This window comes from Rhinolophus ferrumequinum, chromosome 12, assembly GCF_004115265.2.
Source record: "Rhinolophus ferrumequinum isolate MPI-CBG mRhiFer1 chromosome 12, mRhiFer1_v1.p, whole genome shotgun sequence".
In the NCBI taxonomy this organism is placed as follows: domain Eukaryota; kingdom Metazoa; phylum Chordata; class Mammalia; order Chiroptera; family Rhinolophidae; genus Rhinolophus; species Rhinolophus ferrumequinum.
Genome location: NC_046295.1, coordinates 55,131,169 through 55,264,513, shown reverse-complemented (window position 1 = coordinate 55,264,513; position 133,345 = coordinate 55,131,169). Strand labels below are relative to the sequence as shown.

The window sequence follows — 133,345 nt, the reverse complement described above, 5'->3', positions numbered from 1 at the left end:
AGTACCTACCCTGTCAGTAAATAAAAGGGATTGAATCACATGTCCTAAGCCTCTTAAGTGACATAATGTGTCTGCACGAATATCTGGAACAAGATAAATATTTAGTTAATGTCATTTCTTTGTCCCTCCCCTTTCAGCTCCGTAGGAGTTCTAGTGAGTGTTCATGTTCACGGTAACCCGTGTCTTTGCCTTAGAGAGCCTCAGTTAGTCAGGGTTAGGATATCTTCTATAACACACTTCCAGTTCCTTAACATTTTCCAAGGACTTGAGTGTGTTCATTAGGAATTTGAGGAACAGAAAGGAGAAACAGACTATTTATGAAGTTCATTTTCCTAATGTTAGGAGGAAATTTCCATGAGCCACGGAGCTATAAATAAACTGTATTAGAATGGAACAACAAATTATACATTTAAAACCATGGTTCTCAAACTTTGTAATGTCTTCAAATTACCTGGGGAGCTTTAAAAAAATGCAGATTCCTGGGTGCCAGCCCTGGAGAGTCTGCTTCAGTTCATCTGAAGGAAGCCCAGGAGTCTGCATATATAATAAATACCCCCAAGTGATTCTGTGGCAGGTGTCACCAGGCCACACTTCTAAAGGCAGCATTTAGAAAGTGTGACCTTAAAATTCAATAAGTAATTTCACCTTTTGAGAAAGGATGGGCAATGGAAAGAAACTTCTGGCTTTGAAGGCCTGCAGACCCCAGCTGGAATTCTGCCTCTGCTATTTACTAGATCCGGATCTGTGCACACAACTGGGTATTTCCCAGATTTCTCATCCCCGGATGTAAAGTGGGATAATGACACTGACTCATATGTTTGTTGTGAGGTCCAAATGAGCTATTGCACATAAAGAATCATAAATGTTAATTCCCTTCAGTCTCTACAGGCTCTCAAAAAGGCTTACAGGTGTTTACTCCAACCTCTTGATTTAAAGGGAAAAAACTGAGGACCAGGCCCCAGCAGGTCAGCTGCAGAGCCAGGACTAGACCTCTCGTTCCAGTCAGTGCCTTGCTCCCTGCACAATGCTACCTCTCAGTCTTTATGCCTAGTACATTGTTTCCTTTTCCTTTTGGATTATTCCCTTAAGTAAGGTGTTTTCCTTCAAATAGAGAGTAGAGACTGCTAGTTGCCTAATTTGTATTTATGTCCATTCCTGCGCTCACTTTGTAATAGAATCCCATTGCTTTTGGGAAAGCAGTTCACCTAGCTAAAAATCTCAATTTCCCACATTCCTGGTCAGTATATATGGCTGCATGACACAGTTCTGGCTAGTGAAATCTATCAGGTAGAGCTTGTGGGAAAGATACCGTTTTCCCCATAAAGAAGAAACAGACTCATTAGCTTCTCACCTTCTTTCTGTCTGGATCACAATTGCAATACTTGGAGATGCAGCAGCCAAATTGTGAACATAAGGATTATGGCCATAACTAGAAATAGTAGAGAGAAAAAAAATGGAGAGAGTCTGGGTCCTTGATAAATTCCTTGATCAACTGCACCAGCTCTAAAATGCTTCTCCCTGGAATTCCTATTATACGTAAAAAAAAAGAATATTTTTCTTAACTTTAGAACATATCAATTCTAGTCACATGCTATTCTTGTATATTTTATTTCTATCTTCTTTTTTAACCAAGATGTTATTGATTTATACCATTATTATCTATTGCTAACTCTTGGTGCTTCTAGCTGAATAATAAATTACCTCAAAACTTAGTGGCTTAGAATAATAACCACGTATTAAGTCTCATGAGACTGTGGGTAGGCAGTTTTTCTGGTCTAGGGCAATTTAAGCTCATCTCAGCTGAGCTCACGTATGAGTCTGCTGTCAGGTGGCAGGTCGACTCGGAGTTAAACAGATCTATAACGGTCTAGAGCAGCTCCTCTGTGTGGTTTTTCATCCTCCAGCAGGCTAGCCTGGGCTTGTTAACATGACAGTTTAGGAGTCCAAGATAATAAATGGAAGTTTACAACGGAAACAACATCATTTCTGCCACCTCTCATTGCTTTGGGCATGAATTGGACCAAGGCCAAATTCACGGGGTAGAAAAATAGACTACATCTCTTGACAAAATCACATTGCAAAGGGGCACGGAGACCAAAAGAGTTAGTAAGCGTGGCCACGTTTGCAAATAATTTTTTCCACTTTTTCTGATCTTTATTTTTTTTCACCTCTAGACTGTTCATCTCAAATCACTCATTCTGCCTGAAGTATATACACTTTTGAATTCCCTCTAGTGAGAATCAACTAGTGGCAAACAATTTTAGTTTTTATATTTAATCTTTATTTTTGGACAGTGTTTTCACTGCCTATAGAATTCTGGGTTGATAAGTGTTTTTGCTCCAATATTGAAGTTGTCATTCCACTGTCTCTGGCTTCCATTGTTGTTTATGTGAAATCAGAAATTAGTCTATTTCTCCTTTGTACGTAATCTGTCTGTTCTCTCTGTGTTTTTTTTAATAGACTAAATTTTTTGGAATATTTATAAATAAATATTATAAATAATACATAAAAATATTTATTTTTTTAGGTTCACAGCAAAATTGAGCAGAAAGTGCAGATTCCCTATATGTTCCCTGCCCCCACCTACACACGGCCTCCCCCACTAACAATACCCCTAGCAGACTAGTATGTTTGTTATAATCGAGGAACCTATATTGACACATCATTATTGCCCAAAGTCCATAGTTTACATTAGAATTCACTTTTGGTGTTGTATATTCTATGGGTTTTGACAAATGTATAAATGACATGTATCTACCACTCTGGTATTATACAGAGTAGTTTCACTGCCCTAAAAATCCCTGTGCTCAGCCTACTCATCTCTTCCTCCCCATAACCCTTGGCAAACACTTGTTGCGTCCAGCATGACAAGAGTTGCGAGAAGCAAAGAGGGCAGCACAAGTTTAAGAAAGACAGTAGAGGACAATACAGTGCAAGCGGGGCCAAGGGACTGCAGCCTCAAGGACATGGCTTTTATTGGTTAGGCGTGGAAATAAAAGAAGGAAAGCTTGTCAATCTTGAGATCTTTGAATCCCATACGTTACAATAGGAAACTGATTTAAGCCAATCACCCTTGCCTGCAGGACAAATCACCCTTGCCTACGGGACTTCCCCAAGGGACAAAACTTTATGCATATGAATAGATGGAGAGCACGTCATTGAGTCATTTCCCCTGCAGTTTGTGGGAAGGAATGCAGCCACTGAGGCAGAATGCAGCCACATTCCTCCTTAGCCAGGGGAATGTGGGGCCTGTGCCCACGTCTATCGACCCCGCGATTTCCCCCAATGGTCCCCACATGACTGTGTCTGGCTTGGGTTTGCCGTCCCCGTGGGGAGTCATACCCGTCTTTCACTAATCAGCCATCTTTCTGGGGCCAAACAGGGAGACATAAAGTGTAAGCACAAAGGTGAAGCAAAGTCCCTGAAAGGATCCGTCTCACAGACTCTCCTTTCTTTAGGGGCAGGTACGAGGTACGAGGAGACAGACGGGTAGGCTGCTGCATGGCAACAAACACTGATATTTTTTACTGTCTCCGTAGTTTTGTCTTTTCCAGGTTGTCATATAGTCAGAATCATACAGTAGTAGCCTTCTAAGATTGGCTTCTTTCACTTAGTAATATGCATTTAAGTTTACTCTATGTCTTTTCATGACTTGATAGTTCATTTCTTTTTAGTGCTGAATAATATTCCATTGTACGAGTAGATTCACTACAGTTTATTTGTCCATTCGCCTACTGAAGGACATCTTGGTTGCATCCGAGTTTTAGCAGCTATAGCTAAAACTGCTATAAACATTTGTGTGTAGGTTTTTGTATGGACCTAAGTTTTCAACTCATTTGGGTAAATACCAAGGAGCACGATTGCTGGATCGTCTGCTGAGTATGTTTAGTTTTGTAAGAAACTGTCTTTCAAAGCAGCTGTATCATTTTGCATTCCTACTAGCAATGAATGAGGGCACCTGTTGTTCCATATCTGACTGCTTTTATTTATTGAGTTTTTCATCTCTAGAAGTTTCATTTGGTTCTTTAAAAAATGTTCTGTCTCTCCTCTCATTATGTCTACATTTTTTCTTTAAATCCCTAAGTACATGAAATATATTTATAATAGCTATTTTAATGTACTTACCAGATAGTTCCTTCATCTTTGTCATTTCTGTTTGTTTCCATTAACTGATATTTTGGGCTCACATCTCCCTGCCGCTTCTTATGCCTAGTGATTTTTTTTTATTAGCTGCCAGACATTGTAAATTTTAGGGTGTGGAATGCTTGATTTTGTTGTATTCTTTTAAAAAGTCTTGAACTTTTTCTGGCACTGAGTTAGGTATTTCAGGTTAATTTGATCCTTATTTTAAAACTCCTTTAGGACAAGTCCAAAGTAACCATCATTCTAAGACTACTCTGGCCTCACGTGTAAGGTATGGCCTTTCTGGCATCTTTGTTAAATATAAATGCAACAAATTCTCTCTGGATAGAGAGAACTCAAATGATTCCTTACCTAGTATGAACTCTGAGAATTGTCTATTTTATAACTTCTCAGTAATTTTTCTTTCCTCCAAAATGGTTATGGCTTTTTGGGTTTCCACTCTATTCATGCATAGGTTAGTATTCAGCCAAAGACTAAAAGGGACCCCGTGCAGATTTTGAAAACTCTCTGCATAGCCCTTTTCTCTCTAGAACTCTGCCTTGTACATTCTCGCAGCTGCAGGATCTCTGAGCGTTGATCTGTCTCAACTCAGAAGAAATGTTGAGCATCTGTGTTTGTCACTCATTTGCATATCATCTTTTGTGAGTGTTCAAGTCTTTTGTTCTAGTCCTTTATTAATCATTTATAGGAGTTACCTATGCAATCTGGATATGAGTCCTTGGCAGATGTGTGTATGGTAAATATTTTTGTTCCATCTATTGTTTTAGTAATGTTATTTTCAAAGAGCAGTAGTTTTAATTTTATTTTATTTAGAGTTAGTTCTTTTTGTGTTCTGTCTAGAAAAATATTTCCCTACCCTCAATCTCAAAGACATTCTCCTACATATTCTTCTGGTTGCTCTATAGTTTTAGTTTTTACACTTAAGTCTTAAAGCCATCTTGAATTAACTCTTGTGTAAGGTGTGCGATATTCAGTTTTTCCATACTGACATTCAGTTGATCCAACATGATGTGTTGATTAAACTTTACTTTCTCCGTTAAACTACATTGGTAACTTTGTTGAAAACTATTGACTGTATATTTGTGGGTTTATTTCAAGACTCTTTTCCTTCTTAGTGGTCTATTTGTCTATTTTAATGCTATTATCACTGCCCTGATTACCGTACTTTATGACAAATCTTAAAATCAGATAGAATAAGCCTCCAACTTTGTTCTTCTTCTTTAACATTGTTTTGCCTATTCTAAGACCTTTACATTTCCTAGTAAATTTTACCAATGGTTTGTTAATATCTATAAGAAAGCCTGCTAGAATTTTTATTGAAATTGCATTGACTCTATAAATCAATTTTGGGTAAAGCTTTATAATATTGATTATTCTAATCCATGAGCATGGTATATTTCTCCATTTATTCAGGTCTTTAATTTCTCTCAACAATGCTTCGTAGTTTGTATTGGTAGAAGTCTTTCATAACATTTGTTAAATTTATTTCTGGGTAAATGTTTATGTTATTATAAATGGAATTAATTTTTAAATTTTATTTTTCAAATTGTTTGTTGTTTCAATTATAATGTCATTTTAATTATTTTATTTTTCATTTGTATGCTCTATTTGGATCTTTCCCAAATCTGTTTGGTCTTCCTTTATAGTTCCTTGTTTCCAACATGTGTTTTTTAATTAGTCTTTTTAAAAAACAACATAGCAATCATAGTTATTTCATAGTCATGTTTGTATATAAAAATTCTAGCATTTGAATTCCTATGGGTCTATTTCTGCTGTCTGTTGTTCCTTATTTACAGTGCCTTTGTGTAAGTGTAGTTACTTTTTATTGAAAGCTACGCATTTTCCTTGATATTTTATTTGTGGAAATTCTTTAAGGTCTGAGATAAAGGTAGGAGCCTCTATTGAGGATTTGCCTTTGTTCTTGTAACCTACACCATTACCAGTCTCAGATTACTCTAACTTCAATTATTGGCTTGACTTTTTTCTTTTTGCTTTTAATTTGTTTATTGTTTAGAACACACAGGTAACGTGAATTTGGACTTCAAACTACATGAAAGATAGCTTGTGTTTCCAGATTCTCAGTGATGGTGTTATTTTTTCTTTTTTACTAAGCACCTAGGTTTTTGCAACCCCCTGGCGGGTGATGGGGCTAGTAGTTATTTCTGGTTCACCCTTTCACTGAGAGTGTAGTCCCTCGGGGTCTCATCTGTGTTGAAGAGGTGTCCAGGGGACTTGCAGGGCCCCTGATCTTTGTATTCTGTGATTCCCTGTACATGATACCAGACAACAGAAGCTCAAATTCATCTGGTTCAATAAATGACCCCAGAGCAAAAGCCAGCTGCATGCTCTGAGTACCCTGCTTAGTTCCTTCTTTTATTTAATATTTTGGCCTGAGAGTCTCTTACTTTCTTGCCAGCTTATAAATGCACTTAGGAAGATTTATTTCCCAGCATTTTTAGTTTTTTTTTTTTCTTCTGTGGGAGGGTTAATCCACCAATTATCAGGAATAAAACTCCTACTATCTAACCTCTTCCATTACAAAGACATTTCAAAAATCACTATCAAATTTTCTGTTACAGCAGAATACAGTCATAACAGTTATAGGGATCAAAGGGGATTTAAACAAAAGCTATTTTGCCAATATAGTACAAGAGAAATTCAGCTTCTGGCGTTGTCTCCGCTGCTTCTCAAACATTAAAAATATGCTCACAGGCTGTCTATCCCCACTTGCCTCTGTCAAGCTGGTTTCCCCAAATGCTTGGGTTGCTTTAAGAAAATGTTTTGTTTTGTGTTTTGTATTATTTTGTTTTCACTTGGACTTTTTTATGAATGTCTAATTTAAAACACACTACAGATAAAGAATTTGTCCTATGGATAAATCCTTTCTCTGCTCTGAGGACTTTACTAATTAATTTTTTATTAATTTTATAAATGTTTCATGGATACTGGAAAACAGAAGCGGACTCTTTTGTGCATACAGATTGTGTGTGTGTGTGTGTGTGTGTGTGTGTGTGTGTGTGTGTGTGTGTATTTAATCCTGGTAGTTAATCTTTGCTTAATTTTGAATGCTTGATCACAAAGACAGATAGAGGTGTATTAAATTCTCCCTACTGCTTTCCCTGTTTCCTCAAGACACATCCTATGGCCTTTACCACCCTCCTCATATTACCATAGTAATTACCAGAACTGAAAAGTAATGCCAGCTTTCTGCTCCTGTGAGTTGGGGCTCAGGGCTAGCAGGTTTGAGCCTTCTTCTCTCTTACCCTGAGAAGCAGTCCCACAGCTACAAACTGTGGCTGTTTGTACCACTTCTGCCCTTAGACAGTTGACCTGAAATCTTCCCAGCCTCGCTTTCTGGGATTCACCCTCCAGTGAGCTGACAACTAGGTCTCTGCTATGTTCCCATGTCTAGGCTGTGGCTTTGGTCCCCTGTGTTTGTCCACAACTCCTTTATCTGGCCCAGCCTCCTTTTTATCATTCCCAAGACCAGAATCTCTGGCCCAAACTGAGCCTAGTGGATGAGTGTTAGATCAGTGCATACCAATCTCCTAATGTGGTTGTCTCTGCTTTTGAAGTAACTTTTGGAGCTCTCTCTTTGTCGGAACACCTTGTTTCTTGTTAGAATCTCCGCAGCTGACTGCCTGTGTCTCGTCTGTCACTCTTTGGTTGCGGCCGGACTGGTCAGTCTCATTGTGTCACTAGGATCCTATACCCTTCCTCTCAGTTGGTTTGCCCTATCCAGTTGCATTGTCTCAGAGGGAATCTAGCTTTCCCCCTGGTCATCCAGGAAGATTCCCTTATGGACAAGACAAATTGAGGGTTTTCAATAGGTTGCTACTACTCCATCCCCTTGGCTCAAATTTCCCTGTAATCACTTATTCTGAAAAAGTACAAAGGGAACTAAAAGGCCAGAAGACATAGAACACATGCACACGTGGCCTCTTTGAAGGAAACCTGCACAGGTTTAATTTTGCAAACACACACACACACACAGACACACAAATGCACATGCACATTTAGAACTGTACATCCAAAACAACAGCACCCACATTTGATGAGAGAATTCAACAAAAACACAGCAGCAGCCCTGGGGAGAGTTTAACACAACTCTATCTGGCAGATCAAGCAGTCAAAAAAACAAGCAAGGGTAACTACCAAGATTAAACATGCACATACATACACACACACTGCAAACACTACACACACACACACACACACACACACACACACACACACACACACACACACAGAGTCACATGTACAAACAGCAGAGCCCTGTTCTGTTTTCCAGTATCTGTGGGACATTTACAAAATCGATCATAAATTAAGAAACCTCAAGGGATTCCTCTAAAGCAGAAACAGAGGATAAATCCTGTGTCCCTAGTATGTTTAAAGTTGGACATTCATAACAAAAATTCAAGTGAAAACAAAATATTCAAAAACACTTTAAAATTTTTCCTAAAGCACCGCAAGTATTTTGAGAAATCAGCTTGAAAGAAGAAGAAGAGACAGGCTGTGAGCATATTCTCACAGTTGGAGAAGTGGAGATAACACCAGAAGCTGAATTTCTCTTGTACTGCATTGCCAATAGCTTTTGTTTGAATTCCCTTTGATACCTATGACAATTAAGACTGTCTTCTACTGCAAGAAAAAGCTGACAGTGACTTGTAAGTTTGTGTGTGTAACAGGCGTGGAGGTGGAGAGTAGGAAGGTCGGGGGACGGGTGGATAGTGGACATTCCAGAGGATCAGGTCTCCTAACAGCTCGGGACAATTCCAGCATTTAAAGCAAGCAGGCTCCCTGCCTCCCCAGGGCAGCGTCCACCCACCAAAGTCCAGCTGACTATCCCCAGTTCCACCTGAATATCCTACTTTTTAAACCAAACCAACAAGATCCAGGCATAAATCCTTCCTACCTATAGGGAGAGGCAAAGGATCCCATTTTCATCTAATTATAGTGTGCTGGCCACAAGGTGCCTCTAAAAATTCTCTGGGCCAAAGAGAGATGCCAACTATTTCCGTCGGTCTTTTGTGGAGGAAATAGGAGATCATAGAGAGCCATTACATTACCTAAACTGTAACAACTAGGAAGAAGAGGGATGAGTCTGCCAAGGCTTGAATTCTCGGCGCTTTATTTAGCGTGGGTGCCTGTGTCCCCAGTTCCATCCGAATATCCTACTTTTTAAACCAAACCAATAACATCTAGGCAGCCATGGTGGCCTCAACCAACTTGAAAGTTCCCAGAGGACCGAAACCTCCACTTTGTGTATCTCAGCATCCCCCCGAGTGCCCGATGTCCCATTAAGGATATAATTGCACGCCCACCCCAATACTTACTTTTGATCATATGAAAGGAGAGTAGGTTGTTCATGCTGATCTCTGAGAAAGGAGACCTGAACTGCAGTCTGGTCTCTATCACTGATTTGCTCTGCGGCCCTTCTCTGGACCTGTTTCCTTATTTGCAGAAAATATGCAAGGATGTTTGGGAAGAATAGAGAGAGAGTTAAAAGCTACTTTCTAAAATCTGATCCCCTATGTCAGTGGCCAGGGAAGAGGAGCATTGCCTCCTGAAGCATAAGGACAGTCAGGATTCTGTGGGTTACAAGAGAAAGGAACTCAACTCAAAAGAGCATAACCAAAACAAACAAACAAATACAGAAAGAGAGAGAGAGAGAGAGAGAGAGAGAGAGAGAGAGAGAGAGAGAAAGAAAGAAAGAAAGAAAGAAAGAAAGAAAGAAAGAAAGAAAGAAAGAAAGAAAGAAAGAAAGAAAGAAAGAAAGAAGACAAACTAAGAAAATTGGCTGTCATCACAGAGATGGGCACGGGCGAGCTCTCTTACATCTCTCTCCATCTCTCATCTTAGCCTTTTCTCTATGTAGTCCTAGTTCTCTCCTTCAGACATCTTCTTGTATGTATCAGAGGGTAGAGCCAAAGGCCAAGACCTTCTCTTGCCAAACATTGTTAAACAAAATCCCAGGGGCAGACTCTGATTGGCCCAGCTGGGGTCAGGTGCCCATCCTTTGGGTCAGGGTTTCTCAACAGGGAAACTACTGGACTTTGAGTAGGACACTTCTATGTTAATGGAGCATTGTCCAGAGTTTTGCTGATGTTTGGGACCCCTGACCACGAAATGCCAGAAGTGCTCCCCAATCATTGTGACAATATCAACAAACCTGCACCCACCCACCCCCTCACCCCCCGCCCATTTCCAACACAGTGCTCCCCAAGGAGTGCAGTACTGCCTTATGTGGAGAACCAGTGCCTTGTATGCATTGCAGAAGCCAGGGTCCTGGGGCACTGTGATTGGCTAAACCTCGACCATCAGCCCTCTCCCGTGGTGGAGATTGGAATGGATAGCAGGATGGAATGGTGTTTGGCAACCCCGTCAGTGATTAAGCAGGAGTCATTTCCCAGAGGAAACATCTCCAGGTTCCTATTACCAGACGGGATGCTGCGCAAAGACCAACAGCTGTTCACTGCAGGCCTCTGCCCTCACCTGATGGGAAAAGTGAGTGCTCCCAAGGGAAGGGTGACCACCCTCCTCCTACCAACCAGCCTCTGGCCTCAGCTACTGAGCATCCTAGCTCTCGGAACTCCAGCTCAAAACCTGGCATTGAGGCCTTCCTGATGCCTTGTGTTTTTGACCTTGCTACAGGCTCCCTGAACTTGGACCAACAAGAGGGTGGGGGTTCCCTGTGCCCCCAGTCAGCACCAACAGTCAGCGGGACCAAACGTGCCAGACCGAACAAGAGCTGGGAGGGAAGTTCTGTGACCTAATCACACCCAGGGCAAGTGCCATTTAACCATGCACAAGCCCATCAGAACTAGGCCACGTGGCATTTCCAGGAAAGAGCAGAGAGGCCCTGAGCCCCAGGCAACTTTGTGGTTCTGAGAAAAAGGGCAGGCAGACTTGTTTCTTGAAGAACCCCCATGTCTTCATGGCTCCACCGGTGAGCTGAGCTGACGAGGCACGAGGTTGTAGGAACCAGGTTCTGGGAAGCGTCTCACATGAATTAAAAGCGAAGGTCAGGACACAACTTTAGGAGAGAGTTTAGAGAACCTGAACACTGGATGAGCGCTGCTCAGGTAGGCACAGACTATGTCAGCATCAGCAACTCTGCTCCCTGACTCATCATACTTAGCCCTCCAGAGAAAGTTCTAGACTCCTCCTTCAGGCCCCAGAATGTGACCCAAACTCCTTTTTCATTTCCAGGAAGATAGTTGGGACAATTACGTACTTTCCAATGGAATTTAACAGTGAAGCAAAAGGGAAATTAAAGAAGAAAATGCTGGAAGTCCACCAAGCTTATAGCATCTGTGTCTTAGCTTCTGGAAGTTTCTGTTGCACAGTCCATATGACAGTTCCATTTATGCATGGTTACATATTATTTTTGAGGTGGGTTCATTCCTCCCAATTCCAAAGAAAAGCCAATGCATGGTCGGGTTCCCAGACAAACTGCTTTCTCTCTCCGAGCCCTCAGGGGCAGGGTTGAGTGGGGAAGGGCAGATGCCGCGGGAAGGGCAAGACTGTAGCATGAGATCTTTCCACTCAACTGTTCTTCGTTCCTCCCTCAAGCATGGGTAGGTCACCACCTCTCAGCCCGCTGTTTTTTCTTCTAGGAGCTGACAGTTTAGTGAAGGAGAATGCTGCATACAGTTAAATACCTCTCCTAGTATCGTAAGCCTAACACAGCTGAACTACGTCCTAGCGGCCTTATCGTAATGTTTCATCAAAACAAACAGTGGTCTGACTTCCTCAAAAAACACAAGAACTTTTCATATAAGTTCTTGTTGAAAAGAAAAATTGCAATGGTGCCAGGAAAATTACATTTAAATCTCTCCAAATGTGGCCTGTGCCACCCCACCCTCTTCCTTCCATGCGAATGCACATGCAGCTAGATGTCTCTCTCCACTCCTGCACTACCCAGATCTCTATCTCAAAAGCCCTGGGAATCTGGGGGGCAAATGTGGACCAGGTCTTGGCAGGCCGCCAGAGAGGGCAGAAGGGCCACCTGCTTCTGTTTGTGTCCCACGATGCAACAGGACAAGTGCGGTGGTGGCAGTCTTCTCTCCCTTACTACACTTGCCTCTGTCCATCCCCAAGCATCATTGCTCCCCGGGGCCTGCACCAGATTTTCTCACTTTGACTCAATTCACATCTCTTTTGGACAACCTCAAATGTCCCGCTGGCTTCCCCTGCCACAGACATGCTGATGGCTCCCAAACCTCAGTTTCCCCAGGAATTCAGCCTCCTAAGTGCCCAAATTCTTTCAATATGTAAACTACTCCTTGGGGAACCAAGAGCTTGAGAGGGACCGGTGGTCACCTACAAAGCTCTCTTTGGGGCAGCAAAACCATGACTTTTATAAGTAGGTTATTGATGATATAACTTGGAAATTACCCTGTGTCTTATTTGGTTTTTGGTCGTTGCTTCTCTTTCCCCAGCAAGTTCTGGTCTGGGGTGGGGGTGGAGTAAACAGTGAATAGCCCTTTTGTGTTCCAGACCAGAGTGGGGATCTCCAAAGCATTCAAGTGTAAGGTTTCCAGACTCATCCAAGGACCCATCCAATCTGCCTCTAAGAGACAGATTGCTGGATTAAATGGGTCACGTGTCCTCCCCACCCCCAACTGTGGCCAAGGAGTGACATGTCCTGATTGGTCTAGGCCTAGAATTACTGCCCATCCCTGAACCAATCATAGTGTCAACTGAGTTGGAATTATGATAATTAGTTTAGGTCAGTCATGGACACTCCTAGAGCCCATCCAAACCCCGAGGTTAACCTACTGTAAGGGACAGGGAGAATAAATGGTAGGTAAGAAACCAATGTCCCCTGCAAAAGTCCTCTTGAACAGTGGCTTGCAAACATTCTTGGAACATGATCCATAGTAGGAAATGCACTTGACATTGTGACCCAGCGCGTGCGCAAACACACACACACACACACACACACACCCCTAGAACAAAACTTCCACAAAATAATATTTACCACTTGCTGCTGGGAGCACACTCTGATATTTTGTAATCCTGGCTTCTTGACTACGTAATGCCCAATTGTATTTCAATTTTTGATAATCCTAGTCTGAACCCACTAGATTAATACTTCACAACTCACGAATGGGTCACAGCCTACAGTTCGAAATATGCCACTCTTAAGCTCTGCATAAACTGCTTGCATTGTTCAAATGGTTGTTAAAATGTGTCATAAACTCTCCAGGAATTTAAGAGGGAAGTGTGGAAGGAAGTGTAAGTTGTGTTAATGGAGGGTCCAGGGTCATTAAGCGGCTAAGGGTGGTGCTTGCCACTGTGACTCAGAAAGAAGGCCTGAGAGAAGAGGTTTTGAACTCTAACGTGGGACTCCAGCTTCATGTGGTAAGGCAGGCCGCCAGGACTTGCACCCTGGATAGGTCAGATTTGTGGCTGCAGAGGGCTCCCCGGGAGCGCGAGTACAGGCGTGCAATGCAGCTGGGGGTTCTGAGATGTATGGTTCTGTGACTTTCGTTATCCAGAACCCAACCACAGCCTCTGACCAGACTGCAGACCGTACTGAGCAGCCAGATGCTTTTCCGTAACGGTAGGGCCAGGCTAACCCAAGCACCGCCTGTGTGTAGGGCAGTGTCTGTGAACGGGGAAGGTGTGTGTGGGGTGGCGGGGGAGTGAGGATAAATAGGCTATGTGCCCATTTATATAAGTTAAATCACCTGCACAAGTAAATAATGTATTTTTTAAGGATATATTCATGTGATAAAGACAAAATTCAGAGGAGTGGTTAGGGGATTGAGGGAGAAAGATACAGGAAAGAGACACAGGCGGCCCTCAACAGTTATGATAACATTTTATTTCCTAATCTAAGTGGTAGATACATGGCTGCTTTCTTATTCATTAAATATTAAAGATGCAATGTATGCACATATATACACATATACACACCTATTGGAATGTGTGACAAAAAATATAATAAGCCATGGACTCTATGCTTAATGAGCTCACAGACTCAAGTGGAAGACAGAAATCATTGCAACTAATATATTGTATAATGAGATCATAAGAAATATAAAGAAGCAATTCATTTTGCCTAGTTATATGACCTTGGGTACGTTATTTTATTTCTTGAAGCTTGGAGCTCTTAGATACATTTTAGATGATCGATATAGATAGATAGATTATATAGATGATAGATAGATAGATAGATAGATAGATGATAGTTGGATAATAGAAATATAGAAACACACATATATAATAGGTCTATTGTGTGAATCGATTGTATGTAATGCATTTGAAAATGTCTGGCAAGCTGTGAAATACTGTAAAAAATGTGAGATAATATTATCACTTTGGGTATCTTTGCAACTGTCTGTCTCTTCTGTAAAACTGCTATCCCACACAGTTTTGTGCTCAAGTGGCAGTCTGAAGAAGCAGGTTGTAAGTGCCTGTAAATTATTCTCAGTCTAACATATTTTGTGTCTAGCACAATGAGAGAGAGAAATAAAGATGACACTGGCTACTACTAAATAGCTTGTGATTGTCAGACAGGGACGTGGGGCTTCAGAGACCCATGGGAGAGCTCGACCGAGGAACCAGGACTTCAAGCTAGTGGCTATCGCAGGGGTTGGGAGGTTAGTGCTGAGAGGAGAGTGATACGCTTCCCCTTCCCTGGGGGCTCTTGCAGTCTAGTTAGCAGATGCCCACTACCATTGGCACACTGGGCGCTGGCAGGGGCTGCTCCTCCCTCGTGCCCTGGCCTAAGCATGAACATAAATCCTTTCCCCCAGCTCTTGTCAGCATAAGAAAGCACAGGAACACTCTGGCTTCTGATGCTGCCAGAGTGGGCTCTCTTTCAGGATTACCAGACCCTGTTCTTGCTCCTCTGCTGTATGAGACCTTTGACTCCAGCCCAGACAGACAGCCCAGCTCTGCAGGCTCCTTGCTCAAGGTCCTCATTTCTGGCTCCTTGCCATCTCCATGTGAGGAGTTCCACCTCAAGGTCATGGAGACGCATTCTCAGGAATAATGTGAGAATTCGCTATTGAGGTCCAGGAGCCCAAGTTCAAGGACCATGCATATAAACTGACTCCTGAACTTAGACTCTGAACATTGTCTCTCTTGGGACAGAACATGTCTTAGAGATGACAGGAGACTGAGATCCCAGATTGGACTCAGGTCGTTCATCAGTCAGAGTCCCAGCTGAACAGGTGGCCCATGCAACTGGGGTAACTCGACGAGAGTTTAATAAAAGGATTATTTTTAAAGGGATGGTGGGGTATGGAGAAATCACAAAGGAGAATGCAGAACCCCTAAGGGCTCATGCTGTTACCAGGCCAGGCCTGAATGGGTGCAGGGAGAAGAAATAACTGGTACCTGGAGAGAGAGTTCTGTGAAGGGAGCTGCTTGACAGGATCGGAGCTTTTCAATGGAGGAACGCATCCAGACCTTGGAGAGCCCATAGTCAGAAAACCTAGCAAATAAGCACCCTGCCCTCACTCTTCTCCCACCTTCCCCTCCCAGGCCAGGTGATCTAACCTAATTGGGAGCCAAAGGGAATACTGCTGTATTCCAGGTGGATCAGGTTGCAGGGTACCAAGGCAGGTGCATCTGAAGGAGCAACTGAGCCACACGCCTCACTGTGAAGTGGGGAACAGGTTGATGGCAGCCAGTCGTGAGCAGCACAGCCAAACAGTCAAATGGGAAAACCCAGAGGTACCAAAGATGATAAAACACAGTCAAGCAGTTGATTCAGGAAGACAACCTTCAGACCACAGGAACTCAGAGACAGATAAAGGCCATGGGGAGGTGAGAGTACGTCCTTGATGGCTGAATTCAAGTGTCCTGTGTTTAAACCAGGACGAAGTCACATCTTTGCAGAATTATTTTTGACATGCAAGAATCGAATGCATTCAGTAATTTCACTTGCTGTAGGTTGAAATTTCCCATCATCTACTTTCAAGGACATTTAGAAGCAAATTTGTACAAGACACTCCATCATTTACTTTATTAAGCATCCTTGAGTTACTTAATGGAAAGATCTTTGCACAATGATTCAAAAGTCCTCACTGTTAGACTTCACTGTGCCTGTAACTCGGTGGGTCCTTTGAATCATTCCCTTCCCCTTTCTGGGCCTCAATTTCCTTCTCTGTAATGTGAGAGGGTTGGCTGTGATCTCTAAGATCCCTTCTAATTCTGGCATGCTAAGATTGTAATAGAAAGTGATCAGAATATGATCAGAACCAGTCTTGACACATTGGTCTTGGTAATGATTTTTTTGGATGAGAAACCAGAAGCTCAGGCAACAAGAGCAAAAATAAACAAGTGCGATAACCTCAAACTAAAAAGCATCTGAGCAGCATAGGAAACAATCAATAAAATGTAAAGGCAACCTACAGAATAGGAGAAAATATTTGTAAACTACATATCTAATATAGGGTTAATATCCACAATATATAAGGAACTCAACTCAATAGCAAAAGCAAACAAACAAACAAACCCTAAAAACCAAAACAACAACAACAAAACCCAAAACCCCAATTTTAAAGATGGGCAAAGGACTTGGATAGGTGTTTTTCCAAAGAAGACATAAAATGGCCAATAGGTACATGCAAAGATGCTCAACATCACAAATCATCAGGGAAATGCAAATCAAAACCAAAATGAAATATCACTTAATAACTGTTAGAATGGCTATTATCAAAAAGACAAAAGATAACTAGTATCAGAGAGGATGCAAAGAAAAGGGAACCCTTGTAAACTGTTGGTGGGAATGTAAATTGGTACAGTCATTATGGAAAATAGTATGGAGGTTCCTAAAACAATTAAAAACAGAATTACCATATGACCTAGTAATCTCTCTTCAGGGTATATATCCAAAATAAATGAAATCAGTACCTTCAAGAGATAGCCGTGCTCCCACGTTTATTACATTATTCACAACAGCGAAGACATGGGAACAACCTAAGTGTCTGCTGACAGATGAATGGATAAAAAAAATTATATATAATGGAATATTATTCAGTCTTAATAAACAGGCAATCCTGACATTTATGACAACATGGATGAACCTGAAGAACATTATGCTAAGTGGAAAAAGCTGAACATTGAAAGAAAAACACTGCATGACCTCACTCATACTGGGAATCTAAAGAAGTTCAATTCGGACCGGCCTGGTGGCTCAGGCGGTTAGAGCTCCATGCTCCTAACTCCGAAGGCTGCTGGTTCGATTCCCACATGGGCCAGTGGGCTCTCAACCACAAGGTTGCAGGTTTGATTCCTCGAGTCCCACAAGGGATGGGGCTCTGCCCCCTGCAACTAAGATTGAACACGGCATCTTGAGCTGAGCTGCCACTGAGCTCCCGGATGGCTCAGTTGGTTGGAGCGCGTCCTCTCAACCACAAGATTGCCGGTTGGACTCCCGCAAGGGATGGTGGGCTGCGCCCCCTGCAACTAGAAATGGCAACTGGACCTGGAGCTGAGCTGCGCCCTCCACAACTTAGACTGAAAGGACAACAACTTGACTTGGAAAAAAGTACTGGAAGTACACACTGTTCCCCAATAAAATCTTTAAAGAAAAACAAAAACAAAGAAGTTGAATTCATAAAGTCACAGAGCAGAATGATGGTTACCAGGGGCAGAGAGGTGGGGGAAATGGGGAGATGTTGGTCAAGGGTACAAAGCCACAGTTATGTGGCATGAAAAAGTGCCAGAGATCTAATGGTGACTATAGTTAATAATACTGTATCGTATACTGGAAATTTGCTAAAAGAGTAGATCTCAGGTGCTTTTAAAACACACACACACACACACAGAAATGGTAACTATGTGGAGAAACGGATATACTAATTAGCTTGACTGTAGTAATCATTTCAGTATGTATATCATAACACATTGTATACTTTAAATATATACAGTTTTTATGTTAAGAAAGAACCAGTCATGACATAATAGTACAGCCAACTTGGCAGTCACTATGTGATTCCATTTTGTAAGATACAAAATTGTGTCTTTGGAATCTCTCTTTGAAATTGCTCCATTTCTCTGATGCAGCAAAGAGGCAAGAGAAAATAATTGTTTTCCAGTGGACTCATGCCCATGAAAACAAACCCAAGTGTACTGCTGCTAAAAAGAATCCAGTCTGCCACATTTCCTATTTATTTGGCTTTGGAGAATTGGATAGAGCAGAGCTGAGGGAGGCGTGATACACCGCACTGAGTCATCCCCTGAAATGGCTTCCTTCTCCACCAGGCCCCTGCAGGCCGGTGGTGCAGGCTGGGCCTACCTTCACAACTTCCCTTTACCACATTTCTCTACAGAGGAAGATGGTGTGCTCACTTCCTCAATTCTTGCCCACAAAGTTCATTTCTTATTTAGGTTAGAAAAGAAAACCACACTAGCCTCTGAATGCACACTCTTTCTTCAGTTCCTGGCATTAAATATGACGTCCTATAAAAGGAATCTGTTTTATTTACCTGTCCAGCCTCCTTTCTTAACAGGGACAGCCCCTTACCTTCTTCCCCTAGAGATCTGCTCCTCCCCTCCTAGAGGGGTTGGTTCCAGTGGGGCTGGTGATTACAGATTCCTGACCTCTAATCATAAAGATGATGACGTGGCCCAGGCCTAACCAATCATAGAAACCCAGGCCCCAGCTTCGGAGACTGAATAAGGAGACTGATAAAAGCTGGGCCAATCAGCCAAGACTTATATCCAGTAAAGCAGGTGGAGGAGAGAGAAGCCTTCTCATTGCCTTGACATAGCTGAGCTAAATAATTTAAGCCAGGAACCTCTGATGGCCATGCCTCCTGTGCCCTATCCTTGCAGGATGAAACCATTCCAAGTACGAGAGACTGAAGCTGGAGCACAGAGAAGAGTCAAGATGAGTCAACGGAGGGAAAGAGATAGGAGTAAGAGAAAGACTTGACAAAATTATTTCTTTATCTGGACACAATGATCGTAATGCCAGGTCTACCCTTTTTACAAGATGCAGTAACTCTCCTTTTTTAGTTAAGCCAATTTTACTTGGCTTTCTGTCCTATAACTAAAGAAGCCTGAATAAAACAGAAATTGGTACCTGCAAATGGGACTTGGAAGTAATACGGTAATAGACCCTACCGTGTGGAACTGGTTGAGGCAAGGTAGGGAAGACCCACAAGGATTCCTCTTTCCTGGGGGAGCTGGCATTCCCGGCCATGTGCTGGTAGGCACCTGGGCAAATTTTTGCCAGCTGTTCTGAGAGGTCTAGACCAAAAGATGGAGGATGTTGGAATAGGTTGGCACTACCTAAAAGGATGCTTCCATCGAAGCAGGGTTGTCTGAAAGCAGAAGGGAACAGCAGTCAGTAAAAGAGAGGCTCCCTCTCCTTGCAGCAAGATTCCAAGGGTGCAGAGAATTTGATGATTTTTTTCCTTAAAAAAATTGCAAAAGCAGAATTCTGTGCTGGGATACCCTGGGGGCGCTGGAGTGAAGAGGGATCGTCTCAACTTGAAGCAACATTCGCTGGAACATATCCCAGGGCCTGTGTGGACCTTCACCACTCGGAGCTTTAAGCCAGCTCCAGCCAGGAAGCCGAGTCCCCAGAAAATGAACCCTCCTCTAGGCCTGTGGTGAAGAGCAGAAATCCCTCCACTGTGGGGTCCAGTTGGCCGCTCCTCAGTGAAATTCTCCCAAGTCCCCCCACCCCCGCCCCTCCACCCCCACCAGAGGCAGGACCACCAGCAGGACAGAGGAATTTGCTCCCCTGCCAGAGAAGTGGGTTTTTGCTGTCTCTGTCCAGAAGGATGGGCTCTAGGTACTTGGCTGATGACTACTGGAATTTCTTCCCTTTTCCCCTTTGAAAAATAGACAATGTTTGCAAACATGTTTGGAGTGGTTAAAGGTATCATTTAGTCATAGGTGGCAAGAGCATGAGTATGGCCAATAGGCATCTCAATCATGACCTGATCAAATTGTGGCTTTTTAAATTATTCAACACACATTTATTGAGCACCTGCTAAGTGGCAGATACCCTTGTAGACCCTGGGTGTACAGTAATGAAGAAAATGACTTAAGGGTCATTCCCATAGCAGGAAGTAGGACCACCATCCAAGAAACTGGCCAGGCCAAAATCCCAGGACTCATTCTCTCGCAACTGACTCCTTTCAGCGGGGCTCCTCCTAAATTCATGCCAAATCGGCCCACTTCTCCCCATCTCCTCTGCGTTAGCCGTAGCTCAGATACCATCCCCTCTCGGCTAAATCACTACAACAGCTCATTCGCTGGTCCATTTGCTTCCAGCATTGCCCCCACAGTCTATTCAGCACCACAATCACAGTGGTCTTTCCAAAACAAAAATCAGTTCATATACATTTTAACCTAACAGATCTGGTGAGAGCAAAAATCTGGATAGTTGTATCTAAATTATAAAATGAATAGTAGCAGCAGGAAGTGAGTATATGTTTGTAAGGCTCACTTTGTGTTTAATAAAACGGTTAATGCTTCTTTTCTGTTCTCTGACAGTGAAAAAATGTCATAATGATACATCCAATTACATAACTTGCTGCCTCAAAACCAAAACCAAAACCAAAAATTGTTCATGTCCCTCGCCTGCTTCGAGTCCTTCAGTAGCTTCTCAGAGCAACCAGGCATCAAATCCACACCCCTTACCTTGGTCTACAGAGCCTGGGTGACCTGCAGCTGCTCTCTAGCCTCCCAGGTTTCCTTGGTCCTCACCTCATCTACTTTTGCTCGAGCTCCTACCAGCTCCTCTCTGTGCCTTGACACGCTAACTGAGTTTTCATGTCGAGGCCTTTACATTTGCTGTTCCTCCTTCTTAGGACACTCTTCCCCCGGATCTTGGCAAGCCTGCCTGATTTCCATTGTTCACAGTTAACAGGATGTTCAGTGGGATTCTACTTGATGTCTGGAAATTCCAGTGAGAGCCCAGAAAAGAGGACAAAGAAGCTCTAAGCACACCACCTTCGCAAGAGAGCTGCCCTACCATGGTACCAGGCTCCTCTCCCAGGGGCTTACTAAGAAGTGTCAGAATGTTCCTACCAGCTGTCCCCTACCCCTCCTTCCTGATCTTCAGGAGCTGACTGGGAAGCAGAGAGAGTCAGAGTCTATTGCCTTGTGGGGGATGCAGAGTTTGCGGTGAGAGGTGACTCTCCCCCTGAGTCAACTATTGGAATCAGGCACAGAGAGGGGGTTTCTGACGGAAGGGGAAATCATTTCTCGAATTTACACTACCATTCTAAGTAAGGTAGAAGATTGGCCTTGTTTCAGGATGGGAATAAGGGCAGAAGGGGAGCCACCGTATATTCCTCCTGTTACCCTGGCAAAAATAGAAGAATTTCTAGTTGGGCTAAGTGGACATTACAGAAGGTGGTCGAGCTTGGGCCCCACAGACCCTCCAGATGACTCACCAGCATTTGAATGCCTGCCACAGATAAGGTGTCGGTGGCCACTGTTACCCAGAGCTGTAGTATAACAGCAGCCAACGTAAAAAGGATGACAGCTGAGTAAAGAAACTCTTGTCTAGTTTCCTCACCCTCTGTCCACCCCAAAACACCGGACGAGTTAGGCCTTGAAGAAGGAAGAAGAAGGGATGGCTACCTCAGAACCTGATCAAACTCCTTTCCTATCTTCTTCTTCTTTTTTTTTTTTTTTTAAGATTTTATTGGGGAAGGAGAACAGGACTTTATTGGGGAACAGTGCGTACTTCCAGGACTTTTTTTTTTCCAAGTCAAGTTGTCCTTTCAATCTTAGTTCAGCTTCAAGTTGTCCTTTCAGTCTTAGTTGTGGAGGGCGCAGCTCAGCTCCAGGTCCACTTGTTGTTGCTAGTTGCAGGAGACGCAGCCCACCATCCCTTGCGGGAGTCGAACCGGCAACCTTGTGGTTGAGAGGATGCACTCCAACCAACTGAGCCATCTGGGAGCTCAGTGGCAGCTCAGCTCAAGGTGCCGTGTTCAATCTTAGTTGCAGGGGGCACAGCCCACCATCTCTTGCGGGACTCGAGGAGTTGAACTGGCAACCTTGTGGTTGAGAGCCCACTGGCCCATGTGGGAATTGAACCGGCAGCCTTTGGAATTAGGAGAACGGAGCTCTAACCGCCTGAACCACCAGGCCGGCCCTCCTATCTTCATTTTTAACAGTCAGGATCCCAACTCAAGATTGCTCTGTGTGAGGATAGCGGAAAGGGAGAAGAGATTTAAACAGAGTTTGAGATTGAAGTGTGAAAGTAGACTGGATTTTGGGTAACCAGGAAGTCACAGAATCTTCTAGCATCTGTCCTGGGCCTGTTTGCCCTCAAGGTGGCTTTCTCACAGTTTCCCCATCAAGCTGCTGGGTCAACTGACTTCCAGCTACCTTTGGTAGGTGAGGAATTTGAAAACAGGAGAAAGGAGCAGATCCAGGCATTTTTCTTCTACCAGCTCTGCCTCTACTGCAGTTTCTATTTGTGGGCTATCCCTCCCTTATGACTCCAGGCCCAGCACAGTCTAACTTTTGCTGTTTGATCCTACCCTCTGGGATCTGATAACACATCCTCTTTCATTTGCCCTTCTTTTGATGATTTCTGGAGAGTCTCACTGTGTCCTGTTGAATTTCTCAGCTTATCCATCACTTGTGTAACTAATAGTCTGCATCAAATACACTCTGTTTCAAATACTTAGTGTTTTTTGTCTTTTGGATGGACCTTAACTAATATACTTTTCCACAAGATTATAAGGGGCCATGTTCTAAGAGACAGTGCTCTAAATACAGCATAGTCAGGGATAGCATTTGTAAGAAATCAAGTAGTTGTATATTTATAACTTAATCAAGACATCTCGATACACATGTTCTGATACATCTCAACTCAAACGTCATCTCTTCAGAAGCGTATCTCAGTATTCTCCTCCCCCAATCAAACCCTATTACCTTATTTTGTCTTCTTTAAGCAATTTTTAATACCTGAATTCATCCTATCTATTTATTTGTTTGTATGCTTATTACCAGTCTTCCCTTCTCCTGGAATATAAAATCCTTGAGGGCGGTTTCTCTGTCTTTTTCTTTGGTGTCCCTATACACTCAATATATAATTGATTGACCAGAATCGGGACCTGGTAGAATGGAATGTCCATCATCCAGAGATCCTCAACTTCCAGTAGTGGGATGTGACAGCTGGATGTCACTTTGGTTGTCAAACAAGGAGGGGGTGAGTGCAATTTTATTGTGAGTTAAATGAGTAGAACTGATTCCTGGGAAAAATACAAGCAGCTCTAGAATATGTGAAGGTAGAATTATTGAAGACTATTTGAGGAAGAAAAGGACTGGACTTTGTGCTAATTTCACACCTAGGAGATCAAACTTGTAATTTAGGTTTTAAAAGAAACATGAACCTATTTTATCATCACAAGTTGGTGAAGTCTGCAACGTATTTTACAATCACATTATCAATAATTATTTAGTCGAATGCTTCCCCAAACTCATTCATTTGCTTACCATCTTAACAATATGCCATTTGTACAATTAGTTACCTCATATTTTTCTTTAAACCAACACACTTTTAAAAACTTGAATACTCAGTTAAGCTTCATGTTGAATAAAAATAAATGTAAAGTTATGGATTTGGTGCTACCTATGTATTTCTACCACATATGAAAATAAGTACTGGGGATGCCAAAAAAATGTTATACAACTGGACACTTTGGTCAACGTTGCTCAAGCAGTAGTTCGCCGTAATCAGAAGTGTCTGGACACATGGTAACGACTTTGAGCACCTCTTGTAATTGCAGAAGTCAAATGTGACTTATATTCTTTTGTTATTGGTATATATTGAGTTTTACAATTTTAATAATATTTTTCTTTCTTAAAACCTGTATACATTTTTTTTGGCACCCTCTATGTATAACTATTAAAGAAAAATCACCTCAATCCATATGTGGTACACATATTACACATTGTGAAATATTGATTAAACATAACTATAAATTATCCTTTGTTTCTCATGAGATTTCTAGTATATTTCTAGTACAACACCCTCTATTTTGTAAGATCTTAATTATCTGTTCATCTTTATTTGGCTATAATTATTCCACAAAGTTTGTTTCTCAGAAAGTGTACCTGGTGTTATAATTTTGAGTCTTGACATTTCTGAAAGTACCTCTCTTTTGTTCTCAGTTTAGCTGGCTGTAAAATTTTAATAATTCTTAATCCACAGGATTGTTTACACATTGTTCCATGTCTTCTAATTTTTAGTATTGCAGATGAGAATTCCAATGCCAGACTGAATCTCTTTCTGTATGAAAGTTTATAGGATTCTTACATTATCCTTGAAATTCAGAAATTTTACCAGATATGTCCTTAGGTGGATTTTTTGCAACAATTCTGCCCAGGATTCAGTGAACCACTTCAATCCATAGATAAAATTCTTTCAGCTCAGGAAATTTTTTTTCATTATTTGTTAACTGATACTTCACTTCTATCCATTCTTCTTTCTTCTTCTGTGACTAGTTATATAAATATTGGGACATTATATCTATCCCTTTTTTCTTTTTTTTGATCTCATGAATCTTTTTGTCTGTGTTCTGAGAGGGCCATATTCATTCTTATGAGTTTACCTGATAATTCACTAAATCAGTTTTCAGCACTATCTCTATGCTGCTGTTCTATTTTATTTTGAGGTTCACACAAGCAGGTATTTTATTTCCAAGGACTGTTTCTTGTTCTCCTAGGATTCCACATCATGCTTCTCTTAACCTCTGACATTTCACTGAAATACAAATTTGAATTTTTAAAAAGTAAGCTCCTGTTTTCTGTAATAATTCTTTTTAATAAAAGCTACTTACTCTGATTGATCTGCTGGTTCCCCTTTTGAGACTGCTTTATCTCCTCAAGATGGCTAAGGAGATTTGTCAAATCAAATATCTGTTGATATTTATAAATATGAACATCTGTGCTGAAAAGGATTGATAGCTCTTTTGAGTGCTGTCAGCAATTGCATAGGTCACCAGGAGCATTTCCCCGAGCGGTTCTGAGCGTACCTTCGCTTCCAGTCCCTGCTGACACAGTTGTGTGGGTCACAGGCTGTCTGAGTCCATCTCTCATCTTTTAAAATCTTCCCAGGTGTCCCACCAGTTGCAGGATAAAGTCCAAACACCTTATCCCAGAATTCAACGGCAGCATGACCTCACCTGTCACTTCACCACATCCCCCACACTTAGCCCTCTCCTGCTGCTGTGAGCTGGAATCCTTTTCTTTTTTCTGTTTTTGGTCTTCTCCATTTCCTGAGTCCCTGTTGGCTCCTGCCAACCTCCTACTATTTTGGGTGGAGGAATTATTCCTTCTGTCCACATCTTGGGTGGGGCAGCCAATCACTGTCATAGGCGCACAGCACATGTGGGATGAATCAGAGTTCTTCCCAGGATTTAATATAATCCCAGAAGGGAGAGGAAGTCTTCTCTTTCCTCTTTGGCTATTCTCTGGGGTGGTGGAGTAAGGAACTCTCTGTGAACAACCACTGCCACATGAAGGGATTTTGTCCTTGGTTGGAGGGAAGAAAGCCATATACAGAGGATAGCAGAAGACAGAGAGAGGGAGAGAGAAAGAGTGAGGGAGAGAGAGGGAGGGAGACAGAGTAAGGTAGAGAGAGGAGAGAGAGAGAACGCAAAGTGAGTCTCTTGTATCCTCTGTCCTTCTACTTGGTTTAATGAGCCAACACATTCTTTTTTGCTGTTATTGTTTATGAATTTGACTTGTGTTTCCCTTACTGACTAATATGCAGCTGTACTGGATTGCTAACAGTTCCCTGAATTCCATGCTATCTCCTACTTGTACTCCCTACAGGTTCAAGCAACATAGTGCAAGCCACATATAGCCCAGAGAGTGCAGGAAATGAGGGTAGCTCTTGTGACTTTTCTTCAGGCACGACCACGTGGCCACCTCCAGGTTGGCAGAGAGGACTCCCCTGGACCTTCTCCTTCATGCTCTGTCTCCCCCACACCCACCTCTCCTCACTCCCTTTGCTCCTTTGTGCCCTTCAAAGTCTGCCTCCTCACGGGGCCTGACCTTGATACAGGTTGATATGGGACAGCTGCTTCTGTCCTCCTGGTTCTGCTTCTGGACAGGGGACCTTGGATGCTGCAGGTTTCAGACCTTGGACTCAGCAAGTACCCAAGGTCCTCTCACCCTGTGAAGATGAACTTGTGGCATATCTTCCTCCCTTGTTATGTCTGAGGGCGTTAGTTCGCTTCCCAGCCTTGAGGTACATTCAGGAGTAGGGTGAGGGCTTAGAGACCTTTCAGCTCTTGTGTTTCAATTGTGTCACAAGCTCCAGGTGTTAAACATACCAGGTGTTCAGAGGAGAAAGCATGACAAAAGATAGGCAGGTCCAGGGAAATGGGGGATGTCACAGAAGAAGCAGAGTCTGCACGGACTACTAGCAAAAGAGCCACTCTAGATAGACCTAGATCGGTTAAGGCTTTCCCGAAATGAGACAGGGCATGCACAATAGCCTGGCAAGCAGCCTCTGTGGCTCAGCGAGTGACAGGAAAGCTGATGTTCAATGAAGGGTCCTGAAGGTCAGGCCCAGAATTTTAACTGTCATTCTCCGAGTCTGAATGGGGCTGGGATTGATTCAGGGACTCTTCTGGGAGGGCCATTTGGGTATACACTCCTCCAGTGCACACAGGACATGAACCTCAGTACTCTTTCCTGGGGTTAGCAAAAGGGGTCTGTCCTCCTTTTGGCTCTCCCTGAACCCCCATGCCACCCTGCCCCTCTGTGACCCAGGGCCCTGCTGGGCTCTGACCAAAATGGATGTTGTCTTCACTTCAGGACCTCAGGAGCCTTACACTCCCCTTCCCCCTCAGTTTCTGTCCAGGCCAGGTACACCCCAACCAGCCAGTCACTCACTGTTCCTCAACGATCCACCTCTGGGGCTTTCCAACCTATAAATGTCTTCATTTCATGACTCATTAGAAAGATTCTCACCACTCCTCCATTTAGGAAGTCCCTAAGTGGAGGTTCTGGGATGTCTGCATGTTTTTATTTTTTGTCCTCAGTTTCCTTCCTACCTCAAGGACTATTCAAGTGCCTTCATTTTGCTGAGTTTCTGAGCTAGCCCAGCTAAATGGAAGGAAATATCCTGGCATGCCACTTGCCTGGCGATCCTGTTTCTTCTGCGGGGTATAGCTGATAGGCAGGGAGTCTCAGACGCAAAGCAGGGAGGCAGTGGATAAGCTACCTTGCACAATGGTTCCTTGAAAAGATCCTGAGCACTGGAGTGAGACAGGCCCTGCCTGAGTCTGAAACCAGCCCCATCACTCACCAGCTGTGTGACCTGGAACGAGTGACTTCCTGAGCCTCAACTTTTGTTTTTCATTTGTAAAGTGGAGATAGAAATACCTACCTTGCAAGGTTATGAGGAAAGGTAAATGGGGCTCATAATAAGTCTGATGTTTAATAACTGGGAGCTGATATTATGCTTATTTAATCCCAAGCTTTTTGAGAGAAAAAGGCAGACTTATCCGAAGTCACGCATTGAGACACAATTCATCCTATTTCCTGCACTGGGGGTTTTCTTCCATGCTGCCCCAACCAAGTAGGAGACAACACGCAGGAGCAGATGAGCATGATGGGAAAATCTTCTTATTCTCTGATCATTCCCCGAGGACTACACAAGTGGCAGTGACAAGGTTAGCAAACCCACCCCAGGGCCACTTCCACATCAGTGGTGGAGAATAAATGAACAATGGAAAAAAGTCAAACAGAAGAAAGTGCCTGGAAAAGATGTTTTTATGTTCACTTACATGGGAAAAAAATCAAAGTATACAGCATGAAGATATAGGTGTCTCAGAAAATTCATCCCCATGAACCTGTTTGCTTAATCGCAGTTATACTTCAAGAGTTGCCAAATGGAAGTCATAAAATTAGGGTGCGGGGTGGGTGGAAGGGCTACCAAGGGAAAGGTAGTAATTATGTGCTATTTCTTTTCTAGTTTCAGATAATTTGGAGTTTACATTTTTCCAGCAAGTCAGAGTGACATAAACAGATGCCATCCTAAAATATGATTGTAGCAAAAATATAAAACTCCTAGCAAAAATATAAAAAGCACAATGGCAATAATATTTTAGGGGAAAAAAATTAAAGTCTGATAATATCAGAAACTACAAGTAGGATCATTTGAGCAGTTCTGTTATCTCTGTATGAACAGCAGTTGCAAATGATGGATGTGTATGAAAGAATAAAGCATTTGGTCTGCATATAACTTAGAAAGGGGTAACATTTCTAAACACTGACTTTGTAAGAAAACATGAAGGACATCTTACACTCAACAACAATGGTTAAAAGAAGGAAATTACTTTCTGAAGGATGCAGTGGGCAGAATGCCTTTGTTTTCAACTTGCTCTTAACCACGATGGGATGTGTTCACACTGCATGGACTTTCCTGCAGAATCTAGCACCGATATATGGATCAGATTTCTATCTTTGATCTGAGTCCTTTATGTCTTCAGTTTTGAGTGTATTGAGGTACGTTTTCTTTGGTTGCTGGTGTGACGAATGTGTAATAAAAAAAACCTAATATTTACAACATTTAAACATTTTAGATTTCAGTGTCAACTCTTCACGTAAGAAAAATTGGAAGACTCTTAAGGATCATGGGAAGGTCATTACTTCCTAGCGTCTGTCATGAAGCTGTTTTCGATACAGAGAACAATTAGCCTACTAGCGCAGCTATATGCTTTCTGGTCCAGAATCTTCCCCGTGCTCAGTGGGGAGGCGAATCCCATGACTGCCTGGTCGGCGGTTCGCCATGCTTCACAGTATTTATCCACAAGACGCACTCCATGGGGGCTGGAGCCATGCCAAACGACCTTCTGGGGCCTAAAAAGTAATTTTGTCGTGTTACTTTTTCTTCTTTGTGGCACATCTCGGTAAACATATTAGCGTAAGTCTAGTGAATCGAGTCAAACTCCTGAACCCTCCGTGGTCTGGCCCCACATCACCTCTCTATCTTCACTGCTCTTTCTAACGAGCTGAACACACTATGTTCCAACCATATCCAGCTTGTACTTGTTCTCAAATCACACTCTCCGTTTTTGTGAATCTGAACCTTTGCTCATGAAGTTCCTTAGTCTGGAGCAGTCTCTCTTTCCTTTTCAGATTGAATTCCTCTCATCTTTCAAAGTCCATTAAATGCTTCCTCTTACAGGAAGCCTTCTTGATTCTCACCCCCAAGTAATGATGAATATTTCCTCTGTGCTCCTATCATCTTATCTGTTTCTCTATTTTACAATTACGATGATCTATCTAGAATCGTAGCTAGTCTGTGTCTGTCTTTCCCCGTAGGCTGTGAGCCCCATAAGGACAGGGGCAGTGTTGGTTTGTTATTGTGGCTTCCAGGCCTGGCATAGAGTAGACAGGAAAGGTTTGCTGAGTTGTTCTATTTGTAATAGCATACACAGTTTGCAAAGAATTTGAATGTAGCTCACAGCATAGGATTAAAGGATCACTAAGAATAGCATTACTTAACGCTTATTAAGTGCCTGCTGTATGCTAGGTGTTCTCACACTTACCATTCTATTCTTACAACAATTCTATGGTATAGATATGATTATCTTGCCCATTTAACAGGTGAGGCAGCTGAGGCTCAGAGAGCAGAAGTGCTTTGCCAAAGGAACCATATTAAGGAACTGAACTCAGGTCTCCTGGTTCCAAGGCCAGGGCTCTCTCCACGGCTTTCAGCTGCCTCACTGAGGCTTTATGCTGGCTACATCCCAGAGGGGCAGCTCACGAAAGCATCCCATGATTAGAATGTCTCCTACAGCTGTCTATCATACCATATACTTTGAGGTTTCCACCCCTACTTACCAAGAAGGATCTGTCATCACATCTCGGCCATCAAATGAGTATATCGGAACATGTGTACTGAACTGACCTCCATAGCCGGAAAAAATTGAATCCCAATTATTGAAAAGTACTTGGCCCTGTGGAGACAAAAATGCCACATTAGAATCATTATACCATCAGCCTGCAAAAGGACTAGCTATTTTACTCATTCTTTAAGTCCCAGATATCATCTCCCACTGAAGCCACCAACTCCAATTCCGGCGTCTGGCCGAGTGGGCCCTCAGGAAATGTCTGTGGCTTGATTTTGTAATCCATTCTTGAACCCTTTTGGTTTTACTGTCTTATTTCTTGAGGCAATTTCTCTCATGGTATGTGTACAAAGGCTCCTCCTCATCAAAAGTGTGTTTTAGGTCTTTATTTTATTACTGCTGTTTTTAAATTTTCATATGTATGTGTTGAGCTCCAAATTTGTGCCAATCCACATTATGGTGACAGAGAGAGGAATCTCTCACTCCTGTTTCTGAAGGAGCCATGTTTCCTTCAGTTATTCGCATTCCAAGAATACAAATTATTTGAGTGGGTGAATGTGGTGGAACAGAACCTTGGGAGAGGAGATGGAAAATGCTGGGTATAGGGTCAGGATGGAACGTGCTAGCCACAAGGTTCCAAATTGGAATCTGGGCCCAGGGACCAGAGGGTCTCCAAGTACCTTTGAGATCCAGCATATGTGTGAGCAGTAAGACAGCTGTCCCTCTGTAGCCTTAAAGGAGTTGGCTACTTCCACGGTATAATTGTGCCATTGAGGGATCCTATGACGTCCTGCCTTACCAGCAAATGGGGGCAGATAAATTTCTACCAGGCGTTGGCAGCTGAGATGCACCAAACCAGGGTGATGGACAAAGTGGCTCTGCTCGGGCACCAGTGCTCACCAGGTGTTCTCTGGTGCCACTCAGCCAATGCCCCCCAGAAGGCATCTTCTGGTGGAACCAAGAGCCCAGATCCATGTGGGGGTCAAGGAAAGTAACTCTAGTTTGTAGTGACTTTGAACAAACTCCTTTCTCCTTCTGAGTCTCAGGTTCCTCATCTGACAAACTGGGAAAAGAATCACTCCCATTTATACTGGAAATATCTATTAAGATAATAGGTATAAAGCACTTTGTAAACATTGAAAAAGCTGTGTAAGTGAAGAGGTTATTATTCCTTCGGTCTGCTTTGTCCTACCATCCAAGCTGGCAAGGCCACTGTAAATATTAGGAAACTGAGGAACAGAGAAGGAAATGATCCATTCAAAGTCACACAGCCAATCAAGGACAGGCTGGGCCTTGACCCAGCACACTTCTGATGATGTCAGGAATTGGCCACTGTCTCCAGTCCCTGTGGAGACCAGCACAGCCAGGAGGCAATGGGAACAATATTTATTTTTACCTTGAGATTCACTATGGGAAGGCTGTATCTCTCTGCTTTCCTCACAACTGTGGAGAGATCTTGCAAATGGGAGGACAAGAACGCTCGGTAGGTGGACAACAGTCCTGCCGCCCTGGCCTGCTGGAAGCACTGAAAATCAGCTCGAATATCTCCGGAAAATGGCATGTTCAGAGCAATCAAGTGCAACTAAAAAAAAACAAGTGAGAGCAAACAATATTACTGACTGTATTCCCCATGCTGAATATTACATCCCCATGACTTATTTGTTTTATACCTGGAAATTTGAACCTCTTATTCCCGTTCACCTTTTTCCCCCTTTTTAAAATTTTCAATTACAGTTGACATTCAATATTATTATATATTAATTTCAGGTGTACAGCATAGCGGTGAGACGTTTATATAATTTAAGAAGTGCTTCCCCTGACTCGTCTAGTACCCACCTGGTACTATACATAGTAATTGCTATATAATTGATTATATTCCCTATGCTTCCTTTACATCCCCATGACTATTTTGTAACTACCAATTTGTACTCTTACTGCCTTCACCTTTTTCACCCTGTCCCCAACCCCCTCCCATCTATCACTCCAATAAATCTAGGACCCATCTGACACTACACATAGCTATTACAATCTTATTGACTATATTCCTTATGCTGTACCCTACATCCCAATGACTACTGTGCAACAACTAATTAGGACTTCTTAATCCCTTCCCCTTTTTCACCCATTCCAAAACCCCTCCCATCTGGCAACCATCAAAATGTTCTCTGTATCTATGAGTTTGTTTCTGTTTTCTTTGTTTATTTCATTCTTTAGATTCCACATATAAGTTAAATCACATTGCATCTATCTTTCTTTGATACTCCATCAGCACAATACACTCCAGGTCCACCCATGTTGCCATAAGTGGCAGGAACCCATTCCCTTCCATGGCCAAGTAATATTCCATTGTATATATGTACCATATACTCTTTATCCATTCATCCATTGACAGACACTCAGGCTGCCTCCACATTTTGGCCACTGTAAACAATGTTGCAATGAACATATGGATGCATACATCCCCTCAAAGTAGCATTTTGGGTTTCTTTGGATAAGTACCCAAAAGTGGGATTACTGGGTCCTTCTTTGTCTCTTGTTATATAGCCTTTGTTTTAAAATTTATTTTGTCTGATAAAAGTATTACTACTGCAGCTTTTTAAAATTTGTTTCCATTTTCATGAAATATTTTTCCCCCATCCCTTTACTTTCAGTCTGTGTGTGTCTTTTGATCTGAAGTGAGTCTCTTGTAGGAAGCATATGTAAGGGTCTTGTTTTCTTATCCATTCATCCACCTTATCTTTTGACTGGAGCATTTAACTCGTTTACATTTAAAGTAATTCTTGATAGATATGTAGTTATTGCCATTTTATTGTGCATATTTTTGATTTTTTTTTTTTTTTTTTGTCTTAAAGAAATCCCTTTAACATTCCTTGTAATCGTGGTTTGGAGGTGAGAAATTCCTTTAGCTTTTTCTTGTCTGGGAAGCTCTTTATCTGCCTTTTGAGTCTAAATGATAGCTTTGCTGGAGAGAGTAATCTTGGTTATAGGTCCCTGCTTTTCATTACTTTGAATATTTCCTCCCAATTTCTTCTGGCCTGCACAGTTTCTATTGAGAAACCTGCTGATAGTCTTATGGGAGCTCCTTTGTAGGTAACTAATTGCTTTTCTCTTACTGCTTTTAAGATTCTCTCTTTGTCTTTAACCTTTTGCATTTAAATTATGTGTCTTGGTGTGGGTCTGTTTTGGTTCATCTTGTTTGGAACTCTCTGCACTTCCTGGGCTTCTATATCTATCTCCTTTGCTAGGTTAGGGAAGTTTTCCATCATTACTTCTTCAAATAGGTTTTCAATTCCTTGCTCTCTCTCTCTCTTCTTCTGGTACCACTATGATGTGAATGCTGGTATGCTTGATGCTGTCCCAGAGGCCCCTTAAACTCTCATTTTTTGGATTCTTTTTTCTTTTTGCTGTTCTGGTTGGGTGTTTTTTGCTACCATATCTTCTAAATCATGGATTAGATCCATCCTACACTTCATCTAATCTTCTTTTGATTCCCTCTAATGTATTCTTCATTTCAGTTATTGTAGTCTTTATTTCTGACTGGTTCTTTTTTATGTTTTCTATCTCCATTTTTATGTTTCCTATTTCTTTGTTGAAGTTCTCCATGAAATCACTGAACACCCTTTTAACCAGTGTTTGGAACTCTGCATCTGGTAGATTGCTTGTCTCCATTTTGTTTAGTTCTTTTTCTGGAGCTTTGTTCTATTCTTTCATTTGGGAATGTTTCTTTGTCTCTGCATTTTGTCTGCCTCCCTGTATTTGTTTCTATGTAAGGCTGCTATGCCTCCCAGTCTTGGTAGAGTCTCCTTATGTAGGTGTCCTGTGGACCCAGTGGTGCAGTCTCCCTGGTCACCGGAGCCAGGTGCTCCAGGTGTGTCCCTTGTGTGGGCTGTGTGTGCCCTCACATTGTAGTTGAGATGTGACTGTTGTTTGCACATCAATGGAAGGGTTTCACCATCAGGCTGATTGGTTGTGAGGACTTGCCATGACTACAGTGGAGGAGCGTCTGGGCAGGGGCTGACCCTACAGAGCAGGGTTGGCTTTAGCAGGGCTCTTGTGCCTGCCTAATCTGCCCTTTGGGTGTGTTGTCCTTGGAGGTCATTGAGTAATGCTCCAGCCCAGTCCAAAGCTGGCCACTGGGACTGCAGCCCTAAGGCCTCCTGGGAGGGGACCTGCTGCAAGTCAAGTCCAGCCTCAGTCTGTGCCCTGCTGGGGCCTCCTGATATAAGCCACAAAGCAATACAGAGATGGCTGTTATCTGCACTGTGCTTGGAGGTGTCTTGAAAGGCCAAGCTGTGAACCAAGACAGGCTTTCACTAGTGCCGGGCCTAAGGCTGCTCAGCCAGGGGTACAGAACATGCCAAAGCCAGATGCTGCTTGTTTGGGTTTTGTGAACCTTTGAGAGATTTTGGGAAAGTCCGCAGCATGAGTCAAGACAGGCCATTTATAGGGAAGCAGCTTGGGTGTACCCGAAAGTTGGGTGGGGCGTGATCTCAGGGAATCACTAGGGTGGGGCAGATGAAAGGTGATAGCCAGTTTGATGGAGATTAACATATGGCATTTGCCTACATCTGCAAATCGGGATGTGGGAAGGTTCAACGAAGAAACAATGGTTTCTGCCAGCTCCTCTGTCTGGGTGAAAGCTGACCCTCCAGCCCTTACCCTAAAGATAGACAATTCTGTTCCTCCCCATATGACCCTGGTGCCTTTTGAGCTGCTGCCCCAGCTCTGGAGCTCAGAATGAGTGAGGCTGTCAGGAAGTAAGTGCCTGGGAGTGCAGCCAGGCATACTCAGCCACAATCTCTTCTGGTTTTCACACCCAGAAGTTATGGGGACTTCTCTCCCCTGCACTGAAACCCTGGGCTGGGGAGGGGCTGGGATCCTTTGCTCTTCAGTGGGGACCTCTGCAGCCGAGATATCCCTTCCAAGTTTTAATAATCATACGCAGGTGTGGGACCGGCCCATTCCGTGTCTCTGGTGGCTTCTTTTTTGTATGTCTGTGGTTATAGGGCTTCAGTTCAACAAGACTTCAGGTAACTCTCAATAATGGTTGTTCTGTGGTTTAGAGGTAGCTAAATCTCCCAGTCTCAAGGTGGCTTCTTTTCTGTAATTCTCAATAATGGTTTTTCTCAATAATGACTTCAGGTAATTCTCAGTAATGGTTGTTCTGTGGTTTAGTTGTAATTGATATGGTCCTGAGAGGAGGTGAGCATAGCATTTACCTACTCTGCCATCTTGACCAGAAATCTCCCAAATATCTATAATTTTTTATGAAGACAATAATGTCACAACAATTAAAATGTTAAAATGGTGATTCTGTGGATGGTTGTAGTTTTGGTAAAATTATAGGTGATTTTCTTTTTCTTCTTCAATCTTTATATTGAATGTCCAAACTTTCGACAATGAATATGTATTACTTTGGAATTTATAAAATAGTATTTTAAAAATCCTTTAGCTACTGCTCAAACTTCTCCCCTTTATAGCTAAGCTTTTTGAAGAGTTACCTATATTTACTTCTCTTTCATCATCTCACCTCCCATTTACTTCTGGACCAACTAGAATCTTGTTGGCGTCTCTCCATGCTATCGGAATGCTTTTTTCTGATTTCTGAATTTGAAGGACACCTTCTAGTTCTTTTGATGGACCTCTTGGCAACATTTGACACTGTTGGCGTCTACCTTGCTTGGCATTCTTTCTTCCTCTCTGGCTATGGCTTCTCAGTTTCCTTCTCATATTTATTCCATCAGTGCCTTTTCAGTTTTGCTCCTCATACTTCAACCTCTTCTCACTGTAGAGATTCTCTTTTGGGAATCCTGCCACCCCTGCCATCTTTGCCATGACTCAGCTGAAGACCCTAAGTCTGTATCTGTATACCAGACCCACTGCGAGGTTTGAGACTTCCATATCCTATTCCCTCCTGGTAGTGGACACTCAGGTATTCCACAGATACCTGAGAATCACTATGCCCCGCATGAGATCCCAAGTGGTGAATAGCAGCATTATAGGAAACATGCTTCTGCTGTTTGCCATGAGCATGCCTTGTTCTTTGAAACTGCCCCCACAACACTCGCTAAAAAGAGTGGCCTTAGGCCATGCAACCTCATTCTCTTGGCTACTTTTGCTTTGTCTGGTAGTGGGTGATTGACCCAAGATGACCCACATACTCATATACTATCTCTCTCAAGACTCTGAGTTGGGTCAGGTCGTCCTGAGCTCTGCAGCTGTAAGATAACACAGAGTTGGGGCCAGGATCAGTGCCATGGCAACCCAAAGCTGTGTGCCAGCCTTGTAGATACAACCTATGTCTGTGTGTTGGGGTGGGGGCAGAGGGGAGGAAAGAAGAAAGACCCTTGCAGAAGCTGATCTGCAGAGATAGTGGAGCAGACTAATAGCAGGGACAAGAATTAGACTTCCTGTAATTGAGTTCCATGAAGTTTCTGAAAAAGATCTTCATTCAGCAAATGAAGAAATAGAGTGTGAGTTTCTAATCCCAGCAACAAAGTGATCCCTGGAAAGGAAACTATCACTACTCAGTCACCCAAGCAGAAAACTGGGTACCATTCCTGATTTCCCTCATCCTCATGGCCCCATATCCAATCAATGACCAAATGTGTCATTGATTATCCTTTGTCACTTTTGCCTCCTTCATTTCTCTCCAATCTGCTCTTTTTTTTTTTTACATGTTTGCTATGATCCTACTTCATACAGTATAGTAGCCACTTAACTTGTCTTCGGGTCCCTGGTCCTGTCTCCTCCAATCCATTTGTGCACTGTGCCCAAGGTAATTTCTGAAATACCAATCTTATATACCCTTTTCTTGCATAAGATCCTTCATTGCTCCCCATTGTTCACTAGAAAAGGTCAAAGTCCTTAGCTTGACTTGAAGTCCCTTGATGAGTAACCCTTCCCATCTGCAGACTAACTTCCTCTGCAGACTAACTTCTCTCTTCTGCCTTGAACTCTACTCTTTCAGCCAGACTGAAATACTTGCAATTATAGAAATGTATACCACTTCCCTTTGCCTCTCTCTGTTCCATATTCACCCTGCCTGGAATTCCCACTCTTCTTTCCACCTGGCTCTTTCCTGCTCTTAACTGTCCTTTAGGTCTTAGTTTTCTGTCCTTTAGGTCTTTAGGCTCTTTCCTGTCCTTTAGGTCTTAGTTTAGAGGTCACCTCATCTAAAGAAGGCAGATGTCTTTGACCTTCCTCGCAGCCCCAGCACCCTGTGTATGCCTCACCCAAACGAATTACCACACTGTATTGTAATTACCTATTTTTTGTTTGCCCCTCTCGGTAGTTTATACACATCTTGAGGGTAGGAACTGTGTGCCTAAAATGGGGCCTAACACATAGTTGACACACATTCAGCATTTGCATAGTAAATGCATGAATTTCACTTACTGTGGGCCTCTCATAATTGGCACTTGAAATAGATGTCAGTGGAGACTGAAGCGAATGTGGCTGTTATGTAAAAAAGAAAAACAAACAGTTCTGAATATTTTCATTTCATTCAATCTGTTCTTCAGAGTACATTGAAGGCAAGTGCAATGTTTCTTGAGAAGATAATTTAAATAGTTTGTTACTGTTTTGGGGCCCCTCTTAACTACAGAGAGTTTCATGCATGAATGAAAAAAATGATCCTCAGCAAAGGAGGTGATATTCTCGTCTTTTAGAAAGAACAATGAACCAAGAAAGTAGATTTTTATAGCCAACTCATTCACTTAATAGAGAAAGTCACCTTTTTAGAATCTCAGTTTCCTCATCCGCAAAATGGGGATGACAGTACCTGCCTCAGAGGATTGTTGTAGGCTTAAAACATGGACAATGTAAGTTGCTGATATTCTTATCAGGCAAAGGAGTCTTGGAGTGTCAAATATTAAAGGGTTCTTCTAGATTTCTTACACCAACCATGATTTCACAGATGAATAAACTGAGGCCAAGAGAGGGGAAGCCCCTTGCCCAAGAGGATTCAGTTATGACATGGGAACAGATCTCTAGCCTCTGGATGCAGTTCTCTCTCCACTCTATTGTGAGAACATTCTGTTAGCACTTGGTCATTTCTGAGTTTCTACCAGATACTGAACCATGCAGAGCTGGCGGTCCAGAGTTTGGAGAGCTTGGTGTTGGATACCAAGGGGGATTCAGTAAATACTGATGAAGGAAGGAGCACGATGTAGTCAGGAACACTACTCACGTTACTGGAAAGTGCAGGGGGTGGAGGGCTGTCGGCAGGAATGGGGATCAGTGCTCCCAGCTTTAAGGAAAAACAGGACATTGAAAATGAAACATCAACTAGACACGGCTTGCCTATTTTTCAACACAGAAAAATAGCATTGACAGGCATATTATTTTTAGAAGGCATTCGGAGACAGTTTATTCAACAAAACGTAAGAGTTACCTGTAATTTTTTCCAACCATCTCTGACACGAATGAAAAACTCAGTGCTGTCCCTCAGGTAGATGAGCGTCCCTTCAACAACCAGATGCGCTTTCTGCAGCATGTCATCCATGTCGCTAAAGGCTGTAACCTGTCAGATAGTTTCAAATTCCAAACACTGCAGTTACCACGAGAGCGGTGGCACAACTGAAAAACGGGCCTCTTTGTAAAGTCCACTATGAGCCATCCTCTCATAGTCAATGAAAAGGCTTACTGTGCCAGACTGAGACGTATAACTTCATCAACAACCAAAGGACATTCTTTTTGATCAAACAAAAGCATGAATTACTTTGGAACACAACCCTGAAGCCTAGCAGATAAGTTAAAACAGGAAGATAATATTCTGTGAGTATAAAGACATTGAAAAACTGAAATTAGAGTTGCCTTGTTGGGTGCTGGCATTAGCAAAATCACCAGTACATTTTGCTGCTTCCATATTCGTGAGCTGTTCAGTAGCACGGACGTTGCTAAATGTGTTACCTCATGCTCCTCCTTAAAGAGCTTCAAATTTGTTTTCATTTGGAATAAGAAATGCAAGCAAATGAACAATTCTACTTGGGTCTGGAATCCTTTTTTGGCTAGCTGGGTAGTTACAATATTAAATACGCGATAGCATATGAGGGTCTGTAATTTCTCTGTCTAGAAAGCTGCCAAAGGTTAGACAGCCATCTTGGCCTATCCCAGGAGCAGACGTAAGAGCCGCAAAAATCTTTGTGTGAAAAGCACAAAGTCTCAGAGAAACATCAGCCAAGAGAGCTTTTACTTTTCATTTCAACTGAGAAACATGATGAAAAATTAATTTTCACCTAGCCTTGCAGATAATGACTGCATGCCTCAAAATGGCTTAGAAATCCCCCAAAGGCACTAAATATCGAAATTCTATCATCTGCTGGACTGTTCTTTCATTTGGCAGCCCAAATTTCCAACTAAAACCCAGCAAAGATCACAAAGCATTCCTAAGACTCCTGACATCCTTGCGAGGTATTTCTCCCTTTGTCAGGGCATCATCATAACCTCTAGGTGCCCTACCCTGCTCCAGTGACCTGCAGGGTAACGAATATACAAGAGACATCCTTTGACAGAATAGAGAAGGCTCAATTACCAGGACAGGGCCTGCTGTGTGATACTGTTAACACTCTTGTACTTATGTTTTTTGACATAATATGATTCGTTCTGGTTACACTGTAGTCAATTAAGGATTACAAGGGCAGAACTTACATCATAAATGATTTTATATTCCGTATCTTTTTACTTAATAAGTCATTCGAAGAGATAATAAATACCCTCTGTTTGTGGAATTGTACCAATGCTATTGTCATAGAGGCCCAGCTCCAACATAAAAGGTGTGCCAGCCCCTAAACCCTGCAGCTGAAGGGCTACATAAACCCATCTAAAGCAGAAGGATGAATACGCATTGATAACTATACTGACCAGATTTCGGGATCCAGGAAGCCCTGGCTGTCCTGGAGGGCCGGGTGGGCCTGGAAGGGCTACAGCTAAGACAAAGCAAAAAAGAGAAGTTACAGAAAAGTACACACTCTGAAAATGCCTCTGGTGTCACCTGGTCACCGAAGTGAGTGTGCACAACCCCACTCACAGTACCACAAAACACGACGACTTGCATCTGGATCTTGGATGCTTTGAGCCCAGCATAGAACTCAGCCCCACCGACTGGCTTGGGGAATTGCTGGGCTTCTTGAATGTAGCCCTGCCTAGGACTTTTCAGTTTTACAAGTGAATAAATTCCTCTTGCTGCTGTTGTTTGTATAAGTCAGTCTGAGTTGAGTTTTCTGTCACTTGCATCCAAAAAAGTCCTGACGTTTTCAATTTACTTCACTCAAGAGGCAAGCAGGTAACTACTAGACAGAGGAAGCAGGCTCAGAAAGAGGAAGAGAAGGCTACAGGCTGCAGAAGGAGGGCAAGGCAGCGAAGGGACAGGAACCCTGGCCATGGAGTCAAGAGACATGACCTCACGTTCCTGATTTGTCAATTCTCAGCCGTGTGATCTTGGGGAGACAGCAAGCTCTCTGAACCCTAGTTTCCTCATCTGTGAAATGTAAAACAGGCTTTTTTTTTTTTTTTCATCACAGGGCTGTGGTGAGAATTCAGGAAAATACAAATTAGAACATGCTTTGCAAAATATACAGCAGTTAGCCAGCGGTTCTTAGCTATTGAAGAGTCACGGTGCTCTTAATAGTCAAAGCAAGGCTATTGCTCTCTTTCCCAGAAAAATGCACTTGCTCGTGCACACAATTCTACATAAAATGTTAACGAGACGACAGCTCTGAGGCATATCCTTGAATTCTCAAGGAGTTTATGGTTCCCCAACAAGCAGCCCTGACGTTAGGCACACATAAAGAAATATTATTACAGCTATTCTTTTGTTCTCCTTCTACCTCTCTAATCCTTGGTGCCCCCCCCACCCCCACCCCACCAAATTTGCAAAGCTCTTGCAGAGTTAAAGATGTTTTTACAAGTCCCAGTAAAACTACTGTATCAGACTTTTTAGGTCATTGCAACTAAGTCTGCGGTTCCGATACAGGACTTGACAATCCATACAGAGATGGTGACTGTCCAGTACAGAGAGGGTCAGAGGCCTTGGATTTGGACCCCAGCTATGCCTCATACTAGTATTTGTGACCTTGAGCAAGTCTCTTCACCTCCCTGAGCTTCAGTGTCTTCATGCACGAAATGAGTTTTATAGTAATATTTATTTCATTTCCCTCCCAAGGTTGCTGTGAAGATCAAATGCAAGAATGGATTTGAGAGTGTTTTGTGAACTCTGAATTGCCTACATTATGTGAGGGGCAATCCTTGTTCTATTGAGCAAGAAGTCCTGGGGAGCCCTTGTGCAGGTCTACTATGCGCAACAGATTCTCTCTGAAACCTGTTCTCACCCTGTAATGTCCTCCTACCTCCTGCGATTCCTGCTCATCCCTCAAGGTTGAGTAGGTACCTATGGTTTTATCAACCCAGCACCTTCTTTCTTTGCAGGTCCAGTATCCTCACCTTCTTTTGGGATTTCCCCCTTCACCTCTATAGCCATTTGGTTCTAGAAGGAGCTGCCATATCTTCATGTGCTCCTACCTCCTGGCCACAGGTGGCTGGTTCAAGGTTGGGCATCTGGACAAAGACAGGTCAACCAAAACCCTTTCCCAGGACGTGCTCCAACCCAGGACTTTTTCAAACTAAAACTAAGAAAGGCGACCAAGATTTCTAGCTAATGACAGAAATTGCAAGTTATCAATAACCCTACTTCCTACCACGCAGAGGATGCGGTCTGTGGTAAAGAAGCATGAAGCTAGCATGCAGAGAGGAGCTGAGACAAGAGATGGTCACAGAATCCTTGCAGAGGTTGAATCCCTGATTCTGGTTATACCCGAGGTCCTGCTGCAGGTCTGCCCCTCCCACAAATTGACTGCTCATCCCCTCCTTCACAACCAGTACACGTCCCTTTTGCTTGAGCTAGTTTGAGTTACATTTCTGTCACTTGCAGCGAAAAGATCCAAGAGTAAGTCAAAGCCCTGGCACCAAAGTCACCTCCTGTTCTTTCTGATGCTCCAGACACTGCAGGTCTCTTCCCAGGTGCGCTTCCATCACACCTGGCTCATGCCCACCCAAACAAAAAATGAGGCAGTCAAGCTATTACTGCTGTTAGTATTATTTTTTACCAGGGGCACGGTGAAAAGATCACAGGTTTCAGAGCTACACTGATCTGGGTTCTAACACTGTTGGTGTCGGTTATGAACTGTATGACCTTGGAAAGGTCCCTAAATGTCTTTGGGTCCCATTTTCCTCATCTGAAAATGGGGATGCTAATACTTTCCTTGAAGGGTTCGGTAAGAATTGAATAAAATAGTGGAGTAAAGTGACCAGGAAAGTGCCTGACACTTGGTAAATGTTCAGTAAATGGAGATTGTCTTCTATTTCACCCATTTTTCATTTGAGGAAGTGAGGTACCAAGAGGTGAGGGCATTTTTGCATAGAGAGTTAGAATCAATGCTGGTCCTCACGACCCTCAGACCTCAGGCATTGACAAAGCAGCCAAGAAGTTTCCACCCACACACGAAAAGATACTCAACGTCATTAGTCTTTAGGGAAATGCAAATCAGACCCACAATTAGATATCACTTCATATGCACTAGGATGGCTAGAATAAAAAAGATATAATAAGATCAAGTGTTGGTGTAGAGGAAAAATTGGAACTTTTGTGCATTGCTGGTGGGAAGGCAAAATGTTGCACCACTTTGGAAAACAGTCTGATGGCTCCTCAAAGAGTTACACATAGAGTAACCATTGTATGATGCAGCAATTCCGCTCTATTTAAAGACTTAAGAGACGTAGAAACATATATTCACACAAAAACTTATTCATGAACACTCATAGCAGCATTATTCATAAAAGCCAAAGAGTACAGAGACTCAAATGTCTATCAACTGATGAATGGAGAAACAAAATGTGGCATAGATCCATAGAATGAAATATTACTCAGCCATAAAAAGGAATGAAATACTGATATGCTTTATAACATGACGAACATTGAAAAAATTACACCACGTGAAAGAAGCCAAATAAAAAAGGTCAAATAATACATGATTCCATTTATATGAAATGTCCAGACCAGGCTAATCCATAGGTATAGAAAGTAGATCATTAGTTGCCAGAGTCTGGGGGGAGGAGGAAAAGAGGAGTGACCACTAATTGGTACAGGGTTTCTTTTTGAGGTGATGAAAATGTTCTGGAATTAGAGAGTAATGATAGCTGAATAACCTTGTGAGTATGTCAAAGACCATTGAAGTGCACACTTTAAATGGGTGAATTTCATGGCATGTGAATTATCTCAACTTTACCACAAAAGAAAGGAAAGCTCCACTCAGGAAACAGCCCTCTGTCAGACGGGGTGGCTCTGACATGCCACCCACACGTGGTGACCTTGAGCATAACAGCAGGGGCAGCATACATGAGGGTGCCACACACAGTACTAACCTGCTCCCAGGATAGCTGGAGGTCCTGGTGGCCCTGGGGGTCCCGGTGGCCCAGGAGAACCAGGTCTTCCAAAGCCAGGTGGTCCAGGCAGGCCAGGAGCACCTGGGGGTCCCCGAGGCCCAACGATAGTCTCCCCTTTCTGGCCCTGTCAAGGCAAGGACACAGGAACAGAAGAGAGAAAACACCATTAACCACTAGAAGTTCTGTCTATTCTTTTTATGAGGACATTTGTAGGAAGTCAATAAATACCAACTATTGTCATCATCCTTAATCTTGGGCACAACTCAGATGTGACCAAAAGAGCAGCAGCCCAGTTATTATGTTGAATGACACTCCAGAGAATCCCAGAGAGCCCTGAACTCAGAAGGGGCCCTAGAGATCATCTAGTGTAGCTTGCAGTTCACAGATAAAGAAACTCAGGCCCCAACTGAGGATAGGGTTTGCCCACGGCCTCAACGCAAACGAGCAGCAGAGCTGGAAGTAGAACCCTGGTCTCCCGGCTTTGCTGGGTCTCTCCTCACAGCAAGCTCTGGGACCAGAGTTTCTCATGGTCCCTGAGGGTCAATGATCTGGTCAGAGGCATAACTCAATTTTCTCTTTTGTGGCCTGAAGAAACTTGTCAGCCTAAAAAGACCAAGCCTATCTAGGAGCTTCCTCTTTGATGACATTTCAAAAGAATCAAATAGCCACTCTGAAAATATCTTCCCCGCCTTTCATTCTGCCTCCATTATCTGATGTGTGCACCATTAATAACTCTTTGTGTTGAGTGAATTTCCCACCACCGACACGAAGAAGGCAGCGCAGTTAGTGAGCTGTAACTTATCTGAAAGCGCGTGGCCTTGACCAGCCCCCTTCCCTCGATGGGCTTCAGCCCAGCTCCCCATGAGTAAACAAGTACGGGGCAGACAGGCCAACACCCAAGTCCTGCCTCAGCTTGTGGGCTGTGACTGACCCTGGACTCTCCAACTGCCTAGTCACATTGGGGGGCTTCAGGAAAAGTGGTGACTCAACGAGGAAGATGACAGGGACGGGTCAATACTCACGACCAGGCCTGGACTTCCTGGCAGGCCTGGAGGCCCGGACACAGAGAAGTCGCCGATGGAGTCTCCTTTTTCCCCTTTGAACCCCCTGTCTCCATTCTCCCCCTGGAAGCAGAGAACATTTAGAAAACATTTAGTAGGAGTAGGGTGAACCGTGTCCGACATAAGCCCAAGAACTCAGACACATAGGCCCAATTTTAATAGAGAAATACTTACCTTCAAGCTGTTGAGAAAATGTCTCAGGTAAGTTGGATCCACTGGAGGGCCTGAAAAAGAAATGTTTTGTAAAATTCGCAATCATAATCTCACAGCTTTAAAAGTAAAAGCCTCCAAGTTAGCAGCCATGATTATTTCCTAGTGGAAGTGACCCCACATTGGTTTTGCTAACAAAGTGGGTACCGGGCTTGGAGGCTGAAATCTTAATCTTGGTCCAGGCTCCCCATCCTAGACACTGCGGAATCCTGGGCACATCCCGGGATCTCTTTAGGCCTCATTTTGCATATGAAGCAAAAGTAATCAGAACTTCTGGTCTGTTTGGACAATGTTCCATCTTGGGTACGTATCATCCATGACTGGGTCTCTCTAGAACTCTGTGGAGCTTGTGGCCAGGGTGGTCATGGAATTTATCTTAACTTTCTGGCTCAGCTGGATGTCTCAGGAACAGAAATCAAAGGCAAGATCTAACATAAGAGTTGGCATACCTGGTGGTCCCTGGGCCCCTTGGTCGCCTTTTTCTCCTTTTGAGCCGGGAAGACCCCAGGATCCTTTTTCTCCTTTAACACCTGCCACCAAATACACACACATTTGTTTAAAAAGTGGAAAATCGCCTTTGTTCTATAGCAATCCTTTTTGAGATAAGTTTTTCAAATGGAGCCCCTTTAGCAAAGTGCACTCAACAAACAAAAGCTTATTGAAGGCATACAATCCTTTGGTAAATGATGAGGAAGACAGAGGTAGATGTAACATGTTCCTGACCTTGAAAAGCTCAGTGTCCTTGGGGAGATAGAAACAGGGAGGGTAACGGGAGGCAGGGTGGAATAAGTGCCATCATTAAGATACCAGCCATGCGTCATGGGGGCCAGCAGAGGCAGTAGTGAACTCTCTTATGGCTTCATGTGTACGCCTGAAGCTCCACACCACGTCAGGCTTCCGTGCCTGTGCAGCATGGCAGCACGGTGGTGTAAGGGGAGGAGAGGTTCTCCCAGGGGTGCTCCGAGGACAACGAAGGTGCAATATGCCACTGACAGAGTGGGAAGAATACCAATGGGTGGCATCCTACTCCCCACAGGAGTTGTGAAAAGCACCCTTTTTGCAGAACTGGCATCACAACCATCCCTTTCGCCCCCAAATCTTTATAAGGGAGAGGGCAGTGGAGGGAGCCTTCTGGGAGTTCAGCACTTAGAAAGAGAAGTGATCCCCTGTCCCCACCTTGATAAGCAGAGGACACTAGATCTTTGAATTCCTGGTTCCCAAGAGCTGTGACATCAACCCACCGATACTCTCAAGCCTAGAGCAGGGGTATATTGCAATCTAGTGATTTTTAAGACAGTTTCACCTAACAAAGTCTAAGGACCGACCGAGGTGTCAGGAACGGCGGAGGAGGAGTCTGTCTCAGTCCAGTGCGTGGGGCAGCATCACGCAAGGAGCAGGTATCACTGGATATTTATAAACAAACTAATGAACAAATGGGCCAATGGAACGCTTCCTGCTAACTGGGAGGGTCAGTGAGATGTGCAGAATAGACAGATGGGAGACAAAATCTAACAGCGGTGCCCAGTCCCACAGCCTTGGCTCAGCTACCGCTCCCATCACATACAGCCCGGTCTTCCTGGCCACCCAGGCTATGCACTGGGCAAATAGAAACCACCGTCCACAGAGATACGAGGGTTTGGAAATGTCCCAGAGAAACATAAGGTGGAGAAGGGAGGGAGGGTGTACCGTGAAAGGTGATGAGTTCCGAATTCCCAGGATGAGTGGTACCAACCTAGCGAGAGAGAAAGGCACGGTCACACACTGCAAATCCTGTCCTGGTGTTTGCATGCGCAGTTAGCCACTGTCCCCTGTTCTGGGGGCGTGTGGCAGGAGGATCAAGGTCATGGTCAGGCTTTCCTTTGGCTCTGGAGCCCCCCAAAGCCCTGAGCTCCCCAGCAGCCCTCAATGCACAGGAATCCCAGGCTTTCAATTGAGGGCCCATCACGCAGCTGGGCTGGGGAGAACACATCCAGAGGGGAAGCCCAAAGCTTTAACACAATAAGACACAGCAGTGTGGGTTTGCTCAGCCAAGAGCATTCTTAGGCTCCTTTCTTATTAAGATTGATTCATGTGAGAGGTGAAGCATCTGAGTGAGTGATGTACCCAGCCATGAAGCTGAGTGCCATTAGCTTTGCATAGTCAAGGGTGAGCATAATGAACAGGAGCTGATGGTCATGGTAAGTAATAGAGGGCAGATGTCATTAGGTTGGGAGGGCTATTCTGGATTCCCCATTAAGTGCCAGGGGGCTGGAGTCTGAGCTGTTCTAGGTAACCTGCCTTTCTAATTCGCTCCCAGATAACCTTCCTTTCTAGTTCGCTCCCAGATAACCTTCCTTTCTAGTTTGCTCTCAGATTCCTGCATTTCTTTACCTATCAAAACAGAGCCAGCTGCAACCCTTCTTTTAAGAGTCCACCTTCACCTTCTTCCTAGTTGATACGTGGTGCCAGGATTCCCCTATGCTTTTGGATGGAGGGTCACGAGCTGCTCAGGGGTCACCAAGAAAAGATAGGGGAAGGGATGGGAATCATCCAGGAAAAACATTTCTAGGTCAGAGGAAGGCAGCAGTGCCAAACGGGTATCTTGCAGCTTGGCTGATAAAGTTCCTCTACTCCCGCAGTGAGCTGTAACTCGTGATGGTTAGAAAGGGGCTGAGATTCAAAGGGGCTTGTGAAATGCTGGATGTGAAAGGAAGCATTTCTTTTTCAAGTGTCCTTTTTGAGAGCTGGTCCATGACCCAGCCTCCAGGATGTCTAGCATCATGAAATAAAAAACTCACCAGAAATGCCCTGAGCTCGTCTTTGGCTTCTTTTAAGTAAGCTCGTGAACCCCAAGGCCATGGTTCCTGTGCAGGGTCCTAGGTCATGGTAACTGCAGTAGTATTTTTCACAATACTCTCAAGTTTGTTGAGCACTGTCTCATGGTTGGTCTATGTGAAGCCTAAAATCATGTTTTCGGTGCCCCTTTGGGCACTAACTCACGGTGGGACCCGGAGGGCCCCTATGCCTCTCTGGGGTGCAGTCTCCCCTTCTATATAACAGGAGGTGGGATACAGCCAGTCATCTCTCCAGAGGGTCCCTCCAGCACTGATCTTTTGTTTCCCTTCAGGCCATCAGCCCAAACATGACTTGGTTGCTGTTGTCCTCACATAGATCTGGGAGCCAGCAGGCCCCTTGGTCACCTGACAAAGGTGGGTCCTGTCTTCTGCCTTCCAGGCCAGAGTTCGACAGCTCTGGCCAGCAGACTTAGATGCCTCAAAGTTTGGACGTGGACCAATGATGAGGCAAACACTCAGCCAAACAGTCATTTTAGAGCCTCCGACCGACCCAAGCCTCATCACTACCCCCAATAAGCATTCAATTATGAACCCACATCTTTCTAAATGGTCATTTGCAAGCTCTTGAGAACAGAGGGCACGCTTATCTAGTTCACCCGTGTCCCCAAGGCCTAATGGAGTACTGGGCAGTTGGTAAGCACTCAGTCGATACTTGTTGAATGAACGAAAGGGTGATGGTGCACAGTGCTGTGACTAATGTCTGTGCACAGGGAGAGGCCCACCCCCCTGGGATTCCCCACAGAAACAGGACACTCCTAACACTGAGATCTCAGGGGCAGTGCCACTGACCAGCTGGGCGACCAGCCACATGCCTGACACCTGGGAGTCACAGTGCCAGTACCTGCTGACTGGCGGTCAGGGGACCTGAGTGACGGTCCCAGCTCAGTCAGTCCCGTGACCTTGGACAAGTCAGGGAGCTTGTCTGAGTCACAGTTTGCCTCCTTATTATAAGGACGGAGAGAGAATACCGCCTCTTAGGGCTGTGTACTGGGCAGTAATATGACCACCGAGAAAGGAGAGCATACAGTCAGTTACAGATTTTTAGCCCAAAGTTCCCAATGCAAAGAGCACTGGTTAGAATTGCTTTTTTTTCCCTCATCTATATTTTCAAGGAGTCTATTTTCCTTTATTATACTGCTCCAAGCATGAAGCTAATATGCTTACAAGAACAAAAGACACTGCTTTTTTGACTGAATTAAAAGAAACACTGTCAGCGTGTACACTCTTAAAAGATCCAGTATATTTCATTGCCGCAGTCTGTTATCTAGAAACTTCTAGTAACTTAAGGGTCTATATGTAGGTGATAGAAGATATCTAAGAGGACATCGATGGACAGAAGGGGCTCAAGGCAAAGACCGACTATCTTCTCTGAGTTGCTTTCTATGCCAAAGCCCACTCTTCAGGGCAGTGACTATATGTTACTTACTGGTGTTTTGCAGTGTGGCCGGGCTGGTATTGGAAAGACAGCCTGTGGGAAGTGAGAACAAGAGAAGTGAGGTCAGCAGGACACCTGACCCTAGTTTAGGCCAGTCGGGTGCCCACTTCCTGATCTATAATGACAGTCCCTCCCCCAACCCCACCCCACCCCTAACTTACTCCTTTGATGTTAACCACAGCTCCAGGTGGTCCAGGGGGGCCTGGAGGACCAGGTAAGCCAGGTGGGCCCTGAAGGGAGAAAAGAACGGCCATTCCTGAATTCAGGTTGTTGTGGGTGCAGAGGTAGTTGCAGGATACTGTCCCCAGGTTTGGGGGACACAACAAGGAAACGACTTTCCCATAAAGCCAACTAACTTCTCCCACAGGTAGGCCAGTCCCTTCTACAGAGCACATCTAAACCTGTGAACTCATTCCATTTTCACAAGGACCCATGGGTGACACAGCAGAGCAACACATATTATTTCTGGTTTACATATGGAAATACTGAGACCCAGAGAAGGGAAGTAATTTGCTCAAAGCCACACAGCAACTTATGGCAGAACCAAGACTGGAACCCAGATTCTGACTCCCAGAGCAGTGCTCTGCTGGGACTGAGTCCACCCCCTCTCTATCAAGCATCCCTAGTGCATGGAGGGGTAAGTGGGGTGGGGGTCCTTCACATGGCATGGTACCTGGGAGAGTGTCTCATAAATGCAAAAATAAAAGCAAAACTCTTGCTAGATAGCAGTCACTTTCAAAGCTAGGTCAGCCTGGCCTTAATACCACGCAATATTTGCTCCTCTAAACATGGATCCCAAGCAGGACCTTGCAGCAGGGTGGGTTGGGGCTGGGGGTGGGGTGGGGGGAGGGGGGAGGAGTCTAGATAATTTGGAAGCTGCACTGATCATCCTAAGTGAAGGCACCAGTGCCTGCTGTACCTAGTAGCTTCAGCGGGTGTGATGAGTGTGGGTCAGCCCTTCAATGCTTCCGTAAAATTGCTTTTCTGAATTTCTGGGCATACTAAGCAGAGACAGTGTGGTGCAAACAGCAGCCGCAATGGACTCAGAACTGCACTTGCCTCTTAGCTTGGTGACCTTTGGTGAGTCACTTAACTTTAATAGGCCCATTACCTCATGTGTGAAACAAAGACCTCACTACGTGTCTCTCAGGATAGTTATTACCAAGACTGAGGTACTGTCCCTAAAAGCACTCTCTACAGGGTCAGGGACACAGTAGGTGCTCAATAAGTGTTGGCTTCCTCATTACAGACCCTGGACCCTGCTGATGCCCTCCGTGTCTGCATCTTGTGAGGTCCCGCCTAAGGAGCTGATCCACCTGCTGTGCACTCACAAGCACGTACTGAGCCCCTGCCGGTGTGCAAAATCCCTGGGACTGTGTGACAGAAGGACGATGGGGTGTTACCCTAGAGCAGAAGAGCTGGGATTTGAAACCAGAACTACTGACCATATGCAGATCGCTGTCTCCCACCCCATCTTAGGTCTCGGTGAGAAAGCTTATGCTCCGCTAAGGTGCTTTTGGGGGCAGGAACCCTCCTGAGAGTGAACTGGAGCGCAAGGCTGGGCTAGGGGATATTTGAAGTGGCATTGGAGGAAGAAGAAAAAAGTTCCTAAACATTTTGTGTGCAAGCCTTGTTCACTGGATTCAGCACTCTCTCATCCCTCGTTGGGACCCTGACCTTGCGGCTCCGTCCCCAGGGCGCTGTGGGGTTGGGGCACTTACCGGCATCATGAGCCCTCGGTCTCCTTTGGCGCCCTTGAGACCATTCAGCCCTGGGCGACCCTGAAACCCACAGAAGATGCCTTAGTAAACCCACTGCCCACCGGCCAGCCTGGCCCACGTGTCCTTTCTCACATCCAGTCTGAGGAACACCGACACCTACAGGTCGTCCGGGGAAGCCAAATTCTCCTTTGTGTCCCGGTGGTCCTTTGGGCCCCTAGAGGCAAAACAAATACCATATCAGAAAAGAAGAGACACTCAAGGGCCAGGGAGATCAGGGGCACCCCACCTGCTTTCATGGGCAGGGGCGACGAGAACCATTGACAGGAGGAAGGAGGGCAAGGAACACGTAGGAAGTGTCCACCTCCCTGGCTCCTTGTTTCTTGACCTCTCTGTGCTCAGCTGGAACCACGTGCTCAACCCCTCACCACCCCACCCCTTCCTGTAGGCTCTCCTCCATCCCAAGCCCTGCACCCACCCCCTGTCAGTCAGGGTTAATGACGGAACCCAGGTAGCTGGATGCCGGGCCAGCTTAGAATGTGGACCTTTCCCCTAGGTCTTATGTCCCAGGGCTCTCCATGGCCCCCATTGGAATAATGCAGTTCTGCCTCACCTGTCATGCCAGCCCAGACTGATTGCAAGATTTGGTTTCTGCCTTGCTTCTACCTGTCCCTAAGGACGAGAGTCTTCGTCTGGCATCCCAGTTCTCCAGATGAGTCCCTGACTCCTGGACCCTATTCCATAGCTGGTTTCTATGTCCTCATGCTTCCAGAGCCACTGTCCTGTTCCAATGTCCTGCAGGAACCCTATGCCTCTGGCATCCAGGATGCATGCAGTGCACTACCTCTTCCCAGAGCAAGCTCTACCTCCAGACTACACCTTCGCACTCCGGTGGCCAGTCTGCCCTGTCTCCCAGGGGAATGACTGGCTGAAGCCTGGGGCCCTCCAAGTCCCTTCTTGCTGCCATTAATATAGATAGCCATGCCCTGAAAAAGGGCAAATACAGACTGAGTTGAAACAGGCTCTGTATGTAAAGTACCCAGCCCACATTACTCTTAGGGAAAGAATAGCAAGGACAGAAGGCGTTAACCCGACAGAGGGCCCTTTGCGCTATGTCCTAGTGCAGAGCTTCCTAAGCAACATGCACACGTGTCACCGGGGATCCTGTCAAAATGCAGATCTGGTAGGTCTGGGCTGGGGCCACGGCTCTGCCTTCTAACAAGCTCCCCTCTAATGCTGATGCTGACCCACGGGCCATGAGGAACAAGGCTCTAGTGAGTTGGTAAAGGAAGTGAAAGCTACACTCGTCACAAGGGCCACAGCTGGCCCATATGGCACCTTTATGCAATTAGAAGAAGGTGCCTCCCTACGGTCTGCTTGGCAAGCTGTGACCAAGCTGCAGTGGGAACAGCTGCCATAGCCATCTGTAGCAGACTGTGGCCAACATGCTGATACTGGTGTTCCCCATGGTATTAGATGTCAGTAAGTAGTTAACCAGTGGTCAACACAAGACTTTCCCAGTCTGCAGCAGTCCTCAGCTACCCAGTTCCAGGACATGCGTTCTGCCTGACTTAAGGGACCAAAGGCCTCAGAAGGTCCCGTGAAGGATGCACCTTGGAGGTCACGGGCCATTCATCAAGGACGCGTCTACTAGAGCAACGTGAGGTCCTTTCGCCCCAGGCCTGAGATCCTGCTGTAAGTAAACAAAGCCCAGGTGCAATTCTCCAGCCCAAAATGTTTCAGAAGAATGAAGGTGTGTATTGGAGGCAGTGGGAAATAGTGGGGAAAACCTGGATGCAGAGTCTCACAGGGTGGGTCAAATCCCCGTTGTGCCACTTACAAGCTGTGTGACAGTGGGCAAGTTACTTAACCTCTTTGACCTTGGTTTCCCAGTCTACAAAATGGGGCTTCTGATAGTCACCTCGTAGGGTGGTGAGGGTGAAATGCCGTGATCTGTGTGAAGGAGCAGTACAGTGCCTGATCCACAGTAGATGTCCTACAACTGAATTTCCTTAGTTCTTTGGGGAGAAATGTATGATGGGGAAGATTAGGGTTCATTCCAGGGAGAACTGGTGGCTTCAAAGCTATTCAGCAGCTCCAATGGGTTACAGATTCACAGAGAAGTAAGGCAAGAAGGGCACTACCGTGTCGTCTGGTACTAACTCAATACCCTCACTTACAGGTGGGAAAACGAAAGCCTAGACAGAGAAGAGGACTTGCTCAAGGCCTCACAGCAAATGGGCAGTGGCTCCACAACCAGAAACCAAAATGCCCAAAGGGACTTGCTGGGGTTCTTTTGAGGGGTTCCCTGGCAGTGGCAATCTTTAGCTGGCAAGACCTGTGGTATAACCGTGAGTGCTCACCACCGTCTGGTTCGCCTTTCCTTCCTAGACACACAGATAAACCAGATTTTTGAGTCTCCCACTCACCAAGGCATTTGAGTTCTGGCTTAGAATGTGCTAGAAATGATCTTCATCATTTTCTATGGTCTCTTCCCCCTCCCCAACTTTGGCCTGCCAGCTGAAGATGCAAGTGGGGCCCTGAATCCATAAGATGGCAGAGTCACAGGTTGCAAGCATCCTGGGTCCCTGAGTCACTGCTTGGAGGGGAGATGCTCACCTAGGAACAACCACAGTGGACTCTACAAGAGGGAGCCCTAAGCCTCTGGGATTTTTATTTAATTGCAGTTCACCTACCCTAGCACACACATACATTGTGACACATCCTTTTTATTTTCATAACTGGAACAACTCAATATAATTGAGCTAAAGTATGCTACATGCTTCAAACCCCAGTCTAGACCCAGCTGAGAGATGCTCTGACTTACCATTGGTCCCGGGGCTCCGTGCATTCCAGGTTCACCCTAAAACAGGGAGATACAGACTTCTCAGTCAGAGGAACACAGTTTGTTACAGAAACAAAGGTGGGTGCCTTCAGAGTCTGGGGACATAATTACCTTTACTCCCCTCAGCCTTTCCAGAGGAACATCCCCGGTCAGGATGGCGCCTGGCTCTCCCTTTTCGCCCTGCAATTCGGAGAACCTTTTGATGAAGTTGGCCTCCTCCTTGCCACCTCCAGAGGCTCACCAAGGCCTATCAGTCCCACCACCATGATTTTTCCTGTCTTCATCCTGCCCCCTCAGACCCCACCGCTCTGTCATGACCTCTCCCTAGAGTCCTGCAACCACCTTCTAAGTGACTGGTTTCTTGGCTATTCTTTCCATGCGCCATCAGAGATACTGTTGGAAAGCACAGGTCAGCGTCCTGCAAGCCCTCCAGGGCTCCTCACTCCCCAGAACCAGCCCACCTCTTGCTGCACAGCACCCCTCTGGGAAGCCCTGGCTCCTATGGTAGTATATGTGGTGGTTTGCTTTCCTAACAACTTGACTTGAGATCTGTTCCCAATGAGAATCCTTTTTCTTGTTAAAACATCTGAAATTGGGAAAGAGATGATGGTATGAACACTAGAGGCCCCTCTCAACACAGGGCCCTGTGTCTCCATGTGGAACTTTGCCTGTAAACTTCAGGCTCCTGTGCAAACTTGCCTGGCAATTTCCCAGTTGTTGGGAAATAGGGTAGGTGGGTAGACTGGTGGCAGGGACACAGGATCTGCGCCCAATCCTGTCCTCAGCAGAGCCATCTACTATCCCAGAAAGCTTCCAAGAAGATATGTGTGCAGAGAAAAGGCCAGGTAGAAGAACTTTCTAGATCACCCAGGCTTTGGCCCCCAACTCCCTGGGGAGCTGGGCTGGATCACACTGAAGTCCCCCTTCTACAGGCTGGATGCAGCCAGGGCAATGATGCCAGCCTGAGTGAGCAGCCTCTTCTCTCTGACCCCCTCAGCCCACACCTGATATTAGGCTCTTACCACTCCGCTGATGAGGAAAAGCAGTCCTGAGCACGTCAGCAGCAAGAAGCAAGCACAAAAGCATTAGAGGCAGAGTGAGAGAAAGTGCGTTTGCTGCAAGGGCTGGAGCAGAGCTGCCTGGGCGCCCATCCCAGTTTTCAAGGTGGCCAAGGATTAAGGGTGGGGATGGCACATAGGTCCCTCTAGATCCATCTCACCTTGCCACATAGGAAACAGCGTTCGACGCAAGAGCCGCTCTTGCGTGACTAGCCCCCCTCCCAAGCCAGAGCTGCCCTGGCCCCACCCCATCCCCATGGGCTCCCGGCATCCCGAGACATCATCCCTTGTGGCACCAAACTTAGAGCCCTTTGCCCAGCACACTGAACCCTCCACCCCTTGGAACTGTGGTTCAACAGACACTGGAGCCTCTCTTGTCCTTGGGGCTAGTGTGGAATGGTAGGGGGGTGGATGGAGGAAAGTGAGAAGCTTAACACTCCCTAAGGCTCCCTCCTCTTAGAGACACCCCACTCTCCTTGACTCCCCAAGGCAGGCTCAGGGGTTGCTCCCACTGGCTTTGCACCCTCCATAACAGCAATGACAATGCTCTCTGTTGGCTCTTTGTGTGTCTGTTCCTCTTATCTTGTATCTATGTACCTAGTGCTAGTACAAGAATCCAGCTGGCATACCTTAGGGAATGGATATGAGACGATGAGTCCATAAGTGGATGGATGACTGAATGCATCCAATCCGGACTCTCTGTAATCTGTTTATGGATTCTCTCCCTTATGTATAAACACCACCTGGGAAGATAATTCTAAGGGGGCACATGTGGAGGGTACAAAGGTTAGTTCAGTGCCCTGGGAGTTCCCAGTACTTGCTCTGCATACTACATATTTATTCCAAAGATTCTGGACCCAAACTGCCATTAATTATACATTCGTTGACCCAACAAATGTTGCCATTTGTGTACCACGCCCTGTGCTAAGTACTGGAGCTATGAAAAAGGAAGTGGTTGAGGTCTGTTCTTAGGGAGCACATGCTCCCGTGAGGGTGCCCAACGGGAAGTTAGACAAAGCACAGCACATGTGAAGACAGCGTTCAGGGGAGTGTTGGTTGAGTTCTTTTTCAAAACTATGATGAAACTCCATTTCTCCACCCACAACCCACCTTCACCCTGGAGGAACCTTGAGATTATAAAAGATAACAGCTGAAGAGTAACTGCTAATAGATGCGGAATTTCTTTTGGGAAGATGAAAATGTTCTGGAATTAGGCAGTGGTGATGGTTGTATGACCCTGTGAACATACTGAAAATCAATGACTTTTACAATTTAAAAGGATGGATTTTATACTATATGAATTATATCTCAAATTTAGAAAAAAGTTAACGGCTACTTTCAGCCAATTTGGGACATTTAGTATATTCTGGAGCATGACTCCATCCAGATACCTGGGCCGCTCTTACCTGTTCTCCTTTTAGTCCGGGAAATCCAGGCACGCCAGTGTCTCCTTTTGGTCCTTTAGGGCCCTAGAAGGAATCATTGGAGGATATTTTATTGCTTGTTAAGACTAAAGTGCTTTAACCAAACGGAAATAATTGTTTCAAAAAGTAGGAAAACAGAGAGTGCCATTCCCCTGGTAGGTGGAAGTCACAAGTAGTCATGGTATGTTCCCAATTTTAAGGGGTCTAGAAATTGTGGTCTGGGGGAAAGAAGACAGCACTGAGTGTTAGGAGGTCCCGTGTGTCTTTGAACTTTGGTTTCCTCCAAAGGGCATTACGGAAACAGCCTGGTCCTGCTGCCTCTGCCTCCCCGTGGGTCTTCCAGGTCCTCCTGCAGCCCGTGTCCACCCACCATTCACTTTCCATGCTGCCTGCCCCTGCTCTGGCTCCCCACTACCTAATGGATGGGATCCAAACATCCCAGCCTGATACCCAAACCCAGCCCAGCCAGCCTCAGCACCTCATCTTTCACTCCCCGCCACACCACCAGGGGTGAGCCTTTTCCCTCACCCTCTCTGCACTCTCCATTGCCTCTGAACTTCTGTTCATGCCATTCCCCCTGCAGGAATGCCCATCCACTCCTCTGCAGAGCCAAATTCTGCACACCCAGTCAGACGTGAGCTCTTCTCAACTCCAACAGACACTTAATATCTGTGACAATGACTCGTGTAACCAGATGTCTGCTCCCAAAAGGCACTATTGCTATTTACCTTTTCACAAGTCCCTGTCTGGTCTTGTGGGCTAAAGGGTGAGTTATCCATGAGAGCACTTTCTACACAGAAATGCATGTTCGCCTTCCACGGTGGAAACCCCATGGTGTGGTGCACACAGACTATTATTAATCATTGGTCTTCTGGTCTATGATTCCCCTCCCCCAGCCACCGTCACCACCATCTTCTTTCTTGACGAATATTATCTACTTGCACTGTATCTACTTGAAATGCTTGACCGATCCACTGACATTCATAGGAAGCCAATCAGTGGCTGGCTCTGGGGTAGAGAGAGAGATGAGTAAGAGCCAACCCTCCACAAGCTGGTCACAGTGCAGTCGAGGAAAAAAGACAAGGGCCCGAATAGCTGTTATACAGGGCAGAGAAAAACCACAGCAGAGGTGAAAATAAAGCCCCATGAACAGAGGGAAGGATCACTGAAGGTGGGGGCTAATGAGGAAAGGTCACACGAACAAGATGGTGCTAGAGTTTGGTCGTGCGGACAGAGGAGACTGGCATCCCAGGTGGAAGGAACAGAATGAGCACAGCCATGGCGCGCAGAGGGAAGATGGCCACTGTGGTACTTACTGGAAACCCTGGCAGCCCAGGCGTGCCCTCTGGGCCCTGTGACGTAACAGAGACAAAGCAGGTGGTTAAGGAGCAGCATTCCCACAGGCAGCAGGAATGCTGTAACTTCGGGGCCCACTCCCTCCCAGCACCTTCCAAAGGCTTAAGCATGTATCCACAGATCCATTTTGCAGAAGAGGGTGCTGAGACCCAGGAGGGGAAAGAACCCTGCAGAGTCACACAGCTGGTGAGTAACAGAGCCAGAAACTGTGCAAAGGCACCCGGAGTCCCCACTCCCCAGAACCACAACTCTCTGCACTGTAAGTGGAAGCTTCCTCCTCTGTGAAATCACTCAGCCACTGAAACCACTGGGGCCAACGAATACAGCACTTGACCTTGACAAATACTCTCAGAAAACATGTTCCTAAATTCTGAGGAATAGGGCCACAGGGTGTGCTGGCGTATTTGGGGATGGGAGAGGGGGCAGGCACATTGGCGAGACTGTTCTTTTTCCTCAGAAGGAGCATGAATTTTAAAGGATCAGCCATTTTAAAGGCCCTGGGACATAGAGAGTTTGTGGTTCACTCTACATGGGCCAGGACTCTTCTTCCTGCCAGCCCAGACACCCACATACCTATGAAAGGCATATGAGTTTGGCAGAATATACACACACAGAGAGATAACTGGATGGCAACACGTTTCTTAATATACTGTATACATAGTGGGGTGGAAAAGCATACGGGTGCCGGTTGGGACTTGTGTTCTCCCACGGAGGGAACTACCTCTGACTAGGACAATCTTGGTCCTCCATTAGGGATGAAGGTGACTAGTGGGCCTGGATTTGCCGAAGAGGAGGGCAGGCATTGGGGAGGAAGGAGGATTCTAGGGGTGGAGTCACTTGCAGACAGACAAGGCCCAGGGACTGTTAGAACAATGATGCCCAATCTTTGATTTTAGGCTATGTGTTTTGCTTTAGTATCAACCCACCAAACAAACATCTTAAACTTCTAATAGTTGGGGGAAAACCAAGACCCTCTGTGAACTGACTTTTGCTTGTTAGCTGGTGTACGTTAGGGTTTGATTACTGGGGTGTTTTGGATGATTTTATTAGAAATCAAGGAAAGGGAGCCCCACTGGTGGTGGTACAAAGAGACAGCAAAATGACCCACCAACAGAGGTCACCCAGCAGAAGGAGAAACTGGCTCTAGAGGAACCTCCCAGATATTTGCGGAAGCCTTGGGAAGGGCACTGAATTTTCCCCAGAAGTGGCTTTTGGGGGTCCAGGCCAACCTCAGTGAGAACTGCAGGAGTGGGTAGCTCCAGCAGACATCAGGACTGAACAGCTGTGAAAGTACAAGCCTCAATGTCCAGGTCAGCTTACACACAGAGCCAGTCTGCAAAGCAGTTTCACAATCATCGCCTCTTATAAGCTGCCCCAAAGGCTGGTGAGGAGTTAGCAGAAAAGAGGACCAGAGGTTCCGAGTGGTGTGTAGCAGAGACGGGGCTGGATCACCAAGGCTACTAAGGCCAGAGGTCTTCCTTTCTCCCCAACTGTCACCAGCAGATGCTGGAAGATGCAATGGGGATTTTTTGCGCAAGCAAAGGAAGCTTCCTTCCTCTTAGGTCCTGTTGTGCCAAGAACTGACTCTGCGGGCTTGCAGAAATGATCGCTTCTTCGCCCGTTCCTGATGTCTAACATGGGGCTAGAAAGACTAAAGCAAGTCATTTCCCCTCCTCATGTGCCAGTTTCCCCATTAGTACAAGGACAGGTCTCGCTAGGTTCTTCCCGTTCTGTGAAATGAGATCATGTCAATAAAAGCAAGCCAAGGGGCAGCCGGTTAGCTCAGTTGGTTAGAGTGCAGAGCTCTTAACAATCAGCTTGCCGGTCTGATCCCCACATGGGCTACTGAGCTGTGCCCTCCACAACTAGATTGAAACAACTACTTGAGTTGGAGCTAATGGGTCCTGGAAAAACACACTTAAATAAACAAAAGTTTTTATTAAAAGTAAAAAATAAAAGCAAGCCAAAAGTGTTGCACAGATGTCAATCCGTGTGTTACTTATGCTTCTCTGATTTTCATTTACGTATTTCTGATGCATGGGACTGGAAGCTTCCATTGAATTGGACAAAACTCCCTGCATGGTCAAATTAATGTGATAGCAACATCTCAGAAATGCAAAGTTCTCTTTCCACTCTACTTTGATGTATTCTAGCTCCATGCTTCAGCAGCTAAAAGAATTCCAAACCAACCCAATTTAGTTTCAACAGGGGCGTCTGGGGAGGGATCTCACTCTAGGGGAGCTGTGGATACACACCGGAGGCCCGATGAGCTCAGGAATGTCCGAGAGATTCATGAGTCCATGAGTGATGTTGATCAAAGACTGAAAAGAGAAAAATCAGACAATGAGACAGAGGGTGGCACATGTTCCACCATGTTCCCAGCAGTGAACTGAAGTCACCCAGCATGGCAGTACCTGGACAGATACTGATTACACCCTAACCCACCGCCAACACACCCACCCCTCCCACTGCTTAGAAAGCAGCTCAGAGCTGCCTTATTGCTTTGCTCTTTCAACCAGTCTTAAGATTACATAATACATGATTGTCTTCTCTCTTTTAAAATTTTAAATGTATACACACACACACACACACACACACACACACACACACACACACACCGTCTGACAACTAAGTTTGCGAACTTGTTGCACCGATATCGCTAACCATTTTTGATCTCAGAGGGATTATTCATTATGAATTTGTACCAACTGGACAAACAGTTAACCAAGTTTACTATTTGGAAGTGCTGATAAAGCTACATGAAAAAGTTAGACGACCTGAACTTTTCGTCAACAAATTCATGGCTCCTGCATCACAACAATGCACCAGCTCACACAGCACTGTCTGTGAGGGAGTTTTTAGCCAGTAAACAAATAACTGTATTGGAACACACTCCCTACGCACCTGATCTGGCCCCCAATAACTTCTTTCTTTACCCAAAGATAAAGGAAATATTTAAAAAAACACATTTTGATGACATTCAGGACATCAAGGGTAATGCAACGACAGCTCTGGATAATGGCTATTCCAGAAAAAGAGTTCCAAAATTGCTTTGAAGGGTGGACTAGGCACTGGTGTCAGAGCATAGCTTCCCAAGGGGAGCACTTCGAAGGTGACAGTAGTGATATTCAGCAATGAGGTATGTAGCACTTTTTCTAGGATGAGTTCTTGAAGTTAATTGTCCTAACTCATATGTATATATATATATATATAATATATATGATATATATATAATATATATATATACACACACGTGTGTGTGTGTGTGTGTGTGTGTGCATGTATCCCCACGGAAAGCTTGTAGTGTTAGTGGTGGTGTGTGTGTTTGTCCACGTAGTTATTTTATTTTTTTCTACTTATTTTACTGTTGACATACAATATTATATTAGTTTCAGGTATACAACATAGTAATTAGACATTTATGTAACTTACAAAGTAATCACCTCAATAAGTCTAGTCCCCATCTGACACCATACATAGTTATTACAATATTATTGACTATATTCCCTATGCTGCACTTCCATGTAGTTATTTTATATAAATGGTATCAGGCTGTATGTATTATTCTTCACTTTTCTTTTTTCGCTCAGATCTTTCCATGTGGAATTTTTGGGTATGGGCATTTTAGTTTTAACAGATTGTCAAAGAACTGTCTAAAGAGGCCATACGATTTACACTTCCACCAAAGCATGTGAGATTATCTGTTTCACCACACCGTTACCCACACTTGATATTTTTAACCATATATATATATATATATATATATATATGTGTGTGTGTGTGTGTGTGTACACACACACACACACACACACACACATTTTTTTTTTTTTACCCTAGTTATTTTTTTTCTAGTTATTTGGGACTTTTTACCTTTCTGTTGTCTATCATATGACATTATTTCTCTCAGAAGGACAACTATTTTTCACACATGTGGTGTCTTAATATTACGTGGACCACGATCTGGTCCCAGCCCACATCCCACTCTTCTCTACACATTTCCATCACTCTCCACCCGGACGCATGCCCGTCAGCTCATAACAGATTTTCTACTCTGTGCTTTGGCTCAAAGTGTCCCGGCCACCTGGATTCTGGAAGTCCTGTTCTCCACGGTTACCTGATGAAATCCATCTCAGCTTTCAAATCCCTGCTCAAAGACTCTTCCTCCAGAAAGTCTTCCTTGATTTCTCATATCCCACACTGCCTTTTCTCCCTTATGTCCCCACTTATATTCCTTTGCCTCTGTTATAGCTCTGTTACAGCCATTCTCCTGACTGCAAATGCTGCCAACCAGAAGAGTGTTCTGGAAGCACCATGTGAGAGAATAGTGGTACTGGGGTAGAAACAGACAGGTGCAGCATGCTGGCAGATGGCAACTCCAACGTCAGATGCCGGTTGTGTGCCCCCTGCTTAACCAGCAGCCCCAAAGGCCCTGAAGTTGTGGAGCACCTTCTCTCCCCTTTAGCAAAGGCAGGAAATACATAGCCACGTTCTGACCTGGATGATACTCACATTAGACAAGACTTCGATACGGCCTGGGGGCCCCCTGGGCCCAGGGGGCCCCACAACGCTGGTTCCATCTATCCCTCTTTCACCCTGGAAGCAGCAGTGAGAGCAGAAAAACAATTCATTGTACAGGCACCATGCTCCCAGAACCAGGCTGGACAGTCCACCTAACCCACCTCAGTTCTGTGACCTCACCTTGGGTCCCAGATCTCCTTTTTCTCCTTTGGGACCCTGGCAAAACAAAGAAACAAATAAATATCGTTCGGTTTTCTTGTGTTCACTTTGCTCACTCCCTATCTATCGTTGGATCTTACCATCTCTCCATACGCTCTCGCATGGATTTTGTCCAGACGATAGGAGCAAAATATGAGGGGCAAATTTCCCTTGCAATGTCAGAAGGAACACCCCACAGAGAACAAGAAGACCAGAGACCCTCTGCCAGCACAGGTGACTGTCCTCTGGACCCTGAATCTCAGAGCACTCTGTACCGGTGGTGGGGGGTGGGATGGGGAAGGCCTTTAGTCAGCCCTGGAGCGGGCTGTGCTGCTCCTGTCTGCCCGGCTCTGCTCCTCCAGGGCTGACTGCTCAGCTCAGGTCCCACTTGACGAAGCTAATGAGATCCTGGAGGTTGGTCCTCTTGAGAGCAAGTATCATAGCAGAAGATGGATAACACCTCCCACCTTCCTGGCTAGGTGCAGCAGGGAGGGGCACCTGTCAGGAGCATGGTGTTTTGGAAAGAGTCCGAGTTTCAGTATTGAATGGGGCAGCAAGAAGGCAATGAAGCAGAGATGGCAGGAGACAGAGAGGGAAAAATAATTTTCTAGTTTTTCCACATGATGTTTGGTGCAAAATTTCTGTGCTGCTCCTCAGAGAAACACACTATAAAGAACACCTAGTCTCCCCATTGCACAGCTTGGAGCTGGGGGTACAGAGGAGGTGAATTATTAAAAGTAGCACAGTCAGGATGGCACCCCATAAAACGAAGGTTTCAAAAGTCAACCTACAATCGAAGCCATTGGTCCAGAGACTCTGGGTTCATGCAGTAGCCCGATGCTTCCAGAGCCTTCAGTATCCTGGGTAAGAAAGAAGAATGAACATTTCAGATCCAATTCCTGAGCACCTACCTGCACCAGGTGTGGTTTCGGGAGCTGGGGCTTGGTGGGAATTGACACAGCCCCTGCCCTCGGACCAGGGGCCAGTTCGCTAGTCTTTCCAGAGTCCTTAAGGCACATTATTCTCTAACCATAGAAAGAGCAGAAAGTACCTCAAATCCAAGTCCCATTGTGCATCCAGGGCCTGGGGGTCCAGGGGGCCCGGGAGGCCCTGGGGGTCCCATGATCCCAGGAATGCCAATTTGTCCATTTTTCCCTGGGGGTCCTGGTGAGCCTCTGTTGCCGGGGTCACCCTGTAGGGAAGAGAACAGGCTGACTACTCAGACCTGGGTTCACTCACGGAAGGAATGACACACAGTCCTGAGTCAAAAAATCATTCTTTGAGCTTATTTAGATTAATGAATTCTCTGATCGGTACTGCTTAATGGTCCAGAAACAGCTGTCTGGCTAATTGACATTGCACTTGGAGATAAGCTAAAGCACTCGAGTGCATTTGTGTGGCGGGGTGAGGAAGGAGAATAACATCCCAGGTTATTCACTCCCCTCTACCTCCAGCTGTTCTGCCTTCCCTGAGCAGTTGCTTTGAGATGTGTTTCTCTCCGCTCCATGACATTCAATACTGCGGCTCAGCAGTCCAATTATAGTAAATGCAAAGGAAGGGGAGGAAGGAAGAAAAAGGGTTTTTTTTTTAATTTATTTTTTTACCTTTTCACCAACTGAGCCATTAGGCCCTCTTGCTCCCTGAAAAACAAACAAACAAACAAAAAAGAGTCAATGAATATATAGCGCATTAAATATGTTCAGAAGAAATGTAGAATTATGGACTCTTAAGTAATAGGATATTCAAATGGGACCCTACTGATCTTGGTTTTGGCTGATGTCTCAAAGCTGAGCGCATTACAATAGTTGTCAGTTTGCAATAGCAAGTCCTGCTGAAAGCTGTGAAACTCATTTTTCAACTGTTAGCTCATCACCTACCTCAAGGGTAAAAAGGAGAAGTTGAAGATTAACTGTGAAGAGATCATAGAGGAAGAATTCCCTTGGAGAATTGTCAGTGTACTGGGCGGTCCCTTTTCCCACCCCTCCCATGAGGGAGGTAAAGGGGTACTTCTCCTACTTGCAGCCAAGGAAGGGGCTTTAAGAACGTGGTATACATTTACTGTATGTTTAGAGATATGTGGAAAGATGAGTGACTATCTTCCAGAAAAAAAAAAACTAAAGACCCAAATTGGCTGGAGTGGCCCCAGCATGGGGGGGTGTGTGTGTTGCACTGAAGCAAGTTGCAAGTCCATAGGTCTCCTGGGGGAGCTCTGAGCAGAGGGGAGGACCAAGAGGGGCTGGTGGTCAAGAGTGGTAAGTGGGGGGACCCCGGCTGGAGAATTGCTGAGGAAACCTCAACAGCACTCACGAGAGAAGGAGCCCCCCATTGTACCGTAGGCCCTGACACCTGACGACGCTGTACCCGCCATCTAAATCTGTGCCCTTCCCTCAGTCCCGTTACCCTGGGCTAGAGTTCCTCTCCTATACCAATTCTATAGAAATGACAGAGTGGATAGTTCCAAAAGAGTCACGCTTAAAAATAAGATGGAGCATCATGTTGAACCTGAAATAGTGAAGAATGCCAAAGGGAAAACAGCTGAGATGCCGAAGCCAGAGGCTTCAGTCACGGAGAGAAAAGATGGGAGAGAAGCATGAGGCGAAGTGGAGGTGGAGGCCAGCAGCAGGGTGTGGTTCTGACGGGAAGGCGGGTAGACGTTCTGGAGTGGGCAGCCACAGAGCCCGCCCAGCTCTCCTCACCTCCCACTCTCACTGCCAGTACAAGAACAGTAAGAGTTGTTTCCTGGATCAAAAGGACAGGCCAGAGCCCCAGGGGCCAGGGAACACTGGGAAATCCAGGTATATGCCAAACTCCTAAGATCAGCTATTGAGGTGCTTGTCTGATGGCACATCGACTCGTCCCATCCCCTGCCCGAAAGCTGGATGTCCCAGAAGTAGCTATTGCCCACTTCCCAACCATCTGTACAAACACATACAGAAAACAGACCAAAGAGGGATTCCAATTTCGAAAGCAAACACACAAGCAAGAAACAACGCTCATCTGAGGGAAAGCAACGTTGTGAAAGACAGAAAACAATGTCAAGAATGGAATGTACGTCTGAGGAAACAGAGTGAGGAACACAACCCAGTCAGGACTTTAAGGACATAATATATATTCTCCGGGAGAAAAGGGAGGATTTTACAGCCACGAAACTAAGACAAACTATTATGAAATAAGAACAGTGGTTACGGAAAAGAATCAATTAGAGATCTTAGAAATAAAAATGCTCAACTGTTGAAAGAAAGAATTCTATAGAAGGGCTGAATAACAGAAGAGGTACATCTGAAGAGAGAATTACAGGAAAAAAAAAAAAATCAGGTCACAGACGCCCTGTGTGTGAAGAGACAGTATTTGGGCCCATTCCACTGGCTCACAGATTTGGGGGCTACCGTTTTGGAATATGAGCAGATCAGCTTGGGGACGAAAGAGCGCATCTTATTGGAATTTACATGAAGAGGGAGAGTGAAAAGTGAGAGGCCCAATTAAAAGGATCAGAAAAGACTCCATACTCCTGAAATGGTGACGGCAGAGCTTTACTTCGTTCCTCAGTGAAAGAATTGAGTGGTGAGGCCATGCGTGATCTTGGAATTACAACCAGCACAGCTGCAAGTCTGGTTGTGAGAGATCAGTTCTACCTCAGAAACACTGTGAAAGAACCAGGAGCAGGCAGGAGTGCTGCGTGTTGCAAAATCATGGTTTAGAACTCATTAGAAATTTCCACTCATTATGGTACCTGGATTTGCTAAGGCCATTATCAGACTTCATCATACAGGAATATCAGAAAAAACTAACAAATACACAGATATTATTCCTGTTGTGGTTTCCAAAACTGCACAACTTATTGTCTGTGGGTGCCTGTTGGTTCTACTCATGGTGTTTGTTATACTGATAACTCAATGTATAACAATTACAACTGACTATATAGTTTATTTGGTTTCATTGGGGCCATACATGTCTGATGATGAAAGAAGATATAAAATAGGAAATCAGGCCAATATTTGAATGTTTAATTGAAACAAATTGTTACCCATTACTAGATCCTACTTAGGAGCAGCTCCAGGCTCAGGTTCTGGAGGCGTACCCTGTTCTTTATTACAGGAGATTTGGAGGTTGCTCACAGCCAAGTTTGGATTACTTGGAGAAAGGGAAGGTGATGATTTGCATTGCTTTTACATATCATGGAAAAGACAGAAGGTGGTTTTACGAGACCTGACAATTAAGTTCGCGAACTTGTTGCAACGCTGTTGCTAACCTTTTTTTAATATCAGAGGGATTATTCATTATGAATTTGTACCAACTGGACAAACAGTTAACCAAGTTTGCTATTTGGAAGTGCTAAAAAGGCTGCATGAAAAAGTTAGACGACCTGAACTTTTCGCCAACAATTCATGGCTCTTGCATCACGACAATGCACCAGCTCACACAGCACTGTCTGTGAGGGAGTTTTCACCCAGTAAACAAATAACTGGATTGGACCAAACACCCTCCCTACTCACCTTATCTGGCCCCCAATGACTTCTTTCTTTACCCGAAGGCAAAGAAAATATTGAAAGGAAGATACTTTGATGACATTCAGGACATCAAGAGTAATATGACGATGGCTCTGATGGCCATTCCAGGAAAAGTTCCAAAATTGCTTTGAGGGGTGGACTAGGCACTAGCGTGGGTGTATAACTTCCCAAGGGGAGTACTTCAAAGGCGACCATAGTGATACTCAGCAATGAGGTACTTAGCACTTTTTCTAGGATGAGTTTGTACAATGCAAACAATGAGATTTCGGTAGCTCAGTGAGATTACTCATAACCGGTTATGAGTTGAACATTCCTCAGCAATTCTGGGCACTGAGGAAAATTTCCAAGCACAAACCCTTTTCTACTTGGAGGTCTTGGCACCTTTTGAGACTGAAGAAGACAATGAATGATTCCGGTTGTGAAAGAAGGAAAAGAATGACAACTGTTAATCCTAGATTTGGGCTGAAGAACTGGATGCCAGAATCTGCAGTGCAAAAAGCAGGAAGGAATTTTCCAGAGGTCCATCTCCAGCCAGTTTTTCACCTATTCCTTCATGGGCTAAGAATCTCAGAGTTAGCTGCTCATCTTAATTTGGGAAAAATAAATTAAGGAATATTTCTATCATGGAACTCAACATAGAATAATCTATTTGATAAATTCTTAATGATCATCCACATTTTGGTGACAATCCCACATTTGAAAATTATGATTATATATAACAATATTTTTTTCCAGACAAATAAAGTGGAGCTTACTCTTTGGGGAACCCCCCCCGCAACTTTAGACAACTGCCTAGACTGGTCTATGTGCCCTGCAAGTGAAAAGAGGGGCTGATTTCCTCATAGCATGAAGAAAGACCTCCCTACAAGTGTTCATGGAACCGTGCAAAGCACTGCCTAGGCAGGAAGTGAGTCCCTTGTCACTGGAGATGTGCAAGCTGAAGAATAGATACTGTGGAAGGGAGTCAAGGATCAAATGTATCATTGGATCTTATGTGTGTTATATCCCTGAGATGTTCCTTTTCTTGAGCACGTTTTTATTATTTTACATCCAGACCATGCTCCTTGATTTATTTTATTTTATTTTATTTTATTTCATTTTATTTATTTATTATTTTTTTGGTAAACTTCATGTGGAAGGTTCCCCTTGAGCTCTCCAGATGCAAATTTCCAAGACTTTCCAGACTCTGCTTCTGCTTTTACTTGACCAGAAAGCATCATATACACACAGTGCAACTAATTAGGAATCATAGCAAATTTCAGGGGGAAAAATGTGATTTATCTTCCACAATTATTCTGGGCAAGCCCGCCGCTCTGTGAACGGCTGCTTCTCTGAGCAGTTGCAGACTGTGCCTGCGTGGGTGTTTGTGTGCGGATATGGGCGTGGGTATTTTTAAGTGCCAGACAAGTGTGGGAGGGGTGTGTGGGGTGGGTGGGGGGATGCTAGTGTGAACAGGGAAGATGAGTGTAGGTCTGTGATGTTTCCTGCAAAATTTAATTTCTTATGAAATAGCTGGTACATGTAAAATGAGTTCTATAAAGCTTGACAATTATTTCTTCTTTTTTTCTGAGAAATGAACTTTCCAAGATAATCCAATTACTGTTTCAATTAAAATAAAAACACTCAAAAGCTGACAGAAACTGGAAATTCATTTCTGTGAGGATGGTGGCACCTAGGAATCTTGCATGACCTCATCCAGGTGGTATCCAGCAGCCCCGTTCCCCATCCCAGCTGGGGGGGACCCTCCCTCCTCTGAAGCCCAGTGAAACTCAAGACTGCGTCACAAGCTGGCTGACCTTATCTTTATTGCCCCCACTCTGTGGGACATGGCTTATCTCACCAACCAGGCTGAGAACACAGGAGGGGCAGGGACTCCACACTCCATAGTGCCACTAGGGGCTTGCAGACAGGTGACAAGATGCTTACAGAGAATGAAGAGACTGAAGACATGCAAGACTCCAGAAATGGAAGATTAAGATGGTGCTGGAAAGAAGTTGCATTCATTCATCAAAGGTTAACAGAGGCCTGTGCTAGGTTCTAAGGATACACAGACAGTACTGGTGTTCTGTGTTGTCAGGGTCGGGGTGGAGCCAGACAGGGAAGCTAACAGCTTTCATGTCACTGGCTAGGTGGGGTCCTAGCAGAATAAATACTGTGCTAATGGAGAGTGGAGGAACGAGGCGTGCTTTCTGCTCATAAGGAGTCTGGGAGAGCTTCCTTGGAGGGAAGCTCTCCAAGGAAGAGAGCTTCCCTGAATGGGGCCTTGGAGAATGAGAAAAGGAAAAGGACATCTGAGACAGAGAGCAAACCAGGTGCCGAGGCCAGGAGGCCATGGAGAAAGAGCATGTCCAGTGCATTTCAGTAGGGCTGGCTGGCCCAGAGGCCATGTGAGGGCTTGGTGGGAGACGGAGCTGGAAAGGCAGCTCTGGAGGGGCCTGGAGGGTCTGTGAATAGTTAGGGTTTTGTCTGCAGGCAGTGACTGATGAGGGCCTGATATAGGAAGATGAGCTGGGCAGGTGCGTGGAGGCTGGATTGTGGGTGGGAGAATGGAGCACAGGTGAGGAGCCTGATGCCACAGTGAGAACAAGGAGAGATGAATGTCAGACCAGGGTAGACAGAGAGGGGAGAGATGTGGATGTCAGGTTGGCCAGCCTTGGCAACAGACAGATCATGGAAAGAAAGGGAGAGGAAGGAGGAGTTAGAGAAGACTATTTTTGACTCCAGGTGACTGGGTAGATGGAGGCACCATTCATCAAAGCTGAGATTTGCAGGGATGGACAGGAAAGATGCTGAGTTCAGGTTTGGGCACAAAGACTCCTGGGATGGGGACATCCAGCAGAGAGGACCAGGAGGCGACTAGAGAGGGTCATTCACAGAAGAGGCAAGGTCAAGTTTAGAGGTCAGAAAGAGGCAGTGTGGGCCTGGGGCTCCCATGTGTTGGAACCCTCCCGCCTTCCTCGTACCTTTTCCCCTTTCATCCCGGGAAGGCCGGAGGCTCCATCAAATCCAGGCTGTCCCTCTGGGCCCTGGGGAACATCAATGACAATCAGCCCACAACATCCTTGATAAGAACCAAATACAAACCCTTCTTGGAAAAGGAGGCCAGGGCTGGGAGGACCCAGCAGGTGAGGCTGGTGGGTCCCGCGTCTTGTACCAGGTCCATGGTGGAATGCCAGTCCTGGGCCCCAGGAGAGGCCGAGCACTTATGGGTGAGTGCCCTTTGCTCTCTGGATCAAGTTTTCTCTTCTGTGGGGCAGTCAAGGCCAGGGTTGTATATAGATGGTCTCAGAGGGGCCCCACCCCAGGCCTAGCACTGATGTCCTGCAATTGCAAGATTCCATTATGAGTCTGAATTTCCTATACTGACTAAGACAGAGCAGCCAAACAATGTGTAGGATGATGTTTTTCTTGGCTGCTGCTTCTTCTGAGTCTTAGCAATGACTTGGCCAGGAGGACTTATGTTTACAAACATTAGCCAGCTGCTGCTCCCTGCTGTGAGCTCAGACAGTGCTGGGGTCTGCAGTCTGTATGCTCCTCCCTGGCTACAGGAAGCCCGTGGCCACAGATGGGGAGATGGCTTCAGTGGCTCACCGGGAGTCCAGGTTCACCAGTAGCTCCATCCTCTCCAGGAGATCCAGGGGGTCCATTGAAAACATCAGTTCCTGGTTTTCCTGGAATCCCAGGTAATCCAGGTGGGCCTGGAGGCCCTGGGGGACCCTAAAAAATAGACAGTCTGTTAAGAAACAGTAGGGGAGGATATAAATATATACTGAACGTGTATGTTCCATCCATTTTCTCCATTGCCTACGACAACCCTATAAATAGAGGCTGGGGTTCCCACTTAGCAGATGGGGAAACATAGGCTCAGTGAGCTGATGTGACTTGCTGAAGGGTCTGTCACACACACACACACACACACACACACACACACACACACACACAGACACACACACACAGACACACACACACACACACACACACACACACACACACACAGACACACACACACACACAGCTAATTAGTAGCAGAGGTGGGATTGAATCCAGGTCTTTCTGAGACCGTTAGATCGTGTTTTCTCCCTAGATGTAATGTATACCATAAAAATCCAATTTGTCAGAATTCTCAGTTTTCTGATTAATTGAGAGGTTTGGTCAAAATCGGCCTGTTGTGTTAACCTGTGTTGTTAAAACGCTTCCGGCAATGTGCTAGTCTCTTTAGACTCTGGAGGGGCTGAGCAATCCCATCAGCCTGGAAGACCTTTATAGTGACTCTTAAACCCTTCCGACCCTGTCATGAACGGGCGGGCGCAGGGACAGCTGGCTGGAACCTTCTATGAGGGGATTCAGCACAGGGGCTCAGAGGAAGGGCTGGAGGTGAGGTTGGGGGCCTGGAACAGAGATGCCAGCTGCAGTTAAGAGAAGGGAGGCGCTCTCTGGGGGCAATGGAGAGACAGAGAGGGGTGGGGTATGGGGAGGGGTGGGCAGCCTTGGGCAGGAGGCTGGAGAAGCAAGAGGCACCAGAAGGAGAAGAGATGTGGAGAGGTAGGGAGGGGTCGCCTCAGGGTAAGGAGGATTTCAGGGTCCGGAAGCCATATTGTGAAATGCTCCCTAGAGAAGAGACCTGCAGGTCTCTGTAATGGGTGAGGGGTGGGGGTGGGGGGCAGAAGCCAATGTGTACAAGTGAAGATCATGGACACACCTGATGGAGAAGGCGGCCAGTGGAGAAGTGGAGGTCCTGAATATAAATTTAGGCTAATATGCATTGAAAACAAAACAAAACTGATTTACGTGGAAAATACATACAAAGACATACAAATAGAGAGGGGAAATATAATGAACTCCCAGGAGCCCACTGTCAGTCTCAACAATTATCGATGGTGACCTATCTGGTTTCATCTGGTGTCGGCCCACACATCCTTCCCTCTCAGATTGTTGTGAAGGCCACCCCAGACACCAGGCCATTTAATCCTTCACACTCACTTTTTTTTTTTGTCTTGTAATATTCTTTTTTTTATTAGTTTCAGGTGCACAAAACAATGTCATAGACGTTTATCATTTACGTCCCTCACGCAGTGAGAACCCCCCTCCCCCATCCACTACCCCTCTGACATCGCACACAGCCATTACCTTTCCACTGTCTCTATTTCTAATGCTGAACTCCACTTCTTGTAACTATATATATATATATATGTATATAAAATTGTAGCTGACATTCATTATTGTTCAGCTCCAGCTTCAGGTGTACAGCGCAGTGATCAGGCATCTACATCACCCCTGAGCTGGTCTCCCTAATGGGATAAGTGTCCATCGGATACCCTACAAAATCTTTACAACATTATTGATTACTTTCCCCAAATTGACTTTCGTCTCCCCGTGGCAATCTTGTGGTTACTGATTGTGCTTTCTAATCCCCTCACCTTTCTCCTTCTCCCCACCCCCCCTAAAGAAAAGAATAAATGAATGAGCTAATCAGAAACAGTCTCAGAGACATAGAGGGAAAACTGAGGGTTTCACACTCACTCTTAACAGCTCCTCACTGCGCACCAGGTCGCCAGAGCCAGAGCCGACCTCCGAGCCCCAGGCCAGGCCAGAGCCCTCAGCCTCCGCTCCCATCTGCAGAGAGAAGAATTCCTGAAACTTAGATTCCACTGTTACTCTCCAAGGACAGCCATGTCACTGAAAGTTTCCCCATATTCCGTAGCTCTCTTAACTTCTGCTGCCATCTTTCCTTCTGCCGGCCCTTTTTCCCACTCTCCTCTACAGCTACCCTCTTGCTTTGCCACCTCCCAGCTGTGAAGACAACGTGAGGTCCATCCTCAACCCACTATACTCGCTCACATCTCCTCCTCAGCCTCTTTTCCTGCCTTTCAAATCCCTATACATCCTTCAAAGCCCAGTTCCATGGTCACCGCCTCCATGAATTGTCTCCCCTGCCCACACACACCATTGTCAGACAATTCATCTCTTCTTCTTCCGTGTTCTTTTTTTTCTTTTTTTTTTAACTTATTGGGGTGACAATTGTTCTTCTGTGTTCTCACCAGCCTCTGTTGAGGTCTCGATTTGGTGCCAGGACCACCTGACTTGAAGCTCAGTTGTGTGTGTCTATCTGTCCCTCTAGACTGGGGCTCCTCCAGCACTGGCCCAATCCTGACACACTTCTGGGTGCCCAGTGTCCAGCATGAGATCTGGCACCGAGAAGGCACTCAAAGCATACTTGTTGAACGCTATCAGTTCCTCCAAAGAACAAAAGGGAATTTCCAAAACTCCCTTCTAGTATCTGTCTAATATCTAGCTCTTGCTACGTCACCTGTACCCAGCTGATAATAGGCGCTTGGCAGTTATTTGCTAAATGACTAGTCGGAAGACCTTAGAAATGAAATGGCCTCATTTGGACCATTGCAGGGATTTGCTGATCAACTTCTGGATCATGTCTGAAGACGAGTGGTTATAGACAGCGCAGAAAACAAAAGTAGACAGTCCAGATGCTAAGACTGTCACCCTGACTTGACTCCTGGAGCAAAAGCCTTAACCTGCTCTGGGTCTCATCTGCAAAATAATTCTTCAGACCTAATTTATTGAGCGTGTGCTGTGAGCCAGGTAAAGTTTTCCATGTATTAACTCATTTAATCCTTATAATAACCCAAGAGGCAGGTACTATAGTGTTCATTTTATTCATGAGCAAAGAGAGAGAGAGAGAGAGAGAGAGAGAGAGAGAGAGAGAGAGAGAGAGAGAGAAAGAGAGAGAGAGATTTGTCACAGTTATGTGGCAGGGCCAGGCTTGGATGCCCCACTGCGTTGGGTGACTCCGATTTAAAATGATCCTAAAGACATTCAGGAATGATGCTCCCTTGACTGTCTTTATTGTGCTTTTAAACCATTTGCTCAGGGATCAGGGCATCCTTTTCAATTCATCGCAGATTCCTGACACTGGGGGGTGATCTCCTGCAATCAGTTATGTGCTAGGGAGAGGTACAGTGTGTTTGTTTCTCCCTTTGTCCTCTCTCTCACTCCACAACAACTCCGCCACACACACACACACATACACACTCTCTCTTAGAGCTTTTTAAAAATCCCACTGTGAAAGTCACAAGGGAAGGTTGGAAACACCAAAATGTGTTAGGAACTTAACAACCCTCACCGTTCTATCACTTTTGAGGCAACAACTGCTAACATTTAGGGAGGGTATTTCCTTCCAGAGTTTTTGCATGTGTGTATGTTTAAACAGTCAGGACCACACAATATGCTCACATTTACAACCAGCTTTTTCCACTTAACGTTGTATGGTATTTCCCCCATCATTAAACAGTCCCAATAATTTTAATAGCTGCATATGTTCCATTATTTGAATATACTTTTATTCAATTGACCCCCTATTGTTGGCTAGTTAAACCGTGTCCAATTTTTTTCTGTGATGGACAACACAGATTAAAGTCCTTGTACACAAGCCTTTTTACATATCAGACTATCTTCTTTAGGACGGATTCCTAGAACAGATAGATGTTTCTGGGTCAACAATATGCTGTTTTAGGAATGTTAATCTGTGTCCACGAAGAACCTCCCAGAAGCAGTAAAGCCATTGACACTCCCACCAGCATATAGCTGGTCTCACCACCCCCTGACCAAGTGCCAAGTTCTCAAGGCAGGAAACACAAAGGATCTAAGGACAACTGACCCAGTCTCTTCAACAAGTCAATGGCAAAAAGAGAAAAAAAAGGTGGACCGCAACCATAGATCAAAAGAGACTAAGAGACACATCAATCAAATACAATGTGCAGACCTTGTTTGGATTCAGATTTAAACAGATGTTAGCAAATAGACTAAAGTGTATTTTTTAAACTACGGTATTAGATAATAGGAAAGAACCATTAGTAATTTTGTTAGATGGATAATAACGTTGTAGCTAAAAAATAAGGTCCCAGATCAACCGACTAGCAATAGACATTAAAGTATTTATGAGTTAAACGATATGTTTGGGATTTGTTTTAAAATACTCCAGCCCACCCCTCTGCCTGCACCAAAAAGATGGCAGTAGGTGGTAAAACAGATAAAGCACAATTGGTATAATGACTTGAACTCCCAGCCACCTTATTTTACAGACAAGAAAGGAGGCCCAAAGAAAAAAAAGGATTTGCGTGAGGTTGCCAGGTGCTGCCCAGGATCACAAAAACTCATGTTGGAAGGGAATTGAAGGTCACCCCCTGCATACGCCTAGGAGGTTTCCATTCCCTCTGCTGTCCCTACCAGTCTTACAGGCTCCCCACCTCCAGGATGGGACTCTCCTGACATTTGAGATAAGGGCTTTGCACTTTGGTCAGCTCTGCCTGTCAGAAAGTTTTCATTTCAATTGGAGGGCCATTTGGGACACGAAACCAGGTGTCCCAGATTTTTCACCTCTTGCTTTTTCCTCTACCAACTGCAGCTTCCTTGTGCGTTCACAAGCTGGATGCCCCTCACATGCCCAAATTGGGCATTTTGCAAACCAAAATGAAAACTTGCCTCTGAGAAAGCCAGGGACAGGCCCCTCCCAGGACTTGAGCCTTTCCCTCCTCTGTAAGAACTGGCCAAGTCAAATCTTCACTCTGCTACGCCACTTACCGGAGTGATGGGAGTGACGGTTCTGTCAGGAGCCACGGTGGGTGTGGGGAGTGGGGGCCCCTCAGGGAGGGCGCTGCCAGACTCCTCTGCCCCAGACACGGTAAGGGGCTCCTCTGTTGTGGCTGCTGCTAAGTCTTCTTCATCTCCAGAGCCCTGAGAGCAAAACCAACAGGAGGAATCACATCACCTCACCCACGATACAATATGCACACGGCTGCCTGCCAGTCAGTTTTGGTAACGGTCATTTCTACGGCACTAGCCCAATTTCAAAAACCCTTTCTTACGTACAACTGTCATCCACCCCAACACATTCACAGAAGCACAGACTCGTAATTCCCTTCTGAAATATGCATCTCCTCTACTCCCTCCAGTAATGGGGTGTCCACCACCCCCTCCCCTCAGCAACCTGTTATGACTTTGGACCATTGTCTCTGACAAAGCTCTTGGACAAAGCTGGGAGGCGCCAGGGTCAGACAAAGGCCTGCTCCCCTGACCTCTCTGTCATACTCCCTCCATTGCATCCTGCCACCTTGAAGTTGGTATTCTCCCCACCCCCTACGCCATACACACAAGTGCACTCTAACCCGCTGAATGCGCCTTTGCCTCTGGGAAAGCCAGGACAATGACCTCTCTGCCTGCTGTGAGCCAGAGGGATACTAGGAAACACTTACAAAAGTGACTGCTTGCTCAGGGGCCGCTGTGGGTGTGAGGGAAGCCAGGCCACCGGTGGGGACCCTGCTGGCTTCCTCTTCCTCGAAAGTGCTGAGGGACACTTCTGTAGCAGCTGCTGCTGTTGTCAAACTTCCTTCACTGACTGGACCCTGAAACAAAATTGGTGTGAAGGACCGTGCCACTTCGTCCACACCCCTGGTTGGTGGGTGTGTGACTGGGGAGGAAACTGCTGGGGCCATCCGATACCTGCATGGCCACAGCTCCCCTGCCCTTGCTCATCAAAGACCTCTCAGGTCATCCCCTTCGTCCCCCAGGGTCCCCCTCAGCCTATACATCTCCAGTCACTGGGCGCTCACCACCCCTGCAGGGGATGCTTCTGCTTCCAGACGGCGCTGCTAGTTACATGCTAGTTCCTACTGAGACAAGGCTTGGTAGAACTGGGACCTGCTGCCTAGTTTTCTCACCATGACAAGACCTTTGCCTTTCAAGACGTGCAGGGAGGAGGGAAATGAAGGATGAGGCGTGAGAGATGACAGGTGAAGGAGAAGACAAAGGAAAATAAGGTGGCGGCGACCACGTGGTTAATTAAAACAATCCATGTAACTGCCCAGTGGTACGGAGTGCTGTCAGCTGGTCAGGGCATACCCTCCCCACTGTGCAGTTTCACTGGATGCATGTTAGACCAGAGGTGAATTGCTGGGAGCAAATGTGTGGAATGATCTCAAAGGCCAGTGCTGTTGATACGTGATGGCCTGATGACCCCCCGCCTCCAGTCATTCACTCAGCAAACATCCACGGAGCACCTGCCATTTGCAGGGATGAAGACGTCAGTGAACAAGATATATATAATCCCTGCCTCACAGAGCTTATAGTCTGGGAGGGAGCCAGAAACGAACCGTTTACCAAGTCTACTGCTAATTACAATCATGATGAGGCCTGCCCAGGAGAAATTCAGGGTACGATGAACGTGTCTGTGGGGAGACGTCAGGGTCTGGGCTGGCACCTACCAGACTGCAAAGTGGTGTCTGAGCTGAACTCTGAAGGATAAGCAGGAACTAAGGAGGGAGGAGGGAGGAAAAGGTTCTAGACAGAGAAGGGAGAGTATAAAAAGATTCTGAGCCAAGATGTTCAGAGGCTCATTCAAGAAACTGAAAGAAGGTCAGTGAGGCTGGAGTGTAAAAGTCACAGAGAGGCACCCAAGACGTGGTCAGTGAGGCTGGCCAGGCCAGACCCTGGGAGCCTCGCAGGCCAGGTGGGGGAATGGGCAGGGTCTGCAGGAAGGCTGCTCCCACCAGCAGTGGAGGGAGAGGATGGGGGCAGCCAGGCAGGGGCCTCAGCCAGTGGCTCAGGGGCCTCAGGGTGGCTCAGTCCAGGGGGCTGGCACTGGAGAAAGGTAGAAGGGGGCGGGTCCACCATGTATTTAGGTAGAAAAATCAAGTGCTTGATGGGATCTGGAAAGGAAAGAAGAGGGAAGAGAATCCTGGATCAGGACTGGGAATGATGGTCCCATTCATTTGAGGTGGCAACTCAGGAGGAGCAGAAATGAGGAGTCTAGGTTTGAATCTGCTGAGTTTGAAGAACACGCAGGACACCCATTACAGTGACATTACAGGGACAGACTTGCCAAGTGTCCTGGAATGCTAGTGTCCTGCCTTTAGAAGCTGGGAACAGTGTCTCCGCGCTGCCTAGGGAGAGCGCTGAAGACGTCTGGCCACGCCCAAGGACCTGCCTGCACCCCGACCCTCCACTGTGCTCTGACAGCCTGTGCTCACCACTCCCGCAAACAGGCCATGGCTGAGCCCTCTGTCACCTCCACTCAGCCCAGCACTCCAACTCCCTGGCCCAGAGCCGTCCTGCGGAGGTGGTGGGCCCTTGCACCAGCCCTGGGACTCAACCCCACCTCCCTGACTCACCCGTCCCCCCAGGCTGACTTCTCACAGGCATGCACAGTGGAGTATTGGTTAAGGAGGTGCCCCTGCCCCATTCAGGCTTCTCTGGATTTGCTGAACAGAATGAAGACCAGTCCTATGAGAAGGCCATGCTCTGCTCCCAGCCATGACCTCAACCTTCCAGTACTTTACACTCCTTACCACGGTGACCCCTTCCCCAGGGTCCTGGGTGGACATGAAGAGAGCTTGTCTCCCGGTGGGCAAACCGGCAGCCTCTGCTTCCCAGTCACTGCTGGTGGCCATCTCGGTCTCCCCTGTTGCTAATGCTGCAGAACCTTCTTCAGTATCTGGACCCTGAATAGGAAGACACCACGAGGGGCCAGGTCAGTAGTCCACTGTGCTGTGGCTGGAGGGAGTGGACCGCGGGGGCCTCGCCCTCACCTTCAAAGCACTTGCACATCCAAAACCTCGCCTTATACCACTGCCCTGACTGTGGCACCCACACAGACACCTGGACCTCACACGGCACTCAAGGTGTTAGCACCCTGGCCACTACGAGGCCTGTGTGTTCATCCCACTCCTCCCTGCCAACCTCCGTGACGTGGCACCCATCGCAGTCTTTGCCATCTTCCTTCTACTGCTCTTGAGAGTGGAGCTTCCAAGTCATGGTGTGGAGACAAAACCGGGTTCTGGGGTGCAGAGCTCTCTTGTGGAGGGGGTTGGCTAGCCTCAAAGACCACCTCCTCACCTTCCTCTCCTAGTTCAGGGCCTCTGCCTTCCATCCCTCCCATATCCCTAAGCTGCCCTCCCTAAGGTCACCAATAGTCACGGTGACAGATCCAACAGACGCCCTGTTCTGCGGGCCTTCACTCACTGGGAACCCTGGCAGGATCTGACATCATTAACAAAACTCAGAGCGACACCACCACCCTGGCCTGGAAGGAGACACAGCCTTCGCGTCCCCCACCTCCAGACTTGCTCCACCCATCCTTTCTCCACTCAGGGTCAGGTGGTCTTTCTCATACCTACTCTGACTATGTCACTTCCTTCTTTAATACCCTTCGGGGACTCCCTATTTCAGCTGAACACTCTCAGGCTCCTTCTCATGGCTTCCTCGGTCTCAGAATCCTCTCCAGTCGTATTTGCCTGCCTCCCCCCATACACACCTGAGCCCACGGGCAGGCAGCTGCACTTCTTTAGACCTTTGTGTGCCATGTTGATGCTTCTAGGCCTTTGCTCGTGCTGGTCCCCCTCCTAGAAAACCTGTCTTCCTCCCATCTTCTAAGCACAGCCTGGGGCTCATCTTCAGCAGCCCCTTTCCGCAGGAAGGCTCCCTGGGCCCATGAGCCTGGGTTCTGGCCCTCTTTTTGGTGCTTTCAGAGCCCCTTGTGTTTCTCCTATTGTACCTCTTACCCTCTGTTCCCAGGAATGTATTTATTCTATTTAGCTGGCGCCCGGCACAGCACAGCACCCCACAAACATCTACTAAATGAGTCAACAGACGCCTCGGCCTCCAAATGAATGTCTACTTGGATTTGTCCCCACAAGACTGTCACTCTGCGTTGTGCAGATAGATGAGAAAGGCCAGTGACTGCTCCCACCTGAGATGCCCACCACCCCCTTGACAGAGAAGAAGGAGAGTATGCACTCTGAGCTGCTTACTGGAGTGACCCCTTCCCCGGGGTCCATGGTGGACATGGAGAGGGCCAGCCCCTCGGGGGGCACACTGCTGGCCTCTGCTTCCACGGCAGTGCTGATGGTCTTCTCGGCCTCCCCAGCTGCTGCTGTTGCTGCCAAACTTTCTTCAGTATGTGGACCCTGAAACACAGGCATCCTGATGACCACGTCCTCATCTATGTGCCTGTGGCCGGAGAGAACAGACTGCCCACACCCCTCTATCGTCTTCAGTTTCTGTAGCTTCTTTCGCCTCCTGCACCAGTGGCTGAGAGATCTCTACCTCCTGAGTCAACCTGCTCCGGCTCTAGACACTTCCATCCAGACACATCCCCTCCCTGTGACTTCTCCTATGTGCCCATTCAGAAGCCTCAAGAACAAGTCGAATGTCTTTCCCATGACGGTGCTTCAAGACATGCAGGCGGCAACCCCATCCTCCTCAGCCTTCTCCAGACGGGATTCCTGCTTCCTCTCTTACCCTGTGACTAAGTTTTCTTGGGAAATGCATAACCTCCGAAGGTTACGCAGCAGATGCAGGGAATGGAAACAGAGCAGCTTTGGCTACTGTCTTAGCTCAGTTTCTCTTGGTATATATTTTTTTTAAATTAATTTTGGAGTTGTTTTGTTTTGCATGAAGTAGTTCTTCTGGATACTAAAAACACTAAGCTGATCAAAGTAAGACAGGTTTCCTTGCTGCAGGACTTCTCAGAGCCTATAAGGAAGATAAAATAATGGAGCATTTCCTAAACTTCTTTGACAGTAGAACCCTGTTTTCATATAACATATTAAGTCCTTTTTTTGGACATAACAATTACTGTCCAAAAAAAAAAAACACCAAAAAGCAAAAAACAACAACAAAAAAAAATACAGAAAAATGATGATGTCACGGATTTTAAAATGAGACTCTTTTGACTCAATTTCACCTAAAATCCTAAAGGGCTTTACAATGAAGTACAATGAACTAATTAATTGTACAATTAAGTACAATTCCACAGGTACCTTCCACGTGCTAAAAGAAGGAACCAGACCACTTATGTGAGACATACTAAGAGACAATGAGATGAAATCGGTTCTAACAACATTAGCCCGTCACCTGCCTCTGGTCTATATCAGAAAAAGAAAAGAATTCATTTTGGGGGAGTAAGAATTCCTTTGGAGAGAATTTTCAGTGTGCTGTGGCTTTCTCCTTCCTCTCTCCTCACTATAAACCATTTGGTGAGCTGCATATGTATTCCTTGGAATTTGGGAGACAAAGGGACTGAATGTTTGATATTGTGCTGGTTTGGACATTGAAAATACCTGTAAAAATAGGCTGTTACCAGATAGTGACTAGGAAAGTCTGAGAAGTGTGTTTTCATCCCAGGATAGTGGAAAGATTGAGCTGATCCTGTGAGATGTTAGCAGAGGCCACTGGGAGAAAAAGACGTTCTTTAAGTTGGCCCTCTACTGTATCCACCATTCTAAAAATTGGCTTTGTGGGTATAAAAGCCAATTACCAAACCACAGAATGGACGCACATGCAGTTAATCTGATTCTGTCTTGAAGGGGCTCAAAGAGCAGAAAGAGGCTGTGTGTCTTCACAATTGAGCAGAAGGGAGGCAGGTAGCCCAGTGAGGATGCAGGATTCATGCCGGACCTGTCAGCTTGTGCTGCATCTCCTTGCCCAGCCCTGGTGTGTCCCTGGAGAGTCTCTGGGGCCCTAGCACTGCTGCCTCCTCTGTACCAGCAGGAGGGAGGCAGTCTCCACTACATTTAACCCCAAACCCTTGTGGTTCACTACAGTGCCCAAAACACGTGGCCATCAAGGCTGAAAGAAGCAAACAGATGTACCACTGATTTAGCAAATGAAATTTACCGTCCACTCACCTCTTCAGTGACATGAAGGAAGGCCCCATCCCCAGAGCCAATGTCTGTAATGGGGGTATCGTCCACAGTAGGAAGTGCCTCTAGTGTGTCATTCTGGATCTCACCAGACCCTAAGGAAGCAGGCATTCTGTAATTAATAACTGCATTTTGCAGTCTTGAAAAACAAGAGGTACCTCTTCACTGACAGTCTTGAAAAGATGTTCAGAATACAGGATTAAGAGGGGGGAAAACAAGTTGCCAAAAACCAGATGTTGAAAGGCAATTTTACAAGGTGGCTTGGATCACAGGCTCTGGCACCAACTGCAGGGCTGGAACCCCGCTTTGCTCCTTTGTGACCTGTGACAAGTCCTTTTACCCGGGCCTCACGCTCCTCATCTATAAACTGGGGATAATCCCTATCTCATAGGGCTGTTTTGAGGATTGTGTGCTATAAAGATGAAATAAATCAATGCAAGAAAAGCATCAAGGACAGCCCCTGGCATAGAGTTAGCAATCGATAAATATTCATGGTCAGTGTGGTGCTCTATTTGTAAAGGGAGAAAAACTATATGTGAGTATACATGTTTTATTATCACATAGTAATATAGTTATTATATAACATATAATATATAGATATATATGGACATACCCTCTGTGTGGGTGCAGATAAACAACGCACACTTGGCTAAACCACAATACTTAATATTGGTTTCTTCCAGAGGATAGGAGAGGAAACCACTGTTTTTTTGGTTCATACAACTCTGCATTGATTGAACTGCTACCACAAGCACATATTTCTTTTGCAATTTAAAAAGCACATGGAGTCCTAAAGCAAAGAAAAAGAAAGTCTGCTACCATGAATGCATGCCTGTAACAGGCTGGGCCCCGGGCTAAGCAAGTCTCGTGCCCTCCATCACTTAATCTTCCCGCTACCCGCCCCTCTGTCCTCCCTCCAAGGACCTTCCCACCACTGGCAGCAGGTAGACAGAGCCAGGGCAGATTCCCACATTTTCAGTCTCCCCACGTTCACCCCACGACACGTGTGTCCTGCTCTGATCTGTACATTAGCACCTTATTATTATGAACCCCACTCTGCAGAGGAGGAACAGGTCCCACAGAGAGCTGGTGGCTGGGAGAGGCCCTGAAGCCAGATTCCCTGTCCCCATGCCCCGTCACGCGTGTCCCTTGCTATGAACAGGGTGTGGGGGTGCTGAATTATTCAAGGGACTCTGTGCACACAAAACCACCAAATGAGACCCCATTCCCTCTCTCGCGTCCTCCCGGCTCCGACCACCAGGGGGCACTGTGCACGCAGTGGCCAGACCCCGGGCCTCTGGGTCCCTACCCCTTGGAGGATAAAGTTGGGAGTGGCCTGTGCTCTGGGGCAAGATGGAGTCAGGGAAACTTGGAATAAAACTATTAGGTGGTTTTCCCTAGCCAGGGATAGGGCTCGGGGTTCAGGCCCCTTTTCCACAACATCTGGGTTATTTACCCAACAAGAAGAACGGGAAAATTTCAGCCAGCTCGGTTGTTTTCCTTTGGCCCTTTGTCTGCCAGAGAAGGAGTCTGGCTGATCCCAGGGAACAGGCGAGTTGTGCTTGGATCTGGGTCTGCTTTTGGCTCCCCCCTCCTGTGAATTCACCCCTCAGTCTAGGAGAGGCGCTCGCCCCAGGTCCTGCAGCCTCTGCCCCTCCTCAGAGATCCTCATTCCGCCGGGAGAAGAGCATTTGCAATTCATAAACCACTTCCACGCCTCTCATCCACCCTGGAGGCAGGGATTATGAACGCTCCCAGGGGATAGTTAAAGAATCTAAAGCTTGGAAACGTTAAGCAGCTTGCCCCAGGAACCAACAGCAAAGAGGTGACAGAGCAGGGCTTCCATCCAAACTGTCTGCTCCGCTCCCCAGTCTTTCCACAGCAACACCCTGACTCCTTGGCTGTATTATAATTTTATTAAATTATCATACCTTTCTTTTTTTTTCTAAGCAGTACTGCCTACCTTCTCTCACCCACAGATTTCCCAAGTTTAGTTGTTAAAATAACATTCATTTACTGAGGGCAGAAGTAAAAAAGAACAATGACATATATGATTGTAAAAGACATGTAAACGACAGAACCAAGAAAAGAAATCCTACCGCCCACAATCCTACCACCCAGAGATAACTACTCACAGCATTTTGTTGTACATTATTCAAACACACACACCCACATTGCTCTACATGGCTATATTTAAATAGATATGAATAACATATACTCAAAAGCACTCACCACTTTCAGAGCTGCACATATGAATGAAATACAATTTGCCCAACCAATCCCTACTGTGGGTTCCTGGGTTGTGTTTTGACCTTATACTTAAATCTCGGTGTTCTGGCATTGGCGGTAACTGGATCTGAAATGGGTACCCCTCTGATACAGGGCAGAAAATGCGGGTCGATCCCAGGCCTGGGGCACATGTCAACCTACCGCCTGGGGGATCACATCAGATCTTGGGGTTTTGCCCGTGCTCCTCTGTATGGCTGGGCTTGTGCTCCTCTGTATGGTTGGGTGGGGCCCAGACCCCTGGATGGGAGACAAGGCCAGCACAACCCACAGGGCCTGCCGCTGACCTCCTGGGTGCCTGCCCCTCTCTGGCCATCAGTTAGTTTTCCCATGTGTGCCACACAGGAGTTTTGATGGGTTGATCGTCTGAGAATTGAGGCGTTTGTGGCTGAGGCTAGGAAGGATGGGGATTCTGGAGTCAGGCCTGGGCACTGGCTCTCTTCCACCACCCACTAGTCTGTGTGATTATGGGCACGTCACTCACCTCTGAAAGCATCAGTTTTCTCATCTGTAAAATACTGATTGATAATAGTAGCTAGGAGACGTATGGTCGGGATTGGAGATGCAGTATGTAAATACTTGGCACACAGTAGGTATTTAATAAGCAGCCACGATTACTATAAGCTTTTCTGTTAAATCTCAGGCCCTTCTGGAGAGGTGGAGTCTGGGGATTGAAAGTTCAGGCCTCTAAGATTAAAAGACAGCTCTGCTATTTACAAGCCAGAGAGCCTCCACTGGGTGGTTTGATTTCCCCACCTTGTTTGTCAAATTCCACGATTATAATTCTTTTCTGAAAGGATTGGGGGGAAGGGTAAATGAGATGCTCTATACCCCATACATCATCAGGCTGGGCCCACTGTCATCGTGAGGGCACAGCCAGGACTTGCCTGGCTCAGGGCTGCTGTGCAGGACGACGCTCAGGTTGGTGGTTTCCGGGGTCCCCTCAGGTACAGGCTCCCCGGAAAGCTCCTCATTCTCAGAGGGGGAGGATGGAGTTGGAGGTATGTTTATGGGTTCAACTTTTGCTTCTTTAAACTGAAGGGAGAAAAAAAAAGAGACGCAGAAGGATTTACTTGGCAGGAAAGCATTAAAAATGGCAGTGAATATCACGGGAGAAAAAAACATATCTGTAAAGTGCTGAATGAACCCAGAAAGAAGAAAGCCTAGCCCTGCCTACTATATACCTGGCCAATCACTGAACCTTCCAGGGCCTGGAAAGGTACATGCGAGGAGCAACTTAATTCTGCTCAGTTTGCAGCGAGACTCTGCTAATCTCTGAGCACAGAGACCACATTTCTGTATCCCTGTATCCCAGGCCAGCACAGAGGGGGTGCTCAATGAAGGTCTGTTAGATGAGGGAACGAATGAATGAACAAATGAATGAAGCAGGCTGCACTCAGTAAATGCTGTATAAATCCAATGCCAGAGGTGCACTGGTCATCAAGGCCTCTGAAAATAAGAGATAGGTATGGTTTTATTTCTAGGAAACTTCAGCTTCTCTGGGTGGCTTTGCCAAAGCCAGCCAATGTCTTAACCAACTTTACTAGGCAAAAACCAACAAACAGAAAACGCCAAGAGTTAGAAACACGGAGCAGGTCAGAGGTCTAGGCAGAAATCCTGATGCGTAGGCAGCAAAGGTCATGACACCATCGCCAGACTCAGGAGCAGGCAGCAGCTCTGGAGACCCAGGACTTATCAGTGTTCAATTAGTCTCCTCACTTTCTGAGCTCAAGGTGCTGGGGGTGGGGGTTGAATGGAAGGACCCTGATGACAACTCTTGGATGTGTGGTGTAAACAAGAAACAACTAAGACACTAAGCTTTCAGGGGTTAATTTGTAACTGTAGCCATCACTTACCTACCCTGACTAATGAGAGTAGGTTATTTCCTTCATGTCAGAATCTAGTATATAAACAATGAATTTATGGTCCATCAGAACACGGAGGATTCTTATGGGCCCCATAACTTAGGATCTAATGGCTCAGTTCTGACAATCACATTTGGGCCGAATCCCAGCTCTCCACTTATTAGCTATGCTATGTTGGGCAAGTCACGTAACCTCACTGAGCCTCAGCTTTCTCCTCTGTAAAATCGGGCCAATGATAACCACTGACAAGGTATCAGATACAAGAAGGTGCTCAGCAGAGGATGAGCCCGTCAAGGGCAGCTGACGTCAACATCATTAGAATTCCAGAGTTTAAGAAAGACCAACACCTCGATAGTGATTTTCTCTGGGTGTTGGTATTAAAGATGGTTATTTTATCTTTTATTTATCTGCACTTGCAGTTTTTTAAAATAATGAATGCAGTATATTTTTGTACTGAAAAAAAAAGATATAGTCTATTGTACTGCAAAATCTCCAGGGTAGAGGCAGGGATGGAAGGCTTCCAGGAGCTGGGCCTTGAAGAATGAGCAGTTTCAGAAAGCAGTGACAGGGGGAGGCTTTGAGGTGAGAAAGGATACAGCATTGTCAGGGCCTGACGACCATCACTTGGCGAGGATTTGAGGATGGAAGCAGGGGGACAGAGCCAGGACGCAGAGAGAGGGAGGGGGGCTGATGCTTTGGTGAGAAGCCTGGCCATGGACCTGGGGCATCTGTGTGGTATTAGGCTAGGAAGTTGACTCTGGTGCTGATGAGAACAAAGATTTGGGGAGTTGAGGTTAGGACAGAAGACCAGGAGGTTGCACTAAAGAAGCCCGGGGAGGCAGGAACCAGGCAGTGTGACGGGAGCGGAGAGCAGGTAGCACCCCAGGAGAGGCCGTGAAGACCAAGTAGGACTTCCCCATCACTCCCCCAGCTGCCTAGTGACCTGGCAGGGCCGTAAGGATCCTGTCACAGGCAGTCTTCCTCTCCCTGCCAGCTCCAGTGGGGAAGCCACTCCACCAGGATTCTCTGATGGTCTCAAGAAAGCCCATCTCTAGCCTGGAGCAAGGCTGCTAGTGGCTGGAAGTAAAGTTGCTTAATAAGGGACTTGGGCTTTGAAACAAGGCAGGTAGAGCAGAGAGCATGTGGGAAACACAGGACAGCAAGGTAAGGGAGCGCTGAGCTCTGTAACTCCAGGTGGCAAAGGTTGAGTTCCATGAAAATACGGACTCCAGTCTGTCGGCCAAAAACCTCTTTTGGCAAACTCCAAACAAGGCCGACACAAGGCCCTGTTCAAGGGCAGAGCTGGAACCTGGTGCGCTGACCCTCAGAGATCAGGGTCAGGCGTCCTGCCTCCCACGGGTGGCTGCTGGTTTTTACGGGTTAGTGTGGATGCAGAACCAGTGTGGCCTGTGACAAAACAGGAATGTTGAGTCTTAAGACCTTTTTTATTAAAAGTGTGGTGATTTGCTGAGTCCACACTCCCATTCAACACATATTTCCTGAGGCCCCACTGTGTTAGGCCTTTGGCTGGTACCCGGGGATACAGAAATGAATAAATAAGGCAGAGTGTCTGTCCTTAAAATGTTGGACTATGGGGGAGACACAGACGCAGATGCAGACACAACTAACTGTGACTGAATGTGACGTGTGGGACAGCAGAAGTGAGAGCCAAGCAGGGGGAGGGGAGTTGGCAATGGCCTCTACTGAGGGGTTGTTAAGTGGATCCTGAAGGATTAGTAGGAGTTGGCCAGGCACAGTGGGGGCAGGACGCAGAACCCAGGAACAGGCATGGACGAAGGGTGAAAGTTCTCGGTGTGTTTGGGAAACGGGGAGCATTTAGGAAGAGAGAGCCTGACCGCGGATCAGAATCACCTACAGAGCTTTCTGTGAGGACAGATTCTTGGACTCCACTCCAGACCTACTGAGCCTGAATGTCCAGGTATACAGCCCAGGCAAGAGTCTTTTTCTAAAAGAATTCCCACCCTCCCCCCACCCACCGTCCGCCACATACACAACTTTGATGCACAGCCAGGGCTCAGAACCATAGGAGTATTAATTCTAACTCAGCATAAGACAGAACTTTCCAGAAATGGAAAGGCGTGTCAGCAGAAGCTGACTTAGCAGGGGGAAGAGTAGGGTAGCAGGGATTCCTACCCTAAATGGGGAAGGAGGTGAGGAGGGCCTGGCTTTTTAAGTCTCTGAAGGCTCAGGCAGTCCATGATTCAGTTCGCTGGTCATGGCTTGTGTCTTGAAGGGTGGCAGTTGGAAAGGGCAAGAACAGGTGAGTGAGACTCATCCCAAGAGAGAAGCCAGACAGAGAGGGGAGGGGAAGGTTTGAGAATGAAGAGTGAATTCCCCTGTCCTGCAGGGGTTTTCAGGGAGGGGAGCCCTAAAGGGGTGGCCAGGGAGGGGAGCTCTGGAGCCCTTCCAGGAGATAGTGCAACAGGAAATCCCAGCGCTGGGGTGACATGACTGACAGTGCCCTGGTTTTGCCAGAGACCGGGCTCTGCCGCCTCCTAGTTGGGCAGCCTTGGACAAAACTCTTCACTCTTCGATACCTCAGTGCCTCCTCTCTGGAATGAATGGAAAAACACTGCCCTGCAAAGAGGGCTAATGGGAGTGAGTACCCTGCTAAAGCTCGTGGAAGGGATTCTATCGAAGTTAGCATCAGGATCCGCAGCTCCAGGACCACCAGGCCCAGAGCCACAGCCCTGGGGGGGAGCTGAGGGGGGTCCTCTTAAGGATGGAGGGCAGCCATAGGGGTCTGGCCTGCCCGCTGGCAGCCCCCGCCACCAGCCAACCAGAAGGCAGGTTGTGGAGAGGGGTCCCTAAGAGGAATGGGCACTCTAACACATCATCCGAATCCTCACCATAACCTATGGTCAATAGTAACAACAAATGTTCACTGAGAGCTGCCCGTACCTTGCACAGCCACGTGTTTCACACGGGTCAATTCATCCAACTCCCACACTAACCCCGTGAAGCAGGTCTGCTCCATTCTAACCGAGGAGGAAACTGAGGCTCTGGGAGGTGAAGTTACCGGCTCCAAGTCAACAACCAGTAAGTGGCAGAGTTGAACTCACGCTTGGTGGGACGACGATTGGTACCAGCTCACTTACAAACACGGAGAAGAGTAGGGTTGGAGAATATAGAAAGGAAAGTGTCTGGGGTGCCCCAGAGGACAAGAGTCCATCAAATCACTTTTTTCACTTCCCCAGACACTTTGGGAGTTTATTATGCATCCATTCCCAGCTGCAGCGCACACCTACACGTGCCCTGCACTAAGGAACCCTGGCCCAGGGGAGGAGGCCCAGGCTAGGGTCCTGGCTCCATCCCCGTGCGACCCTGGCAAAGTCACTCTGCCTTCCTGAGTGTCCATCCACTGTCATCTCCCGTGCAGGGTTGTTGTAAGGATTAACTTAAGTCATATATACAAAGCACCAGACACACAGTGGGTAGCAAGAAATGCTGGTCCTCTTCCTTCCCCTATCATTTCTCTATTTCTGTCCAAAGCTGCTTGGCTTCAATGCCTCCTCCACCAGAAAGCCCTCTCTGAGCAGGCCTCACCTCCATGATTATCACGTGCTCGCAAACCCTGACCCCGTTTCCTGTCTGTCTCCCAGGGCTGTTTTGGGTTACGGGCATCTCTGCCTGAGTCAGCCTCACTCCCAGCTATGAACTGGTGCACCGAGGGGCAGCATCAGCCTCGAAGGCCCAAGGCACCACCCTCTGTGGCCTGGATGTGCTCATAGAGTGGCCAAGTGTTGATGGGCACATAGGACTGCAGAACTGTTCAGAGTAGTCACCGCCTCGGCAGCCACCTTGGAGCCTTAATTCCTCTATCCAAGCTGCCCAAGAACTGGCTATGGTTCTGGGGATAAACTTCTGCAACACCGCCGAGGCCAGCAACTCAGAGTCATGGCCTGAACCCTGGATGGGGCATCGGGAACCTGTGCTCTAGCCCTAGCTCTGCTCCCGTACCCTAGAGCCAGTTTCTTCCCCACACTGGGCCTCAGCTTGCCCATCTGTACTAAGGGCAGTTTTCTGTACACCTCTGTGCAGAAACATGTGACCTTTAAGTCCCTCCAGCACTACCAGGCTATGGTCCTATTCTTCCTCACCCACACCTGTGTCACCAGAGGTCTATAATTTACAGCCTCTGCCTTATTTCCATCTCTCTGCTCTTCTGTCAGAGCTGAGTTTATAGAGTGAGCCAGAGGAGCTCTGGCAGTGGAGGAGCCTGCTGGGGCTTCCTCCTTCTATGCCTCAGACCCTGCTGGCTGTTTGCATTAGAATGGCCTCCTTGGTGTCTCCACAGTCTGACTCATTGCTTTCGATACCACTGCCTCGTCTGGGCCACAGGCTGCATTCCCCGGAGGGAGGATGGCTGACCTTTCCCTGGGGCCAGAAGTGAGGTCCTGGGAGGACTTTGCAACACAGGAGTGGGGGCCTGACTCCCTTCTCATAGTCAGAGTCCCGAGCAAATATTACAGTAGCCACCATTGCGGTCCACACTTCCTCGTGCCAGGCACGGGTCTGAGACCTGGCCCTGCACCCCTCAAAATAGGACTCTGGTTACTGTTTGGTAGAAGAGGAGCTGAGGCACAGAGAGGCTGAACAAGTTACTCAAGGTCAGAGAGCAGGGAGGCAATAGAGCACAACACTTGCCTCTGGACAGCCCTCTCCTGGCCGCAGCACAGGGTGGCTCCCAGGTAACTGCTGTGAGCTTACACTGGGGATTTTGCAAAATGCCTGTTGGCCAGTACTTTCCTGCCCTCCCCAGAGGAGCCAATGATTAAAGTCTGAGAACAGAGCTAAAGAGAGAGGGCAGACCTGGAGCTCGGGGCACTCTCCAATCTCTCAGCTCCCAAAAGCTGAGTAGGGTGACAAGATATGGCACCCAGCACTCACCGGGGCTTGAGTGTAGACATCGGCTTCTAAGATCTCAGCAACTTCGTCTGTCTCCTGAAGCCCACTGGTTTCTCCTGACGCCTGTGTGCAGACAAGTGATGCCAGACAGGGGGGAAAGTCAGAGAAATTGCCTCTTATAGAGGAATGGTGTGTGTGTGTGTGTATGTGCACCAGAGAGAGACGGACAAAGACAGAGAGTTGGGATTGAAGAGAGAGCACGTGTGCATATGCTTGACAATTTTTTTGTTTCCTTCTACATTTTATTGCTCAAACATACACAAAAATACAATCAATTTAGTCTAACATACCTACTTTCATTTTGTCTAGGTTCCCTTCAATCTCTGTCAAAAGGCACTCCCAATCTTTGCATGTCTTTCACCGGGATTCGACGCTGAGAACAGTTACACTGGAAGCATGTCTTCCTGTTGCTACCTAATCTTCATAATTAGGCTTCTACTGGCAGCCAAGAGCCTGTGATTTTTGCCATGACTTTGTAAACAATACTTTATTCATAGACTCTTGGGTTTTTCCTACTTTTTCAACATTAACAGCAATGCAGAGATGAATGAATAAATACGCTTAAGGTTTCCCTCTCAGCTTCACAAGAATGTCAGGCCCAGGTTGTGGCCTCAAGGAGTGCAAACATTCTGACCGAGCCAAATTCCCCCTTGGAGGGGCTTTCTGACTAAATCTCCAGTAGCTTTTACTAAATGAATGAAATCAACTTTTGTTTTGGGGTTGACGCCACCCGGAGAGGAACAGAAGTTCTAGGTCTATGCCATGCTCTGCTTGCCTCTGATGTCTGGAATCATGCTATGGCTTCTGCCTGGAACACCTTTGCCTCTTCATCTGACTAACACTCGCTTGTCCTTGGTCAGGCCTTCACTCCTCCCTGACCTGCTGCACGTTCTTCTTCTCTCACCTCTTGCTCCCACCCAAACCGTAGCGTTTCGGTGAAGGGTGTGTATGTGTGTGTGAGCAGCCTGAGGATGGAGACCGTTCCTGGTTTATGCCTTAATCTCCAGCATTTCCCCAGGTCTGTCACCTAGAAGGTGGCTCAGTAAATCCTGGAAGCAGGGAGGGAGGAAGGAAGAGAGAGAGGCAGGGGAAAAGGACCCATCTTTACTTCCCTGTCCACCACCCCACTTCCAACTTAAGAGCTGATTCATTTGCCAAGCATAAAAGCTAAATTTAGGTTCATTTTTTATAGGAATTTACACCCAAGATATCTTAAGAGTTTTAGCTTCGATTTTAGAATCCTGACACCCTTTCTTGACAGGAAGTGTGGAAACCAGGCCACTGACTGCCATACTCATGGAAGAACCTAACACCTCAGAAGAAGCACAGCTCCCCCACACCCACGAAAGAGATGGCTGAAGTTCTTAAAAATAATAAAATAAAGCTAGGAAGCTCAAAATAGGATTTGAGGCAGACTTGCCAAGAGGAGAGATTTTAGAGATTCCATGACGTTGGGGATGAAGAATTGCTTGGGCCCCTTGCCTTTCTCTGGCCGACTGGCTGCTGGGGCTATGGGGGCCCACTGTGGGGACGGTTTGGGGGTGTGTGGAGGACTCACCGAGGATTCTTCAGCGTCACACATCTCCTCAGGAGTCCTGGGGTCAGGGTGGATGGTGAGCTGCTGTATGGAGCCCTGGGGAAAAGCAGACGGGTCAGAAGCTTCTGCCTGCACATCTACAGCACGACCACCAGGGGAAACTGGCCTGTCTTTGTAACGGAGAAGACCCAGGGAGAGGACGGGTGTGAGAATATGTTGCCTGTTAGCCGTGACAAGAAAGCCAAGCCACCTCTTGGCCTGCTTTCATTTAGGGGGGACTCTGCTTGAGCCAAGGTAACGTGAGCTCCACTAGTCGGAGAGGCCCTAGGGGAGGATTGTGTTCAAAGCTCAGACTAACACAGCAGCCTCCTAACTGGTCCCTAGGTCCCCAGCCTGTCGGCTAGACACTAATATGCATGTCTCCCCTCTCCCAGAAAGTGTGCTTCCCCTGTAGCTGGAAGCTTCTTAGCTGGAAGGCCTTGTCCCAAGAAGAGCTGCCAGCCAGCCTCCGTGCCTCCTCTCTCACTTCCTCTCCTCACACCGGACAGCTCGTTCTCCAGGACACAGCCAGATTAAGTGTCTTAAAAACATTAATTGGATTTTAACTTCCTAAAACCCTCAGTCTTCCACTGTACTACAAATAAACCCAAACTCCACCCCACAGGAAGGTCTTGAATCAGTAAGCACAAAGTGAGTACAGCTGCTGACTAAATGAATAACTACAATAACTTAGGGATTTTCTTTAGAATGGCTTATTCATGAAAAAGCCCATTTTGACAGTAAAGTCAGTTTTCTGATATTTTTTTCAGAGCACGTTGTCCTAAAGGAGAAAGAAACTCCTTCCCTCAGGCATTCTAGCGAATTCTACCTTTGCAGAAATTACTTACGTGAATCTGCCACCCGTAACCAAAGGTAAAAATCACTGATGGATATAACAAACCTTGCTCTTTATATAATACTTTAAAATGCACAAAGGGCTTTCACACTGGCTATCTCACTTGACTCTACAATCCCATGGCATAGGTTTTCTTCTCCCTACTTAAAGATAAGAAAACACAGAGAGGATCAGAAAACCCAGGTACTGTCTAACACCACCGGGCTACATTGAAAACTCGGGCCTGGCATCTAGGTTTTGGATTCTGGGCCCAGCGTTCTTCCCAGCATGCATAAATGCCTCTTTGAGGACACAAGCATAAAATCCTAACAAGAATAGTTGCTCATGTTTGTTGCACGGTGAGTCTGTGTCCAGCGAACCCCTGATGTGCAGGGCTTGGACTCACAGTGAATTTCTCCAGCCCCGTGGCTCCTGCATTGCCGATGAAGATTCCCGCACTGGACTCAAAAGCCAAGGCCTGGGAGGACCGCTGAAAGGGGGTGTGGCTGTGCTCCTTGCAGTCCATGATGAGGGTCACTTCCTCGTCCTGGACGATCACAGCAAAGCGGTTCCACCTGTGGGTCATCACGGGCACGGAGAAGGCAGCAGCCTCATGGGACACTCGGGAGCGGGGCTCTGTGTAGTAGAGAATGACCCGCTGGCGACCATCTTCCACGCCCGAGAGCCGCAGGCCCAGGAAGATGACCTTCTGGAAGGCGTCTGTGATGGCAAAGAGCACGCCGCCTTGGGCGCTGCTGGGCTTCACCGTGACACTGATGGCAAAGTCCCGGAAGAAGGTGGGCGGGATGAGAGTTCTGGCCGGGCGGCCCACGTTGGCGCCAGGCCCAAAGCTGTAGGCAGGGAAGCCACCATAGCCTGTGACAAAGGACACGGATGAGGGCAGAGGGACACCGATGAGCTCCGTGAGGTCCAGGTGGCTCTGGGAAGCCGATTCTGCAGGGAGGGAGAGAGAGGCCATGCTTCACACATATATTCTACTATGCTTGGAAATGAAGGAGAAATGAAAAGTCACGAATGAAATGGGATCCATCAGGACCACACTGTACTTGTTTTTCCTTTTATTAAAATTTATGTTTCAATTATAGTTGACATATGATATCATATTAGTTTCAGGTATACAGCATAGTGATTAGACTTTCACATACCTTACAAAGTGATCACCACGAGTCTGGCAACCATCTGACACCACACAGAGTTACTACAATAAATATTATTGACTATGTTCCCTACGCTGCACTTCATATCCCCATGACTAATTTTATAACTGGCCTTTTGTATATCATAGTCCCACTGTATTTTCTTTTCTTTTCTTTTTTTTTTTTAAGGGTTTTGGATAGTTTTTTTCTTTTTTTTTTAAATTAAAGGTTATTGTAGTGACAATTGTTAGTAAAGGTACATAGGTTTCAGGTGTACAATTCTGTAATACATCGTCTACATATCACATGGTGTGTTCACCACCCAGAATCAGTTCTCCTTCCATCACCATATATTTTGTATTTTCTTAATTATTGTTTTCCAAATTTTTTTGACACCAATCCACAATTAGAAATGCATTTACACGGCAACCCAATATGCACATTTAGATAAATACATATCTGTAACACTGCAATAAATATTTCATAAGACATTATTTCTAATACTCACCAGGCCCTCTGATATTTTCCTTTCTATTTAATAATTCTTTTTCTCTGGTATTTTATTAAAAACATGCTGGAAATGACCTAGTAAATTGATTTCATTAACCACTAATGGGTCATGACCTGCAGTTTGGAAAACATTTAACAATATTTCCTAGAATATTCCCAGAATACATAATGTTCCCCATTAACTTGGAGATTTTTTTCCATTTCTTTCTATGGGACTGGGTAGGTTTGTTTTGTTTTGTTTTGAATGAGATCTACCGTTTAAGTGCCTGGGGCAGGGGAGAGAAGCAAGTGGGACAAAGTAACGTGTTCCTAGACCTTGGGACAATTGAAATTTGCGTAATTGTTATCATTATAGTCACCACTAACATTCCCTGAGCTCTCTCTGAACCAGGCTTTGCTATAAACACTTCACCCACGTTATTAGCTCCATTTACTCTTATAACAACTCTAGGAAGCTAGGTACTATTATCCCCACTTTACTTGGGGGAAAACTTAGAGAAGATAAGAGATTTGCCCCAGGTTAAGTTCCATCCAGGGTTCCAAGCCAGAGCATCTGACCCCTGGTGCTTTTAACCACCACATGCTGAGGAGAGAAATAACAGGGTTCCATTATGGTGGCCTGGAAAGGGAGCCTTGGTCTATTCAACCACTGTTCGCTGAAAGAAGGCTGTGGGCTGGCTTGCAGTGCCTTGCACCCACTCCTGAGGTGATGCCCAAGGTACCAGCTGTGATAGGAAGGCAAGTCCCAGGGAGAGGGGGACAGGTCTCCTGCAGGAAGGGCAATGAATATGCAGGGCCCTTTGGCCTCCGAAGTGAAGCACGATACAGAGGATTCCACCAGCTGAGGAGGCCTGGTGTGAATGAGGGTCAGAATCGAGCAGGGTCCCCCTCCAGAGACCAGGGGCAAAGCAGACTCATGTGGTGACTCCCTGGGCTACAGCCGAAAACCAGAGAATGCTGAGAACCTGACTGACCTCGGGGGGGCTTGGTGGGTTGGTCTCCAGAGAAGACCCAAGACACTCGGGAGAAACACGAGAAAAGTCCCATCTAACAAATCAACCCTGCTCTCCAGTTTAACAACTTTCCTAGCTGGAAAACTAACCAGCTAGGTGACCTTGTGTGAATCACTTAACCACTCCAAGGCTGTGTCTGCCTTTATGATATGGGCAGCACAAGAATGATGAAATGAGACCATCCACACAACCCCAGAAAATATGGTGGTAACACAGTTAACGTTCACTGCTCCTTTTATTACGTCCACTCAACAAGCCCAAAAGGTTGGTGGGCGGGGTTACTGCCCCCACTGACTGATGTGGAAATGGAGGCCAAGATGGGGTCCTAGACACTTTGTCCTGTGTCCCTGGGCTCCCCACACAGAATAATAATGACTGGATTTTTCACGTGGGAATTAGTGCTGTTATCCCATTTTATAGATGCAGAACTAAGGCTTGGGAAGATAGAGTGACTGACCTAAGGTTACATAGCTATCATGTTTCCCTGAAAATAAGACCTAGCTGGACCATCAGCTCTAATGCGTCTTTTGGAGCAAAAATTAATATAAGACCCGGTATTATATTATATTAAAATGAAACTGGGTCTTATATTAATTTTTGCTCCAAAAGACGCATTAGAGCTGATGGTCCAGCTAAGTCTCAATTTCAGGGAAACACGGTAGTACCTGTCAGTGGCAGGATGTTTCCGAGCCATGGCTGGTCTGACCTCAGGTTGGTTCACTGCCTCAGTCTCATGAGATGGGGGCTGTCTCCCAGGGGTCCTCCCAGGGGCGGAGCTCAATCTCGTGTGCCCTCTATGCCAATGACCCTTCAGCAGTAAGAAGATACAGTGGGAACTCTGGTTTGTCCAGGAACTCAGACATCCCCGGAGGGTGGGAGAGAGACACAGCCTGACTCCTGTGCCCCCCTAGGTCCCCACAGAGAAGGACGGCGATAGTCAGCAGCTAGCCTCGGTGTGCCTGTTTGCACGCGTGTCACAAACTATTATGAAATATTTAGGAAATACCAAACAGCATAAATAGTAATGAGACACACAAAAATGGTTAAAATGGTAAATTCTATGTGTTTCTATTTTACCATAAATTTTTAAAAGCGTCATTAAATGGAAGGATTAAATGTGATAATAGGAGGTGCTGGGACGTGGCAAATGCTCCATAAATTGGTGGGTATTATTAACATCACCATTCTCCTCCTCCTAGACTTTCAAGTTCAGAAAGGAATCTCAGAGGTCACCTGACACAACCTCTGTGTGAGACGTGTTAACCCTGCACCGTCCGGTACAATAGCCATTAGCCAAGTGTGGCCATTGAGCACTTGAAAACGTGGGTTGTCTCAACGGAGATGTGCCATAAGTATAAAATACAAACTGGAGTTTGAAGACTTAGTTCGAAAAAAAGGAATGTAAACTATTTCATTAATAATATTACACTGATTACACGTGACAGTAATTTGGGGAAATACTGCGTATTTTTTTAAAAGAATAATATGAGAAACAGGCGTGTGCCCACCCACCGTTCTGCTTAGGAAAGGAAATATCAATTCAGCTGACCTCTCATGAACTCTCCAACCCTATTCCCTGCCCACCCCCCGACGAGCCACCCAGGGGACACGGTGTTTATCATTCCCATGCAGGTCTCTGTACGTTTACTGCATGCGTCTGTTCCTCTACTAGAATGTGGAGACCTTTTATAGGTGTCTAAACCTCATACACGTGTTGGCGTGCTGCGTGTCTTCTTCCGGCCCTTCCCCCGCCAATACACTGAACACTGTGTTTTTGGGATTTATCTCTGTTGATGCACGTGGCTCTGGGTCTTGTATTTTCACCACAGTACTCTATGGCATAAATAAGCCATGATGGACTGATTCACTTTTCTATTGATGGAAAGTCAGGTTTCCATTACTATCACAAACACTACTGCTATGGATTTCCTTATACATGTCTCTTCGTGCTTAGCTCTGCAGATAACTCTACCCTCTGGAGGTGGAACTACGGGATGATGTGGACACTTGCAACTTCACTGAATGCTGCTAAAATGTTCTCCGAAACAACTGTGCCATTTTTTTTTTAACTGAGACACAACTGACATATAACATTGTGTATGTTTAAGGTGTAGGACGTGTTGATTGGATACATTTATATATTGTAATATGATTCCCAACATAGCTTGAGCTAACACCTCCATCACATCATATAATTGTCACTTCTTTTTTGCGGTGAGAAGATTTAAGATGTAACTGTGCCATTTTACATACCCACCAGCAGCATGTTCTTGCCAACATTTAGGGGAGGCAGAGAGAGATGATTTGTGAGAGGTCCATGAGGCTTTTCAACTATAGGGATAACGTTTGTTTCTTATTCCCCCGTCCCCAACATGCCCCGGCATAGTCCCTCCAATGCCCCATGCTATCGCAGGTCCTCCCTCTTCTGTCTTGCATGCTTTCCCCTCTACCACCTAGCCCACCCCATCCCCCCCCAGGCCACGCCACCCAGTTATTTCGCTAGAATAATGCCTTTTCATCAATGTAAGGGTGAAATTCAGGGAATCAATAACACAGATAGACTTATCTGGTTTGCAGTTTAACTCACCGTATAGCTCGCTATCTAGCTACCTGTAATTAGACTTAGTCTGTTTGCAGTTTGATCCATCCTGATGTTCATCTGTTTTCTCTTTGTTTCTCCCCTCACTGATTAACTGAAGAACCCTGTTTGTTCCCTTTCTCTAGGCTACCCATACCTCGTTAATTAACAACATCCTAAGCTGAAAAGAACAACTTCTTAGTCCTCAGGCACCCAGACACTGGAATCCAATTTACGACTCCCTTGCAGTATTTACTGGTGACACATTAAAGTCCCAGGCTGCTATGGCCAAGCCCAAGTCTGGAGTCTGGAGATAACATCGTCTTTAAACAGACCAGAACCCAGGAAGGATGTCAGTCCTCAAAACTACCTAACCAACTCCCCCTTTCCTATAGAAGAAAAAGCTAACCTGAAGTTAGAGCAGCTGTCCACTCTCAGACTCTGGACTCTGCCCCAGCGACCCAGCTTCACCTCCATCCCCTCCCCCACACCGGTGTTTCCCTCCTTACTACCCATGGCAGCTGTCATCTTTGGATACTGCTATGGGCAGCTTCTTTCTTCCTAACTTTAATAAAACCTTTCTTCACTCTCCCACTTTATAGAGTCTGTGAATGCTTTCACCTTTGGCAAATGACCAGGGGTTAATGCCACACCTTGACAATCAAGACTCAGCCCTGGCCTCACCTGCCCTGAAATCCCTAGTTTCACCTCCTGCACCCAACACCCTCCTCCCTCAATTCCTGAGGCTGCATTAGATGTGCCCTCAATACACACTGGGTCCTCCATCAAAGCATTTCACTCTCTGGTGATGTGTCTCTCTCCCGATTGGACCATTAGGACAAGGACACATCATTCCTTTCCATGTTCCCAGCACCCAGTCCAGTGCTGCCGAATGAATGAATGAATGAATGAGTGAATGAATGAATGAATGAAGTCCAATTCCCTCATTTTATAGAAGGCGAAACTGAGGTTAAAAGATGGAAGGCAGTTGCTGGCTATGAACTTGGATCTGATCCTCAATCCAATGCTTTATCTCTCCAGTGTGCAACATGCATTCAAACAGAAATTAATTTCAAGTTTGACAAACCCCGGAAGGCATAAATAAAATGATTGCTGAATCTGGTTAAATTTAACTACACAGAAATTTTTAAAGTTCTGAATATGCATAGCAAAATAAAAATCACCATGATGTCAAATGAAATCCCAAAATTGAACAAAAAATATTTGCTACATATATGATAGACCACAAATTAATTACCCAAATACATGAAGCACATGAGTAAGCAGGAGGGCAACAACCCAAGAGGAAAATGGCCAAAGAATAAGAAAGTCTTTCCACAGTAAAAGAAATAAAAATAGCTCTTGAACACAGGAAAAGACAGGCAACCTCACTCAGAATGAGAGAAATACAAGTTAAGACTACAAAGAAACACCGTTTTCTCTATCAGCTTGGTAAAGATCAATATTGGATCATATGCTGTGTTGGCAGGGTTTAAGAAATAGGCCATCTCATGCATTGCTGGGGGGAGCATAAATTGGTGTGACATCTTTGACAATATTTATCCAAGTTACAAGTGTACATGTACTCAACAATCAAGTAATTATACACGCATGTCTATGAGTTGTTTTAACACATAAAGTTACATATGCGAAATGTGAAGCATATTCAAGAATATTCATTGCAGCATTATTTAAAATGTATCAAAATGTCCATCTTTGGGAATGGTTAAATAAATAATTTCTTTATTTATCCATACAATGAAATGCAATGCAGCCTTTAAAAGGTGTGATTCCTTAGGTATTAATATAAAGCAATCCACAAGGTGTATTAGGTAAAAATAAACACCCCCCCTCAAAAAAAACCCCAACAAGGTGTAGAATAGAATCACTGTCAGTTGGAAATGCATATATTAATACAGGCTAAATACGTAAATATATATACCATATTTTAAAATATAGGTTAGAAAATCTCTACATACACAAGAAACCAGGAGCAAAGACTGTGTCCCTGGAAGGGAGCTGGTGGCCGGGGGAGAACAGGAAACTTTCTTTTCACTGGATACTTTTTTCTACTTTTTGAATTTTATACCAGTACATGGTGTGAAAAATAAAGACACTGACATATTTTAAAGACATTCATTTCTTCCATTCCCCTGTAGACATTACAAAACCTTTTCTTCTTGCTTTTCCTCACTCAGATATAGCCCATCTTTGTACAGAAGGAAAAAAAAAAGAGTGAAAAGAAATACTAGAAATAAAAGCAAACACCCCACTGAGATGTCTTTTCTCCCCTCCACAGTTTAAAGATAAAAACAAAACAAAATCTTGAACGCCCTGCTGATAGCCCTGTTTTCTTCATCCTTTCTCTAAGCCAGTGAAAAGCTTTTCCTCCAGTTCCTCTCTCTCCTACTGAGAGGAGAAGGGAGAGCTCCTTTCCAGCGGGGATGCTCCTCGGAGAATGTGTGGTTTTGTGGTTTCACGGGGAGTACATGGGCCAGAGCTTCTCATCCAGTGGTTCGTTTCCAAGCAGTGTCCCTGGAATTCCAGGGACAGGTGGGGGTTCATAGTATGGGGGTGGGGGTGCAGGGGCTGAAAAGTTCCCACCTGTACACCTGCTTAAGCAGTATAGCCCAGGCTACTACATGGTAATTCTGGGAATTCTTAGTCCCAGACAGATACTGCTTAAAAAATAATCAGAAATCTACCTAACCTCCTGTTTACTAAACAGGGAGATGGATGATCAGTGAGAGTTCCATGACCAGAAGACACAGCCAGGAAGCAACAGATGGAGCAGCGAAGCAAGGATGGATAGAGGGAGGTGTGATTTTGAGTTGGAATCTCAAGTCTCCAGAGCTGGTGCCCTTCCCGCGAAGGGAGGACAAGTGTGCAGGCAACAGTTAAAAGGTCTTGTTTCCACTGGATCAGCCACAGAGGGAGCCAAGCCACAAATCTAGAGGAAGCCCAAGTCAGCCCTGCCCTGCTCTCAGCAGCCCCCACCGCCCTCCATTGTCCCATGGCGTGGTGTGATGTGGCAAGGGGCGACTCCTGGCCTGGAGTGACCCATGCTCAGGGCTGCGCCTGGGCCTGCTGGCTCATTTCCCCTTGGCCTCTGACAGGAGGGCCACCTGCTCAGGCAGCCACCAGGGAGGGGAGAAAAGCCAACGAGCCAAGACAAACAGGCCCAGCAATTTGGTCCATAGGCTTGTCCTGGGATAGCTCCGTGCTGGTCAGGAAGTGGGGGAGTGGAGATCACAGCTGGTGGGAATACATCCCACCGTCCTGGAGGGGCAGACTAGTGAGGCATGCTGATCGGGGGCTGCTTCTGGAACTCTCCAGCCTCAGGAACCTTGGGGCCCTTCATGGGAGGGTGCCACACTTCTCCCCAGATAATAACACCTCACTCACAGGACACTGGAACTTGAGTAAAATAATATTCCTAAAATGCTAAGCACACAGGAAGAGACAGGTGCAGAGACTGAGACACTGATAACAGTTAGTGAGGTCGGGCTATAGGTCCCACATCCAACAAAGACCTCACTGCATGTTCATCCGTCACCTGGAGACCCAGGCTCCCTGCCATCTCCATGATGCTGGGCCCACGGACCCAGGAGCCCCCTTCACCCCCAGGTATGCACACAGCCATAGGGCAACGAGAGGGCCCAGGCAAGGGAAGCCGGGCTCTTGAGTGGAGTCCCAGGTCTGCCTTGGACTCTGTGCTCTTGGGCAAGCTGCTCCCCGTCCTTGACCCCAGTTTCCCCATCTGTGCATCAGGGAGTTAGACAGGATGGACCCTCCAAGCCATATCCACTCTGACATAGTCTGTGTTTTCACTGCCTTCAAAACACCTCCTGGGGCTGAATCTGATCTCCGTCTCCATCTCTCATTTCATTAATGCATAGGGATAGCTTCATTTACAATAGGGGTTCTTCACCTTACCTTTCCAATCTGTGAATTTGATACCATTTGTAACGCCTCCATATCCTGCCTTGTGTGGTGCTGGGATATGGAGCAGAATCTAGAATGTAGGTTCTGAGGAAACTCATTATCCAGGCGTCTCAGTTAGCAGTCATCCATTCATGCTACTCTCAAGTTCTAAAGCCTTCTGTGGCTCCCTCGTATTTTAGGATAAGGTCGAAATTTCACTCAAGACACCCTCTACTTCATCTCCTTATTTTCCTCCGTTTGTCTTTGCTAATGCTGTTCCTTCTATTGGTCACACCCTTCCCCATCTTCTCACAGCGGAATCTCTCCAGTCTTACTCAGTTGCATCCCAAGACACTAGAGCCCCAACCCTGGCCTCCACACAGAGCCACAGGCGTCACCGTCTCCTGTAAGCACCCACATCAGGGCTTGGCATAGAGCAGGCACTCAGCAACGTGGCCTGAGGAAAGGGGACAGACAGATGCCACTGGCCGCGCCCCGCTTAACTCTTTGGTTCAGGCTCCAGAGCACATCTCTGGGCCAGCCCTTCCAAAGGGCACAGGCAGAGGAATCAGACTGCTTTAGAGATGGACCAGGCAAAGGAAAATCTGAGCAGTCACCGCGGGGTGCGACTTTCCTCCCAGGGGTCCAAAGCCAGTTTCCATGGAAACCAGCGCAGAATCTAGCAATAAAGAAATAAACAGGACAGGGCTCAGGATTTTCCTTCCACAAAGATGACAGCGACTTGGCCAGAAGAGGTGAAGAATGGGATGGGGTGGGGGTGGGACCCTTCCCTCTTTTCCTCCTCTCAGCCACAGGACATCTGGTGCCTCAGTTTCTCCTTCTATTTAATGGACTCATTCAATCCCCTCCATCTGTGGGGTCCTGTGGAATGCTTGGGGCTAGCCTGGGCTTTGGAGTCTTGCCTGAATCAAGATGTGCATCTGGCTTTGCAAAGCTCCATCTCACAGATGACATCTGGGACCCGAGCCCAGCGCTCGAGCTTGTTAGCTTTTAAGGCCCCAAGAGGCTAAGGAGCGTTCCTCTGGCTCTGGGTCAACCAGGGCTGCGAAGAAGCCAGACGGGCAGAGCAGGAGAGGCTGAGGACACCCCAGGAGCGTGCGCGACAGCAGCCTCTGGCGGCCACATGGAGAACTGCATCTCCAGGAAATCCAAGGAAGGCTTCCCAGGTTGGAGCTGTAAGGGACCCTTACTTGCCTGTGCTTGGGGAAACTGGGAGAACGGGGATCCTAACAACAGAACCAGAGTCAGCGGTCTGGAGGGACCCAGGAGAGCAGGTCTGAGGTCATACAGGTAGCTGTGTCCAAGTCAGGACTAGAACCTGGACGCCTACCTCCCATCCTCTGCCGTTTTCCTATACCAGCTGCCTGGGAAAACTGAAGGTGCCCCTCTCTGCACCTCTCATTCCCACCCATGGCTGTGAAGACCCACAGAACACTTCAGTCAGCTTTAATGGGGACACGTTGACTCCTTCAAGCTGGGGGCAGGGCTAAGGAGGCAGGCCTGAAGACCCTGTGTTGCTGTGGCCAGGGGTTGGAGCCAACAGGCCAAGGGTATACAGGTTAAATGGGGGTAACTGCCCTGGGGACCCTAGCAGGGCCCATCTGGCCTGAATTTCCCCACACTCAGCCCCTGAGAGAGAAGAGGCCCCTAATGCCTCCTTTGCTCCCTGCAGCATGAGCTGGGGAGCCTCAGAATCCAAATGCCCTCCTCCTCGCGCCTTCTCAGGCCATCCTGCCTGCAAGGGAGACATTCTTGCATGTTCTCAGACTGTTATTTCCCTTCCCTTTGGAAACCTCTACGGGGAGGTGACCCAAGACCCTGGAAGTACTAAACTCAGACCTCCTAACCTGTGTCTTCCTTTCCTCTCACCTCCCTAGAGAGACAGGAAGCTGGGAGTTCAGCAAGCCACAGATCTGTGAGCAATGAGTGCAGCTCACCATCTGGAGAAGGAGTTTCCCCCGCTGTATACCCACCAAAAGGCCATCTGTTTTACACAACTCCATTGTTGGGGAGACCCACCCCACCCCCAACAGCAACCCTGACTACTGTTGGGCAATTCTAAGTCTTCAGAGCTCTTCCTCCTGGTGAGCTCAGGCATGTCTCCCATAGCTCCCACCTGCCTGGCTCTTTCCTCTGAGACCATACACAAGTCGGCCTCAACTTCCATATCCTCGCCTCTCATATGTTGCACAAGGGGGTAGAAAGGGCCAATTTGGGAGGCCCACTCAGCCACCAGCTCAGTGTGTGATCTTGAGTAGTCCCTTCTCTCGGAGCCTCAGGTTCCTCATCTGCAAAACGAGAGGCCTGGACTAGATGGTTTCCAGAGGCCCTTGCCAGGTCTGAGAGGCTCCAGTTCTGCATCTTCCTCTTCTCCCGTCTATTTTCTAGTTTCTCTAACCACCCTTAACTGCCAATTCCTTCAGCCCACAGCCTTCAGGGTCTGGAAGGAATGACTCCAACAGGGACCAGTCCTTCCATAGATGTCCTCGTTTTTGGACAGCATGGGTTGGCCAGAGAAGTGGGGTACTGTGCCCAGGAAAATGTCACCGCTCTGCCTAGGGGAAACATCACCCCACCCAGGTTGGAATGTCCAGAAATGCCTGCTTCTACCTGACTTCCTTCCCTGAGGAAAGTGAACACAACAGAATGTATGTCGCATGGGAGCTGTCTGCATCCAGTAAAGATGCAAGAGGTTCTTAGAAAAACCACCAATGCGTTTCTTAGAAAAAGAACTGTTTCCCTGCCAGGGAAAAAATCCTGGATCAACTTAGAAGGGAGACCTGGACTTGCCAACAATGAAAGACCTCATTTTTCTGAACTACAGAAGAGCATTTTTCTACATGTAAACTTAGACTGCCTCCTTCCCTTTTCCGGTTTTCATATATAGCATAGGAATTTTCCTGCTCAATGAACTTACTGTGTGAGTTCCCCAGCCCCCTCTCTTGCTCTCTCAGGCCTCCGGCCTAAACTGAGAAAGGGATGGTTTTGAAGGGAGCTGGACGTGGGCAGAGACTGGCAAGGTGTGGGCCCTGCAGCTTGGCTGCACTGCCCCACAGCTGGAAGGAGCTGGGCCCAGCTGAGAGCCCGAGCAGGAAGGCACCCATCCAGTACCCTCTCTGGTTTTCAAAGCATCCTTTCACCTGTTCCCGCTTCCAGGAGGAAGGCAAGGCAGAACTCATGTTCTCATTTCTCAGAGGAGAGAATCAAGCCCCAGAGAGGGGAAGTAACTCACTCGAGGCCCCGTGCAGGAGCCAGCACTGAAGACCCATTACAGTGCACTGCCTCCCGGGCTACCCTCCTGGCCTGGGAGGGAAGAGGTCGCACATCTCTGTGCTCCCATAGTACCTGTCCATCCATTGACCCAAACACCCTCATCTCTCTGCACTCTGGTGGTTAGTTCCCTTCCTTCTCTGATATTATTAGACATGGGCTCCTGGGCATGGATGGACTCATCTCTCAGTCCCCAGGACCAATACAGAGGCAAGGGTGACCCATGAATGAATGACAAGAAATAATAACATTAACAGCTAAGATTTACTGTGGGCTTAATGTGTGACAGGCACCTTTCAAAGAGCACCAGTCATTTTATCTTCACTCCTAATTGTCTATGAGGTAGATAGTATTATCCCCATTTTACAGGTTAGAAAACTGAGGCTTGGAGAAGTTCATTATTGCTCCAAGGCCATGAGGATAAAAAGTGATTAGAGTCAGGATTCAAATCTGAATAGGTGGTATAGCATGGTGTGAAGGCTCCAGCCCTGGCCACATATTAGTTACCCAGGAAGCTTTTAAAAAGACAGAGGTCTGCCCTTCTTGCCTGGCCCTATGGACTCAGAGTCTTTCAGGGTCTGGCCTGGGTGAGTCTGATGTCCTCTCCCAGTTGGCAGCCACAGGTAAGAGTTAACTCCCTAGGCTCTGGTGTCAGACAGACCTGGGTTTGAGTCCCAGGTCTGCCACTAACTGGTATGTGACCTTGAGCAAATCACTTCAGTTCTCTGAGCTGTAGACTCATCTGTACAGTGGGACAGGAATGGAGGCTGCCTCACAGCATCATCGTGAGAATGGACATCCCGTACAGGGCTGTGCTTAGCATGGGGCCCAGTACGTCGTGAGCACTCAGGACCCAGGGTGAGTCCCAGCTGACTTGACTGGGGCTGACTCAGGGTCAGGCACTCTCACATTCTTGTCACCTCACAGCCACCCTCCAATTCTTAGCCTTTAAAGAACTAATAATATCATTGGGTAAGGAGGCCCAGTGACTAAGGAACAGAGGAATTTCACCTGGAGACAGTATGCTATGACTTCTGATGCTGAGACCCAGGTCTGCTTACCACCACGCCCTGCACACACACATGCACACACAAACACACGCACGCACACACATGCACACACATGCATTAACACCTTGGGCTAGGCAGAAATTGGTTCCAGTGAAAGAGCCATACACAAGCCTCTGGAAGCACAGGGTGGGTCTTGTTGACTTACTGAGCGAGGGCCTTCAGACCCCTCTTTGTCCCATTCCCCAAACCTCTGTTCCAGGAACCTGGCGTCCATGTGCACCAGGAGGCACGGTGAAGGCCCGCAGGTGTGGGCAGGTGTGAGCAGCTGTGGGCATCTGGGAAGAGCTTTATAGTCAACTGCTCTCAGTTTATGGATCTTCCTCTTGCATCTGGGGAACAAGGACTCTTTGAGAGTGATGAGGGCCTTGAATCGTGGGGATGACATCAGCTGGAATGAGTCACCACCTCGGCAGGCAGCTCTGGAGGGCTTGCCAGGGCTCTGTGAAGAAAACGTGCCTGGAGGAGAAGGGGCCTGTCGGGGGCATGTGAGGGGCACCGGATAGGAACATGCAGCAACCTGCTGGAAACGGCACCCGACAGCCCGCCGCTCCTGAAAACTGCCAGGCTCAGCACTGGAAGGGGACACAGAACCAACGGCTGGCAGGGCAGGCAGGGGCAGTGGAGACAGGGTTTCCTACTATAGGGCAGAGTGTGGGGGCGGGGAGAGGAAGGGAGCGGCAGAGACGGGGGCTGCCAGCAGGCGGAGGGGAGGCTAAGGAGGAGAAGGCAGCCCCTGGCCCCCTAACACACGCACAGGTACCGTCACACACACATACACAGATTCACACTAGTAAGAAGACACTCAGACACATACTCTCACCTACTCACAGCACACCCTCCAACACGCACATGCACTGACACGTTTAGTCATACCCACACACACACACACTCACACACACAGATGCACACCTTCACTCACATTCATCCCAACTCACACACTGATACCTTCACACACTCACACTCGCACCTGCTCACACACTTCCACACATTCATTCTTAGGCACTTTCTCATGCTCTCCCACATTCCTACACACTCAGCTACCCTCATCTATATATACACCACAGCACCTCAGACTTAATTTGTTGAATATATTGGGTTCTAATCACAGCCTCAGGTGAAGAAAGGGTTTTGCAGTTAAAAATTAACCAACCAACAAAAATGCACCCATTGAAATCTTTCCACATAATAGATGCTGAAGTTGGAGCATTTTAGGTAAAGATATTTGCGTGTGGGCCCACAGACTGTCTGCAGCCCACTCTTCCTTCTCTACACACCTCTTGAAAGGGCTGGAGAGCTTTGATGACACTTCCCACACACCAGGTTTCGGTCTTTCTGATGTGGGTACATTTTCTGTATTTTCCTTCTTGTCAGTAAAACCTTTTCAGAATATCGGACTTGGGTCATGTCTTCACAAAGTGGTGAGGCCAGCTAACTCATTTTCTTGGAAGCAATGCTAGACACAGCTGATCAATAAATACAAACTGCTGACCTGTACAGGTGATAACTGGTGTTTGATACCAGTCTGGCACGGGCAGGTGTCCAATACATGTTAGTTTTATGAATGTCTGAGTGAACGTGTAATGATAGCTCGTCTGTGTTGAGCCTCACTGTCCTGGGAACCAAGTACTTTTCCTGCAGAGCAGTGGTTCTCAACCTGGCTGCACAGAATCCCTCAGGGGGATCAGCACCTCTCAGGTGCTGATTCAGCTGGTCCAGGCATGGCCCCGGGCATGACACGTTGGCACGACTCCCCAGGTGATGCTAACGCACAGCCCCGAGTTCTTCACAACACAAGAGCACACAGCTATTGGGTCCCAGAACTGGTGATATAAAGCCTCATTTGTCCGATGCCAGGAGTAGAGTCTCCCTCTCCTCCTCTCCAGGAATGTCACTTCCACCCAAGGCTGACCTACTCCCGGGAGCACACCCTGACTGTCCCCGACTTCAGGGACCTGGAGCCTGTCTGCCTCTCTATTCCTACCCCCCTGACTGCCCCTCCCATCGCTCTTAGAATTATCCCTACAGCTATCAGGAACAGGGCCCTGCTGCTAGTGAGAGACAGTCCCTCATGAGCTTTATCTTCTGAGAAGATCTGGGAGGCTGCAGGTTCTGCTCCTGGGGTCCCCGGGCAGCCACCGCTCTCATCTTGTCTGACCTGACATGTTTTCAGTGGTGGAAAAAGGATCTCCAAGCAGCACGGTGTTGGGGACAGAGACTCAGCTTCAAATCCCAGCTTCGTATTTAAAACCTATGCAACGGTGGACAAGAAACTTCACTTCTCTGAACCTCAGTTTCACCTGCAAAATGGGGTGACACAACCTCCTTCACTTGGTTGCAGTGAGGGTCAAATGTGGTTCTGAACGTGAAAATGCTTTGTCAGGTGTAGCCTGCTCAGGTGTAAGGAACAAGTCACATGGGCCTAGGGCTCCAAACAGGTGTCCTAGGGGCTGAGAGTGCAGTTTTTTCTCAGATTAGATTAGTGAAACTTGAACATGCTGAAATGCTATAATGTGGCCAGTGGGTCTTCATGAGCAGAATTTCCTGCCCCAGCCTGGGAATGGCGGGAGTGAACGGGGCTGACTGGGAAGGGCTGGAACCTGGAAAATAGCGTCGCACCTCATTCCTTCCTCCCAAGCCCAGGGCAGGAAGCTGCGGTCAGGCCTAACTGCAGTTGCTGGAAGAAACAACACCTGAACAATAATAACAACGGCCCGTGCGGACAATAGTGAGCTGAATGATGGCCCTCCAAAAGATACGTCCATGTCCTCACTCCTGCCACCTATTAATGTGACCTTATTTGGAAGAAGGGCCTTTTGCAGATATAATGAAGGATTTTAAGGTGAAGAGAGCATCCTGGATTATCCAGGTGGGTCTTAGATCTAATGACAAGTGTCCTTTGACAGGGGAGAGTTGACAGAAGAAGAGGCAACTTTGTGACCACGGAGGCAGACACTGGACTGAGGAAGCCACGAGTCAGGGAACGCTGACAGCCCCCAGGAGCTGGAAGAGGCAAAGGAGGATTTTCCCCTAGAGCTTGCCAACACCTTGCTTTTGGACTTCTGGCTCTCAGAACTGTATAAGAATAAATTCTGTTGTTTTAAGCCACCAGTTTGTGGCAGTTTGTTACAGTAGCCAAAAATCTAATATAGTCACTGAATGTGTCTTGTATGCCAAGTATGACCTGGATTGGGTCATTTACTACTCGCAATCACCCAGTGAGGAAGGTGTTACCACTATCTCTATTTTATAGATGAGGATGAGCCGCAGAGAGTTAGGTAAGTGGCAGAGACAAGATTAGGACCCAGGCGGCTCCACAGCCCATCTGCTTAACCAGGACACCAGCGACTCTCAAGGTTTGATTCCTGGACCAGCTTCACCAGCATCACCTAGGAAGTTACCCGAGATACAAGTTCATGGGCTCCCCACCAGACCGACGGGATCAGAAACTGTGCAGTGAAGCCCACTGCCCTGTGCTTTAACCAGCCCCCCAGGTGACAATGCACACACTCAGGTTGGAACCCACTGCCTGCACTGTTATGCCGAGGCTCAGGTGGTGGCCTAAGCCTGGAAGGGAGGCCAGCTGTGGGGAATCATGGAGGAGGAGACGTGAGCCGGCAGAGAGCAGCAGGGCCTAGACCCAGGCACAGGGCTGTGCAGGACTCCAGACGCTTCTGCCAGGGGACAGACCCAGGCAGGGCCCCAGCTGAGATGGGGCTTCCCTCTGACCATAGCACAGCAAACGAGCCACATCCCTGCCAGGCTGGCGGAAGGCTGAGTCCCTTAGTGACTAGGTTCCACTGATTGACAACAGGAGGGTCCTCGGGCCTGGGGCGAGGCAGCCAATTAGCCCCAGGCTGGAGGCTGCAGAGAGGCTTCGGAGCTCCGGCCATAGTCTGGGCTAAGGTTTCCAGGCGGGAATTCCCACCCGTCCTCAGGAATTTTTTTTCACTTTCCCGTTTCTGAATCCCGAGAAAAGCTGGTCGGGAAAATCGGCTCCTTGAACCCAGGTGGTTGGTAGTATCGGTCGTCACTTTGTGGAAACGATTCATCGTGGAGAACAGAAAACAGTTTATATCTCAGGATTCAGGAATGGGAAAGCGAAAAAAATTCCTGATAATCGGTGGGAATTCCCACCTGGAAACCCTAGTCCGGGCATGTTGGGCGAGGGTTCTGTAGCCAGGAGTAAGCTTGTGGTCTCAAGGGAACTGGTCCAGGGAAAGCCTGTCCCAACCAGGAAGAGCCCATGCCTTCTAGAGGGCGGTGATAGCGACTGCCCTTGTCTCCTCGGCTCCCCTGCCCTGCACTGGGCTTACGGGGCTTGAAGACATCCAGCGAAGTCCACTCCTGCCACACTGGGAAGCTGACCCTCAGGGTGACGCCTAGACGTCTACAAATGAGTCACCATCTTGCGGAGAAACCTTCCCTGGGTGAGTTTCACAGGAAGCTCCAATCAATTCCTTCTACTCTCTTCTTATCTGTGTACTTTCCTGTGTCTCCCACCAGCCTGTGAACTCTTCAAGGGAGCAGCCATCACCTTCTGTTTCATCTCTGTGTCTCCTAACTTCACTGCCTCCCCTCCAGCACAAGGCCTTGCCTGGGGCAAGCAAAAATGAGCATTGATGGATGGATGGATGAATGAATGAATGAATGAATAACGCACATGTGACTAAATGAATGAGCTTAATGGATTCTGGACAAGAGCGATTGTGTGCTTGTCTTAGCACATAGTACGAGTATGTATTGTCATCAATCACAAAGAATGCTAATGAATGCCAGCTGCTGTCATAGTAACTGGTAACCCCACCAGCATCATTTAGCTCAATAGGCGTTTAATAGCCTTGCTCTCATCTGAGCCCCATGGTTAAGATATAATAGAATACAGGTATCTGTTGCTTTTCGAAAGTTTACTTTATGCCACTTCATGTTTACAAAAGACCTGCATTAGTACCTGTTTTCGCTAACCAAAAGAAATCCAAAAAGGTATTTCACTTTTACCAAAAAAGGCAACAAATGAAAACAGCATTCAGCGTTCGTTTTGCAGTGAGTGTTATGGGAGCAGTGCACACCCCAAGCAGCGGGACTGGCTGCCAAGCAACTTCCCCGGAACTACACTAAGCATCTCAGCATCAAGCTGCCCGAGCTCTGATCGCGTGCTTTATCTCAATTTATCGTGTGCATCCATTATCACGATGTGTCCTAAGATAACTGTGTTTTCGCTTTGTACCATTTCAGCTTATGAAAGGTTTCCTAAGAATAGCAGGGGAAACCTGTACGTATAACCACACAGAGGCTGGATGTTAACTTTCCTGGATGTTAACTGAGATCTTCCTCCATCCTTTTGGCTGACCCTTAAGCAGAAGGGCTTTGAATCACCAACCATCTGCAAGATGCCTGCCCTTGATGCTCACACACCAACTGAGTTTGGAGTGCTGCTTGTAAACACACTGGCCTCTTAGACTTCAGAATGAATTCCAGCTTCCTCCTCCCTGAAACAAGGGTCTGGGTGGGGAATGTGAACATTTGCTTCCCCCTGTCCGTTATTTACTGTTAGGGTTCTTGAGGTTTGGCTGGAGGCCTCAGGGAGGCTGTGCATACACTATCTGGGTGTTGGAGCGTGAGCTGGGGCCACTGGATACGATGGGGTGGGACGGGACAGGCCACTTCTCGACTTTTCCAGAACAGAACGTTAAGATTCCTGCTCTTCCATGCATCCCTCCACCCCCAGCCCCATGGGGTGGGAGGGACATCACTGTGGGAGGAACTTGAAAGAGTAATTCTGGCAATTTTTAAGTCTCTCTCTAAGTGAGGCATGTTCTCGGGTGTTTCTTGAATTCTTTGGCACGGTCAACAACCACATGGTCAATAAAATGTCTTAAAGAGTTGCTACCGCATGACTCAATTCAGTCATAATTTACATTATCCCAGCCCCGAGAGAACGCAGCCACAAACGGAGAATGGATGTCAGAAGGGAAGGCAGGAGTTGACCTCCCTGTCTTTAACTCTATCCTGATCCCAGTTGAGGGTCTGGCTTTGCCCATCACCAGTGTCCAGTGGCCAACCTTGTCAAGACCTGGACCTGGACTGGACTCTGGGAGATCAAGAGGACTCAGACTGTGGTCTCTGGGTAGCTCTCAGCATAGAGTAGACAGGACATCAACACACAGAGCCCTGATACACGGGGCCTGAACTGAAAGTTGGGACACTTGAGATGGGCCTGGAAGCCTTTACACAGGTGAACATGGTGGAGCCCGCAGAGCACAAGCAAACCCAGCATTGGAGGAGAGGAGGTAGGAAAACCAGGAATATAGGAGTGGTTTTGGGGGATGGAGCAATGGGATCCTTAGGTAACCTCCAGAGTTCGTGTGGAAAGTATCCATCCAGACAAATACAGACTTAGAGGTGTTAAACCTACATGCATGAGCGCATTTAATCTCAGGACAATTTGATAAGGTGAGGGCTATTGCTATCCCATTTTGCAGATGAGTGGACTGAGGCTGAAGGAGATCAAGGCCACAGAGCTGGTGACTGAGATGGTTGGGACTCACACATGGGTCATTTGAGGTCCTTCCCAGGTCTTTCTGCTCGTAATCACTATTTCACTTAGGAGACTGAAGTCAGGTGGAGCCTCGAATGTGAAGATAAGAGGGTAAAATTTATCCAACAGTGGGGCGCCTTGGACGGTTTCTGAGGAAGGCTACAGCTGACCATTTTAGGAGGCATCGCCACTTCACCTCGAGCTGCTGCCCCTGGCAGTCGGGCCCCTTTCCTTCCTCTTGCCAAGGAGAGGGTGGAATTGGGAGATCTGGAATGTGGAGCGAAGGCGGTAGTTTGGCAACAGCAGGAGACATACTTTCCTGCAGCCTCTCAGCATTTGGCATGTTATGCCCTGGGTAGAATCAAGCTGCCCTAGGAATGGCCCGGGGTGTCCCAACAGATGAGCTAGTGTGACTTCAGTGAGGGCAGAGAAGCAGCCAGGAAGGATGAGCTCATGGCTTCAGCAGGCATTGTGAAATTTCTCCTACACTGACCATGGCTGATGGAAGCCTGGAGGGTCAGGGTAACCTTCAGAGCTGGGAAGGACCTCAGGAAGTGCCCCGTCTGACATCCCCAAGATGAGAAAACTGAGGCCCAGTCTGACAATGTAAGTCGGCTAAGAGTCCACGGCACGTCATGTTCCCACATCTATCCACCATCCAGGCCCCTCTCACCCATTACCCCAAAGAAGGTGAAGCATGGGACAGTGCCTCATGCAGTGCTTGGCACATAGTAGGTTCCCCACAGGGGAATGAATGCATTTGAGTCTGTAGTGGGGGCCTGTGGTCCACACATACAATACCTTGGATGCTGTTGAGTAGAGGGAACAAATGGCATAAAAAAATTTGTCCTGCAGCTGTTACCAAAACACACTGCTTCTTTCTACCAATTTTCCTGCTCAGTTGTACAGAGACCTGCTCTCTGCAGGATGCTGGAGTCCTGTTTGGCTCTGAAATGGGATTTAAGAGAACAGCCAGAACAGATGGTGACCCTGAAGTCATATTATGAAACAGGCTGACTGTTGTTTTAATCTAGATGAAAGTATAGCCTGATGGTGTCCAAATGTTTGCTGGAGGAAGAGCCTGTGCACCTCCAGAGCACAGAGGGGGAATCAGACCTTCCAGGATGAGTACCCAGGAGACGTCCCTAACTAGAGACCCAAAACTGGGGTGATCTGGGGTGGGGAGCAAAGAGGATGAGCCTCACCCTGCAGGCGCGTGGAATTCGGCGCCAGAGACCCAAATGGAAGTCCTTGCTCCAGCTTGTGACTTTGGGCCAGTTCTTTAACTTCTCTGAGCCTCAGTTTTCTTATCTGGACATAGTGATGGTAACACCGAGCTCTCGCGGTGGTGGTACAAGGTAATGCCATGTGCACATCTTGTTCATCCGTTCAGACGTTCATTCGCAAATACGATCGATCGAGCACCGATCACCACACGCCTGGCATTGCTAATGTCAGAGATTCACAGGAGAAGAGGACAGATGTGTTCTCTGCCTTCATGACATGTGTTGTCTAATACGGAGTTCCTCATCCCTGCGTGGGATAAACAACCACCTGGGGCTTTAGAATATTGATGCCTGGTTCCCAGCGCAATGAGAATCTCTGGGAATGAGGCCCAAGCCTCACCATGTTTCCAAAGCTCCCAGTGAAGCTCTTGAGCAACAGGGTGGGGTGCATGGTCGAGGGGAGCGAGCGCTCAGCCCCTGAAGGCCTGCTGGCTCTGCTCCGCTCTGAGTCCCCCCGGCATTGCCTGCTGAATGCCTCACACAGCCCGGGAGGTAGGGACCTCTACTACCTCCATCCAGATGAGGAGACCTACACTCCTTTTGGGCAATTTTCTCAAGTCACATAGCCAATAAATGGGAGAATTGGCATTTGAAGTCCATCCGATGCTTCCAAAGCTCAGCTCTCACCATATACAGAAGAGACCCTTAGCCTATATGAATTCCTGCCCTCCTCTTTCCTGCCACACCCCTGAGGGTGGGACAGACTGACAACACACCTACAGTCACTCAGCACTTGGGAACTTCAGGGCCGTGTGATGCCACCCACCTGGACATCAGAAGACCAAGTTCTAGACCCAATCCTATATTTCAGCTGTGTGACTCAGCTCTAAGTATGTCCCTATTCTCTTCTGAACCTCCAGCTTCCCATCTGTAATTTAGGAGAGCTAGAATGGATGATCCTGAAAGTCCCACATTTTCTGGGTCCTCAAGGTTCCCAGTGGGTATTCACAGAAGCAAGGCGTCTGGGGGACCATTGGGGTTGTCAGGAGGGAGCCCTAGGAGGCCCAGCTGTCCAAGGTGCATGAATGGTGAACTGTGCCTTCTTCCACAGGGAGCCGCTGTGCAGCACGGACCACACTGGGTAGGAGGCTGCCTCCACAGGGCAACTCTTAGGAACCTTGAACTTGAGTGGGACCAGCCAGTCTCCCACAGGCGTCTGCATGAGCAACATTTTTTCACATTCCACTCAGCCTTCCCATGCTTATGCAGCCCCCCCCCCCCACACACACACACACTTATTCCCGAAAAGGTAAATGCCGTCGAGAGAGGAAAGCTTCTTGTAGCCCTGAACACTCATACATCTATTAATTCAGCTAGCATTTATTGAGCGTCGGCTGTATGACAGTCACTATTGCAGGTGCTGGGGATCCAGCAGTGACAGAACGAGCTTTTTCCCTCGTGGGGTTAAGAGTTCTGGCACAAGAGCTTTGGACCCTGTGCCCCCACCCGAAGCAAATCGCTCTCGGATAAGTGGATGCAGGAACAGGGCAGAGACGAGGACCCAGAGGCCCTCAGCCTCTGGACCCTGGGCCACAAGCACTGCACCGCACCCAAAAAACCATGGAAGGAAAGGGACTAGCCCGAGGCCGGGCTCATGAAAGCAGCTCCTGGATGGATATTGTGCTTCCATCCTGGAGACTGCTCCACAGCCTCCCTCCCTCACCATGCTCAGGCTACACACAGGCTGTCGCTTCCATCTTCTCACTCTGTTCCCTCTATCTGGAACATTCTACTCCTCTTCCAACCCACAAGCCCCACCCCCTTTCCTGGCTAAATCTATTCACCCCTCATGTCATCTGAAATGTCACTCCTTGGGAAAGCTTTCCTGACACCCCAGTACAGATTAGAATAGCCAGGTACATGTTTTCATAACTCCCTGTACTTCTTCATAACACTGTTTGCCATTGATGAATATTCAGAGTTTTTGTCCAATCCTTTCCTTAGTGTCCCCCGTTAGACTGTAGGCCCCACAAGGGTGGGAACCATGCCTATCTTGTCCATCATTCCTGCCCAGCACGTACCACGTTACCTTGTACACAGGACGCAGTCCATAAATGTTTAAGTGAAAGTGAGTTGAACAAATGAAAAATCTATCAGACTATGACAGGCAGGATGGCCATTGTCTTTGAGCCAGAAACCTTCGGATTAATCCTGTCCCACCCACCCACACTTGCAAAGTCTTTGCTTAGTATATTTCACTTTTGCCACATCACACAGTGGCTGCTTATCTCCTTCAAGCTCTGCCCGACCCCATGGCCGCAGCACTTAACCACCCACCACAGCGCCCTGTGTCTCCCATTTCTGTGCACACATGTATCCCTGGGGGCCCAGAGAAGATACAGATTCCGACGCAGCAGGTCTGGGGAAGGGCCCTGACTGCAAGGTCAATGATTCTAAACTCCAAAAATAAACGGTATTGTGCCGCCTGCCCCATCCTCGGTGAGACGGATTTGCAAATGAATTCTGACTCCAGATGGAATGAACCAGGTACAAGCAATGTTGAGAGAGACCACCGGGGGGTTTAGGGGCCACGTCCATTAGCACTGAAGTTGAACCTGGTTCCCACGGCCATTACCATTTACTGAGGGTTCTTGGTGCACGGGGCATTATGCTAAGAACTTTGGGGACAGGATTTCATGAACTCATCACAAGAATTCTGAGATCGATAATATTATTATCTCCACTCTACAGATGAGGAAACTGAGGCTAGAAGAGTATTAGTAAATCGTTCAAAGTCATAAGTATAAAGCTTAGAACCAAACCAGCTCGGTCTGACCCCAGAGCCGCAGCACTTCACCACAAGCCACAAAGCCCTGCTTCTCCCTCTTCCGTGTATACATGCATCCCCAGGGGCCTGGGTAAGACACAGATTCTGACGCAGCAGGTCTGGGGCTGGACCTGGGACCCTGCATTTCTAACAATTTCCTGGGTGAGGCCGCTATTGCTGGCGCAGGGACCACACTTTAAGCAGCAAGTCTATAAAGGAGAAAAGGCAAAAGAAGATTTCAACAGAGCAGGGAGAATATTCCAGACTGTGAGATGGCACTAGCAAAGGCTGGGAGAAGGGAGCACACAAAGGACCCTTGTGATTACACTGCGCCCCCCCTCCCCAGGGTAATGCAGGAGCTTCACCCTCTTTTAACGTCAGCTGATTATGAATATTAATTCCATCTGCAATCATCATTCCTGTTTGCCATGTAACCTAACATAGTCACAGGTTCTGGGGATTAGGAGGTGGACCCCTTTGGCAGGCCATTACTCTGCCTACCACAGGTGGGGAGCATAGAAAGATAATAAAGGGCTCTAAGAAGGTGTGACATCATCAGAGTTGGTTTTACAGTGCTGCCCAAAGTTGACTGTGTATGTGAATGACCACGGATCTTGTTAAAATGCAGTTTCTGATTTATTGAGTCTGTGGGTGAGACTGGAGATTCTGCATTTCTACTGAGTTCCCGGGGATGCTGATGCTGCTGGTTGATGGACCACATTTGAGTCACAATGAGTTAGGAGACTACCAGGCTGCAATATGGGGGTGGATTGTAGGGTCGCGAGAACAGAGGCCAAGAGACAAACCTGTGTGCTGAAAATAAAGACAGAACTCGCCACCACGAAGACTGTGTGGCTGGAAGGGGAAATGCAACTGGCTGACCCAACTTCAGATGGCGTTCTGTGTGTGACATTGTTGAAACTGCATGAATTTAGGTTCAATTTGTCCTCAGCTTTTGGACTCTCTGCACCTCTGTTCTATAGGATGGAATGGCTATAACTTTCCAGCACCCAAAATGCATATCTTTCTTTTTCTTTCATGACATGCATTTGATCCCCGATGGATAGGCTATATATCCAGCTCCTGCTCCCACCCTGCTCTGGCCCCTCCATCATCCATTGCAGTGGATGGCGGTGGGTGGTCTTCCAGCAGGGCTGGAAGCACACACAGGCTTTGCTATGGTCAGGGCTCCATAATGCTGGGTTTTCACTAAGATCTCCACACTCTCAGGCTTTGAATGATTCATTCATTAATGTATTCAAATGCTCATTGTGTCCGTGTGGTGCCATGTCAGACGCTGAGGAAGCATGGATAAATAAAATAGGGTTCCTGCCCTCAAGGAAGCAAAGTGATGTGGGAGCCGGGAAAGAAGGAGGTATTGAACTGGTCACCAATTACAAGCCTGATGCTTATCTCATTTCTTCTCACAGGAGGAATTATGGTCCCAATTTTCAGATAAGAAAGATAAGGAAAAGAGAGGTAACTGGCCCCGGGTCACTCAATGAGAATTAGCAGAGCTGAGATGTGAACCCAGGATCCCCGAGCTCATGCCCATGAGCTGTACCCCCTGATGCTCCCTCTGGGGTCCAGTGTCAGCTCTGCCCTGACCTATGTTGCAATCGTAGACAGCTGCTTTCCTCTTTGGGACTCAGGATCACCACCTTTGAAAGGAAGCTGTTGGACTACATTGGTTGCTCTCAAACCTGGCTGCACCTTAGAAGCACATGAGGAGCTTTCAAACCCTGCTGATGACTGGACATCCCCCAGATGAATTAACTAAGAATCCCGGACATGGGGGAGGACGGGGCATCAGGTTCCTTTTGAAGGTGATTCTAAGGTGCAGCTAGGGTTAAGAACCACCACCGTACTTGTGATCTGAGCTCTTGCGTTCTAATTTCCTGAGAAACCTTCTTCTCTTCCAGCCCTCACCACAAGACACATGCAAGATGAATGAATGAATTTGGGGGTGAGGGAAAGGAGGAAGAAATCCCAGACTCTATTCAACTAAAGACAGTTTGGGGCAGTAATGCTGGCACTGCCCCCTTAGTTGTTATTTTCTCCCTTTAAATGAAAGAAACAGCTGTACTGGACAAAGATGGGGTGAGCTAGGCATTCTCATACGCTGTTGTGGGGAAAGTAAATTATTACTGCCTTTCCAAAGGAGGTAACAAAAGCCTTCCAAATGGGCATGCACTAGACCCAACAATTTGTTTTAGGAATTCGTGCTAGGAAATAATCAAAGAAACGGTCAAATACAGAGCACCAAGAATAGGGTCTTCACAATAGCGTTTATAATAGTGAACAACTGGAAACAGCCTACAGACCTAAAAGGGGAAAAGTCTAATTACAGGACATCCACATAATGAAATACTATTTCGATTACAAAGGATGGTAGGGGAGAATATTTAATGTTCCCGAGGAAGTGCCTAGATGATTGTTAACAGGGAAAAAAACCAGCAACAAAATACAACGCACAGAATGATCTATTCATATTACGTATCAATATACGCACTTATTTAGGCATGGAAAATAAACTTGAAAGATAGCCCACCAAATGTTAGAAGGGTTTAATCTCTGAGATAATATGTGATCTTTACAAATTCCTTTTCTCCCCCTAGGTTTTTACAATGCCTGCGATTTTTATTATCAAAAATTTTAAACATTATTGACAAACTAAATCCCCTCTTTAAAAGCCTGCTTACCTGCCCCCCTCCCCTATATTCTGGTAAAGATGGACGCCCCTACTTTGGCAGTGCAGAGGTGAGCCTGCACCTGCAGGACAAGCTCCCTTGCATTCAAGCCAGCTGCTTCACACCAGTCTCTACTACTGGAATGTGAGTCCCTCCAGGGTGGGCACTGGGTCCAATGCAGCTCTTAAACCACCCCACTGCCCACCCCAGAGGGCCTCAAAGAGAGCAGGCAGCCAGGAAACATGGGAGGAAGACAGAAACCTACCCTAGTAGCCAGAACACAGAACAGGGCAGACAGCTTTAAAGACTTCAACAGATGTGCATTTTGGAGGAAGCTGGCTATAAAAGACTTCCTGGTGGTGGAGGGGGCTTTTAAGCTGGGCCTCATTTGAGTCCCTCAGTGATGGATGGGTGACTTCTGGACAGACCTAAGGCAGGGCTGCTCCCTGCAAGCCAGACTCTAGCTAAGTTCCCTGAACCCAGGAAGGGGCTCCCCCAATACCTAACTAAAGTCAGGGGTCACGGTCACTTGAGAGAGACACCAGGGCCCTCAGAACAGTTTTCTGCCCTTCCAGTTCTTTAAATCACCCATGACATACAACAAGTGTGAAATGAATTGAATTGAATTAGGCTGGGTTGGGTTAAGTTGAGTTCTGATGGGGATAAGGGTTGGGTTGCACTCACTAGGTGACGTAGGTCTCATGTATCCCTCGTCAGATCTTGTCCCAGAAGAGCTTTGGATCTTTTCTCAGGTTCTGCTCTAACTCGAGACGTTTTCTCTCTCAAGTTGGGGCGGAGCAGAGGTAGGTGATCAGTCTGCAAACCTGGCTCCTTCCAACACCTCTGACCCATCTCAGCTGCCCTGGGGTGTGTCAAAAGCAAAAGCTCACAACCCACAATCTGCTGCTCTGACTCTGAAGCCTTAGTTACTCATCTCTTCTCTTTACGACACATTAATGTCTCCAGCTGAATCTTCTGCCTCCCTTTTTATAACCCTCGCCTGCCTGCTACCACTGTGACACTCTCAGGATCCAAGCTATCAAGAGGAAACTGTGTGATAAATCAATCTGTGCTGAAGAATTTATGGCTCCATGAAGGAGGCAGGGGTGAGTTCCCTTACCAGATTTTAAAACATATTGCAAAGCAACAATTATCAAGACCATGTGGATTTTTAAGAAAATAAACACACATGCACAAGAAAGTGACCAGTAGTATAGAAATTTCAGGGAAAAAATTATATGGTGACCAGAAGAAACAAAATGATGGGGGAATAGCTCACATTTTAATTCATATTTGGGGAAATCCAATGTACCACTATGGAAAAGAACTGACTTCAGATTACACCCTAATCTATGGTACATTTTGAATGGATCAAGCTGTAAACATTAAAAAAAACTGTATAAGCTCATCGAGTTAGCAAGCAGAGAAAATATAAAAGGACAATTTTTGGCAAAACAGAGGTTATCAAGGATAAGATGAGTGAGGATAAGCTAGAAAAATTGTTTATACAATGAGATGGAATGAAAAAAGATAAAGAGTAAAGTAACATTAGTGCGAATTCCAGCCTCACTAGTTATGAAAGTTATGAAAGGAAAGAAAACTAAAACCTCAATAACATACCCCAATTACTCAGCCATGGTCACCCCAAGGTGGGCAGAGCTGTGGAAGAATCAAGGTGACTTACACAGGGCAGAGGAAGTAGTAAATTGGCACACTCTCTCTAGACCACAGGCTAGACCTACCCATTCATTTCTTCTCTGATTCATTGAAAATTTCCTGAGTGCCCACTGTGCCAGGCCCTGGGCGAGGTCCTGGGATTCAGAGTTGGACAAAGTCCAGTCCCCACCTCACTGAACTGCCCATGTAGTAGGGGAGGACAACGAGTGACCAATAGTCACTGTCTAGTTTGAAATGTCCTGCGAGGGAGAGACGGGTGATGACAGTGTTAGCCCAGAGGAGAGACACCCAACAGGCCTGGCAGAGCAGGAGGGCTTCCCACAAAAGAACCTAAAAGAATGAATGGGATTTGCCAGGTGGACAAAGGGAAAGGCATTCTCAAAAAGGGACCAGCCCATGCAAAGATACAGAGGCGAGACATCACATACCTCATTTAGAAATCTGCCAGTGGTTTGGTGCGATCCCAAGTCAAGAGAGGCTGTGTGTGAGTGGAGAACAGAAGACGGGCAGAGACCGGGCCACAGAGGGCCCTCTGGGGTAAGGGTCATGACTCCGCCCTCAGCACAATGAGAACCCAGCAAGAGCAGTTAAACTAGTGAGTGGCATGATTAAATGTGTATGTAGGAAAGCTCCATCTAAATACACAGGAACTATTCAACTAGTTCTGTCTGTTTGGGGGAATCTAGTCAAAGGAAATAACCCAAAAGAAAACAAAGGCCATTTGTCTAAAGATGTCCCCAGCAGTACTGTTGATCATAACAAAATGGCCCAAGTCCAAGGGGACAACTCCAGACAAATGAGGCAGGACCCACACTCTCCAGGGAGATGAATAAGCATACCGAGAGTATAGAGGAGACAGGGGGGACGGAGGAGAGAGAGAGATGAAGGGCTGGAAGGGTTTCCTGATGAGAAAGCTCAGCTGGAGAGATCAGGGGAAGGCACTCTGAAAGAGGTGCCCTTTAAGCTACTAGTAAGATTAGACCTTAAAGAGAAAGGGAAGGTGAGAAAGTGTGCTCTAGACAGGGAAATTAGTCCACACCTTGTGCAGAGTCAAGGAGACTGCAAAATCTCAACGACATATGGGGAGCTATGAGTAGTCAGTGCGCCAGAGGCTTACAGCCTTCATGCTGCTGTAAAACGCACAAGTGGAAAGTGGTGCTGCCACAGGCATTAGATGAAACAAACAAACAAACAAAATCAGCCAGTAATTAAAATACTACAATCATTTATATTCATCATAAATTCTAATGGCATGTAAGCAACGGTAGCTCATTACAGGCCAGGGCATAGGTCAGGTGAGAGGCCAGCTACCTGCAAAATCTCAGGTGTGACTATTATTTCTTTCTCACTTGGGACACCACCTACGATGGTCAGTGAGCAAGAGTGAGTGATTTAGAGGAAAAACCTGAACCTGCTCTGATTAGTTTTCAGAATTTCCCCCAAACATCTACAGAGGGCCACCAAGCACAAGAAGAGACGCTCAACATTATTGGTCATCATGGAAAGGCAAACGCAAACCACAATGAGATACTACTTCACACCCACTAAGATGGCTATTATTTAAAAAATGGAAAATTACAAGTGTTGGCAAAAATGTGGAAAAATCAGAACCCTTGTACACTGCTGGTGGGAATGTAAAATGGTGCAGTCACTGTGGAAAATAGTTTGGGAGTTTCTCAAAATCTTAAGCATGGAATCACCTTATGACCGAGCAATTCCACTTCTAGCTATATACCCTAAATGGTTGAAAACAAGTACTCAAACAAATGCTTGTACACATGTGTTCATAATTACACTATTCACAACAGCCAAACGGTGGAAACTACGCAAATGTTCCCCTCAGAGGAAGAATGGACAAACCAATTGTGGTACATCCACACAATGGAATATTATTCGGCCATAAAAAGGAATGAAGTACTGGTCTGTACTACAACATGGATGAACCTCAAAAACATGACACTAAGTGAAAGAAGCCAGGCACAAAAGGTCACATATTGTATGACTCCATTTATATGACAGATCCAGAGTAGGCAAATCCATGGAGACAAAAAGCAGTTTAGTAGTTGCTAGGGGTTGGTGAGGTGTATATGAATGGGGGGAACAGGGAGTGACTGCTTAATAGAATTAAGGTTTTCTTTTAGAATGATGAAAATGTTTTAGAACGAGACAGAGATGATGGCTACACAACACTGTCCATGTACTAAACACCACTGAATTGCACACATGAAAATGGCTAGTTTTATGTTATGTGAATTTCAGCTCGATAACAAAAGTAAATCAGGATGTCCAAATGTCCAATGAACACATGAAAAGGTGATGAAGTTCAGAATCAGAAAAGTCTAAATTAAGACTACAATAAGATTCTAATAGCTACCCATCAGATAGGCTGAAATGAAATCTAGTGACAAGACAAAGTGCTGGTGAAGATGCTAAGAAATGCGGACTTTCGTACCAGTTGGTGACCCTGTATCTTAGAACAGCCATAGTGGAAGATGTGTAGGCATTGTCTGTTCAGTTGGAGGAGTTGCATACCCTATTACGAGCACGCCACTCCTAGACACAGCACCAACAGAAATGTCTGCACACGTGCACTGAGAGGCATGTACAAAAATGTTCACAGACACACTTACATTAACCCCACATGGAAGGAATCATATGTTGTTGGAGAAAAATGGATAAATAATGGACAGTATATGAAGACAGCAGAATATTACACAGCAATGAAGATGGATTAACTCCAGCTCCATGCAACAGTATAAATGAATCTCAAAACTTAATACTCAGTGAAAGATGACATCCATCATGTATAAAGTTCAAAATCAAGTAAAGTGGAACTTTAGAATTTGGGCATAGATGCTTAGCTACTAACGTTACTTTTAAAACAGAGGAAGTGGTCACTATGAAGATCAAGGTGAGCGTTCCCTTTGAGGGGAGGAAGGGAATAACACAGCAAAGGGGTGTATAGGAGCTTCTGGGGGCTCTGCTATTTCTTGACCTGAGTGACATGATGTTTGCAGTATAAGAAATCCTTGGACTGTACATTTCGTGAGCACTTGTCTGAATGGATTGTTATAGTTCACAATCAAACAGCTTAAAGAAAAGTAAATAATTTGCACATGTCAGCATCATCAGGAACAAATTACTTATGACACTACCGTCCCTGCCCCCACAATCTCCTTATCTTCTAACATATAGGGTATTCCAATGATACTGTAACTTTACTGCTCAGCCATGACCCACTAGGGATACAAGGACTGATGTGGGGGACAGAGTCCCATTGACAAAGGTCTTCTTAAACAGGGTGGGCCAGGAAACTCTCGGGATGAGAAGCCTTGGCACGCTCGGCCTCAGTTTCCTTATTTGAAGTACAGAGATACGTCAGAACAGTCTGAGTCCCCACCTCAAGGAGTGACTGTGAGGACTGGATGAATGAAATATGAGCGTGCTCACACCCCTGCCCAAACATATGAAGTGGTTTATAAATGTTAGTCTTACTAAACTGCATGCAAAATTTGGTTTACAGGAGGGCATTTTGCATATCTAGGAAGATTCTCTTCTGAGTCCCAAAGGACACTGAATACCAATCAGTAGCAAATGACCCTCCCTTGGCCCTTTTCAGCTCCTGAGGATTTCCTGGCACTCCCTTTTTACATTATGGATGTGAACAGGACTTCCTCTGTGTTAGAAACCATAGCCCTGACCTGATATTGAGGGACCCAGCCTCCAAACAGGAGGAGGAAAGAAACACTACAGTGTGTCTCCCCAAAACTTTCTTCCTTTTGAGGGTGAGAGGTGCAGCAAAGTTCACAAAAGACCACAGAACCTGAAGCTGCTTTCTGCCGCTGAGTTGGCAGTACCCTATATCACATACAAAATTGCAACGTTCCGACATGGGCCATGGTGCTGAGAAGCCAAAACTGTGCCTCCAGCTGCCCTTTGATCTGCAAGAAATGCCAGGCTGGACATTCTGGCAGGAAAAGCCGTCATCGCATTTGGTTCTCGTTCCCAAGGAGACAATGATCTGGGTTGTCCCAGACTTCCTCCAGCACACAAAGAGTTAACCAAGACCACCCACTCGATTCCCAGTGTCCTTCAGGGGGACAGAAGTTGTTCCCCCTCTCTGCACACCTCTACTGAGAATGTGTACTACTCTAAATCCAAAAGGGGTCCGAGTCTACTGGTGGAGAGCATAGTTCTCTCCCTAAACTGGGTGGAGAAAGAGCTGCGTGAGGAAGGACTGGAGCCTGGTGACCTGGGCTCAAATCCTCCTCTGGGACTGGCCACTGCCTAAGCCTCTCTCATCCTCAGTGTCCTTTGCTGTAAAAACGCCTGTATTGCTTTCTCACACAGCTACTGCAAGAATCAAGCCGTAATTCCTATCACTTATTTTGTGCCTAGTATGTGTCAGCATGTGGAAAGCACATTATTTCTAATATCTCTCTTAATCGTCACAGTATTCCCAGGAGGTAAGGTGATCTAACTGTTCCCCCTTTTCAGATGAGGAAACTGAGGCACAAGACCACCTAACTCAATCACAATTCAAACCCACACAGCCTGACACACCTTAACAGAAATCTATTTTAACTAAGACCTCAGTATTCATCCAACCACCTCTGGGTCCTGGTAGGGAAAGTGAGGCTCAGGGAAGAGAAGGGGCCAGATCCCCTGGCTCCCAGCCCGTAGCTCTTCCCGTCATGCATGGAGCCACTGCCCCATGGATGCGACTCCCTGGGTCACTGAACGCTGAGTTAGGCGTCAGAGCAATCCAGTCCCGTTATTTCTTTCGCCGCAAAGGCACTAGGTGTGTCTGCTGACGGTCACGCTTCCACACCTGTGTACAGGGAGGGCATTAGACCTGGCCGTACAATGAGCCAGGCAGCACGCACGACCTGCGCGCGGGCGCTGGGTGAGCAGGAGCTAAATGTCACCGCGGAGCCTCTGGTACTGTCACAGTGCTTCCAAAGTCCCTCGCTGCCCATCATTGGAGGGACCGCGCCTGGCTTAGACACTTTAGGCGCCCAGATAGCGTTCCACCCGCCCCAGCTGCCCAGGGACTTCCATCCACCCCTCTAACCCCGTGCATTGCTCGGGGAAGCCGGGCAGGACCTCCAGTGCGCACCAAGCGGCGAGAACTCCCTTTTATGTTCAGGAATGAAGCGCGCACCGCAGTTGCTCCCGCCGCCAACACCAACCTCCCCAGGGCGCGGAGGCAGCCGGTGCCACCCTCAGGCTGGGTCGCCTACCTGTTGCGGCGCGGGTCCGGATGACAGCGGAGAGAAGCGCGGAGACCCAAAGGAGCCACAGCAGGCGCCAGCACTGCCCGTTCCTCCTGCAAGAAGTGGCCGAGAGAGAGAAGGTGAGGTGGTAACGAGCGGCCGAAGGGGCCGAGACACGGGGACTTGGGTCCTACCTTGGCGCCATCTCGCGGGTTCTGTGGACCCCGAAGGTGCTGAGTCGGAGAGCTCCGCGGAGGCGAGGGGCGCTGCGCTGCTCGCCCTTCCTGCAGGAAACAAAGGCGGCGCTGGGCAGCGGCCTCGGCGGGCAGCCTCCCGGCTCCCAGCCCGCGCCCTGAGTCACCAGCGCTCTGAAACCCGACTCCCCCGCGCCCCGCGCTCCCGGAGCGCCGCGCCCCAACTCCCCACGCCCCTCTGCCCCCACTCCCCACGCCCCTTCCCCCCTCCACAGACTCGCGCTATCCAGCCCGCCGCCGCCGCTTCCACGCGAAGCGGCCTTAAGTAACCTTCGAGAAAAGCTCCACGTCCGCGCTCGTCTGGGAAAGCGGACGCGGCTCCCTCCCGCCCTCACGTCTGTCTCTGTCCTGGCTGCCCCGCGGAAAAAGCAATCTCCACGGGCCAATGGAATACTCTCAACGGCCCAGGAAGGCTGAACTCACTGTGATTTCCCTAAATAACCGAGGAAACTGAGGCTCAGAGGTGCCACCAATGTCCCAAGGTCACACAGCTGGACTGAGCTCCTGGCTGCTGTGCCCTGCCCTCCATGCTTGACCCAGGGACCTACTTGAATGCCCCAGAGTGGCCTGTTTGGGTAGTATAAGTGATTTTATATAGAGAGATATATATCTATCTCTAGATAGATGATGATAGATGATAGACAGAGATATATATGTCTAGATATGATAATCCTAATAAAAACTGTAAAGGTGTCTAATATGCCAGCGTTTTCCTCTCTATACCTTGCCTGCAGCATCCTCCCCTGCCTCCCACCCCAGTTGTAACCTCCAGGAGGGCAAGGATTTATATTGTTTTGTTCTCTGCCTAGAATAGTGCCTGGTAGTAGGAGATACCAATACGTTGGATGAATGAAGGGACACAGTCTTAGGTGTGACATCACTCTAGGCACTGTGATGAGATGTGGAAGACATGAACCAGTCTCAGAATTCCAAAGCCCTGTGGTGTGTGGCAGGAGGGAGGGCACAGAGCAGACTATCCCACTTGTACGGAGCTTAGCACAAGGCCTGGCCATGGCAAAACCCTCAAATGGTGGCTTTTTATTATTAAGATTCTCACCAGGCACAGCAGTGTAAGATCTTTGAGCAAGAGGAGGCACCACTGAGGTCCGCTGAGACCTGGATACTTCTGAAATCAGGCAAGCCCCAAGGGCCTTTCTTCCTGATGCACCAAGGAGCCACCTGCCAACATGGGCTGTGGCTCTGTGGTCAGTTCCTGGTTTTCATTTGGTGCCCCATTGGCAGAGTCACCCTCTGCCAAGTGAAAGGTAAGTTGAGTTAGCCCTGCAGAGGATATGAGATGAGCACAGAGATGGTAGCTAAGCTTTACCGAGCACTGATTATGTCCCAGGCCCTGTGCTACATGCTTTGCCTGTGTTCTCTCATTTAATCCCCACCACAGCCCTGGAAAAGTGGTACTGCAGTCATCCTCATTCAGAGATGAGGAAGCTGACATTTAAAATGTGCCCAGGCTAATGCGTACAGGCACCAACACTCTTCACCACTCAGTCATACTACCCATCTATAGACAAGAGGATTGGACCCGCTTCCTACTCCCCAAAACAAAATCTCGCTGGAGACACACAGCACTCAGGCATGAAAGGGTTAATGCCAGCCTAGGCAGTGAGGGCTGGAAGGAAGCTCTGGCCCAGTGGTCAGGAGCCTGGGCTCCAGTCTAGTTCTGGCCCTGGCTATAGAGTGAAGTTGGGCAAATCCTACCCTTGTCTGGTTTTTTATTTCTCCTAGTGGACGTAGTGATCGTGGCATGGCCAGTGGCTGTGAGTCTCTAGGAGAGAACTTATATGCCTCAGCACTCTGTCCCCTGTAAAGTGCTGTGCCCATGTGAGGGGTCAGGTCTGGGATTAACGTAAGCCATCTGCAGAAAAGGAAGAAATCAGTATGGCAGTAGAAGCTTCAAGATGGGAGTGAAGTTAACCCAGGCTCTGGGGTCTGCTGAGAGTTTGGGGAGTAAACAGAGGGAGGGGAAGGTAATACTCAGAGGGACACACACCCAAGTAGTAAGCGGATAAGAACTCCCTGGGCTGGAGGAGACGAGTGGGCAGGGCAGTACTAGAGTGCTAAGACCTCGCAAGCAGGCTGCTTGATGGGTGTGCACAGGGCCGTGAAGGCCAGGTGAAATCATTGGTTTCCCCTGAGCATTTTGGAATCCCAGGACATTGACTATGCTCAGAACCCTGAAAAACCTGATCCAACCTCCTCCCTTCTATCCCCATTTTATTGATGAAGAAACTGAGACCCAAAGAGAACATGTAATTTACCAAGTCGCCTACCCAGTGAGTGACAGATCGACAAGTCCCAGAGCAAAGGAGTAAGAGAAGAAGGGAACGGGCAGGTCTACAGATGTTGCAGAGTTCATAGAGAGTCAGAAGATCCTCCAGGTGATAAATTCCCAGTCACTAGGGAGATAGACCCCTTATCACGCTGCCTTGGGGAATCCTGGCTCTGTTACTTATGAGCTACATGAAATGTGGGCAAATCTGGTTCCTTTCTCCTACATTGTTGAGCGCATGCAAGGTCTTACTGAGAGATGAAGCATTTATCAGAGTATCTGATGCAAGACAATGCTCTTTGGACGTTAGCGTCCGTTATTGGTGGTGGTGATGTTCCAGCAGGAAGTGTGGCTGGTAAGAGAGGGGAAAGACCCCCGCCTCAGCCCTCTCTAGAGCTGATGGCCCCACATGGAACTAACACACAGGCAAAGTACATTCTAACAAAATTATTCGCTGTAGGCACCTTTCTTAATCTGTTCATACTCTCTGTAAATACGAATTCTCTTCTATTTGCAGCCATTCTGTGCTGGACATACCTTATTTTATTCTGACTTACTAACCATGGGGAATTTGCTTTCTTAGTTCTATATTTCTCTATTGCTTATAAAGTACCATATAAACTATCATTGACTTTCTTATAACTATATTTCTATATTGCTTAGAAAAAGCCACATCAACCACAGTTGTATAATAGTTCTATGATTGTGTTTGACAGTTAAAACCAGAGCTGTGAATTGGTGACATGGGCTCAATTTGGCCTACAGGTATGTTTTGTTCAGCTTGCCTGTTGCTAAGCTCCAAATTAAATTAGCAGTATTTGATAATGTGGTGATTTTATATTAAAATCCAGATTTCTAGCTTCTTTTAAAATTTTTGGAAAGCCTGGCAACATGGGACCTGCATTCCCTGTGCCAACAATTGATTGGCACTGGATAGGGGCTTCTGCCTTCAGTTAAGGCAATGGTCTCGTTTGCCGTCGTCCCCACCACTCTATGGTTCCCCAACACCAAGGCTGAGAATCATTTGCCATTTGTCATCACACATTCATTCTGCCTTTTCTTATTAAAAAACCAGAAAAGTACAATAGATCGATTATTCATGTCTCTGTTAAAAATGGGTAAACAGATGATATAGATAGATAGATAGATGATAGATAGATAGATAGATAGATAGATAGATAGATAGATAGATAGATAGATACAGATGGAAGATAGGTGTGTGAGTGTGAGAGAGAGAGAGAGAATGCTCACATCATGTTTCAGGAAAGATGTGGAAGAACATTTCTATATGTTTAATATACAAATAAAGTATATCTATGTTGAAAAAAATGAAGCTAAGATGATATTTTGAACAAACCTGGTCCCCTCAGTTATATATGTTATCTGACGGATGCAGGCATAGCTGCATTTTGATTAGTGGGCTCAACTGTGGTCCATTTTATCAGTCCAAGACACATATGCATAAGGCAGCAGGTTCCTTTACTACTGTGTGCACATTTCATGTTTTGTTGGTTCTCTGTAAGTGTCTGATAAAATCCAATTCACTGGAATCTAAAGATGAAAGTCCCCAGAGCACATTTCTCCCCTAGAAATGACTGGAAAGAGATACACATTAATATTGTTAATTTTGTACCTACTTCACCTGAGAAGTGAGACCGTGTCCACAGGCAGGAGGGTTCTCATTTTGGAGTTGGGCCTGGGGGTAAGAACTGGGAACTCAGACTGATGGAGGCCAGGGAGGGTGTCCGGTCTGGAAGCTGGAAGGGGTCCAAATGGTCTCAGCCGCAGATAATGGGAGGGATGGAGGCAGGACGCCAAGCAAGGCATGTCACCTCCTGCCAGACTGACTGCATTTTGAGGTTTTAAGCGATTTTCTTCCATTCAATGGGAAGCTGTAGAAATAGCCAAGAGGAAACTTCGTGTCATACCCACTGGTCTAAATTGTTTACTGCAGCTTCAGTACAGTTTGTGAGATTGGGACGTGTGGAGACGTAGGGATCTTTTGTCCCAGCTCTTCCAGGTCTAAATTAACTGGCTCTTCCATTTTCCTATAATCCATCCAAATGTCCCAGAAAACTCAGTCTCCAAACGTATTCTCCAGACGGTCTCGAGCAGCTGGAAGGGGCACAAAAATCAGTGAGAAGCATCCCAAATTTGGGTTGGGGAAGAAGTTACCAAGGACATAAATACACGTCCTTTTGAACCTGTTTCTTCAGTATAGGAGGATAACTCTTCCCTTGTGGACTTGTGGTGAGAGACTTCCCAGGAGGCACCCGAGGCTTGAATCCTCATCTGATTTCAAGAGCAGAGAAAACAGAACAGCCTTAACTAGCTGACTAGAAAAGAAGTTACGGACTAACCAAAGAATAGGGCTGTCTTTTGGGTAATCAAGAAAAAACATGGACAATTTAAACCCACACCTGCCTTCAAGGAAGGACCCTTTTGTTCTGATGAGCACCTGGATGGTTTTGGAAATGCACAGTGGGATGAGGGCTGAAAAGACTGGGTTTGTTCCGCGTAAAAGAGAAAGATGAAATAAAAAATCTGACAATCCTGGAGGGAAGAGGACAAGGAAAAAGGGAGGGAGAGCATGTCAGACACTCTTGATGCCACTGTCAGTGCCTCGTCCCTGCCTTGTTTCCCCGAAAATAAGACCTAGCCGGACCATCAGCTCTAGTGAGTCTTTTGGAGCAAAAATTAATATAAGACCTGGTCTTACATTATATTATAAGACCCAGTCTTGTATTTTAGTAATATTATATTATATTATAGTAATATAAGACCGGGTCTTATATTAATTTTTGCTCCAAAAGACGCATTAGGGCTGATGGTCCGGCTCGGTCTTATTTTCGGGGAAACACGGTAAACCACTGCCATTACCATTTATGTGCACTCTAGGCATGGTCCTCCAACGGCCAGCCTGGCCTCTGGAGTCTGCTCTGCCCACAGCACAGCCGACCTACGGTGCTGGGGAGTTAACTCTGACCCCAGCAGCTCTCAACCAATGACTGACTGGAGCTGGTGGATAAAGAAACACCAGCTCCCTTTCCCAGTTGGTGGGAACTCGCAGCCCCCTGCCCGCTCACAGCCCCTTATTCCGGGCTCACACTGAGCCCCTCTTGCTTCCCACCGCAGGTCTCCCTGTTGACACTGTCATGCTACACCTGCACTCAGTGTGAGCAACCGGGCAGTGCAGTGGACGAAACACCCTGTAAAGCACATTTTTAAGCAATGGAAGCCTGCCACACATTTTTCTCCCTACTTCTCCCAGAGGCCCTGTCCTGAGAAAGTCATTTATATAAAACGCATCTCAGAGGATGGTCTCACAAGGCTGAGTCATCTTCCTCCTCCCCTGCCTCACTCCTTTTTCTTCACTTCTGCTCCCTAGGACGTTACTCCTTAATACCATAGAGACACCTAAGACTGCTGCCTGGGTACTTAGGATAAGATAGGTTACGAAGCTTATTCTCACTCTCTCACACTCATGTATCTTAACAAGTAGTTGTCACTGCCAACTCCTAGGTTCAATTAGGGTGATGTCACCAATATACAGGACCAGCATTACGACCTGTGGCCGGTCAGGGTGACAAGGTCCCTATGGACTATATAATAGCAGAAGAGTGAACGCAGCCCTGAGGGAGAAAGGTAAATATATTCTCCTTGTCATATGAAAGCAAATTGCTTTTGATTTTCCCCACTGATAGGGATCATGACTGCATTTGCCAGATCACATTGCGTCCCAAGTACCACAGGTTGTGTTGACATCTGCCAGGAAACATATCACATCTGGCAGGGCAACTGCAATTAAGGTTACCTCTGGGCAAGTGTATGGCAATTCACTATTATCCACCACAACCCATTCGGCTTTTGCAAGGTCCATGCAAATGAATTAGTGGAAATATAATGGGACCTACCACCGCTGCACCATTTAAGTCTTAACAGTGGCTCTAATCTCTGCAGTACTTCTTCGGAAGTGGTAGTGCTTTTTGTTTACTCTAGAGATGGAGAAAGGAAGGTGCTTTCAAGGACTTCCACTTAACTTTTTCTACTAGACTCCACAAGTACCTGACATAAGGTTTCCGCCAGAAACTAAGTATATGGATCCCAATTACATACTTGAGAAAAGGCCTAAACAGATGTGGAAGGCACAAGTAAATTATGTGAACAGGTAGCCCAGACCCCCATGTCAGCTACCACTTTGTACCAACATCCTTTCTTCAACTCACACTTCTGGCTTCATGGGTGGTTTCTTGCAACCAATAAACAGAGAAGGAAGGAACTCGGGCTGTTTTGCAGATGAGTCATTGTGGTATGTTCATGCTA

The 133,345-nt window shown here is 46.7% G+C and overlaps 1 protein-coding gene across 2 annotated transcripts; it reads right to left on the bottom strand.

The window, feature by feature from the left end:
• Positions 1–27,864: 27,864 nt before the first annotated feature.
• COL15A1 (collagen type XV alpha 1 chain) lies at positions 27,865–127,180 on the bottom strand. Of its 2 annotated transcripts, XM_033124147.1 has the most exons (41): positions 127,006–127,180; positions 126,676–126,765; positions 126,509–126,594; positions 93,174–93,721; positions 91,915–91,989; positions 90,339–90,419; positions 84,450–84,597; positions 81,262–81,371; positions 79,384–79,539; positions 77,923–78,075; positions 75,832–75,981; positions 75,161–75,313; positions 72,086–72,178; positions 70,163–70,282; positions 69,529–69,597; positions 63,662–63,697; positions 63,109–63,249; positions 62,849–62,917; positions 62,040–62,075; positions 61,851–61,934; positions 59,597–59,662; positions 57,302–57,337; positions 55,968–56,030; positions 53,615–53,683; positions 53,486–53,521; positions 50,822–50,875; positions 50,662–50,721; positions 49,102–49,170; positions 48,932–48,973; positions 46,358–46,403; positions 45,121–45,201; positions 44,636–44,685; positions 44,423–44,524; positions 43,380–43,524; positions 39,825–39,889; positions 38,356–38,484; positions 38,152–38,211; positions 37,359–37,418; positions 31,357–31,542; positions 29,953–30,068; positions 28,752–28,965 (listed from the first exon to the last, which is right to left on the bottom strand). In XM_033124147.1, exons 2-41 carry the CDS (start codon positions 126,684–126,686, stop codon positions 28,752–28,754), a joined length of 4,068 nt encoding a protein of 1,355 aa, XP_032980038.1. In that variant the 5' UTR covers positions 126,687–126,765; positions 127,006–127,180. The 2 variants fall into 2 exon arrangements, with proteins under 2 accessions (XP_032980039.1, XP_032980038.1); XM_033124148.1 differs by lacking the exon at positions 127,006–127,180 and having other exon boundaries at positions 27,865–28,965; positions 126,676–126,842.
• Positions 127,181–133,345: the final 6,165 nt, after the last annotated feature.

Bases quoted from the DNA above. Each gene is read 5' to 3' on its own strand.
- COL15A1 (XM_033124147.1), bottom strand. The intron at 44,686-45,120 runs GTATGCCAACTC...TTTCTTTTTCAG, and splicing joins AGGGGCCCAGGGACCACCAG to GCCCTCCAGTGGATCCAACT. The intron at 38,485-39,824 runs GTCAGTATAGTT...ACTATCTGACAG, and splicing joins TTCCTGGATCCCGAAATCTG to GTTACAGCCTTTAGCGACAT.